The sequence below is a fragment of the Opisthocomus hoazin genome, chromosome 18 (assembly GCF_030867145.1).
Source record: "Opisthocomus hoazin isolate bOpiHoa1 chromosome 18, bOpiHoa1.hap1, whole genome shotgun sequence".
NCBI lineage: Eukaryota > Metazoa > Chordata > Aves > Opisthocomiformes > Opisthocomidae > Opisthocomus > Opisthocomus hoazin.
In genome coordinates this window covers 1,299,150-1,436,280 of record NC_134431.1, presented here as the reverse complement: position 1 = coordinate 1,436,280, position 137,131 = coordinate 1,299,150, and the positions used below count along the sequence as shown (strand labels likewise).

General features: G+C 59.9%; 2 protein-coding genes across 16 annotated transcripts; both read left to right on the top strand.

Annotated features, from left to right (window-relative positions):
• The first annotated feature begins 45,834 nt into the window (after positions 1 to 45,834).
• Positions 45,835 to 121,207, top strand: EPB41L1 (erythrocyte membrane protein band 4.1 like 1). Of its 15 annotated transcripts, none has more exons than XM_075438274.1 (26): positions 45,835 to 45,901; positions 55,635 to 55,684; positions 89,296 to 89,486; positions 90,742 to 90,906; positions 93,490 to 93,594; positions 93,673 to 93,715; positions 94,403 to 94,478; positions 94,605 to 94,823; positions 94,929 to 95,016; positions 95,344 to 95,496; positions 96,274 to 96,371; positions 96,520 to 96,695; positions 97,108 to 97,256; positions 97,838 to 97,873; positions 99,796 to 99,987; positions 101,561 to 101,659; positions 108,018 to 110,693; positions 111,256 to 111,363; positions 112,611 to 113,009; positions 114,367 to 114,477; positions 115,412 to 115,567; positions 115,760 to 115,822; positions 116,864 to 116,959; positions 117,850 to 117,930; positions 118,842 to 118,958; positions 120,172 to 121,207. In XM_075438274.1, exons 3-26 carry the CDS (start codon positions 89,310 to 89,312, stop codon positions 120,178 to 120,180), a joined length of 5,592 nt encoding a protein of 1,863 aa, XP_075294389.1. In that variant the 5' UTR covers positions 45,835 to 45,901; positions 55,635 to 55,684; positions 89,296 to 89,309; the 3' UTR covers positions 120,181 to 121,207. The 15 variants fall into 15 exon arrangements, with proteins under 15 accessions (XP_075294389.1, XP_075294392.1, XP_075294384.1 ...); XM_075438277.1 differs by having other exon boundaries at positions 89,291 to 89,486; positions 115,487 to 115,567; XM_075438269.1 differs by having other exon boundaries at positions 89,291 to 89,486.
• Positions 121,208 to 124,521: 3,314 nt separating this feature from the next.
• Positions 124,522 to 131,856, top strand: AAR2 (AAR2 splicing factor). The gene is made up of 3 exons (XM_009935110.2): positions 124,522 to 125,352; positions 127,342 to 127,571; positions 130,688 to 131,856. The coding sequence occupies exons 1-3, from the start codon at positions 124,596 to 124,598 to the stop codon at positions 130,853 to 130,855; spliced, it is 1,155 nt and encodes a 384-aa protein (XP_009933412.2). The 5' UTR covers positions 124,522 to 124,595; the 3' UTR covers positions 130,856 to 131,856.
• The last annotated feature ends 5,275 nt before the right edge of the window (positions 131,857 to 137,131 follow it).

Sequence of the window (137,131 nt, the reverse complement as noted above, 5' to 3'; positions counted from 1 at the left end):
CAGGCTGAACAAGCCCAGCTCCCTCAGCCTCTCCTCGTAGGGGAGATGTTCCAGTCCCCTCATCATCTTCGCAGCTCTCCATTGGACTCTCCAGTAAGTCCTTGCATTTCTTGAAGTGGGGAGCCCAGCACTGGACACAGGACTCCAGATGGGGCCTCACTAGGGCAGTGTAGAGGGGAAGGAGAACCTCCCTCGACCTGCTGGCCACACTCCTCCTAATGCACCCCAGGATCCCATTGGCCTTCTTGGCACCCAGGGCACACTGCTGGCTCATGGTCACCCTGTCGGCCACCAGGACACCCAGGTCCCTCTCTGCAGAGCTGCTGTCCAGCAACTCAGCCCCAGCCTGTACTGGTGCATGGGTTTGTTCCTCCCCAGGTGCAGGACCCTGCACTTGCCCTTGTTGAACCTCATCAGGTTCCTCTCTGCCCAACTCTCCAGCCTGTCCAGGTCACGCTGGAAGGCAGCACAGCCTGCTGGTGTATCCACCACTCCTCCCAGTTTGGTGTCATCAGCAGACTGGCTGAGGGAAAGCAAGGAGAGCGCTGACTCCACGCAGCAGGCTCGGGCAGCGACGCACCAGCCGGTCCCATCTCTGCTGAGTTTCCAGGAGGGGACGGATGCGAAGCGGTGGGAGATGTGTCTGGCTGGCTGCTCGGAGAAGCACCTCTCCGGAAGGCACAGCCTGGGTGTCTTGAAGTCCTTGCTTTTGCTTGAATGAACCTTTCGTAGAGCATTTACTGACCAAGGGAGGAACCCGGGACAGAGAGGCTGAACCCCTGGGCGAGTGGCGGGGCAGAGCTGCGATGAGCAGGCTCAGGTCGCTCCCGCGCACGCTGCTGGCGGCAGTTGGCACGATGCTGGTGTGGTGGGGACAGCCATGTCCCAGCTGTGCCACTCTGCTGCACCGCCTCTCCTCACCTGCCCCCAGTCTCCTGGCCATCGCTCACTTCACGTCTGCTGAGCAGAAACGTTCCCTGAGAGAGCTCGAGGGTTTTCCAGGCTTAAAGCTTCTGTGTCCCACCAGCACGTTAACCCGTGTTTCTGTTTGCTGCTGAGCAGCTCCCGGGGTTGGCTCCAGCCGCCCTGGGGCTGGACTCTGCTCCCTGCCACGGAAAATCACAAGTGTTTGCATGCAAGCTCAGAGCATGCTTGATCTATGCGAAGGAGATCAATATTCACCCCACTCTCCCTCTGCCGCCCTCACTTCTACCCCGCGCCATGGGCTTGGCCAACGGCGAGGGCCAGTTTTGGCTTTTCACAAGGCAGCTGGACCATGGGAGCTGCTTCGCCTGCCAACAGCGGTGGGACCCTCCTGCTCAGCCGGCCCCCCTGGGCGGCTGCTGGGGTCAGCTGAGCGCTGCCCTTGAAGGAGCGCTGCCAGGGCTGTCAGGCAGAACGAAAAATACGAGCCGTCATGCCTATATTGATTTGTTTACTGCACGCTGAATGCTAAGTCAGGCATTTCTGGGGCTGATTCTGTTGGAAGACGCGGGATAATTACACGTTGAAAACCCTTCCGGAGGAGTCTGGCGCGAGGCAGCTGTCACGGCAGGCAGGGCAGACAGCGCAGCGAGCCCGGCTTCCCCGGCTGCCGCCCGACCGGCGCGGACGGGCACCGGTACAGCGCGAGGACGAGGTGCCGGCAGTCGCTCTCGCGGCTGGGCTCGGGGGTCTCAGCCAACACAGGTTCCGCAGCCCTGGTGACAGCCCAGGCCAGGCAGGGATGCTCCCATGGCAAACCATGGCTTTTGGGGTGGGGGGGGGTTGTCAGATAATGGATCCAACTCTTAGTTGGGTGTTAGATTCAACGCTGCGAGCGGCAGGTGCTTTCAAATGAAGATTATTTGCATGTAATAACACAAAGATCCATCTGTAGACCAGCTCTCCTGGAGAACAGTGACGTCTTTTGCTGTGCGGGGAGCCGGGACAAAGCCCACTGCCTGTTTGCAGTCCCCTGGAAGCCACTAAACAGCACTTGAGCAGGGTGTCAGCGGGGCAGGGCTGCGCGCCAGGCGTTATCCCAGCTGCATTATTCAGCGAAAGGTGTCAGTCCAGCTTTTTGCACTAACTGAAAGCAAAATCACAGCCATTTGAAGCAGGCTTTTTGGAAACTAAAATTATCTTCACATCACATTTCTTCTCCAGTAATGGCAGCGCTACATTTTCTCAAATTCTGAGTCAGACGTCAGGAAGAAGAGTAAAAACATAATTGGCTCAAATATCACAAAATTTAGAAAAGGATCACAGTGTCAGGCTGGTTTTCTCCTTTCCGCTGTCTCTAAGCCTTGAAGATGCTCTGGTGCTATGGTTTTGTGTGTGGGTTTGCAAGGAGCTATAGAAATTTCCTGTTCCTTTATGTTTTAAAAGGCTGGCGCTTGCCTGCTTCGGCGCCTTCGGTCATCACCTGGCCAGCAGAACAAGGGCTGACACCGCCGCGCAGCCACGCCGGGGCGTGCGCGTGAACCCCCTCGTTCCCCATTTCTTAATGCATTTCCTCTAACGACCGGTCCGAGCCGTGAGCCCTGAGCGTTATACCCGAACGTAAAATCAAGGGGAACAAACCTGCCCGTTCCCCGGCGCTGGCGAGAGAGGCGCCCGCCATTTGTGCAGGGCAGGAGTTTCCCCTCCCGAGGTTTTTGCCCGTGCTGGGAAGCAGCCCGTCGTCCTCTCGCTCCTCGGGGTGCTGGAGCAGTGGGTGCCGTTGGTGCTGGCTGCGGTGGGGATGGGGATGTGGCAGAGGGGTGCTCCCTTCCCCAGTACTGCCTCCTGCTTTCTCCCTGTCCACAGCGAGGACCACTTCAACCAGGAGGTTCCTGGAATGTGTCGATGATGACTTCCTTCTCCAAGCAACAGAGGAGCCCACAAGCAGAGGTGCTATGCTGGGCCTTGTTCTTGCCAACAAGGAGGGGCTGGTGGGAAAGCTCAATGGCAGCCTTGGCTGCTGTGACCGTGAAATGGTGGAGTTCAAGATCCTCAGGGCAGCGAGGAGGACGCACAGCAAGCTCACTGCCCTGGACTTCAGGAGAACAGACTTTGGCCTCACCAGGGATCTGCTCGGTAGAGTCCCATGGGATAAATCCCTGAATGGAAGAAGGTCCCAAGAAAGCTGATTGATATTCAAGGGTCACCTCCTCCAAGCTCAGGAGCTGTGCATCCCAGCAGAGAGGAAGTCAGGCAGAAATGCCAGCAGGCCTACATGGATGAACAAGGAGCTCCTGGACAAACTCAAGCAGAAGAGGAAGGCCTACAGAGGGTGGAAGCAAGGACAGGTAGCCTGGGAGGCATACAGAGAAATTGTCTGAGCAGCCAGGGATCAGGTTAGGAAAGCTAAAGCCCTGACAGAATTAAATCTGGCCAGGGACATCAAGGGCAACAATAAAAACTTCTATAGGTACACCAGTGATAAAAGCAAGACTAGGAAAAATGTGGGTCATCTCTGGAAGGAAACAGGGGGCCTGGCTACCCGGGATATGGGGAAGGCTGAGGTACTCAATGACTTTTTTGCCTCAGTCTTCACCGGTGAGTGCTCCAGCCACACCACCCAAGTTGCAGAAGACAAAGGCAGGGGCTGGGAGAATGAAGAACCTCCCGCTGCAGGAGAAGACCAGGTTCGAGACCATCTAAGGAACCTGAAGGTGCACAAGTCCGTGGGACCTGATGAGATGCTTCCACAGGTCCTCAGGGAACTGGCTGATGAAGTTGCGAAGCCACCATCCGTCGTATCTGAGAGGTCGTGGCAGTCCGGTGAAGTTCCCACTGACTTGAAATGTGGAAACATAACGTCCGTTTTTGACAGGGGTGAAAAGAAAGACCCAGGGAACTACAGGCCGGTCAGCCTCTGTGTCTGGCAGGATCATGGAGCAGACCCTCCTGGAAACCCTGCTAAGGCACATGGAAGATAAGGAGGTGATTGGTGACAGCCAGCATGGCTTCACTAAGGGCAAATCGTGCCTGGCAGATTTGGTGGAGACCAGCAAAGTCCATCACACACCTAAAGGCAGAGCAGCCGGCAAGGTGCCATGCTGCCAGGGCCCTGCCTGCTGCCACACCTCGGCGCAGAGCCTGGAGCGCTGTCCCGTGCCTGCCTGCAGCTGGGTGGCCCTGGGATGCTGCGAGACAGAAGGAGTTGGCTTTGCACTCAGTCACAGGCTGGAGCTCACAAAAGCTCAGACCTGCTCCTTGGTGGCATCAAGACACGGCAGAAATTATAATGTCACTGTCTTTCTAGAGTTTGTCTGATGAACCTACCATCAACTTTGGAAGCTCGCACGGGGCAGTCTCTCGACCGTGTATGCTGTGACAGCAATGCAGGTATGGTGTTTATAAGACATGAGACCATTTGATCAGCTCCAGCAGTTGTGGATGAAACCAGATCTGGCTTGACTTGCAAACGATAAGTCATGTTGAGGTGTTTCTTGGGGTTGTTTTTTTTTTCTGTTAAAAATGAAAAGGAAGATAATGTGTTTGAAAATGTCAGGCTTTGTGTGGCGTGGGCGGGATGCCTGTAATTTCTCAGCCAGAGTAAAACTGTGTTATTGAGAAGCTCTCCAAAGGCAGACAGGCTGAAAACATGTTTTTTTTAAACAACACACAAGAGGTTTGCAATCTGTCATATGCGTCTAATTGGCTTTTATTATATGTGCATGCTGATGGCCTCCAAATATGTGCCTGATCATTCATCCCCTGCCGCTGTGCCTAGCGTGCCACCTCCCATGGCTGCGCTGCCCTGCTGCTGCTGCTGCTGCTGCTGCTGCTGATGATGATGATGATGATGATGATGCTGCCGCCGCTGCCACCACTGCTGCTGCCGCCACCGCTGCCGCTGCTGCTCCTGATGCTGCTGCCACTGTTGCTGCTGCTGCTGCTGCTGCCACCGCTGCTGCCGCTGCCACTGTTGCTGCTGCTGCTGCTGCCACCGCTGCCACCGCTGCTGCTGCTGCTGCCACTGCTGCCACTGTTGCTGCTGCTGCTGCTGCTGCTGATGATGATGATGATGCTGCCGCCGCTGCCACCGCTGCTGCTGCCGCCACCGCTGCCGCTGCTGCTCCTGATGCTGCTGCCACTGTTGCTGCTGCTGCTGCTGCTGCCACCGCTGCTGCCGCTGCCACTGTTGCTGCTGCTGCTGCTGCTGCTGCCACCGCTGCCACCGCTGCTGCTGCTGCTGCCACTGCTGCCACTGTTGCTGCTGCTGCTGCTGATGATGATGATGATGATGATGCCGCTGCCACCACTGCTGCCGCTGCTGCCGCTGCTGCTGCCACTGCTGCCACTGCTGCCACTGCTGCTGGCACTGCTGCCACTGCTGGCACTGCTGCCACTGCTGCCGCTGCTGCTGCTGCCACTGCTGCCGCTGCTGCTGTTGCCAGTGGCCCACGAGCTCTGCTGCCCCACTGCCCCAGCCACCAAGCAGCCTCCTCTCATCGCTCTCCCTTTGAAAGGGTGTCAATCGTATTGCCGTGAGACTGGAAGCCCCCTCCTGTGCTGAAAGGGTTGTTTCTGGCAGAACATTGACATTAGGAAAAAAATAAGGAATGGTCAGAGAAGCGGTGTGAAGTGGTCAGTGGCTGGGTGTTGGGTGCAGCACTGCGCCAAGGGAAGGGTCCTCGGCCAGGTGCCAGAGAGCACCTCTGAGCCAGCAGCACTCAGCGCCAGCCCCCCGGCAGCTGAGACCTCCTCTGCTCACCCACGTTTGCACGCCACAGCTGCGAACAGCAAGGTGCAGACCCCCTCCCACCCAGCCTCTCCCTCGGGGGCCAGGAGAGCCCCCCACGAGCCACCTGATGGTCCCAGATAACCCAGCTCACACAAAAGCTCACACCGCAGCTGGGTGAATATTTTTCTCCAGGACGTTTCACTGAAATCAGACTTTCTGTATGAATTGTCAATGCCAGCGGCTTCTGGTTTCTGAAAGAGTTCTTAAAGAATCCTTCCTTTAAAGCACCTTTTTATTCCAAGAGCGTATCTTATATTGTGAATTATATTATAATGTGACATTTTAAAGTATCAGGAGGACACGTACCAACTTTGTTGAAACGTAACACTTCCAAAATGATTTTTAGCCTGAAAATATGAATGTGGTGTTTTATTCTATTACCTGTCTGCCTCAGAAGGAGTTTCAAAATGTCAGAATTTCCTGAAAAATGGTGATCCTGCTTCCCTCTCTTCTCTGGCTTCAAGTGGGACATCTCCAAGCTTCTCCTGGTGTGGGCTTTGCCGGGGCTGAAAGCAGCTGCCGCGCTTCAGAGGCCACTGGCGGGATCCTGGTGGCCTGTCATCACGTTTATCCTTTGGGGATGCCGTAAGGTCACTGCCGAGGGTGACAACCCGCCTCCCTTGGGAATGTCAGCCGGGCTCTCTGCGGCTCGCAGTCCTCCCAGGCAGGCGCTCATCCAGCGTCCTCTCCGATGGCCGTCATCTCCCGAGGTGGCAGAGGTGGGGACAGGGTGATGAGGGCTGGAGGAGCACCCCGCGGCGTTGCCCGTTGGTCGCTGCTGCCTCCCTTGTGCTGAAGAAGAAACCAGGAGGTCTGACACTGGTTTTCCAGCCCTTGCTGTTCCTTACTGGTTTTCCTCAGCCCCTTTGACTCCGTGTTTGCGTCTCTCCTAAGTGGCGAGATTATCACATCAAAGGGAGCCCAAGCTCCCTCCGCACTCCTGGTGCTGCCTGGGGACTTTGCGTGATGGAGAGGTGAGTAACTCCTGCTGCCCCTCCCTCCCTAGACATGCCAATTAAATCTTTCATTAGCTGCTTTCCATCCTCCGGGACAAAGAGTGCGTCTCCTTCGACATGAGACGTATGAACTTGGACATGAAGAGCTGTGTTTCGGTATCACCATCCCTGCTCACCATGACGAGCGCCCAGAACAAAGAAGGAAAGGGAAGGGGATCTGCGCTGCTCCTTGGAGAGAGGTCACCGTCCACCTGCCAACCCAAAGAGGGATTTGAACCTCTGGGAGCATCTCACCTGTAGCACCAAGTCCTGCGTAAAGGTGCCTCTGACAAGCAGATGTCACAGGTTCACTTCGCCCACTGCTTTGTGCTGTCCCTTGGTGCCGCAGACATGATCCGGGTTCCTAAATCAGAGTCATTCACCCTGCTTGACAGGTGAAGTTCAGCTTTTCCTGCCTGGGCAGGGAGAGGAGGCCTCCATCCAACGAGCTGCTGCTGCTGGGGGGTTCAGTCCGCAAGGGTACATTCGGCCACAGATAACTACCCCGTCCCATCTAACCTCCTTCCAGCACGTGTGCAGAGCTGACACGCTGTCCTGTTTTCAGAGGAGCTGATGGAAAGTGAAGCAAGTGTGCACGGGCAGCTGCCCGGCCGTGCGAGCTGCCGCTGCCGCAGAGGTCGCAGAAACGCAGCAGCCTCCCCCAAATGCAAACTCGGCTGCAGATGCCTTCCCCGGTAGCTTCTCCCACTGATACTTGCTGTTAAAATTGCACGCTCCTGGTTTCTTTCCTGCCTGAACTTTCTCCTCAGCCCTCAGCATTTTGTGTGGCCTTTGACAGCCCGGTCCCTGCTGAGGATGGGCTCCGGGCGGAGAGGGGACCGCAGCCGCGCGTCCGTCTGTCCCATCCACGCGGCTCCGGGCCGGTGACCGGCGTCGGGGTGGGAGCAGCTCAGCTGCGTGGGACGTGCTGTTTGTGACCTGTAGGGCTCCCTGTGGTGTTCCTTGTTGGGACAGCACATGGACTCACGGAATGATTTGGCTTGGAAGGGACCTTTAAAGACCGTTTAGTCCAACCCCCATGCCACGAGCAGGGACATTTTTCAGGGTGCTCCAAGCCCCGTCCAACCCGGCCTTGAACCCTGCCAGGGAGGGGGCAGCCAAAACTGCTCTGGGCAGCCTGTGCCGGGGCCTCACCACCCTTGTCGTAAAACATTTCTTCCTTTACAAGGAAAGACATAAAATGAGAGGGAGCAGAAGCAGAAAAGGATGTACCCCCAGCTCCCTGGGGAAGCAGGGAGCAATGCTCCCATTCTCTAAGTGGGGAAACTGAGGCACGGAAAGTGAAGGAAAGCGATGTAAGGCTGATGCAGAGCTGGTTGGATGGCATCACACCCCCCTGCTCCCCGCCGCCGTGGCTGGGCAGCACTGTGCCCCTTGGCTTTGGGCAGGCAAGTCAGAAAAAACCCGTCATATAATGGCAGCGCTGCCTGCGGCTGCCCGTCCTGCCAGCCCATGTCTGTCTGTCTGTCCCTTGCCCCTCCCTAGCTCGCCTGGGGCAGGGCGGTGGGGTAGGGCTTCATCTCAGCGCTGTGGCTACATTTGAGAGGGGGGCTGTTGGGGGCTGCCAGGCTGAAATTAAATGATTGAAGAAGGAGAAAAATAAGAAAATAATGGAGCAGCAGAAGCCCAGCGCTGTCACCTAAAGGCACCTCTGGCCGTCTCCTGCAGCCAAGGCACTCCAAACCTTCACAGATCGGTCTCTGCAGAGAGGGCTTGCAGTCTTTATTCCTTCAAAATATTCCTTAACAAAGATTTTCTTGGCTTTTTGTTAAAGACTAAGAAAACGTCATCATGGTTTAGATTTCCCTGGTTTGGACTGGAAGTCAGAAGTGTTTCCTGTTCTGCAGGAGAAGTAAATCAAAGCCAGGCAACGCTCAGTGCCAGCCTTCCACGTGAGCTGCGGCCACGGGCAGAGCTGAAGCGCAGCAGATCCTGGGCTGGAGTGTGAAGAATGAATACTGCCAAAGAAAATAAAGAGGCAGAAGAGTCCCCACTTGGATCAAGCATACCCTTGCTAGTAGAGGTCTTCAGGCTGGGATGTTTAAGCTGGAGAGTGGGTCCCTGCATCCCCCTCCCCGCCGCCTGCCTTCGCACGGCTGAATCTGCCTCTTCGCTTCCCGACCTCAGCGCGCCGTCGACAGTGCTGCTCCCGCTCTTCAGAGCAGCGGTTGTAAGATGAAGAAACAGAACAGGAGCCTTTGTTCCCCCATTCTGAGAAATTTAATTTAAATGAAAGAGCCCCAGCAGTCCTCTGTGCGTGAAGATGTCACAGCCGCAGGCATCTGGCCTCCTGGTTCGGTGCTGTTGTGCTGAGACAGCCTCACCAGTCCGGCTTCCAAAGGAGCGGCAGCAGAGCTGGGCTGAGGCTGGGGAGCTGCCCGTGGCTCCTCTGTCGGCTCCTGTGTACCTGGGAGCAAGCACAGGTCTCACCGCTTTCCCCCGCGGCTGATCCCCCCCCATCAGCGTGAACCCCGCGGCCGCAGCCCTGCCCGGAGCTCGGCCGTGCTGCGGTGAGGGGCTGTGGTCCAACGGGACGATGGGGCTTCCTGCAGCCCCGCAATGCTTCTGGTTCCTGCTGCAGCTCCGCGTCCCAGTGGCTGGTGAGGAGCTCAGTGTTCACCCAAGAGCAAAATGTTTCCCCTCCCTGGTCATGGCAGGGGCGATCTAGAAAGGCTGATGTTCAGCCTGGAGAAGAGCAGGCTCCGGGGTGACCTTAGAGCAGCTGCCAGTACCTGAAGGGGCCTCCAGGAAGGATGGAGAGGGGCTTTTCACAAGGGGGTGCAGTGACAGGACAAGGGGGAATGGCTGCAAGCTAACAGAGGGCAGATTTAGATCAGATATTGGGAAGAAATTCTTCCCCATGAGGGTGGTGAGGCCCTGGCCCAGGTTGCCCAGAGAAGCTGTGGCTGCCCCCTCCCTGGCAGGGTTCAAGGCCAGGTTGGATGGAGCTCTGAGCAGCCTGGGCTGGTGGAAGATGTCCCTGCTCATGGCAGGGGGCTTGGAACCAGATGGTCTTTAAGGTCCCTTCCAACCCAAACCATTCTATGATTCTATGAGAGCCTGGAGAGCCACGGGCAGCGTCCCTGGGAAAAGAGCCCCCTTTATTATCTGAGAACAAAAGGTGCATGTTCTGAGAGCTCAAAGATCACGTTCCCAGTGCTCAGGGTTGCGTTCTGCTCCCTCTCCACATCTGCAGCCCCGCGAGAGCACGGCTGCGCTGAGCCGCCAGGTCCTGCCGTGCCCGTCTGCGGCGCGTCGCGAGCCAGGGATCACGCTGGGTCCTCCTCCGCACTTGGTGAGAGCCTGGCAGACTCTGAAGAGCTGCGTGAACATCAGCCACGCTCCCAGGTAAGGTGGGGACACAGTTATCGGGGCCAGCGGGGCTGTTGGGGGAAAGCCATTCTTTCTGCAAGAAAAGCTTCCGGAGCGGCTTCCTCTCTGACCCTCGTTTTTTCAGAGGGTGCCGCAGAGAGATGCCCATGTTCTCAGAATCGCCTTGGCTGGAGGTTAACTGGAGGCCAGGCTGAGCAAGGCTGCTGGAAGTGCCATGGCAGGTCGCGTATCTGGGTGGTGCTAACCCCTCCCGACCAAGAGAGAAGGAAAACAAAGCAAACCTCACATCTTAATGACCAGGATTTCCTTATCAGGTTTTCTTCTTTCCAGGGCTCCCACTGACTTTTTCCCCCTCACCTGTCAGGAAGGACAGCGGTGACGCAGTGCTGGAGTGGGCAGAGCAGCGCTTGCCTGCACTGCCTGCTTTGCTGCGGGGCGAGCGTGGCGAACGCTCAGAGTCCGGCATCGGCGTCCAGGGGAGCTGCGCTGGAAAGGAAGGAAAAAAAAAATCAGGTGGACAAAACCCGATGCGAGTTTCAAGGCATCTCCTGCCGCCTGTCTCACCTTGGGCATGTCACTTCACTCCTGCCTCAGTTTCCCCTCCGGGGTGAATTCACACCAGTGCTTCCCGCTGGCCGGTGGAGCTGGGGTTTGGGGGGGGTCTCCATCTGCTGCAGCCTGGGGTGGGCTGCGGAGCCATGCTGGGTGCTGAGGGGTGAGCACGGAGCAAACCCTGCCCCCCTGCACCCTCCCGGGCCGGGGGGAGGCCGGTGGATGCCCCTTGTTTTCCCCAAGGCGGTTTCTCCCCGCGCCGCGCCGGCGAGGCTGCGCAGTGCGAGCAGCTCGCTGCCTGCTAACGCATCTGCGGTGCAGGTGGCCCGCCAGGCGCCCGGGCCGGGGCACAGAACCCTACCGAGCAGCCTGGGGACGTCGAAGTGGAGCGTTGGGTGCTTTAACCCCGCTGCCTTTTGCAGAAGGCCCCTCTCGAAGGGGATGCCAGCTCCTCTGGGCTGGCGTCCGTCAGTCTCAGCCCGGCATGGGGGCGAAACCCGCTCCCCCCGGGAGGTGAGGGGGTCCCCGGGGAGGTGAGGGGGTGCTGGCAGGGCGGGAGGAAGCCACCTGCACTGCACAGCACTGCGCCCCGCTTCCCGGGCTCTCTGCCCCACGGGGACGAGACTGCTGCGGGTTTTGCTGCGAGGAAGGACACGAACGGAGGCCCCCAATGTCCAGGCACAAAGCTGGTTTCTGGCTCTGGAGAGCCCTGTAACATGATGGCGGCACTGGGCATCATTGGGTGCTCCAGAGGAAGCTGTAGGCACCTCAAATTAGCTAGTGGGGAACATCTGCATCCATCTCAGGTCTCCTCTTGAGCTGTGAGTGTCGCAGGGATCAGTTACTGGAGGACAAGCACAGACACAATGGTAAAAGACAACCTCATCTAGAGTACTGTGTCCAGTTCTGGGCTCCCCACTTCAAGAAAGATGAGGAGCTACTGGAGAGAGTCCAGCGGAGGGCTACGAGGATGATGAGGGGACTGGAACATCTCCCCTACGAGGAGAGGCTGAGGGAGCTGGGCTTGTTCAGCCTGGAGAAGAGAAGGCTGAGAGGGGACCTTAGAAATGCTTACAAATATCTGCAGGGTGGGTGTCAGGAGGACAGGGCCAAGCTCTTTTCAGTGGTGCCCAGTGACAGGACAAGGGGCAACGGGCACAAACTGAGGCACAGGAAGTTCCGTCTGAACATGAGGAAGAACTTCTTCCCTCTGAGGGTGATGGAGCCCTGGCCCAGGCTGCCCAGGGAGGCTGTGGAGTCTCCTTCTCTGGAGATATTCCAGCCCCGCCTGGACAAGGTCCTGTGCAGCCTGCTCTGGGTGACCCTGCTTGGGCAGGGGGTTGGGCTGGGTGACCCACAGAGGGCCCTTCCAACCCCTACTGTTCTGTGATTCTGTGATTCTGTAACCCTATTGCCAGGGAAGGCAGAGGGAGGAAGAATAAAACTCAGCTTTTAAGAGCAATTAATACCTTCAAACACTTCGATGAACACGACCTCATCAATCCAAGCCTCTCAACAAGCAGTTGTGTTCGCTGTGAGTTTGTGCACTGCCTTCAACGTTGCAAAATTTACCCCATTTCGCTGCAACGTGAGCACCCCAATCTTCCAGTCTCGCACAGTTTCTGGTTTAGGACAGAATTCAAGCAAAACAGGCGAAACGGCGTCAGCAGCGCCCGGCGCTGAGCACATCTGTCAAAACAGAGCGCGGGCGGGGTGCTGGCAGAGCCGAAAGGGCCCCTTTGCAGGACCTGGTCACTGCCCTCATGCAGGACCACCGCCCGCACCCTGCAGCATGGACAGCCCTGGGGGGCCATTTGCTGACCTGGTGTCTGGGGAAAGGTTTCCCTGTGTGTGGGTTATCGTTCTTAGCGCACCCTGAATTGTCCAGCCCTCATGGGGGGGTTCCCTTCCATGTGGAGAGAGGTACCTGTTTCCTCCCGAGCTCGAGAGCTAGGCTCTTGGTTGTTGGTTTTAACATCGGAGCTGTTTCTGTGCACAACACGTGCTCCTCTTCCACATCAGAACCTCCACTTGGACTGGCTGAGGTGATTCACAATCCTCCTGAGTGGAGTCAATTAGCAAGCAAACTGAGATCGGTTATTTAGGCTGATGGGATGCTGTTGAAGGGAGTTAGGCTTCCAGCTTGACCTGCTTGACTGCTTTGACCAGCTGTTCTCTCTCCTAGGCAGCTGCACATGGCTCTTGGAACCATTAAGGTTGGAAAAGACCTCTAAGGTCACCAAGTCCAACCGCCACCCCAAATGTGTGCCTGCTAAACCATGTCCCCAGGTGCCACATCCCCACGGTGTCTGAACCCCTCCAGGGATGGGGACTCCCCCACTGCCCTGGGCACCCTGGTCCAAGGCCTGACCACTCTTCCAGTAAAGACATTTTTCCCAGTACCAAATCTGAGGCTCCCCTGATGCAATATGAGGCCATTGCCTCTCGTCCTGTCGCTAGTGAATGTATCTTCTGGTTCCTTGCTCCCTAGAGTCACAGCTGCATACTGGTTTTATTCGTGTCTCCAAACCACCGTGCCCAGGGCAACAGGAGTGCGGGATCTCCCCAGTCCTAGGCTGGGAGAAGCTACAGTGTGGTGGCCCTTGTCTGCGCAGGAGGGACCTTGGCAGCATGCGGGGCTCTGCAGAGAAAGATTGTCCTAAACCACAGAATCATAGAATTTTTAGTCATCCCAGAGAGGCGGGAGGAGACGGGCCCCCCCTGCCCTCCTGCCCTGGTGGAGCTGGTGCGGCTGGCAGTCACTGGGCTGCTCCAGTTGCTGTGCCATCCTCTTTATTACCTGGCCAGCACCACGGTGAGAGAGGAGGAACCAAGCGTGAGGGAGCTGCTTCCATGACCCCCTGCGCGCCGCAGCCTCGCAGACAGGCTTCTTCGCGGGAGATGGAGGACAACTCGTGTTTGTACCAGCACCAACGCAGCTGCTCGCCGTGCCTCGGTTTCCCTGCGTGCGGAACAGATTGCTGCCCGGTTGTTGGTACACATTGCCCTTGTGCTCAGGGAGGATGGGTAAGCAGAGCTCATTTACACGCAATGATTAAAACTCCCGCATTAGCAGAAGTGAGATCAAAAGAGGCCAAAGTTCGCTGGTTTTCTCGCCAGTATTCCCATTAATGACTGCTATTAACCCCCTTTGCCCTCACTTAAGATGGATCTGGCTTTTTAGATGTTCTTTTATAGACCTTAATTATCTATACATTTCCTCTGCTCCCACCCTGGAGGGCTGGCACATCTGAGCAGGCTGCACTTGCTGTTGTTTTTCTTCAATTCACGCTGTCTTTGCTGTGTCAGCCCGAGCGCGGGTCGGCCGAGGGCCAGGGCTGCTCCCCGAGCCTCCCCCCGCTCCCCAGGGCTGCCCTCCGCTTCAGCCTGCCCATCCCTGCCGCTCAGCGTGCGGGGGGGCATCTGAGCCCCCTTTGCTCCTTGCTACCACTCGCTCCTGTTTCTCAGCTGAGCTGCCTTTCCGAGGACAACCCCCTCTCCCTCCCGCACGCCCAGCTGCGCTCCCGATTCCCTTCAACGCTTCCGCTGTTCCCACTGACCGCAGGCTGCTGATATGACATATCTGAGCTGGGCTCCCCGCACCGCCCTCGAACCATACCGGGGTGTCTCGGGGGTATTTTCAACCCAGGCGAATGAGCCCTGGAGCAGGCAGAGAAAAAGAAAACGCTTCCCGCGCTGCTCAGCTGACGGCAGCCCCAAACCTCGCCGCGAGCCTTCGGAAACGCGGCCGCGGGAGCAGTCAGAGCGGCGTGCGGCAGGAGGCCCCGAGTCGCCCGGCTGGAGAGACGCGAGCTGCTGCGTGAGGTCGCAGCGTGGCCGAGCTCTGGGCCGTGCTGGTCGCAGGAGCCGCGTGCGTGGCTCCAGGGGAGGCTGGAGCTGGGGCCCCGCACGCTGCAGCAGCGATTCGGCAGGGCTGCGGGAACGGAATCAGCAGCTGGAGACACCACCAGAGGAGCGTGGTCTTTGCCCATATTGCAGACGGTCTGACAGCCCTTTCTTTCCGGATCTGGTGATGTTAAACAAATTACTCAACACAGATCCACAGAATTGTTGAGGTTGGAAGGCAATGCTGGAGGGATTTCACTCAACACCCTGCTCAAAGCACGGTCGAGGGGAGCCGGTTGGTCAGGGCCGTGTCTGGTTGGGCTTTGGGTAGCTCCAATGATGGAGACTCCAAAACCTCTCCGGGCAACCGGCTCCTGTGTTCAACCACCCTCACGGTAAAACAGCTTTTTCTTATGTTGAAGTAGAATTTTCTGGATTTCAGTTTGTGTCTGTTGCGTTTTGTCCTGGCACTGGACACCACCGGGAAGAGCCTGGCTCTGTCCTCTTTGCACCCAACTTCAGTTATTTACACGCATTAATAAGACCCCTCACAAGCCTTCGCTCCTCCAGGCTGAACAGCCCCAGCTCTCTCAGTTTTTCCTTGTGGGAGAGAAGCTCCGGCCCCTTTATCACCTGTACCTGTGTACCTGCAGAAGCCTTTCTTGTTGCCCCTCTTGTCCCTTGCCCGACTCGGCTCTAGGCGGACCTTGGCTTTCCTGACACCATCCCAGGACACCCGGACAGCGTCTTTGCGTTCCCCCTGTGCTGTCCTCCCTGCATGCGGCTCCTCTTTATGCCTGGGTTTTGTCAGCAGTGCCTTGTTCCAATCCCCTGTTGCCTTTGCCTGATTCCCTGCTTGCCAGGGTGGACTGGGAGTGTTGATCCTTGAAAATGAACCACGTTTGCTGGACACCTTTTCTCTCCAGGAGTGCATACCGTGGAACTCTTCCAAGCAGGTCCCTCAAGAAGCCAAAGTCTGCTCTCCGGAGTCCAGTTTTGTGATCTTGCTTTTTGCTCTGCTCCCTTCTCTCAGGGCTCTGAACTTCACCATGCCATGCTCTCTGCAGCCAAGGCTGCCCTCACCCTTCACATCCTTGACCCGTTTTTCTGTGTTTGTAGGTGTCAGATCCATCAGAGTGTCTTCCCTCCTCGGCTCCTCGATTTCCTGCATTAGGAAGTTGCGGCCAGGGCACTCCAGAAACCTCCTAGATTGCTTGCGCCCTCCTGTGCAGTGCCTCCAGCAGATATCGCAGGGGTTAAAGTCTCCTGTGAGGACCGTGGCCTGCAAACACGAGGCTTCTTCCAGTTGTCTGATGAAGGCTTCATCTTCTGCTTCCTGCTCAGGTGGTCTGAAGCAGACACCCACAACTATGTCACCCACGTTGGTTTGCCTTCCAACCCAGATACTCTTGACTGGCTCATTACCCATCCCAGGGCAGAGCTCCACGCATTCATGCTGCTCCCTCCCACAAAAGGCAACTCCCTCCCCTTGGTTTCTTCTAGGTGAGAAGACACCACAGGAGTCCTCGCCATCCGTGGAATGATGCAGGGATATATGGAAAAAAAATCCACAAGTATCACTAAAAATGTGTCCAAGTGCCAAGGGAACAAGTGGACACGGCTGACCTTCAGCCTGGCACTTCCCAGCCCCACCACCGGCCCTCGCTACCTTCTGGACAGTCCCCATTCGGGCGTGCAATTGCATTTCACGTCGCGAAAGAATCCACTCCGACAGCTGACGTCTGGCTCTCAGTTTCTCCCGCATCTCCCTCTGTTTTCTCTCTCTCTCTGGACTCTCATTTGTGTCTTGTATTTAACTCTGCCCTTGTTTTCTGACAGTTTCGATAGCTGCTCAAATATGGCCCTGTTCCAAATGTCGTGTCTGCTGGTGCAATGCCGGCATTTTCCTGCCAGATTTTGCCTTCTCTGAGCAGGACTCAGCTTTACGCAGAGGGTGCTGCACTGCTCTGCTTCCAGCGTCGCAGCTGGGACGAGACCCCTGCCCACACCAGCCTTCTGCAGGGAGGTGATGCTCCTGGGGGAGCGGCCCTGGGCAGAGCACGGGCCATCAGCTCCCCCCGGGACGCAGCCTGTGAACACGCCGTGTTTGCACTGCTCAGACAAGATGTTTGCCACGGGTATTCCAAGGCAGAGTTGTGTCTCTTGTTTCATTCCACTGGTGGAGAGGCCAACGTGCAGAGCGGGGAAGCGATTTGGCTAAGCCATGCACCAGGTCAGTGGCTTCCAGCCCCAGGCAGACCCTGTTACAGCCTCATTTTTACAGTCAGGAGATGCTACAGCGTGAAGACTCTTGGCTGTAATGCAACGATCTTCACGCAGCCAGACTCTTCGGGGTGGCTGGGGATCTAAGAACAAATGTCACAAATGCGGTACGGGGACAGCTGCTCCCAACTGGAGTCCGTTCCGCTCTTCTCCACCCAGGCACAGCTGGTGCAGGGACCTGCACCTCCCGCTCTGCTCAGCCCTCCCAAGGGTTCTGCTTCCCATCAGCTTTCCGTGGCCAGATTGTGCGTTTTGCTGTTTTCCCCACGCCATCTGCGCTGCTCTCGCTACCCTCGCTCCGATGGTGGCACACGCCGTGGTGAGTGAGCGATGGCTGGGCAGGCTCCTGGCTGTTCAAAAAAGGAGGGCGGGCCAGCCAGGTACACGGGGACCCCCAGCTCCTTGGCACGCTTTTCCCCGCAGCGTGGGCAGCAGCGCAGTCCTACAGGTACGGTGGGTTTGCATACCTCGTGGCAGCAGTGGAAGGGGAGAAGAAATCATGAGGCATCTTGGCCTGCATGGTGGAACTTAGAAAGGTGCCCAGGCAGGTACCCCTGTCGCATCTGGGACACAGGAGCTGCCGAATCCTGCCTGCACGCTGTAGGAACACGGGCTCTGGGGAATGCACACGTATTGATTTGCCAAGGACTCTGCGGCTCCGTAGGCATTTATAAACTTCCCAGCCACAGCAAAGCAGGGAGCAGTGCCCACCCCTGTTGCTCCGGGTGGCTGTATGAGCTGGAGCTGCTCCCCTGGGCTTTGGGTGGGGTTGGAAGGCGGCAGCCAAGTTCCTAAAATTGCAGATGTGATGTCGTAGCTATTTAAAAGCTATGGACCAAGTCACACCTTTGAAATGCTCTGCAGAGCAGCAGGCGTACAAAAACACATGAGGCTTCCTGCTCAGGGTCCCTGTGCCAGACCCCAGCTGTGATGTCCCGGTTGGGATGTCATGACCGTGCGCTGCTCAGACTTGTAGCATCTGCTGGGTTACATCTGAGAAATAACAATTATTGGCTGCTGTTTCCTGCCGAGCCATTGCAAGCTCTCATTCTGCTGCTAGCATGAGGGGCAGATGGAGAGAGCAGGGTGGTCGGCGGGGCTGTGGCCCCTCTCCGTCCTCGCCATTAGCCAGGAGCACTGGACTCTCCAGGCCAGGAACAGTTCTTGCATTGAGCTGACAGCTTAGGGTGAGAAATTCAGCCCTGGAGATAGAACCAGAATCTCCTTCTGCCGTGGGCTGTGAAGGAGAAAACTTCAACCAGACTCCGGGCAGGGAGGGAGCGAGCCATGTCGAGGCCAGCCTGGGCTCCCAGGAGCTGCACATCGGGCTGTGCCTCACGACAAAGGCCACCAGCAGTCCAACTGAGGCCCTGTGGCCACCTTGTCCCTGTTAATGAGCATCCTCCAGGGACAAGGACATGTTCAATGTGATTCACCTCCCAGTGCTGTGCTGCTGCAGCACCCCAGGGACCACAGATCAGAGTCTTTCGGCGATGTGCCATCCACTCTGCAGACCGGGCAGCTGGCAAGCCCGGGCTCCCCGGGGCTGCCCGCCTCGCTGTGTGGTGGCTGGAGCACCCTCGCCTCTCTCCCTGCCCACCAGTGGGGACCAGCACACAGGAGATGGGTGCAGCTTAATGAGTGCTAATCAGGTGCTTTGCAGTGCCTGGGTGGCACCCGCTCTGTACATGAGGCTGGTGCCCACACTTGGCATCACCGAACCACTGCTAAAACTGGGGATGCTCACAGCCTGCAGCTTCCATCGCATGGCGAAGGGGCCAGGGGACACCGCCTGGGCCTTCAGATGGCCCCTCTTCAGTCCTCCTGTCCCCACCTGCCCTCAGCACTGACGAGTAATGGAGCGTCATGGTGGCAGAGCTCCGCGGTTTCTACACAAGCTGGGGTTTTCCTCAGCCCCACGGAGATGTCCCACTGCATTGGTTGCTGTCTTTCTCTTGTCTCAGCCTGGTGCTGAGGGTGGAGGGTCCATCCAAGGCACAGCAGAGTGAGGTCCAACCCAAAAGGAGAAAGAACCGTGTTTCCCATGAAATCTGATGGGCGATGCCAAGACGAGCTAGTTTTAGGTGTTCCTCATCTGTCACCATCCCAGTACTTTTCTTGTTCTTTCTTACTGGTCAAGGTATCTCAAACAAGTTCTTGAGCACGTCAGAGCAACCACACCTTGCAGAATCCACCTCGCTTCTCAGATCTGGTAGGTATGTAGCCCAGCTCTTGCTGGACCTCACCAAAAGCTCCTGCACGTTTCTACCCTTGCATACCCGTGGGACTCGGGAAAGCTTTAGTTTCCTAAAAGCAGGCTCCACTAGTGCAGGGGCAGGGACCAGGACAAGAAGGGAAGGCGGCAGTGAGAAGGAGGAGGTGGTTCCTCCTTCCACAGGAGGAGCCATGGAGGGAAGCTCCCTTGCCTGGTCTGGGAAGGGACCCAGGGGAGGGAACGGGACATGCAGAGTGAGAAGCAGAGGGCCCTCAGGACGCTGGTATTTCCGAGTACCTGCAGTTCCCAGTCACTGTGGTCCAGAAAGGGCGCGTGGCTGCAGGTCCTCAATCTCGCCGTACCTGCAGGTGTGGAGCTCGGCCCCCACAGCCACAATTCCCCGGATCTGGGGAGTTTGCTGGTTGCAGTGGCGGGAGCAGGGGCCGGTGGTGGCCGAGGGGACCTCGGTGGCTGTGTCTCTGTAGGGACACCAGGAGCTGGCACTTCCTGGGGGCATTGCAGCCAGGAGGAAGGATCCAGATGTCTAAGGAAATTGCCTTTGTTTGCTCTCAGAGTTTCAGAAAAGCATGCTTTCATTGAAGAAGGCGGCGGACGTTCACTTTTTTTGCTCTGCCCTCAGCTACCAGCTCAGGCCAAAACTGGTGACAGGAAATCCAGAAAACCAGGGAGGAAAGGGATGAGCAGGAGACTGAGGTGGGGACAAGAGAAGAGGCAATGAGGAGAGAGATTCTGGAGGATGGTAAAGCAGGAAAGCAGAAGAGGAACTGAGCATGGAGGCCTCCAGCCAAGCCTCCCAGTGCTCCTCTCAGCCTGTCTTTCATGTTCATAGTGTTTGGGTTTCTCTAAGCCTAGAAAATTTGCACATGAAGAATTTTTAATCTTCTCACCAAGACCAAACCAAGAGACACTACAGAAGAACAAATGCTTCAACATTAAACCCACAGAAATCACAAGCAAATGCTGCATTTGTTATTTCTATATCAACCCCAGGAGCTATGCTGGTGATTGGACGTAGCAGCGGGAGAGGAACCAGCAGAAATCAAGAAGAACCTGGTAAACCTGGGAGGAAGCCAGGAAGGAGGGCGCCGCGTGGGTACAAGACTCACGAGAAAAGCAGATTCCAGTTCCTACAAGCAGAATCCTACATCGCCAGAGACACATGGACTTGCCAGCACTCACATAACCTGAATTCTGACTTTGCATCCCATTTACAGATTTCGTGTCAATCTAGGAATAGCTTTCTGTTTTTTCTAGCCTTACAAGTTCTGTGTTGCTTTGCCATTTGTTGCATGCTGAGTGGAATCCCCAGTATTTACTGCTCTGCTCCACCACAGGCTCTGCATTTCCTCATAAACTGTGCTTAGATACGTGTAAAATCTGGTTTTGTACCATGGATTTATTTTGTCAAGTGGGGAAGCATTGCTATTTGAAAGACATCTGAGCAACTTTCATGCTGAAGGTTAGAAACCTGCCGGCGCTGGCTCCTGGGCTGGGCTTTGCAGGGGCTGTAAGGTGCCATTGGCTTGGCAGTCTCAGCCTGGTGGGACCGGTGCATGATAGAAAACCTGATCTCTCTCACAGGCACTGAGCCCTTGGCCGTGACCTTTTAGAAAGTTTGACCCAAGATGTCTCAACCTGAGCATCTGAACTTTGCAGCAGAAAATCTTCTGGCCGGATTCTGCCATCTTTACCCATTTTCCTAACACTTCTCAGCCCCGTGGCTGGCACAGCTCCTTGGCAAGGCTCTGCTGCGGCATATCTCCTGTTCCAGACCCTGCTGAGCCAGATGTGATGCGTGGCAGATCACAGAATCACAGAATGTTCAGGGTTGGAAGGGACCTCTGTGGGTCATCTAGTCCATCCCCCCTGCTGAAGCAGGGTCACCCAGAGCAGGCTGCACAGGACCTTGTCCAGGCGAGTCTTGGGTATCTCCAGAGAAGGAGACTCCACAACCTCCCTGGGTAGCCTGTGCCAGGGCTCCGTCACCCTCAGAGGGAAGAAGTTCTTCCTCGTGTTCAGATGGAGCTTCCTCTGCTTCCGTTTGTGCCTGTTGCCCCCTTGTCCTGTCGCTGGGCACCACTGAAAAGAGTCTGGCCCCAATCTCCTGACACCCACCCTGCAGATATTTATAAGGTCCTCTTTCAGCCTTCTCTTCTTCAGGCTAAACAAGCCCAGCTCTCTCAGCCTTTCCTCATAGGACACATGCTCCAGTCCCCTCATCATCTTTGTAACCCTCCGCTGGACTCTCTCCAGTAGCTCCTTATCTTTCTTGAACTATGATGTATCACCAGCCTGACCGAGCAGTCACGTCTAGCCATGGGAGTTCTCCGCGCTGGGAGGGGGCTGCAGGGTCACAGCCCCTGCATCCCGGGAGCTGGATGCGAACTGGGGAGCTGAAGGACGAGAGACGACAGCAAAGGGGTGAGCTGGGGAGGTCTGACGTGCCTCCTAACGTCTGGCACCCTGGCTGTACCTGCATGGCCACCTCCCTCCGGATGTCTGGGCTGCCCCGACGCCTGTCCCCGCTCCCTGTGCCCTGGGTGTCACAGCTGCCTGCAGTGGAGCTGGAGAGGAGCCTGCAGAAGGAATGACTCATCAGACACCCAGCCGCAGTGCCAATTGCTTCCTCTCCCGACTCACTCTGCCGGGAAGCAGGACGGAGCTGCGCAGCTCAGCCTCGAGTGTCCCCAAAACTCGAGAGCCAAGACCTGAGGATGTGCAGCCCAGGCTGGACCAGTGGCCGGATTTCTGGCATCGCTGGCCCGGCACAGCCTTCCGGAGGGCCTGATGGGGTCAGTGCCCTTCCCCGCTTCCCAGGGGAGATCTTCCTTCTCCCCCTGTCTCAGTGGCTCTGCAGCCGTCAGCCATCCACGGTACAAGGCAAAGCTTAGACCTCCAGAGAGCAGCGGGGGATGGGACCTGCATTTTGCAGCCTGCAGGAGCCCATCTGGCGAGTGATGCGGTGGCAATGAGATTGCCACTGCCCCAGATCGCCCCCCCATTCATTTACTGGGGAGCAAAAAATACGTCCCGCTCCATTTGGGCAGCATCCCCCGCTGTGCCTTGGTGCCAGAAGGTTTGGCCGTGGGAGATCAGTCCTGGGTGCTGCGTTGCTGGGCTGGTGCCACGAGCAGAGCAGCCTTTGCTCGCTTGCCTGACAAGCAGCGAGGCTGCCCTGGGGCCTCGCAGCCACCCTTTTCCCCAGTTGCTGGACCTCCATTGCGGCTCACCGGGGTGCCTCGATGGAGCAGGCCACCTCTGGGTACCCTGAGAGGCGGCTCAGCACCGCTGTGGAAGCTCCTCTGTGCTGGGTTGGTTCAGGCGCATGAAGCAGGACTTGAAGCCACCTCAAGCACGTGGACGTGGCAGTGCCAGGCTGTGCAAGCACTGCCGGGGAGCAGCAAGGAGAGAGAAGGATCGGGAGCTGAAGGAGCTGCAGTAACGTTATAGCTGTTCCTCTGGGTATGGAGGACAAAAGGACCTGTGGAAACGTCCGCTGTGCCCTTGTGCTGGGAGCACAGAGGTGGCGTGGCCCAGCAAGGGCAGTGGCTGCAGGGACGGGACGGGGCGTTGCAGGGTTGGGGCTGGCAGGCAGAGCGCAGCACTTCCAGGGATTTCTCCCAAGGATTACGCTCCTCTCCGCGCAGCCTGAAGCCATCTGCAATGAGGGGGTGGAGAGCCTCAAGCACAAGCAGGAAGCACTGTCAAAAAAAGCCTCTTCAGTGTTGTTACGCTGGTGCAATCATGTCAAAAAACCCAAAAACGCATCGCCACCTGCAAAAGAGCAGGCGCTAACTCCGACAGCCTTGAACTCCCACCCGCGCCGCCAGCGCTCCGGGAGATGGGCACGGAGCTTGTTCCTCGGGTGCCCGCACTCTGTGCCACCCGGTCGCAAGCCCTGGGGCCAGCTGCCCCCCCCCAGCCGGCAAAGCAGCTCAGGGTCTCCTCCGTTCGGCCACCCTGCAACACTGCCCAGCTGCTCAGGACCACCAGCAGCCCAGGGCCACCAACGCAGCCTGTGGTCCTGTCACCCCTTCGCCCCGGCACGAAGCCATTCCCAGCACTGCTGGGGACACAGCCAGGGAGAAGATGTGGTGGCTCCTCCATTGGCTGAGCCACCATGGGACCAGGCGCTGACTCAGGCTCAAGTGCTTTCCTGTGAGCCCCCCCTGTAGCTTCAAACCAGGTGGAGACAAGTGCTGGTGCCCAGGGGCAGGGTTTCTGGATGTGCCAACTGCATCTGCAGAACATCGCTGCTGGATGCTGCCTGCACTCTGCCTTCCCCACCTCCTTGTCCGCCCAAGCTGCTGATGGTGCCTCGGGGAAGCGAAGGGCCGCACTGAGCAGTCCCATCCCAGTGCCGAGGGGAGGTCTTGCCTGAGCCCTGGGTGGTCTGGAGGAAGGCAGACTTGCTCCCTGACGCTGCCTTTCTCCCTAGTCCTGCCCAGCGACCCAAGCAGGCTGCAGGCAGCGTGTTGGCTCCAGGATCAGATCCTGAAACTACAATCTGTGCTCCGTCCTTGTCCTGCTGGCAAAGCACTGCCCACTGGTCTGAGCCACTGCCCAGCCACCCACACCCTCAGCGTGCTGGGTCTCCCAACAACACCAGCAGCCTGGGGGCCCTGGGCCACCCGGGGAGTCCCACAGGGTACTGACCTTCCTCTCTGCCACTGAGATTTCAACCCACTTATAGAATCATAGAATCACAGAATGGTTTGTGTTGGAAGAGACCTTAAAGATCATCTGGTTCCAAACCCCCTGCCATGAGCAGGGACATCTCCCACCAGCCCAGGGTGCTCAGAGCTCCATCCAGCCTGGCCTTGAACCCTGCCAGGGAGGGGGCAGCCACAGCTCCTCTGGGCAACCTGGGCCAGGGCCTCACCACCCTCATGGGGAAGAATTTCTTCCTAATCTCTAATCTAAATCTGCCCTCTGTTAGTTTACAGCGTTCCCCCTTGTCCTGTCACTACACACCGTTGTGAAAAGCCCCTCTCCAGCTTTCTTGCAGGCCCCTTCAGGCACTGGGAGGCTGCTATAACTTGTACAACATCACTTCAAAACTGGCCGGACAGCAGAAGCAATATGTGCTCCATGCACAAATCCAGAGGGATAGCAGTCCCCGAGGGTGAGCAAAACCCTGACGACAGCTGGCATGGCCTGCAGGAGCAATTCCTGCCAAACTTCTTATCTCTCCAGAGAGGTCCCCGACCTTGGTGTTGCCTACCACGGGCTGGTGAGCTGCCTCCAGAGCCCGCGTTCTCATCTCTCCACCCTGCCCCAGCAGCCCTTGCCGCATTCCTGCTGGCCGCAGCTAAGCTCGCTGCCTGGCACCCCTGGCACGTACCCTCTGCACCGTCCAGTGGACCCAGGAGATGCAGTCCAGAAGGCCACTTCAGGTGTGAGCTGGGGATGCCTGGCTTCTGAACCCCAGCAGCAGTGAGGCAACACAGCACAAGAGAGAAGCAGAAGTGTCATATTGAACTGACCCATATTAAATGTTTTGGATCTGCTCACCAAACTACAACAGTTCTTTCCACCTTGGTAATACTTGTTGACCTCACATAAAAAAAAAAAAACAACCCCGCCTGCTCTCCTTTTCCAGAAGTGATACTTTTGTTTTGTTCCTTGCAGTGTTCCACTTCATGATAAAATCTGAGATTTCCGTTTTTGACATCTGGATGAACTGAGTATGGGAAGGTTTGTGCAGGAAGGATAACGTGGCTGCTGCTCAGCTCAAGCCTTTGGTGGCTTCTGGACCCCCCCCCCCAGCTGCCCTTGCTCCCCTGCTCCCCGCAATGTCGCAGAAGCAGTCCTCCAAAAGGTTTTGTGCGCTGGTGTCCGGCCATCCTCCGAGCTCGAGGCACGTCCCGGCGGGGGTAAATGCGTCAGCTTGTGCAAGTGGTGCCGAGAGGAGGGCTTGGTTCCCTTCACAGCATGGCTGGCCAGAGGTGGACCCTGCCTGATGGAGAATGAAAGAGCATCCAAGGACCCTGACGTACCCGTCCAGTGAGGAGAGAGTCCATCCCTTCCTGTCTGGAAGGACTAATGACAAAAACCAAGGGGAAGAAACAAGGCAGCTGGATAAAAGCGTCCGGGAAGAGTGGGAAGGGAGCCTGAGCAGGGCTGCCGGGGGGAGCGTGGTGCAGGCTCCTGCGAGCTGAGCAGGGCAGACACAAACGGCAGCAGCAGGGGGGGTAAAATGGAAGAGCTGGGAACATCTCTTCAGTGGGAGCTGAACGTCGCAGGGACTTGGTGGGACAACACAGGCCGGGTACGTCAGCATAGAAGGCAGAACCTGGGGAAAGGGAATAGTGCAGCACTGCTATACACCACGGATGTATGCATAAAGATGAACGTAGAGGAAAACACAAATTCGGAGAGACCACATCAAGCAGACTAAGGCAGAAGATGCCTTCCACCTAGATGTATAAGCCTAGGAAAAAAAAAAAAAATCTGTATGTCCAGGAAAGTCTAGATCTTCTAAAGGGGACAGATGAGCAAATATCAGATCACATGCCAGATGACTGAACTTTTCAACATCTTTTATGCTTTAAATATTTACAGAAGGGTTAACTGTGACCAGATGACTATTAGCAACGAGAGGACAGGAACAAGAACAGAATAATGAGGTTGAAGAATATAGCATGGCAATGTTCAAATTGTCAAGGCCTGATAAAGTTTGCCCTGGAGTACATAAGGAACCAGCCATAGTAATCTCTGACCCCACTAGCAATTATCTCAGAAAACATATGGGTGAGGTCCTTGTGGGCTGGAGCGGGACAGAACATAGAGCGGAGCATTAAAAAGGCAGAAAGGGAAATACCCTAGTCAGACTCATGCCTGAAAAGATACCGACTGAAATTATGACACAATCACATGCTAAGCATCTCAAGGACAGTCTGCCATAAGGAACAGACAACAGGGATTTGCCCGTAACACAACACGTTGAACCAATCTCGTTTCCATGGGTGGTGGGGAAGAAGCCCGGCTGATAGCAGGAAGCCATCGATATGGTCTGTCTTGACTGTCATGGGTTTTTGCCGCTCTCCCACGGGATATGCTCTGCAGGAAACATAGGTGGTGGAGTGCGATTGAAGCGTCGCCGAGGTTGGTACTCAACTGGTTAAAAACCACTGAGAACGGGGGCTGCGCAGATGCTGTCAGACTGGGAAGACTCGTTCAGTGAGGTCCTGCGAGGTCTGTCCTGGTCAATATTTCCATTAGCCACCAGGCTGATGAAACAATGATTATGCTTATCAAATGCTGAAATAATAGCAGATAGCAAGGTGCTGAAACTCTTTTGAAGGCCATGATCAGAATTTAAAATAAAATTCGATCACTTAGAAATTACTTGAAACTGATAAAATGCAGTGCAGTAACGACAAGCGCGAGGCAGGGAACCTGCAATGCCCAAACGCCGTGCAGGAGCTCTCTGGGGCTGGGGACTGTCGGTGGGTGGCTGCTGACCAGGCTCGGCCGTCGTCTGCTGCTGCAAGCAAGGCAAGCGCGCGCTGGGCACTGCCAGCAAGGTGGCCCTCGTCAGGCAGGGACAGCCACGACGGTGCTTGGTTACCCTGGGGGGAAGTTCAGCCGAGATCCGGGCTGGTCATCGTAAGGAGAAGGTAGCAAACGGGAGAAAGTCCAGAAGAGATGCTCACAGGATTGGTGAGAAGTTTCAAAAACATGAGTTGTGAGAAGAGGAAGAGCAAACCGAACCTGTCTAGGTCTGGCAGGGCGAAGCCTGAGCAGGCATATGAGATTAGCCACCTAAAATGCTAAAAAGCACTAGAAAGAGATTAGTGATGATTTGTTCTCAGGTCTGCCAACGATATTTTGTGCAGTAATTGGCTCAATTTGCATCTGGAGAGATTTAGGGTAGGAAAGAGGATTGCAAGGAGATTTTCCTTGGGCCACATCATGATGTACCAAAGGCTGGCTGGGATCCAGCTGTTCCGAAGCAGCGTGCAGAGGGGCAGCTCCGGGCAGTCCCACTTGCCTTGTGGGGCTGCAAAGCAGCCTGGAGGGACCCCGCTGTGCCAGGCACCCTGGGGAGACATCCCTGGTAAATCAAGGCCAGGAGAGGCCGGGCAGAGCCATCTCCGAGCACCCGGCGCTGGGGGCTGAGAGAGCAGGGGAGAGGGGAGGCAGCTGGGGCTCTTGCTCCCGCTCCTGAGAAGCTGCCTGCTTCCTTGCCGTGGGAGAAGGAGGCCTTTGCCCAGTGGCAGAGGGTGGAAACTGTTTTGATGAGCGGCACCGCTGAATAGGAAAAGCAGCTCCGTAACTGTATCTCCAGTTCTCCCCTGTTAGATCTGGCCCTCTGCCTCACCATCCTCTCCTCTCCCGTCTCTCCGTGCCTCTGTTTTGCATTTCCTCCGTCACCCTTCTTCTGCCGTGCCTCTCCTGCTCGCCATCTTCCCCATCCCTCCAGCTGCGCTCCTCCTCCTTTCTAGTCTCTCCCTCTTTATTCTCATTCCTCTTCACACCAGCTTTTTAATTCAGCAGCACGACATTTCCATTTGAATCGCTTTCCTGACTCCGTCCAGGGCAGGAGCCGAGCCAGGGTGCTGCATCCTGTCCTCGCCCCGCATTCACGGTGTCACGCGGACGGCGCTGGCTGTCACCAGCGAGCCCGTGCAGTACGCGTGGCAGGGAGCCCCGCAGCCTCCTCGCTGCCTGGCGAGCAGAGCTCAGCGGGGACTGCGCCGCGTGCCGGGCTCTGGTCGCTGTGCGGAGAGGGAGCGACGGCGAGTCTGGCCTGGAGACAGACCCAGTGCTCCCCGTTGGCATCCTCAGAGTAACAAAAGACCCCGTTTCAGGGGACCTTCTGGGTCTGCAGGCTGCTTTTCCGTCCCTGCCCATCCTTCGGTCCTTGTGGGCCAGCCCGGGAGCACCCCGCCGAATCGAAGCGGCGAAGGCAAGAGGTGAGTGCGGTGCGAAGGGTCATCTGATGGAGGGTGGATGTCTGAGGTCTGCTGGCTGCGGGGCAGCCATCAGGCAGTCTTTCTAGAGAGAAAGACAAGGGACAATGGGCACAAACTGAAGCACAGGAAGTTCCAGCTGAACCCGAGGAAGAACTTCTTCCCTCTGAGGGTGACAGAGCCCTGGCCCAGGCTGCCCAGGGAGGTTGTGGAATCTCCTTCTCTGGAGATATTCCAGCCCCGCCTGGACGTGGTCCTGTGCAGCCTGCTCTGGGTGACCCTGCTTGGGCAGGGGGTTGGACTGGGTGACCCCTAGAGGTCCCTTCCAACCCCTGCTATTCTGTGATGCAGTTTTAGAGGCACTAGGTTTGCTGGGAGCGAAGGTCTGCTCTCGCCGGGACGGTGCAAGCTCGGGTGGTCGCTGTGTGGCTGGGTGGAGGAGCTGGGCTCAGCCCAGCCGCTCCGCAGCTCGCAGTGCTCAGCGCTCCCGGCTCTGCACAGACCCTCGGATCAGCCACTGGGGTCTGCGAAAGCCCGTTCCTTCCCAAGGACTATGTCCACATGTTCCTGCGCAGCTGGCTGCTGAGGGCAGTGTATTGGGGCAAACCGGCTCTTTTCTGCATTTTCTTAAGGCCCTGTGAGCACGATGCTGGGATCTGAATTTCCCTTGTTTTTCACAGCAGTTGCCTTGTCCAGGCTGAAGCGGGTGGTGTGGTCCCAGAGGTGCACGTCACCGAGTGCCGTGCTCCCAGAGCCACCCTTTGCCCTTCAGTCGCCCGGCGCAGCGGCTGTTCCACTGCCAGGGGCAGCAGTTCGCCGTGAGGGCTTCGGCGGAGCCATCCCTGCTGAGCCACCCGCCCTGACCGTCCCCACGCACACACAGGGTGTGACAGCCCACCAGACCGCACCGTGAAGGGGCTGTTGAACCTGGGATCCACCGTGGCAGCTCTCTGGTCTCCCCTGGCCCCCTGCAGCTGCTGGCTGAGGTTGCCCAGCTCCTTTGCCTGGGTGGTGGGGAGCCAGGCGATCCCATCCCATGGGCTACCTCCCCATGGGTATCACAGAATCACAGAATGTTCAGGGTTGGAAGGGACCTCTGGGGGTCACCCAGCCCAACCCCCTGCCCAAGCAGGGTCACCCAGAGCAGGCTGCACAGGACCTTGTCCAGGTGGGTCTTGAATATTCCCAGAGAAGGAGACTCCACAGCCTCCCTGGGCAGCCTGGGCCAGGGCTCCGTCACCCTCAGAGGGAAGAAGTTCTTCCTCATGTTCAGACGGAACTTCCTCTGCTTCAGTTTGTGCCCGTTGCCCCTTGTCCTGTCGCTGGGCACCACTGGAAAGAGTCTGGCCCCATCCTCCTGACACCCACCCTGAAGATCACAGAATCACAGAATAGTAGGGGTTGCAAGGGACCTCTGTGGGTCATCTAGTCCAACCCTCCTGCTGAAGCAGGGTCACCCAGAGCAGGCTGCACAGGACCTTGTCCAGGCAGGGCTGGAATATCTCCAGAGAAGGAGACTCCACAGCCTCCCTGGGCAGCCTGTTCCAGTGCTCCGTCACCCTCAGAGGGAAGAAGTTCTTCCTCATGTTCAGCTGGAGCTTCCTCTGCTTCGGTTTGTGCCCATTGCCCCTTGTCCTGTCACTGGGCGCCACTGAAAAGAGCTTGGCCCCATCCTCCTGACACCCACCCTGCAGATATTTATAAGCATTTATTAGGTCCCCTCGCAGCCTTCTCTTCTTCAGGCTGAACAAGCCCAGCTCCCTCAGCCTCTCCTCGTAGGAGAGATGTTCCAGTCCCCTCACCATCCTCGTAGCCCTCCGCTGGACTCTCTCCAGTAGCTCCTCATCTTTCTTGAACTGGGGAGCCCAGAACTGGACACAGGACTCCAGATGAGGCCTCACTAGGGCAGAGCAGAGGGGAAGGAGAACCTCCCTCGACCTGCTGGCCACACTCCTCTTGATGCACCCCAGGATCCCATTGGCCTTCTTGGCAGCCAGGGCACACTGCTGGCTCCTGGTCAGCCTGTCGTCCACCAGGACTCCCAGGTCCCTCTCCAGAGCAGAGAGTAATCCAGAGAGGATTAGTGGCCAAAGCCTCGACACCAGACCACCAACGCTGGCTGTGCCCATGGGCAGGAGGGCAGCACAGGGACCGGACCAGAGCCCAGCCCCAGCTCTTCTCTCCTTCCTGTGGTGCAAGGGAGGCCGGCTGCTCCTCACTCCCTTCACGTAGCCTCGGTCCAACAGCCCCGAGCCAGGACAGCCGGATCTCCCGTGGATGTCCCATGGGCAGGATGGTGCGGGGAGCTCTACGCCCTCCCGGAGTCCTCTGAGCCGTGGGGTCCTGGCCACGTGGGGCTGGTACAGCGCTGCGCCATCGCCTCCCCGCTGTTGTACCCATCCTGGGCATCCCTCAGCCTGGTCTGGAGGTGGCTCCTCGGCAGCACCAGCCCTGGAAAGGCACCGGCTCACCCTCTCGCTGCGTCTTGCAGGATGTGATCAAAGCCCTGGGGTCTGCTGAGCTCTCCTCCTCTGCAGCCCTGGCCAGTGGTAGCTCTCCCCATGGGGCCAGTTCCCACAAGCTGCATAAGAAGGGGGTCGCCAGGTCCTCAGGGAGCCTCCAGCGAGGACACAGGACTTTTGGCCTCCACCCCACAATTAGCATGGGATAAGAGGAGCATCCTCCCGGGGGGTGCCACCCCGCTGAGACGTGGGAACACAAGCCCGCAGCTCAGCTGATGAGAGGAGTCGTGGCTGGGGAAACAAACCCTGTTATGTCCCAGATTCCAGCCTCCCTGGACTCCGAGCAACCTCCACTGCAGCTTCTGGCACGAGCTGCCCCCGACCCCATGGCCAAGGGCACAGCGAGCGGCGAGCAGCCTCCCCGCTGTGCCCGTGGGGCTGCCGGGGCTCAGCCCCCCGCACGCTGTGAGAGCACTTCAGACGCCTCCACAGCCAATTTCCTCGGCCCAGGCGCATTGGCAGCAGCACACAGTGAGATCCCAGCATTATTATTTCTCATCACATACTGGGTCACAGATAATATTTGGAAAATAAAGATCTGTGCACAGCCAGCCCCTGCCAGGGGTGTCCAGCACCCGGCCGGAGCCTCTCCCAGCAGTGCAGGATCAGGTTTGATGGCGGGGTCCTCTTCTCAGGGTATTTATTGGCGTTGCTCAGACCTCCAGCCAGCTGGTCCCCCTCCAAACTCACTGCTGGCAGGAGCAAAGGGTCCGTGTGGCCACAGTGCAGGGTGTGCTGGGCAGGGCAAGGAGGTGCAGGAGGAACCTCTCCTGCTCCCTGGTCCTGCCCCAAATGCCCTGGGCGAGGGCTGGGGACCCCAGTGCTGGTGGCAGCCACAGAGTCCCTGGGCTCAGGGACACGCTCCGGTTCGCCAGTTCAAGGGATGGGCATGGGTATTCTTGTCTGGATCAGGCCCTCGCTGATTGCTGTTCTGAGAAGCCGGAGCCTGGTCAGCTGGTCTGGGGGGACCTACTCTGCCCCTTGCACATCTCCAGCGTTTGAGGGGTGTGAGCCATGTCAGGTGAGACAGTGGGTCCCCACCTCCTCCCTTGGGACGCACCCTGCAAGTAACTCAGCCTCTCAGGGTCCCAGCTTGGGGGCTTGTCACCCTCAACACATGTGCTGTCCTTTCCCTGTCCTGGAGGGGACCCGTGCGGGTTGCCGGCTTCCTCTCTTCGGGGCTGGGTAGAGGAAGATGATGGTTAATGGCCTGCATGAGTGGGCAGCGCTGGCAGGCTTTGTGCGGAAGGTGCTCACGTGGACAACAAGCCCAGATCGCTGGAGCCACCAAAGACTCAAATTTCTGAAAGTCCTGACACGCTAAAATTGAGACTGTCACATGTGAGAGCTGGAGCAGACAAAAGCACCAACACAGACAAGCCAGTGATCTCCTCTTTGCATAAACCAGTCGGACTGCCTTGTGGGAGCGCTGGGGAACTCATCCTGCCCCCTCGGCTTTGGTGCTTTGCGTGTAAGACACACTGCCAGCCCTTGCCTTTTCATCCACCAGTGCCAGCCCTGCCGTGCACCAGGGCCGGGTGTCCGGCAGCTCTGCGGGCGGCCGCACCAGCCCGGCAGGGGCTGGCATCGCTCTCCAGCTCCAAGGGCCCTGCAGGCACCCGATTTATTTGGCAGAGGAGAAGGGTTAACGGCTGGCGCTACGGAAAGCGGTCGGTGAGCTGCGCTGAGTCAAGGACTGCGCTTTGCAGTGCTGCAAAGGCTGGAGCAGGCTGGAAAAGCCTCTCCTCGTCGCAGCAAAATGTAAGAATATGCCCTGCAAAGGCTCTGCAGGTCTGCCCATGCCGCTGGAACACAAGCTCCCTGGCAGCAACCCCAGCATCCCCACCGTGGAGCCATACGTGCTCTGCCTTGCGTCCCGCCGAGCCTTCAGGCCACGCGTGCTGGCTGAGAAACGCGGGCTGCCAATATCTGCAAGCGGCGGTCACGCTGCCGTACGTGTTTGGTGATGCCTCAGCAGGTCGCGCTGCGCGTAGCTGCGCTTCAGAAGGATCCGAGGACCAGCCGTAGGCTGGGATGCTGATGCCCACCTAGACCTGACACCCTGGAAATGACATTTTCTGGCAAAAGCCCCTTGCAGGCGTCCTCAGAAATACAGCTCGGAATGTCAGACCTTGAGCACAGCTCGCGCTGGAGCGCAGCCAGGTCCTGCCTCCTGGCTCCCGCCAGGACAAAAGCCAGATGCCTCAGAGGGGCCGGAGGGCTGTCGTCAGCGGCGCTGAGTCTGGTTGGAGGCTGGTAACTACTGGTGTCCCTCAGGGGTCAGTACTGGGCCCAGCCTTGTTTAACTTCTTCATCAACAACCTGGATGAAGAGTTAGAATGTACCCTCAGCAAGTTTGCTGATGACACCAAACTGGGAGGAGTGGTGGGCACACCAGCAGGCTGTGCTGCCATTCAGCGTGACCTGGACAGGCTGGAAAGTTGGGCAGAGAGGAACCTGATGAGGTTCAACAAGGGCAAATGCAGGGTCCTGCAGCTGGGGAGGAACAACCCCATGCACCAGTACAGGCTTGGGGTGGACCTGCTGGAGAGCAGCTCTGTGGAGAGGGACCTGGGTGTCCTGGTGGCCGACAGGTTAACCATGAGCCAGCAGCGTGCCCTGGGTGCCAAGAAGGCCAATGGGATCCTGGGGTGCATCAAGATGAGTGTGGGCAGCAGGTCAAGGGAGGTTCTCCTTCCCCTCTGCTCTGCCCTGGTGAGGCCCCATCTGGAGTACTCTGTCCTGTTCTGGGCTCCCCAGTTCAAGAAAGATGAGGAGCTACTGGAGACAGTCCAGCGGAGGGCTACAAGGATGGTGAGGGGACTGGAACATCTCCCCTACAAGGAGAGGCTGAGGGAGCTGGGCTTGTTCAGCCTGGAGAAGAGAAGGCTGAGAGGGGACCTAATATATACTTACAAATATCTTCAGGGTGGGTGTCAGGAGGAGGGGGCCAGACTCTTTCCAGTGGTGCCCAGCAACAGGACAAGGGGCAACGGGCACAAACTGAAGCAGAGGAAGCTCCAGCTGAACCCGAGGAAGAACTTCTTCCCTCTGAGGGTGACAGAGCCTTGGCCCAGGCTGCCCAGGGAGGTTGTGGAGTCTCCTTCTCTGGAGATATTCAAGACCCGCCTGGACAAGGTCCTGTGCAGCCTGCTGTAGGTGACCCTGCTTCGGCAGGAGGGTTGGACTAGATGACCCACAGAGGTCCCTTCCAACCCCTACCATTCTGTGATTCTGTGAAGATGCCTGCCGTCAGGCAGATGCGGGACAGCCTGCTCCGTGGGAGAACAGGGCTCGGTTTCTAACAGCTAGGCGCTGAGTTTTCCTCCAAAGGGAGAATTTCCTTCCAAAAGCCACGTTAGCGCTAGTTCTCATGATCCATGTAAACCTCTCCCCTCTCCCGGCTGCAGAAGGTGGATGTTCTCTGACTGCCTGAGCTCTTCGCAGCTGTAACTGCTGGGGTAAATGCGAGCTGATCATTTCTTCTAAGCAAAGATTCCAGGCCCCCAAATTAGCATTGTGGTCTGTTACCAAGTGCTGATAACAACGTTTCCCAGGTCAGCTTTTTTCCGTGAGAGAACTCCGAGCAGCAAATGAGCAGCTCCCTGCTGTCGCATTCGCAGCCCGGGCACTGCAGCCCGGGCACAGCGCAAAGGAACTGAAATTAGCTGGAAAACGACTCTCCGCCGGCCCTGCTAAATTGCCATGAAAATTTAACAACCCAAGCGCGAAGCCTCTTTGCCTGTTTGCTTTTTCCGTCGCGGCAGAGGGAATGGAAATCGAGCGATATTTCAACACGGCGGCCAAAAGCGCGGGGACGCGGCGCTGCGCCGTGCTGCTCCCACCGAAGGGCAGCCCCCGCGGCTCCGCGCCCACGGGACGGGGGTCACCACGTGTCCACGGCTTGCGAATGGCCACCAGCGAAAAGCAAACGAGACTGCGAAATATTCTACCTCTTCGTGCTGTTGCCAGCAGAATGTGACCCTTCTTCAGACACAGGAACTTCTGGGTGACAGCTCTGCTTGCAGGGACGGCAAGCGGGAGCCTGCGCGCCCGTTTCTCTGCCGTGGTGAGGGAGCTGATGGCCACAGCTGCCAGGGAGCTCCCAGCACTTGATGCCTTGGCACGCTGAGGGTGTCCTGTCCGTTGACTGGTAAAGGGCTTGAGGCTCCCCTGAGTACTCCAGAGTGCCGACCCCATTCCCACCCACTCTGTCCTGGAGAAGGAGACAGGAGGAAATTTTGATTTACGGCCCAACAGAGACCGTAGCCTTTTTCCCGATGGCAAAGTGCCATGTCACTGCAGGACCCTCACATTCTCAGCTGCATCTGTAGCCCCCGTCAGACTGAGCTTCTACATCCTCTGAGTGAAGACGAATTCCCCGGGCCCTCTCCCGTGCCGTGCCGCTGGCAGCGGTGTCCGGCTGCCCAAGCCCCGCTGCCACTGCGCCCACACAGAGGCATCTGCAAAGGGACACCGGTTCCACGGGCACGGAGAGAAGCTCAGCAGATACCAACCGGCTCTTGGTTTTCCTTTAACCAAGAGGTTAAAGAAAATGTTGAAGGGCTCCGTGTTTGCCAGGAGGAAAACTCCTGAAAGTTAACCGTTAACCAGCACCTGATAGAGCAGGAAAGAAACGCCCTGTGAGGCTGGAAGTTATTTGCCCGTGTGTCCACCTGGTGCTGGGGAGATCATAAATCTCGCTTTGCCTGGACAGACTGCAAGATTACAAGGGGCAGAGGTAGAGCCCTGCAAGGTGGAGCGCCCAAATGAGCCTCAAGAGAAGAGAGGTGGGGAAGGTGTGCCCTGCAGCCCTCCACCTCAACCCTACCTTCTAGACGGAGTGATCTCAAGGGACATGCACCTGGGGACAGAACAGTGTCCTGGGGACTTTCACAATGGGGCATCTCGTACCTCGTACCAGAGGGACCTGGGCGTCCTGGTGGACAACAGGTTGACCATGAGCCAGCAGTGTGCCCTGGCTGCCAAGAAGGCCAATGGGATCCTGGGGTGCATTCAGAGGAGTGTGGCCAGCAGGTCGAGGGAGGTTCTCCTCCCCCTCTGCTCTGCCCTAGTGAGGCCCCATCTGCAGTCCTGTGTCCAGTTCTGGACTCCCCAGTTCAAGAAAGATGAGGAGCTACTGGAGACAGTCCAGAGCAGGGCTACGAGGATGAGGAGGGGACTGGAGCATCTCTCCTATGAGGAGAGGCTGAGGGAGCTGGGCTTGTTCAGCCTGGAGAAGAGAAGGCTGAGAGGGGACCTTAGAAAAGCCTACAAATATCTGCAGGGTGGGTGTCAGGAGGACGGGGCCAGACTCTTTCCAGTGGTGCCCAGCGACAGGACAAGGGGCAACGGGCACAAACTGAAGCCTGGGAAGTTCCAGCTGAACCCGAGGAAGAACTTCTTCCCTCTGAGGGTGACGGAGCCCTGGCCCAGGCTGCCCAGAGGGACTGTGGAGTCTCCTTCTCTGGAGAGATTCCAGCCCCGCCTGGCCGCGGTGCTGTGCAGCCTGCTCTGGGTGACCCTGCTTGGGCAGGGGGTTGGACTGGGTGACCCACAGAGGTCCCTTCCAGCCCTGACCATTCTGTGATTCTATGAAAGACATGGCTGTAATCTCAGAATATTGGCTCAGGCTTTTCTTATTAACCTGTCCCAGGCTGCTGGATGCTTCTGGCCAGCACGTCCAGTGGTGAGGGGCTGCCCTCTCCACACTTTCCCAGGCATTTGGAGTGGGGGAGTGGGGTCAACTGCCCAGCACCAGGTAGGTGTGAGGTCAGCGGAGTGACCCTGGGGCACATTTCACTGGAGCCCCCCATCAGGGCGTTCAACCCTTTGGGAGCAAGCCCCGTGCAGGACAGGACAAGTATGAGACAGAGCCCTGTGGAGAGGGCAGCAGGGAGGCAGGCACTGCCCTGTTTTGGGAGGCTGGAGGGGGCCACGGTTTCTGACCCTACGCCAACGCCCAAAACAGCAGCGCTGGCCCAGCTTCTGCCCTGGGTCCCCGTGGAGATTTGCCAGCTGGTGGGGGGCCCTGACGCCTGGGCAGGACACGTGCCACGCTGCCATGGGCCAGGGCTGTCGGGCTGCCCGTGGGCACCGGTGGCAGCCGAGACGGGCAGGAGAGTGGCACAGGGAGTGCTGCCGCGGGTGGGTGGGCCAGGTTTGGATCCAGCTGCTTGCGGGCTCCCTGGCATCCCTGACTCTCTCCTGCTGGTTAGGTGTCAGGGAGAGGGTCTTCTGTCCCGGGAGCTGCAGAGCTCCAGTTTCCATCTGAGATGGACCAGAGGCTGATATTCCCCGAGCGCTGGGACAAAGCAGCAGCAACTCAGCATCCTGGAGACTGTTTGGGGTCTGGTGGGGAGTGAGTGAGGTGCCCGCCAAGGAGACAGCCTGCCCTGCCTGCCTGCCCTGCCTGCCACCAGCCTCCTGCCCTGATAAGCCCTGGATCACATGCACAGGACTGGGCAAAGCCCATCGCTATCCAAACTCCTGCCTGCAGAGCAAACTAAGCCCTTTTCGTGCCTTCGACAGATCCCCTGCCAGAACAGCAAACGGCACAGGCTGGGAGCCAACCGGTGAAGGAGGCTCCAGCTGCCGCAGCCGTCTCTCCGCCACAAGCAGATGGGAGAGCAGGCTCTGGTGCTGACCAGGACCACCTCTCCTGCCTGATGGAAGCTGCCCCAAGCACCCGTTTTGCAATTGATGGAGCCTAGGGCTAGGCAAACGAGACCATCCTAGTCGCTCCCTGCCTGCCAGAGAGGCTGTGGACCAGTGGCCCTGCTCTCCTGGAGGTGGTCCCCAGGGGTGGTCACGCAGGGTCTCTCCTCACCGAGGCTCAGAGATGCTGGTTCTCCCCTGTTCCCCAAGCACCTCTGCTCCTGCCCAGCTTCCCACTGGCCATGGCCAGGACCTGGCAGCATCCACCCTGCCCACTCTGCGCTCCATGGTCAGGAATTCTGTAAGATGCTGCTGGAGCAGTCAGGACAGGGGTAGATCGAGTTGAAATAAATCTGCTCCTTCTACTCAGAAGAGACTTGGGCTCCAGCTGACCTAATCCCACCCATGTGATCTCGCCACGCTACGCCAGCCTCCGCAGCACGGGGGCTGGAAGCAGTTTAGTGCCTCTCCTGCAAAAGAAGATGAGGGCTTCTCTGTAGGGGTCAAGTAAGCAGAAAGACCAAGAGTCCCAGTAAAGCACTTGCTGGTGAGGGGTCTCCTGTGCCAACAGGCTTCTGGCTGCAAATGCCAACCACATCACTGCCCTGCTCAGAGAACTCCTGCCAGGTGCCCCACATGGGCTTCTCCAGTGCCTGCTGCCCCGCTGATGACCAGCAGCATGATTGTGGCTGTTGGGAAAATGTGGGAGACCGGTCTCTTTTTATTCAGGGAAGGTTGGAGCACCCTTCAGCTACACTCGGGCACGGGGATCTGCTTCCGATCAGTGCGATGTCTCCAGGTGAATTTCTGGTGCGTACTCTGGGATCTTTGACGGGAGATGGGAACCGTGTGAATCCTGCATCCAAACCCATGAGTACCTTGCCAACATCCAGACCTCAGCCCAGAGTGTTTAGAACCAAATGTGGCTTTAGCAGAGGCTTTACAAGCTGTTCAGCCCTCCCCCCCACACGCTGACCCCAGGATCAGAGTCCTTTTTCGTTGTCCCTGGCAAATCCTTGCAGCCAGCCCTCACAACAGTGTCGCTCAGCCTGGGTGGTTTCATGTCGTTGTATCCAGGGCAAAAGTTTTCACGGATTCCTTCCTTCAGAAGACATCCCAGGAAGACCCTGTCAGTAACTGTGGGGTGTACTAATTGCTTTGAGGCTACAGGAGGGTAACCTCTGCTCCTGGTGACCCACACCACCACGACAACTTCCCCTCTCTCTGTGTCAGCCGGGAAGGGGCTGTGCCCACCTCTTCGCTAACCTCAGCCCAGGTATGGAGCACAGACTCCTGGGGACCCTTGGTAAAGAAGGTGTCGTTCTTCCTACACCCATCCCAAACCCTTCTGGTGTGAAACTGAGTCTCAAACATGTCTTAAACCCACAAATATTCACTGGCATCATGTCTGAAGCTGCAAGAGGTCCGAAGAGGGTGCAAGCCCAGCCAGGGTCAGGGCAACCTGCCTGGCAGCAGCAGACCGAAGAACTTCAGCTCGCTGGGTGTCTCCAGGAGGGTGCCCGGAGTTGCACGTGGGAGCCATAGGCACCAGCGCGGGGAGAAGCTTGCGCGGGACAGAGCGGTCTCTAACCAGGCGTGTGCAGCAAGACCTAGCAGCTGGTAATTGGAGATACTTTGATCACAGCTGCGACGCTGCTCAGAGAGCGGCCGTGGTCCGTTCACCATCACCCCCCAGCTGGTTGTCCCTGCCACGGCCACGCGCCTGCGCGGACACCGGTCCCTGGGGCCGGTTCTCCAGGCTCTGCCGGGCAAGGCACCAGGCCGGATGATTATGGCAGTCCCGCGTGGCTCGGTGCCTTTTCCACCCAAACAGATCCTGAGATCGTTCTTGACCCTCCTTGATTTGTTTCTGCCATTCCAGCCTTTTGGCTTCACATTTTCCTGCCTTTGCTGTACCCAGAAGTGTCAGCAGCTGAGGTTTTCGGAGTCAGCTGGCTCCACGAGCTGGGACACTGTGGGTTGTGACTGGAAATCTCAAATCCAGAAGATGGCTTTTTTTTTTTCTTTTTTAGGGGTTCCCTTTGTGCATGTGGTTCTTAATAGAAAAATCCGTACGGTCTCAAAATGTTTGCGCTGAGAAGTAATAGCTTGGGCAGCAGGAGAGATGACACAGTACAAGGTCAGGTTCTCGGGCAGAAATCACCATTTTCTGCGGGTGCAGTCCCCTGGGTCGGCGCTCCTGCTGCAGCACCGTAATTAATTAATGCTGCACCCTCCTCCAAGGCTCCCCAGAGCAGAGCGGTGTAGGACGGCCAGCGCTCGTGCTACCAAGCATCCTTCCAAGCAGGGCAGCTGAGGGGTGCAGGAGCCGTGTGAGAGGACGAGACGCTTCGTCGAGGCGGGCTGCGGCATCAGCCTCCTCTTCCCTGCCTCAGAGCGGTGACGTTGGCTGATCCGGTTAAAGGACAAAAACATGACCGCATCCCCTCCTTGCTTTACACCTTGGTCTTCGTCTTCCGCTGCTTCCTCTCTGCTCGATGTCTGCTGGGGGCTTTGGCTGTTCTCCATGCGGTGGATGGTGTCAAACTCATCGTCGTTCAGCCCCCGCCATCTTCAAGCTGGTCGTTAATTAAGCTATCAGAGCCTTCCCTTTAATCAGAGCATGTCAGAGCCGCGCCAGGGGCTCCCCTCAGGAGAACTGCACTGTCCCGGCAGCGTCAGGATGGGGGGACGCAGGACACCCACTGCTCCGCTGTCACGCAGCCTGCGGCAGAGCCTTGGCCTCGTGACGTTCCCAACCGGGAGGGGACCGACGCTCCCTGAGGACGCACAGCCCCGGATCGTGTCCGGCTGGTCGGTGCGGAAAGCCCGGCTGAGGAAGGAGCAGCTCCTGGGCAGGACGGGCACCGAGGGCTGGGGTTGCTGGGGTTGCTTCGCACCTCGTTGCAGATCTGTTGGGTGGCATCAAGCCACCCACCTCCCCGCCTCGGGTCTCAGGGTCCCTGCCCGTAACGCGGGCGAATACTCCTTCCTCCCCGTCTCCCGGGGTGCTGCAAGTCTTCCGCTGAAATCCTCCTACCCCTGCAAGGTGTCAGGGTGGGATGTGTCGGAACTCCTACGTGGGTCGTTGATCTTTTGGAGTTAAATGAAAAAAAAAAAAGCATTTCCTGCCCCTTTTATTCCTAGTTCTCCACCATGTGCAGGTGATGGCCAACTGTCTGCAGGTCCGCAGGCGCTGGCAGCCCTTGGGTACTACGTGCTGCTCCTTGGGAAGCAGAAGATGAAGGCAGTGGGAGGCCTGCTCATCCCCCAAGACTTCACGGCTCCAGACACACAAGGGTAATATGGGCTTGATCTGACGTCTCTGATGACATCTCAGTCTCAGGGACTTCTTTGAGCTGCAGATGCCGCACAAACACCCTGGAGGAAGATGGCACCAAGAGCTGGAAATGTTTTCTTTGGATGGAAATGTTTGCCTGGAGCTGCTGGAGGTGAAGCAGCCCCAGCTCACCACTGCGTTCCCACCATCCAAAACGTGTGAAGAGCAGAAAGCGCCCGGGAGCTCAACGCGGGGAGCTGTGCTGCCTCTCTGGTGGGGCGGCCATTTCTGGGAGCCCTCCTCAGCCCGCGGGCACCCCGCACCTCGCTGCCGAGGGCGATGGAGCCAAGGAGCGCCCAGGGAGCGTCTCACTGATCCCAGCTGGCAGCCGTCCCCCCGAGCTGCACAAAGGGCCTTTTCATGCCCTGCACAAACAAGTGAGAGGCACGAGAGGTTGTTATCGCAGAGCATCAGCACGAGCAGCAGCTCAGGAGGGGATTCCCAAAATAACTTCCCCCCGAAAGCAGACTGACACGAGCACCCCTTCTTCCGCGCTGCTGGGCTGGATGGAATAAAGGTTTCTGGGTGCACCCAGCTCCGTGGCCGAGCTCTGGAGCCCGAGAGCCCTGGGGCTGTGGGAAAGGCAGAGCTGGTGGAGCACCGCGATGGCACGCATGGCGTGCGTGTGTGAGCGTGCGCGTGTGCACGTTCACGTCGCGTTGGGAGAGAGGAGGAACATCGCCACACTCCAGCTCCTGCTGCATCTGTGTGGTTTGTAAGTCTGGTGAAGGATGCTTTGCAATGATCACCAACAACCTGACACTGGTATTGCAAGGGCTGAGTAACAGCGTGCTCTGGGATGGAAGGTGGAGGTCCAAGAGCTCCAAGGTGCTCTTGCTTGGAGGAGGTTTCCTCTTCATAGCTGTACCTATGCAGCTGGAGCCCTAGCTGCACCCCATCTCACCCGTCTCCTCCAAAGGAGAGCAGGTCTCTGTGTAGAAATAAACTCCAGGGTCACTGCTGGAGGCTGCGCTGATCCTCTTTGCTTTCTGGCCCATAAAGCCAGAGCTGCTGCAGAGTTCAACTGCAAGGGGAGAACTTACCGGAATAAAAGAGCTTGGAGGCTCTCAAGGAGATCTGGCGAGAGCCTGGTGACCAAACCTGTCCTAGCATCGAACCGTGAAACATCTGCAAGCCCTTGCAATTTATGCCTCGTTCATTTGTATGGGCCTTTGTGCTTTGTGATGGTGTTGGTTCTGCCGGACAACGGGAATCTGGCCAGGAGACCCTCACTTGTGCTGCAAAAATGACCGGAACTCCTCGGAGAGGGCTTCCCACGGAGCTGCTGGCCAGCAGCGAGCAGGGCTTGCAGGCTTCTCCATTCCTTGTCGCTGCAGAAGGCTCGGAGGTGTCCCGCGGGCACGCTGGGCACCGAAGGTCTCCAGCACCCGATGGGCAGAGGGGCAGTTCCGCCCGGCTGCGTAACAGCTGGTTTTGGTGTTTAGAACAATGGACTTTTCTGGGAATCTTTTTGATTTATCTGAAAAAAATAACCAAATACCAGCTCCTTTAAATTTCTTTAAATTCTTTAAATTTTCAGTTAAGCTCCCAAAAAACCTTGTAAAGTTTACACTTCCTCAATGCTTTCAGGGAGGAAAAAACCTCTTACTGTCCCCTGCCCACCACCCCATCAGCAAGGTGTGGCCAGAGCAGGTACCTCCATTGCTCCCGGCGCTGCGACAGGAATCTGACAGGGATGCGGGAGAGCTCATTTGTCTGTTATTGAATAACCAGAAGAAGGTCCAGCACGTGGCGGGGTGATCGATAGCTCACAGACTGTGGATGAAGCTCCTCTCCTCGTTGCAGCAGGCAGAGGGCTGGCTGGCCAGGGGTGCACACAGAGCGCGTTTTCTGTGTCTCCAGGACCGTTCAGGAGTTTCAGGTTTTAGCTTGGTGGGAACTGGAAGATGGTTTTCCTGGGGTGCATCAAGAGGAGCGTGGGCAGCAGGTCGAGGGAGGATCTCCTCCCCCTCTACACTGCCCTAGTGAGGCCCCATCTGCAGTGCTGTGTCCAGTGCTGGGCTCCCCACTTCAAGAAAGATGAGGAGCTACTGGAGAGAGGCCAGCGGAGGGCTACGAGGATGAGGAGGGGACTGGAGCATCTCTCCTGCGAGGAGAGGCTGAGGGAGCTGGGCTTGTTCAGCCTGGAGAAGAGAAGGCTGCGAGGGGACCTTAGAAATGCCTCTAAATATCTGCAGGGTGGGGGTCAGGAGGACGGGGCCAGACTCTTTCCAGTGGTGCCCAGCGACAGGACAAGGGGCAACGGGCACAAACTGAAGCAGAGGAAGTTCCAGCTGAACCCGAGGAAGAACTTCTTCCCTCTGAGGGTGACGGAGCCCTGGCCCAGGCTGCCCAGAGGGGCTGTGGAGTCTCCTTCTCTGGAGATATTCCAGCCCTGCCTGGATGCGGTGCTGTGCAGCCTGCTCTGGGTGACCCTGCTTGGGCAGGGGGTTGGACCGGGTGGTCCCCAGAGGGCCCTGCCAACCCCTGCCATGCTGTGGTTCTGTGATTCTCTCTGGGCTGGGATGTTTGCACTGGTGTGAGAAAGAGAGTGAAGGATTCACTGGGGGACTCTGTTCCTACGTGCTCTTCTTCTGGCTCCTGGCTTTGCAAGGGGAATGCTCCCTGCGGTGGGTGCTGGGGAACCGTACCCACGACATCTGCGCTCAGAACTCTGCCAGTGCTGTCACCCACTGACTTATTTGACCCAAATTCCCTTAAAAGTGAATTTAACATTTGAATTTCCTAGATTTTCTTTCAGAGTGTGACAGATCCCACCCCACTGAGCAGAAATTCATGTTTTTGAATGGCCTGAAAGATGACAACAGACGGCGACAGTCCTCAGGACACTGCGCAGAGCTATAATTGCATGATTTTTTGCAAGAATACCGAGCAACTTTTCTCTTGTACAACTTCCCTACAGACACGGCGCAGCGCGACACGCAGATGATGTCACCTGCAGCGCAGCCCCCCGAGCAAGGCACAGCACCTCCTCAGCATCGCCCCTCCGCAGGGGCCGTGCCTGCCAGGCTGGAACGTCTTTTGTTCGGCAATGGATGCCCTCCCTCCATCTTGGCTCCAATGACGTGGTGGGTTTTTCTCCTTTTCCGAGAGGTTCCTGCTATTTACCCAACTTCCCAGCTGGGCTTCGCGGGGGCGCAAAGAGGCAGGACCTGCCGGAGTTTGTACAGCGAGTCAACAGCTCGGCAGGGGATTAGAGCCCGCAGTCCTGCTGGCATCGCTGCCTTGGCGCGAACCGCTGGACCGTGCAGCCCCGTTCTGTTCCTGGTTTGTCAGGAAAAAAGCCTCAGCGTGGCTAATAGAGGAGGCACTTTATAAAGCGGTAAAAAACCCCCCCGCTTCGCTCCAGCGCTGCGTCCCGGGTGTGAGGTCCGGCTCCCTGCGTGAGCGGGAACGGCGGGTTTCCCGCAGGCTGGTGGGGAGGCAGCCGAGGAGGAGCAGCACCCGGAGGCAGCCGGCACCGAGCCCTGGCACCCGCCGCTGCCAGGCGGGCGACCGCGTGCTGGCGCAGGGTGACGAGCCGCCCCAGGCCAGCCTCGGCTTGCAGGGGACAAGCGAGGGAGCCGGGTCAGACCTCTGCTGGGAAGAGTCCCCAAGCCCCCCTCACCGTGGGAGCCCTGCCTTCCCGGGGTCCCGCGCCGACCTGCACCTTTCTGACTCCAGAGGACCGATAAAGACAGGAACGGATGGCAGATGCGCTGCGGGGTGGCCGAGCGCAGGCCCCGCGGCGAAGACCAGGGGCACAACACGCTGCTCGGAGCCCTGCGTGCTGCGGCAAGTGCCAGCGGGCGCTGGGGAGCGAGTCGGGACCAGCCGCAGGCTCTGCCAGCGAGGAAGCCAGACCCAGCACCGGCCTGCGCGTGACCCGTCCCCTCCGTCCCTTGCTCCTCTGCATCTGCGAGGCAGAGTGGGCAGCGCCTCGGGTCTGGTTCCCCCCGTTTGCCAGCACCAGTCTGACCCCCCCGAAGCTTTCACCTACGGCCACAGTGGCCATCGCAGCCATGCTGTGCATCCAGCGCACCCGTGCAGCCGGTGCAGCCATGCACCCGCTGCATCCACGCTGTGCATCCAGCGCACCCATGCAGCCAGTGCAGCCATCTGTGCAGCCATGCACCCGCTGCAGCCATGCTGTGCATCCAGTGCATGCATGGACCTGGTGCAGCCATGCTGTGCATCCTCTGCATGTGTGGGCTTGGTGCATCCAGTGCATTCGTGCACCCGGTGCTGTGCACCCAGCGCATGCGTGCACCTGGTGCAGCCATGCCATGCAGCCACACACCCAGTGCATCCATGCTGTGCATCCATGTCGTGCAACCACACAACCGGTGCATCCATGCTGTGCATGCTCTGCATGCGTGCACATGCTGCAGCCATGTGGTGCATCCATGCTGTACATCCACGCACCCAGTGCAGCCATGCCCTGCATCCAGTGCACGCGTGCACCCCGTGCAGCCAGGCTGTGCATCCTCTGCATGTGTGGACCTGGTGCATCCAGTGCATGTGTGCACCCGGTGCATCTGTCCTGTGCATGCTCTGCATGCGTGCACATGCTGCAGCCATGCGGTGCATCCTCTGCATGCGTGGACCTGGTGCATCCATGCTGTACATCCACGCACCCAGTGCAGCCATGGCCTGCATCCACTGCACGCGTGCACCCCGTGCAGCCAGGCTGTGCACCCAGCTCACGCGTGCACCCGGTGCGTCCATGCCATGCAGCCGCACACCCGGTGCATCCATCCTGTGCACCCAGTGCATGCACGGACCCAGTGTGTCCAGTGCATGCGTGCACCCAGTGCGTCCGTGCTGTGCATCCAGTGCACACATGGACCTAGTGCGTCCAGTGCCTGCAATGCACCCAGCGCATCCATGCTGTGCGTCCAGTGCCTGCGTGCACCCAGCGCATCCGTGCCATGCAGCCATGCACCCAGTGCATCCATCCTGTGCACCCAGCGCATGCACGGACCCAGTGCGTCCAGTGCCTGCGTGCACCCAGCGCATCCGTGCCATGCAGCCACGCACCCAGTGCATCCACCCTGTGCACCCAGCGCACGCCTGCACCCGGTGCTGCATCCACGCCGCGGGTGCACACGCGTGTGACGGAGCGGCTGCCCCCCCCCCATTCCATCTCCTGGGGGGGGGGGGGGTCGCTGCGTGCCCTCACCCCCCGGCTCGGCCCCCTCGGCCCTGCGGAGACCCCCCCGTGCCTGCGCTGCCGCCTGACCCACGCGCCCACCACGCAGCCCCCCCCCCCCCCCCCCCCCCCGGGGACGCTCGTCACGCAGCGCGCGGGGCGGGGCGGGGCGGGCCGCGGCGCTGCGGAGGGGGAGCGGCCGCGGCCCGCCCCGCCCCGCCCCGCGCTCCCGCCGCACGGCGGGCAGGCAGCAGGCAGCGCAGGCAGCGCGGGCGGCGGCGCGGGGCCGCGCCCGGCAGGCGGCGGCGGCGCGGGCTGAGGCGAGGCGAGGTGAGGTGAGGCGAGGCGGGCGGCCCCAGGTGCGCTGCCTGGGGCGGGGGGGGGGGGGAAGGCGGGCAGGGCTGCTTCTCCGAGCCGGGCCTCGGGTGCGGGGACGGGGGGGGACGACCCTGAGCCGCCGAGGTCGGGGCGCGGCTCCACGGGGGGGGCGAAGCAGCCAGCGGGGCGGGGGGGGGGGGGGAAGGAGCAGCGGCAGCGGCAGCAGCGGCAGCAGCAGCGCGGGTCGGATCCCCTCAGCGGGCGTGAGGCGGCCCCCGGGGGAGCCGTCCCGGCGTTTGAAGGGCCGGGCTGCGGTTCCGATGGGGAGACGATTCACGGGAGAGGGAGAACGTGGAGAGAGCCAGGAACAACTTGGAACGGGTCCTGGCATATTTCTGCGGTTATTTTTGGAGCGTCGTCATATGGCAGGAGGTGGGCTCGGGAGGTATCCTTGAGCTCAGCGTTTTCTCCGCGGGCTGGTTACCCGGGAGATCCGTACGAGGGGACCCGCGGGGCCCTGTTCTCCGTCGGTGGTTTTGGTGTAAGGCACCGTTTCTCTCGCCGTTCCCGCAGCGGTGTTGTGTCCCTGCGGCGGGGGACGAACCCCGGTCTGGGCCGCGCGCGGTCGAGCCTTGGCGATGGTGCGTTGCGGGAGTGGGTGACGGAGACGCTGCGTGTGCTCCGGCTGCAGCTGCTGTGAGGTGACTGCTGATCGGCCCTCTCTCCGCTGCGGGGACGAGGTGTGGCTCACCAGCATCCCTGGGGAGATCACCCCATGCTTTCCCCCCGGGCTTGCTCCCGCCAGACGTCTCCAGAGCGATTTTTGCTTGCAGACGACTGGAGGTGGTTGGTACCGAGGTCCGCTCCAGTCTCCTTCCTGCGCGGAGCTGCCGCTTTCCCCCGGGCTTGCTCCCGCCAGACGTCTCCAGAGCGATTTTTGCTTGCAGACGACTGGAGGTGGTTGGTACCGAGGTCCGCTCCTTGGAGCTGCCGTGCCGTTCCTTCGGGGCCCGCGGGAAGACGCGGCGCGTGCTGGAGCCCCGCGACCGTGGCCGCGCAGGCTGGAGGGCCGTGCTGGTGGCCCTCGGTGGCGTGGCCTTGTTGCTGTCAGACGAGTTTGGAGCTGAGGGAAGGCTGGGTTTGGGCGATGATTCTTGCAAGGAGGGAATTACTCTTTAATTATAATTTTGTGGAGTCTGGTTTGGTAGGCACGGAGCCTGTCTGCAAAGGTCTCCCCAGGGTGCTTGGAACCGTGCTCTCCACAAGGACCCTGCTCTCTGCTGTGTGCAGAGATGCAGGGCGTGTTCTGGAAGCTGTGGCAGACCCCGGCTGTCACAGCGTATGGCAGGTCCACAGCCACCCTCTCTCTCAGAGTATTCCCTCCTCAGCAGGGATAACCTCCGTGTTTGGGGTCAAAGGACCACGATGTCCCCATCCCTTGTAGGGGGCAAGCCACCTCTCCTCTCCATGCCGTCCTCGTGCTGTGTTGGTGGCTTTAGCTGCAACTTCAGCTGGGGCTGCGGTCACCAAAGCAGTGGAGCCCTGGCCTGGGCTGTGGGGCACAGGGTGTCTGGAGGGTGGGACACGGCGCCGGGTTAGCCGCAGAGCCCCCGCGTCTGTGCTGTCGCTGCGGGCGAGGTGTGCTTCCCCTGCTGTCGCCGTTGCTTGTTGTAGCTAGAACTGTCCGGAATTTTTATTGTTACCAATTCTTGTGAAATCGACATTTTCCAGCGCTCTCGGTGTTTTGTTTTGGAGCGGGCTTCTGAAAAAAGGTTTTTGAAGTCCAGTGTTGTATTTCTGGTCAAAAAGCATGAGCATAGAAGAGAGCATTCCGGAGGGTGAAGGTCTGGGTACCTTTCCTACGCGGTGCAGGCACAGAGCTTGCTGAGCACTCTGTCCTGGGCTGCTGCCGTGGTCCTCACCACCAGCTCCAGGGTAAGTGTCTTCTGGCGCCTGGTTCATGGGCAGCCAGGAGGGGTGGCTGGGTCAGCTGAGGAGGTCGCTGCTGGGTAGAACGGGGAAAACCTTAAAAATAAATTTTCTTCCCCCAGGCAGCTGAGCTCCCTGTTGAGCTCTGGGTGATGACCTGGTGAGGAGCTGGGTCTCTCAGTGATTTACAGAAGAACCTGTCGCGCTTTCTGCCGGCAGCACCGAGCCCTCGTCCCGCGTGTAGCTCCGGCGTCACTGTGCCGCCGGCGCTGCTCCTGGCTCTAGCACCGCTGATGGCTTCTGCAGTGCTGGAGGAGGTTTGCAGAGACAGGCAGACAGACCAGTCAGGTGCCCGATGCATTTTGTCCCTAAAAAAAGAAATCTTTCTATAGCTAATTAGGATTTCTAAATTAGGAAGTCTCAGAGAATGACCGGTTGGTTAAAGGGCAGGGGGTGGGCTTGGCGGTTCCCGGGCTTGCTCCAAGTTTCCTGCCCAGTCTCGCAGACATCACTGGAGTGTCCTTTGCCTTCATTCTATTCAGCTGCGAGATGGGGACATTTCCCTGCCGCCTTGGGCGCAGTTCTCCGGCGCCGGAGTGACAGCTGGGATAGCGGTGGGGAAGCAAGTGTGCATGAGGAGATGGGCTGGGCACGGGCTGAAGCTTTGTGGCAGATCAGCGTGGGCGTCTGGGAGGCCTGTGTTTAGCTATGTAGTAGACTTTCATGCGGTGCCTGTCACTTGGAGGGCTGAGCCGAGTCTGAAGCTCTGTTTTAAGCATAGATGCAAAGGAAGAAACGCGGATCGGTGGAGGTTCCCGAGTCCCCAGTTGCTGGAAGCTCCTGTGCGCGAAGACTCGTGCAGCTGCAAATGCGTGACTCTCACACGGCATCTAAAAATGTGCTTGTGCTGAGGCTGTGACAGTGATGGCTGCGTGGCTTATTGTTCTCATCAGAGCGGTCGGGTGGCTCTGAGTCAGCAGGTTTGGATTTGTCACAGCCGGGGCCGTTGCGCCGGGGAGATCTGTGAGGTTCTGTGATGCCGGGCGGAGAGGCTGGCCCTGGCTGGCTGCTCCTGCGCGGCGGCGCTGGGGTTGGAGCCTGGACTCCTGCTTGCTGTTGGCTCATGCCGGCACTTGAGCCTGGAAGGAGCTGTATGTATCTCTGGGAGCTGGAGGACAGTCTCCCATGGGAGCTCCTTTCCAGCACCCACCCCGTGCCGTTTGGGTCTAGAAAGCTGACCATCGCTACTGCCAGCAGGGCAGCTTGCAGAGCGGACCAGTTTTTCTCATGCACATCACATCGTCTGGATTACAGGAGATGGAGAGCATGGCGAGAGGAGACCATCTCTGATGGGGGCACGTTGCGGTATTTCCTTGTGGCTGCAGATCCACCTTTCCTCCCAGCCCTTGGGGGGAAGCCTGTGGGTTGTCCAGGACTGAAGTGTCCTTAAAGCGAAGAGGAGGAGGTCTGAGCAACCACATCTTCCACCATGGAAGCTGTGGCTGCTTTCTGCAGCAGCTCTCCCATCCACACAGCATGCCCCTGGTGCAGAGCAGGGTGTTGGGCCCAGGCCCCGTGGATGTCCCGTGGGTGGTCCTTGCTCCAAGGAGTTGGACTGGTCGGGGGTGCATGGTGAGATCTGCACCGAGAGCTGTTGGGCTGAGCTTTTGTACGACTGGGACAGGAGCCAAGGTTTGCTCTCCTTGTGCTGGACGGGGAGCTGTGGGACTGTGTGGAAAGGGGCAGTCATCCCAGAGCCCTCGGCGGGCAGTTTGGTACAAATGCTTCGTGTCGGCTTGTCCCAGCGCATGGCTGAAGGCTGCTCTGAACCGGAGCTGAGAATTAGTCAGTGCCCTGTCTGTAGTGCGTGCGTGAGCAGGTTTGTTGTCTGGGAGGGTGGGAGTAGCAGACAGAACCTTAAAATCTGGATGATAATGCTCTGGAAGAAAAATTGCCTTCCATCTTCTGCTGGTGGTCTTGCCTTTTGCCCTCCGGAGGGCAATACCAGCTCCCCTGAGGGCTTGGCAGTGCCCCGGGCTGGGTCTGCCCAGTGCAGGACCTGCTGGCAGCATCCCGGCCCTGCTGTGATCCCAGTGCAGCGAGGGGACGGGGCTGACCCCATTGTGCTCGCTACACGAGGCAAATGAGGCTGAAGCTGCACGTCCGCAGGTCAGCAGTTTCACTCGGGCACTCGGCCCGTTTGTGGCGATGAAACGTGGTAGCGCTTCAGCATCTGCTCCATCCCCCTTTCAGAATCCAGCCCTCTGCCCACCAGCTGCCACTGGAGCCTGCGGCCGTCACACTGGGCTGTGCTGTCCCTCACCCCTGCTCGGTCCCGAAGCCTGATGCTCCTTTGCAAGGTACGGGCGGCGTGGCGGAACCCAGGACCGGGTGCTGGCCTGGCGTAAAGCGCATCCCGTGTTTGAGGCGATGCTGAATGGGGATTCGCAGCAGCGCAGCCCTGCTGCCAGGTTCCACCCACCGGCTCCTTCCTCCCTCTGCTCCTACTAACCCACTGCCGGGGCCCCGCTCGCTGCCTGGCAGCAGAGCGGAGATGTGTGCTGGGATCCTTCACCGAGCATCAGATGGAGAGGAAAACATAGGGTGGAGTCATCTCTCACACAAAGGAAATGTTGAGGTATCGTTTCTGCCTTCGGTGGATTTTTTTAGGTGGCTGGGGAGAGATTAAACAGGATCTTAACACATTCACAGCCCCCTTCCCACCTCATTTTCCTGTGAATCTGTTGCTGTCGTGGTATCTTTCAGAAGATATTTTTAGCTTTGCCTTTTCCTACCCCCCCCATCATGCTTTTGAAGAGAAACACGTTTCTATGGGAGAACAGAATGAGCCATTTCACGAGCCGTTCTGTTATGGGCAGAAGGGCCGGGAAATCTGATTCTGCATTTTAAACGACACGTTCCCCTTTGTAATGGGCTAATCGTACTGCTGGGGCCAGCGCCGGCGGAAAGCCCTCCTGGGCCAGCCAAAAAAGCCCTCCTGACCGGGCCGGCGGCCGGCGGCTGTGAGCCCTGGAGGCTGCGGGGCGAGCGGGGCTGGAGCAGCGCTCTGCGTCCTCCCCCTGCCCGTCCCCACGTCGCCCGGCTGGCCACGCGCGAAGGGCTGCAGGGCTGGGAGGGGTCCTGCAGGTTTTTCTCCTCAATGCTGCTGCTGTACAGTACACCTGCCTACGAGACAAGCAATTAAATGTTCTAATTAGGTGCAGTATTGATCTGGCAGTGTATTTGCTGGCAGGAGCTTCTGCCGAGCGTGGGATGGCGTGACGTCTGACGGAGCTTTGGGTGTCCGTTTGCTGGTGGTGAGAGGGACATGGCGAAGGTCTCAGGGCAGGAGAGCGGTGCTGTATGAAAGCCTGTGGGGTGGTCACAGAATCACAGAATAGTAGGGGTTGGCAGGGCCCTCTGTGGGTCCCCCAGCCCAACCCCCTGCCCAAGCAGGGTCACCCAGAGCAGGCTGCACAGCACCGCGGCCAGGCAGGGCTGGAATATCTCCAGAGAAGGAGACTCCACAGCCTCCCTGGGCAGCCTGGGCCAGGGCTCCGGCACCCTCAGAGGGAAGAAGTTCTTCCTCGGGTTCAGCTGGAGCTTCCTCTGCTTCAGTTTGTGCCCGCTGCCCCTTGTCCTGTCGCTGGGCACCACTGGAAAGAGTCTGGCCCCGTCCTCCTGACCCCCACCCTGCAGATATTTAGAGGCATTTCTAAGGTCCCCTCTCAGCCTTCTCCAGGCTGAACAAACCCAGCTCCCTCAGCCTTTCCTCATAGGAGAGATGCTCCAGTCCCCTCCTCATCCTCGTAGCCCTCCGCTGGCCTCTCTCCAGTAGCTCCTCATCTTTCTTGAAGTGGGGAGCCCAGAACTGGACACAGCACTGCAGATGAGGCCTCACCAGGGCAGTGTAGAAGGGAAGGAGAACCTCCCTCGTTCTGCTGCCCACACTCCTCTTGATGCACCCCAGGATCCCGTTAGCTTTCTCGGCACCCAGGGCACACTGCTGGCTCCTGGTCAACCTGTCGTCCCCCAGCACACCCAGGTCCCTCTCCACAGAGCTGCTCTGGTCGTACCGCTGGGTCTGCTGCTCGCTGGGGGAAGGGCCGGTTTTTGACAAGGGTATGGACCCAACGCTGACGGTGAGCTTTGGGAGGGGAAACTGCCAGCCTGATCTCGCAGCAGTGTTGCCTTTTAGGAGATTTGCTGCGAGCTCTGATGGGTGAAGGTCCTGCAGAGTGAACTTGTCAGAACAAGAGAAACCCCCCTGAGCTCTGGTCTGGCGCTGGGTATACGCGTGCCGACGTGAGGCAGGGGCCGTTGCCTCGGCAAACTCACTGGGGCTCTTCTTCAGGGAGCCAAAAAATGCTTTCTGGTAGGATGGCATGGATAAACCCTTGTAGGTCACCCTGGTCTCGTGTGTGAGACTTCTGCAAGAAACGCAGCTGACTTTAGGGTGACTGCTGGAAGTACTACGGGACGTAGAGAAGACGCAGCTGTCCGTGCTGTGACCTGGTGGTCCCCGTAAGCCCGCCTGGCCACCTCTGTGCTTTGGAGCTCAGTCCCACCCCGGCACGGTGCAGCGGGCTGCGGCAGCCCGGCGTGTGGAGACGCTGAGGTCTGTGGTCACCTCCTGCGGAGCGCTGGCTGGGCTCTGCCATCTTGGCTTGCTGGAGCTGGTGTGGTCCCAGCGCAGCATGGAGCCGCGCACGGCTGGACCTCTCGCCGGCCGTGCTTCATGCTCGGCTGCCCTGAGGCTGCTGTGCTGCCCTGCCCTGTCTATGTTCCTGCTCCAGTGGACACGTGAAGGGGACAGTATGAATCCTTGTCCCCTTCCTTGCCCTTCGTTGGACTCATCAGTGCTTTTGCAACACGCCGGCCTAGGTTTGAGCAAGCTGGGCTCAGCGTGCGGCTCCCCCCTGACCCCCGGCAGCGGTGCCGGCCGGGGTCTGCCCCGTGCACGGGCCATGGCCGTCGTCTGGCCGCCGTCGCTGCCCCAGCGCCTGCGTCCACAGCCAGCCCTGGCGCTCGCCCGGCACGGTCGGGGCGGGCGGCCGCGGTGACGAGGTGGTGGCAATGTGGGTCAGTGCGGGATGTCTCCAAGCCCGGGGCACTGTCTGTGGCTGAGGTGGTGCAGGCACCGGCCCGGCGCTGGGGAGAGCTGCGCGGCAGGAGGTCGCGGTGCGATCTAGCAGGGAGTTTTGCCGTCAGGAGTGTTATCGAGAGCTGCTTGTTTGCAGGCAGGAGTGAGCAGGGTTGGGGGAGGGTCTGGCTTCCGCTGCCTGTATTCTCAGAACACTTCATTGATATGATATTAATTGATGCAGTAGCTCAGACCCCAAAGAATCTCAGAGCGGTGCGGCCAGTCCCGGCAAATACTGCTCCGCGCAGCAGAAGATGGGAAGGACGAACGGTGCCTGATGGAGAGCGCAGGGGCTTTGTCTGGCAGCGTTAACGCAGGCAGGTTGGGGAGCATTGGATACCACTGCCCTGCCCTTGGTGCCTGCATCCTCCATCCTCCCTCGCCAGAGGGTCGCGGTGCAGCCCCGGGTGCAGGGGCTGCTGGGGCCATAGCCCTTGTGCTGGGTCTGCTGAAAGCTGCCTGCCCTCGTGCCTGGCTGGGCACCCGCCTGCCCGTCTCTTGACTCGCCCTTGAGCTGGGATGGGAGAAAGCCAAGCGTACGAACCTGGGAGCAGCTTGGGGCCCCCCACAAAAATCACTGGGCTCGGCAGAATAGGAGCAGGGCCACGGAGGCTGCACTGATGAGGGGAGAGAGCCCCACAGATCCCTGCGGCTTTGTGTGACTGCCTGCGGGTGGGAGCAGGAGCTGCTGGTGCTGGAGTCCGCTCCTCGTGCCAGCCTGGCCTGGTGGCTGTCGCTGTGGGGTCCCCCGTGTGTCCTGTGCTGGGAGAGGGCAGAGCTCTGCTGCTGACGGGGCTCTGTGTTTTGGCTCATTGCCTCTGGGCAGTGGTGTCTGCGCAAGAAGAGGGGGCAGGTGAGGGGGAGCCAGGTCTGCTGTGGCTCTGGGATCGTGGGGGCATGGAGGTGATGGCAGGGACAGTAGCCTCCGCACGCCAGTGGCATCCATGGGCAGCCCAGGCTCTGCGCGTAACTGTGAGCGGGTCGGAAAATGCCTTTTCCAGGTCTGGGACGGCAGCGAGCCGTGCGCCAGGCATGCGTTCGGCTCCTGTGCTGGGCACCGGCGTGGAGGTGCTCAGGCCCAGAGCCAGCGGCCCCGCGCCGCGGGTGGGTGGGGGTCCCGGCGCTGCGGGTGCAGCCGGCGCCGGTGGGCTGGGTGCGGGGATGCCCAGCGCTGCATTCCAACCGCGCTCCCCACGAGCGAGGCAGGCCAGCCTGCGCGGTGTCAGCGAAGGGGTCTGTCACCCCTGGGCAGGGGTGGGCGAGAGCGTGCCTGGCGTGGTGACGTCCTGCTGGTGTGGCAGCGAGCCGGGACAGCGGCGGTGGCTATGGCTCCCTCCTCTCTCCGTCTCTCATGCAAATCATTTCAGGGCGCAGTTTCTCCCCGCTCAGAGGTGATTTTATTTCCTTGGAGATGCCAAAGCCCCTGGCCTTGTTGCGTCAGGTTTTGTGCCTGGGGGACAGCTGCGTGCCCGTCCCTGTCTGGGACGGAAGCGGTAGCTGCCCGGCCACGGATCGATGGCTACATCGCTGTGCTGCCCGGGGGCTCTGGCCGTACGGACAGCGGAGCAGCTTTTATGCCCTGAGCGAGTTCTTGGGAAAGCTGCTGTGGATCGGTGTCGCTCAGGGCGAGCTGTGCTGGGCTGCACGCAGCTGCTGGTCGCTTGCGGAGAGTGAAAGGTTTTTGGTGAATCCGTTGGAGAGGTGGGGGCTTCGCATCCTGCCTGCTTCGCTTCCGTGCTGGTGGGGGGGGTGGTCCTCACCCGTTGAAGGTGTGTTTGAAAATTAACCCCTGGAAAAATGACAAAAATGACAAAATGGCACTTCAGGACACGGTTTAGCAGACATGGTGGCGTTGGGGCGACAGTTGGACTGGATGATCTCAGAGGTCTTTTCCAACCTGAGTGATTCTGTGATTCTAAAAGCAGAAGGTATCTGTGCTGTGAGGCCGTGCTTCCTCCTTCTCGTAACTGCAGTGCCTGCTGGGCAGCGTTTCTTCCCCTGTTAGATGCAGCAGTCATCTAAAAAGTGGCCCTGAAAATGCCGTTGCAGGATTTGGGCTGTTCCTGTTAAAGCTGCTGATCTTACTCCTGGTGTGCCAGCGCTGCCGGTGGCTCTGTGGCTGAGTGAGCGGGGCTGGCTCCCGCGGGTCCTGCATTGCTGACCTGCGTCATTACCCGGGCTGAAAGTCCTGCCGACCAGATGTTGCCTCGGCGTTACCGGGGGGGACGGGTGACGGTGGGGTGGCACAGATGGCCCTGGCAGGAGAACCTGGGCAGCGCCCGGCGCCGCGAGCCGGGAGGGTATCTGTTTCGCTTCTCGGAGGTGTGTTGGTTCTGCGGCACTGCCTGTAGTAAATATTTGCTTTTATCACTCAAATGAGCGGAGCTGGCTCGCAACGCGCGCAGCAGGCAGATTGACTGCTGAGAAGGTGCTCTTTTCACATCAGTCTTTTTGTGAGTAAAGCGGCATCTAACGTAATCTGGAGCTTGCGTTCTCCAGCGAGCAGATCTGTACGGAGTCGCAACGCAGCGCTCGAGCCGTGCGGGCACCATCTTGTGACGAAGCGCCTGGCTACCGTCCTTCTGTGCACTTGCCATCGTCTCTGGAAAGGGGTTTTTTTTTTCTTTTATATTTTTTTTTTTCTTTTAACCAAATCTGATTTCTTCTTTGCAGGTTCTGAATTGTGCCTGAGCAGAGCGCTGAGAGCAGCCCCTGGAAGCAGCGTGAGTTTATCCTGAAAGCTTTTCTTCTCCTTTCCAGACCCCACATAAGGCTGAGTGGGTTTTATAGCATAGAAGGTGTTGCTCAGCACGGAGCCGGTGCTGCAGGGAGGCTTCTCTGCCAGAAACCCTCGGCAGGACCGGAAATCTGGCCGGCTACCACCAAAACACAAAACTACTGGGCTTGTTCTGGCTTTCTTGATGTCTTGGGTTTTTTTCCTGGTTTAGTTTGGAGTTGGGCAGCGGCCCCTTTGCCAACAGAAAGGCTCCTGCCGGCTGCCCAAGCCTTCGCCTGCTGACGGAGCGGCTTTGGGACATCGCGCTTAACGCTGAGCCCCGACGCTCCTCTGGTGCGGAGGGTTTGAGGGAGGCGGCGTGTTTGCGAACCGGCCGAGGTGTTTTGTGGGGGGTGGATCTGGGCACGGGGCGTAGGTCCGCGGGCTTGCAGGGGCTGGGCACAGGCAGCCCGAGGCATGTCCCGAGGAGCTGGCACCACCCGGAAGCCGGGAGCAAAGGACGGCGGTAGGTCTGAGCTGCGGAATTAAATTACTGGGATGCCTGAAAGGGGCGAGCGCTTGTGGTCCAGGCCTTCTCGGAGACCCCCGGGGTCCCTCCGGCTGGGTGCTCCCCCCCAGAGCCCTGGTGCGCAGCGGGTTGGCACGGTGCCGTCCCCGTGCAACCAGTCGTGAGCTCCTTGCGCACGTCCTGCAGATGGTGTGCGGCCAGGGGTGGCTGGCAGGACACGGTCTGGCTCCTGCTGCCGCTCGCTGACCCGCGAGGTGAGCCTGGGCAGAGAGCAGCGCGGCTGCGCAGCCCGCGCTCCGGGTTCGAGATGGGGGGAAGGGGTCCTTGTCTGAACGTCGGGGACACGGGGTCCCGTGGCTGCACCCCGCTGTCCCGGCTCGTTCCCGGGTGGCAGGAACGTGAGGCTCGCTGCGCCCGCCGGCCCCGCTGCCCACCACGCCTGGCTCCTGCCTGCACAGGGCGCAGAGGCAGGCGGTGCTCTGGATCCCGGATCCAGGGGATCCGTGTCCTTGCTGAGGGCTGTGACGGGCCGCTGAGATGTGCTCCTCGGGGCGAGAGGCATCTCTGGCTCCGAATGGGGCAGCTCGTTACTTTTTATGAGCGGTTTCTCACCAGCGGTGCTACGAGACCGTCGCTCCTGGAGGGCTCTTTGCAAGATGCCAGCTTGCAAGATGCCCCATGCCCCGGGACGTGTGTCCAAAGGGAAAGCAGGGAGCACGGCGGGGTTTCTTGTCCTGTCTCTATACGCTGAGGAGTGTGGGTGCTGCCGGACTGCTTTTGGAATCGGTGGGGGCAGAGGTGCAGACCCAACCCCGGCGGTGGATTGCGTGTGATCCTGCGTCGCCGCACGCCTTGGTTTCCCTCCGGCACGGCGCGGGGTGCCCGCGTGCTGCCGCTCTGGGGCTCTGCGCGAGGAAGGCTGCTCGGCTCCGGGGCGATGCCTGGCGGGAAGCTCGGCGCCTGCGTGGGGGTGAGTCCCTGTCGTGGGTCCCCGCACCAGGGTGGCACGGGGAGCGGGAGGACACCCCGCAGCTCTGCGGTGACCCCAGCTACCCAGCCAACCGCTCGCTTTCGCTGGTGGCCTCGGTGTCCCGGGTGCAGCCGGGGGTTGGTGGCCTGCATCTGGGTGTCTTTGGTTCCATGTTTCCCTCTTTGGGTTGCGTCGCGTGAGCCAGCACGGGGGACATGGGGAAGCACTCACAGAGCAGAGCAGCTTCATGGCCGTGCGCTGGTCGCCTGTGGGTCCCAGCTCCCTGGCGAGTCCGGGCAAGCAAAGCCTTGCCGGCACAGCCCAGGCCAGCTGCCGCTTTGTGCCGAGGGAGGTGTCCCCCCGCGTCTGGAAGGGTTGTCGACGCTCCCGTCACGGCACAGCGATCGTGTTGGTCACGAGCTTCTCGTTTCTCTGTATTTCTACAGCTCCCTCACAGCTGGTGTAGTATCCTCCCTCCTGGATGCCGTGAAGGGCTTGCTGCTGGGGTTTGGTAGGCAGGGGTGAAGGGGAAGGACCGTCTCCTTAGGAGCTTGGTCACAGGAGATGGTCATCCATCAGCTGGAGTAGATGGTCATTGTAGGTCTCTGCCAACTGAACTATTCCATCCTCCTCAGAAGTGGAGCACAAGAGGTGACCATTACCTTGGGGAAAATGGCACTTTGTAGCCGCTGCTTTAGACGCCGAACAGGGCTCCTCTGGGGCTGCAGATCAGAGGACGATGGCCGTTGGCAGAGAGCTTGGGCCTTGCTTTGGAAGGAAAGAGAAGATGGGAGACGGCAGGGCTGAGCCCATGCCTGAGCTGGGCTCCCTTCGGTGGCTGCCCTTGCTCTAGGTGCTCTTTACCTTCTCAAGCTCCTCTCCTCTCCCCAGCTGCTTACCGGCTGGCCTGGTGGTTTCCAGGGCATCTGGTCCTGTGTTCTTCTTGCCCATCAGGCAGCTGATCTCTATATGTGAGGGAGCAAGGAGAATGCATTGAGCTTGGCCTGGGGGCAAATGAGGAACAAGTTGAAAGCTTGTGGGTTAGAATTAAGGGACAGGCTCATAAGGGTGACATTACATTGGGTGTGTACTACAGGCCACCTGACCAGGAGGAGGAGGTTGATGAGGCCTTCTACAGGCAGCTGCAAGCAGCCTCACAGTCACAGGCCCTGGTTCTCATGGGGGACTTCAACCACCCTGACATCAGCTGGGAAGACCATACAGCCAGGCAGGCGCAATCCAGGAGGTTCCTACAGAGCATCGATGATAACTTTCTGATGCAAGTGGTGGAGGAACCAACAAGGAAAGGCACGCTGCTGGACCTTGTATTAACAAACAAGGAGGGACTGGTGGAGGATGTGAAGGTTGGAGGTAGACTCGGCTGCAGTGACCATGAAATGGTCGAGTTCAGGATCCTGCGTGAAGGAAGCAGGGCGATAAGCAGGATCAAAACCCTGGACCTCAGGAGGGCTGACTTTGCCCTCTTCAAGGAGCTACTGGGAGGAATCCTGTGGGCCAGGGCTCTCGAAGGCAGGGGGGTCCAAGAGTGCTGGTCGCTCTTTAAACGACACTTCTTCCATGCTCAGGAGCAATGCATCCCCCTGAGAAAGAAATCGAGCAAAGGAGGCAGGAGACCTGCATGGTTAAACAAGGAGCTTCTAGCGGAGATCAGGTGGAAGAGAAAGGTCCATGGAATGTGGAAAGAGGGGCAGGCCACTTGGGAAGAGTACAGGAATGTGGTCAGAGCGTGCAGGGATGCGACGAGGAAGGCCAAGGCCCACCTGGAATTGAAGCTGGCAAGGGATGTCAAAAACAACAAGAAGGGCTTCTTCAACTACATCAGCAGCAAAAGGAAGGCTAGGGACAACGTGGGGCCGCTGCTGAATGAGGCGGGTGTCCTGGTGACGGGGGATGCAGAGAAGGCAGAGCTACTGAATGCCTTCTTTGCTTCAGTCTTCAGTGCTAAGACTGGCCCTCAGGAATCCCAGGGCCCGGAGGTAAGAGAAGAAGCCTACAAAGAGGACGACTTTCCCTTGGTCGAGGAGGACTGTGTGAGGGATCGCTTAAGCGATCTGGACATCCACAAATCCATGGGCCCCGATGGAATGCACCCACGAGTGCTGAGGGAGCTGGCGGATGTCATTGCTGAGCCACTCTCCATCATCTTTGAGAGGTCCTGGAGGACAGGAGAGGTGCCTGAGGACTGGAGAAAGGCCAATGTCACTCCAATCTTCAAAAAGGGCAAGAAGGAGGACCCAGGGAACTACAGGCCGGTCAGCCTCACCTCCATCCCGGGAAAGGTGATGGAGCAGCTTATCCTGGAGGCCGTCATCAAGCAAGTGGAGGAAAAGAAGGTTATCAGGAGTAGTCAGCATGGATTCACCAAGGGGAAATCATGCCTGACCAACCTAATAGCTTTCTACGATGGCTGGGTAGACGAAGGGAGAGCCATGGATGTTGTCTACCTCGACTTCAGCAAGGCTTTCAACACAGTCTCCCATGATATCCTCCTAGGGAAGCTCAGGAAGTGTGGGCTGGATGAGTGGTCGGTGAGGTGGATTGAGAACTGGCTGAATGGCAGAACTCAGAGGGTTGTCATCAGCGGCGCAGAGTCTAGTTGGAGGCTGGTGACAAGTGGTGTCCCTCAGGGGTCAGTACTGGGCCCAGTCTTGTTTAACTTCTTCATCAACGACCTGGATGAAGAGTTAGAATGTACCCTCAGTAAGTTTGCTGATGACACCAAACTGGGAGGTGTGGTAGACACACCAGCAGGCTGTGCTGCCATCCAGCGTGACCTGGACAAGGCTGGAAAGCTGGGCAGAGAGGAACCTGATGAGGTTCAACAAGGGCAAGTGCAGGGTCCTGCACCTGGGGAGGAACAACCTCATGCACCAGTACAGGCTGGGGTGGACCTGCTGGAGAGCAGCTCTGTGGAGAGGGACCTGAGTGTCCTAGTGGCCGACAGGTTAACCATGAACCAGCAGTGTGCCCTGGCTGCCAAGAAGGCCAATGGGATCCTGGGGTGCATCAAGAAGAGTGTGGGCAGCAGAACGAGGGAGGTTCTCCTTCCCCTCTACACTGCCCTGGTGAGGCCTCATCTGGAGTACTGTGTCCCGTTCTGGGCTCCCCAGTTCAAGAAAGATGAGGAGCTACTGGAGAGAGTCCAGCAGAGGGCTACGAGGATGAGGAGGGGACTGGAACATCTCTCCTACGAGGAGAGGCTGAGGGAGCTGGGCTTGTTCAGCCTGGAGAAGAGAAGGCTGCGAGGGGACCTTAGAAATGCTTATAAATATCTGCAGGGTGGGTGTCAGGAGGATGGGGCCAAGCTCTTTCCAGTGGTGCCCAGCGACAGGACAAGGGGCAGCGGGCACAAACTGAAGCAGAGGAAGCTCCAGCTGAACCCGAGGAAGAACTTCTTCCCTCTGAGGGTGACGGAGCCCTGGCCCAGGCTGCCCAGGGAGGCTATGGAGTCTCCTTCTCTGGAGATACTCCAGCCCCGCCTGGCCGCGGTGCTGTGCCCCCTGCTCTGGGTGACCCTGCTTGGGCAGGGGGTTGGGCTGGGTGACCCACAGAGGGCCCTTCCAACCCCTACTATTCTGTGATTCTGTGGGTGCTACATCCCAGCGCAAGGCGGTTGAGCCCGTGGTCTCTGCCTTCCTCTGCTTGCTCTTGCCCACGAGCAGTGGTTGCTGCAGAGGCAGGGGCTGCTGCTGCGCTTTCCTCTCGGTTAGGGGCCCGTCCTCGGTGCCTCGGTCAGTGAAGCTCGCTCTGTGCCATCCCAGCTGCTTTGGCCCGGGCTGAGCAAACAGGTTTGTGGTATGTGGCAATGCGTGCCCTGAAGGCTGGTGAGAGCTGCCAGCTCCCTCACGCGCAGCTTGGGCAAGGCTGGCTTCTGGCCAAACACCCTGCTTGCTTTGGCTGATACTTTTAACCTCTTCTGCATCAGATCAGTGAGGAGCTGGGCTTCCCCCGTGCCGTGTTGCAGCTGCGATGCCCACCCGTCTCTGACCACCCTTGGCTGTTGAAGACTTCTCTGCCTGAGAGCCGTGCTGGGGCTGTGGTCCTGTCCCACCCTGCGGCACTGTCTGCTGGGGCAGCAGGAGATGGGGCTTTCCTTGGAAGATGCGGCTTTGCTGCTCCGATGGCCGTGCGCTCGCCCACGTCCTTGGCAGGTCTCTGTTCCCACGCCATGTACCACCCTCACCGCTGGTTTTGGGCTGAAGGCTGGGATGGGCTCCTGCCTGGCTAAACTGGTGATCCCACTGGGGCTGGGTACAAAGGAAGAGCTGTCCGTTCTCAGATCCCTGTGGAGGAGGACTTGCCACCCGGGACTGGTGTTTCAGCAGCTTTTTTTGGCACAGCAGGACCCAAGGGGTGCTCTAGGCAGCGTCTGAGCAGGCACAGTGTGAGGTGGGGATCCGCAGGACTTGCTCTCCAGGGTGGATGTGGAGGCTGCACCATGTGCAGGAAAGCACCCACCCTGGTGTGGGTATGCTCTGGGGCATCATCTTCCAACAGATGGGTGCTGGTGGTGGCACTGCTCTGGGGTTTTCCAGTCCGGCTGCCCCACAGCCCTTGCTGCTCTCTCCTTCATTCTGGGACAGAGGCTTTTGATTTTCCTTTCTTGGCTTTCCTCCCTGTTGCCGAAGGGGTTAAGTGGTGTTTGGGCCACTTCCCATGCTCAGCAGCTACAAGAGCAAGTGCTGAGAGCTGCTCAGTGGGAGGCCAGCAGGTTCTGTGGGGTGTGATCTGCTCCCCTTGTTGCAGCTTGCCAGGCTCGGTCCCGTCCAGGGTGCAGGTCCGAGGTGCCGGGGCTGGGCTCCATCCCAGGGGATGGGGTGCTTGTTGTGCCTCTGCGTGCAGCATCTTGGCCTGCTGAGAGAGTCCTCAGCACGGCTGGCATGTGCTCTGCTGTGGCATCGCTCGGGGACCTCTGGAAAGTGCCAGTTATTCATGGAGCCTTGTGCTGCTCTGGGACTCGGGCGTTGGCTTGTGTCCTTCCCCACCTGCAGAGAAGGCAGGAGGCTTGGCAGGGCGATGGGGAAGCTGGGGTGGCACTGGAGGGAGCTGTGCTCTGTGGTGAGGAGCTTTCAGAGCTTCTGAGCCCACCAAGTGTGCTGGATGGAGGGTGAGGTTGGGTCTCATCCCACTGGTGTGGCCTGGGGGCCGCCCGTCCCGCTCCCATCTGCGCGTAATGGCCCGGGCCATTCGAGGCGGCCGGCGCCGAGGTGGCATCCACTGCTCCGTCTGCAGCCGCTGCGCAGGTCCCGCTTCCCTCCAGCCAAGAGCCCAGCGGTGCCCGTGTACCCCACGGCCGTGGCGGTTGGCGGGGTGAGCGGGAGTGCTGCCGCTGCCCGTGACCCTGCTGTGACGCTTCTTGTTCCTCACCGAAGGCTGCATTTTCATGGGGAGCTTTGGATGGAGAGGGCAGGAGGGCGAGGGGAGGAGCGGGCTGCTGTCACGCTGCTGTCACGCTGCTGTCAGCGTGGCGTTGGCTGCACAAGACCGCTCGGCTGCAAGTAAGAAGGCGCCGGTCCCCAGGTTGCCGGGGAGACGTTCGGGCGTGAGGGATGCTGCGGCCGTGCTGCGCGGGTTGCCGGCCCCGGTAGCTGTCCCTGATGCTGTTGCGGGGGGCGCGGTGCCGAGCGGTGTGTGTGTTGCCTCGTGCCGAGAGGCACTGGTGGTGGAGCCCCCCACGCCAGCAGCTCCAGGTGCTTGGGTGGGTGCCCCGAAGCTGGCTGGGGAGAGCTGGACGAGCGTGGGTGCTTCTGGCATGGAGCAGGGTGCCGTGCTCCAGAGCCGTCTCAAGTGGGGCCCTTGTGCCAGCCCCGGTGGGGTGATGTTGGTGGGGGCGAGGGGCTGTCTGGGGAGCGGGTGGCCTTGCCACCGCTCGGCTCGTCCACCTGGTGACCGAGACAGGAGCAGTCTAGACTTCTCTTCTAGGAGGCACTCATCATGGGCCACCTCCAGGTCCCTGAGGAGTCACCGGGGACTGGCGAGCAGAGGCGTGCGGTGCGGTGTCAGCCGGGCTGGGTGCAGTGTGCTGGTGCTCTGCCAGGGCTCCGGCCCTGCCTGCATCCCCCCATGGCCGTCACCCACCCAAGGCCTGTCCCAGGCAGAACCACCGTGCCTTCTTCCCGCACGCCCGGCCCGGGGCATCCGCCAGCAGCTGCCTGTGCTGTTCCCCCAAAGCACGTTCCTCTCGGCTGCGCGACGGGGGTCCTGCCTGCCGTGCGGAGGCCGCGGTGGGGAGCGGCGAGCCCATCGGGGACGGCTGCCAGCTGGAAGAGGCGTCTGTCTCGTTCCCCTCACGCTGCGATGCGAGTGCTGGAGCCTCACGCTCGCAGCAGCTGCGGTGTCGCTGCTCCGTGCCCGGCAGCCTGCTGCCAGGCTGGGCTGTGTGGGATGGAGGGGTCGGGCTGGGATGGACCTGGCTGAGCCTGCGTCCACCTGGGAGCCGCCACTGGTGTTGCATCCCCAGTGTGGGCTGAGGCTGCCCAGTTTGACTGGGAGGACGGGAGCCGTGCCAGGCGGTGCCCAGGTCAACTTGGCACAAGTTATGGATCGGGGAGTGCTGCCACCTCCGCCAGCCACTTGTGTCCAGGACCTCCTGGACGTGAAGTTCCGTCTGAATATGAGGAAGAACTTCTTCCCTCTGAGGGTGATGGAGCCCTGGCCCAGGCTGCCCAGGGAGGCTGTGGAGTCTCCTTCTCTGGAGATATTCCAGACCCGCCTGGACAAGGTCCTGTGCAGCCTGCTGTAGGTGACCCTGCTTCAGCAGGGGGTTGGACTGGGTGACCCACAGAGGTCCCTTCCAACCCCTGCCATTCTGTGATTCTGTGATTCTGCCTTGGGTTGTGCCGTGGTGGTGCCAGCTGGGCTGCGGCAGTGGGATCCCTGCTCCTGCAGCACCCTCCTACGCCGGGAGCAGGGCTCTGTGCCCAGACTGGGACCTGTGTCTCCAAGCACGAGAGCGGGACGCACTGGTGGTTACCACGGGCTCTGCCCACCCTGGGGCTCTGCCCTTGGGTGTGGAGGGCAGGAGAGGTTTTGTTCATGTTTGCTTCCCCCCCCCCCCTTTTTTTTTAAACTTCTCCTCCAACCTCCTGTTGTCATTTAATTGTCCAAGTGCCCTGAATACCCATCACCTGCCTGGGGGTGGAATTTGAGACACATCAAAGCTCGGTGAGCTTCAGCAGGCGCTAAGCGTACATCCTCTGGGAGCTGGAGGGAGATTAAACAGCTGAGAAAAACAACTGCACAGAGGTCCCTTCCAACCCCTACCATTCTGTGATTCTGTAAAATGGAAGGGCTGGGGGAGAGCGAAGGAATACCAGCAGTATTTGCTTACCAGATGTCTGCCTCATGCCTGAGAGGCCGGCGCTGGCATGGTGGGTCCCCTCTGGGGTGAGGCCTGCAGGGTGCTGGATGGGGGAACGCAGTTCTGCCGTGGGAGCCGGGCGTCTCCGTGCGTCTCTCCCCATTTTGACCCTGGCTTGGGTTCATGCAGCCGTTCATCAGGATCATATCTACACGTCACCTAAAGGACGCTGATTCCTGCCACCCCTCTGGCAGGGCTGGCATCTGGTCGTGTGGAAGTGGAGCGGTGCCGGGGGTGAAAAGGGTTAAAATTAAATGGCAAACTTGGTGTCATACCTGGGCTGGATTCCTGGGTGGGGTCTGCGGGCGCAGCATGGGCAGATGTGAGTCCGGGAGCGGAGCTGCACCCACCCCACTGCCCGCGGCTGCCAGGGACCTGCCTGCACCCGAGCAGCAAACCAGACTTCAACCTGCAGCTGAGGAGGGGGGAAAAAAGGAGTTTCAAGCTTCGTATTTGGGGTTAATACAGAGCAAATGGAATAAATCCCAAGCATTGGCATTGTTTGTAGTCCCGGGAGCAGATCAAGGCAGCGCCGGGAGAGGTGTCAGCGGCTCGGTCTCGGGCAGAAGCTGGCTGCCTGCGTGCACGAGGGAGCGTGGCATGGCCTGAGCAGAGCAGCCTGCTTGCTGCCCTGGCCCTGCTCGTGCCTTTGACCACTCCTCTGTGCCGTCTTCAACCTGTGCATTTGAAGAAGAATGGGTTTTGGGGGTTTTGTTTGTTTGTTTTAAAAAAACTACAGTAGTAGTCATTTTGTTGCATAAAGTATCTCTTTCCCGTATCTTAAAAAGAAGAAAAACAACCCACCTAAGCTATTCTACTCTACTGAAAAACCTTAGTTCTTGATGGTGCCGGTGAGCGAGCTGGGTGGGGGATGCTGGGCCACGCCAGCCGGTGGCATCTCTCCTGCCATCCGGCGTGGCCCTGGCTGGGGGTGCGAGGGGACGTTGGGGACCTTTGGGAGAGCAGCCTCTGCAGACCCAGCTGCAGGGCTCTTGGGCTGCGTTAATGCAGAGAGCCTTCGCCTCCTGCGGTGCTGGCACCCGGTGCCAAGCTGCAAGGAGGTGGTTACTGAAGGGTTGAAAGCTCGTGGAAGCCCTCTCTTTTTTAACAAGACTTTGGGGCAATGTGCTTGCAGTCATCTTGCTTTCTTACAGCGCTGATGATTAATCAGATTTTCAGGCGCCGAGTTGAAGGAAAAGCTTGGTTTGCTCTCTAGCTCTGACCCATGAGAGGTCGAACCACTGCTAGAGACACCAGTGCTGGGGATAGTTTAACAAAGCCCCAAAAGGTCTATTTTCCAGTCTTGATTTCCCATGGTTAATATAGCAATTTCCTGCTCCTCTTTCCAGCCATCTAATCTGTCTTCACTCAGAGCGGGATGAGCAGCAGCATGAATTGCAGGCAGTGTCCAAAACCATGTTTGCAAGACTAACTCTCTTTCTTGAGCCCCTCTTCCTGCCTGCTTCATTTACTGGTCTGCTGCTTTTCTTTCTGTGTTCTTGTTGCATTTTCTTCCCTGCAAAGGAATTTCGAGATGTTTGGAGGGCTTTTCCCAAGTAGGTCAGCCTCTGTCAGGTGGGAAGCAACAGTGATGCTGGGACTTGTGGCTTGCCCTTTGCATCTTGGGGACTTGCTAGGAGGGAGCCAAGCTGTGAAGGATGATGCTGACCAGAGCGCAGGTCGTGTGGTGCTGTGGGAGATGCTCGCTCCCAGTCAGCTGGGCTGGCTGCCCGAGATCAAAGAATCCCAGAATGGTGGGGTTGGCAGGGCCCTCTGTGGGTCCCCCAGCCCAACCCCCTGCCCAAGCAGGGTCACCCAGAGCAGGCTGCACAGCACCGCGGCCAGGCGGGGCTGGAATATCTCCAGAGAAGGAGACTCCACAGCCTCCCTGGGCAGCCTGGGCCAGGGCTCCGTCACCCTCAGAGGGAAGAAGTTCTTCCTCGTGTTCAGCTGGAGCTTCCTCTGCTTCAGTTTGTGCCCATTGCCCCTTGTCCTGTCGCTGGGCACCACTGGAAAGAGTCTGGCCCCATCCTCCTGACCCCCACCCTGCAGATATTTATAAGCATTTATAAGGTCCCCTCTCAGCTTTCTCTTCTCCAGGCTGAACAAGCCCAGCTCCCTCAGCCTTTCCTTGTAGGAGAGATGCTCCAGTCCCCTCATCATCCTCGTAGCCCTGCTCTGGACTCTCTCCAGTAGCTCCTCATCTTTCTTGAAGTGGGGAGTCCAGAACTGGACACAGGACTCTACATGAGGCCTCACCAGGGCAGAGTAGAGGGGATGGAGAACCTCCCTCATTCTGCTGGCCACACTCAATGCACCCCAGGATCCCATTGGCCTTCTTGGCACCCAGGGCACGCTGCTGGCTCATGGTCACCCTGTCGTCCCCCAGCACTCCCAGTCCCTCTCCACAGAGCTGCTCTCCAGCAGGTCCACTCCAGCCTGTCCTGGTGCCTGGGGTTGTTCCTCCCCAGGTGCAGGACCCTGCCCTTGCCCTTGTTGAACCTCATCAGGTTCCTCTCTGCCCAACTCTCCAGCCTGTCCAGGTCACGCTGGATGACAGCACAGCCTGCCGGTGTATCCGCCACTCCTCCCAGTTTGGTGTCATCAGCTGACTGGCTGAGGGTACACTCTGTCCCTTCATCCAGGTCATTGATGAGTAATTTGAACAAGACTGGGCTGAGCACTGACCCCGGGAGGACACCACTAGTTGCAGGCCTGACTGTGCTCAGATGATGTTGAGTGGTTTCCATGTGTCCTTTTCCTTTGCCTGTCCAGCATTTATCAACTTCTGGAGGCAGCAACTGGACTCGGGGTGGGACGTCTGTCTCATCTAAAGGCCTTGTTCCCTTCCCTGTAGGCGGGGGGCTGAGACGCGGGGGCTGAGGGGGTGCAGGGGCAGACGGCAGTGGGAAGGAGGAAGGTGGCAGATGCCAGGGGGAGGGTTCTGGTCTCGCCACCACTGCAGCAGAGCTGGCGCTGCTGGCAGGGACGTGCAGGCGAGGTGGCTCCTGCGGGATGCTGGTCGCTAAGCAACCGGCAGAGGTGGAGCTTGCTGGGTACCATCCCCAGCACCGCTGCCTGTCTGCTCCAGCGCTGCCCGCATCCCCCCCAGGCAGCACGGCCGGAGAGCCTGCCCCCGCGCCGGCCGCGCCGCGCCGTCCCAGGGCAGACGGGCACCCCAGGGTGTCTCTGGGCATCGCTGATTTGGGGTTCCTCTGCCCGAGATCACGGACACCGTCACCGTGGAGAAGGAAGTTGTCTTGAAGCTCTGTTGACCCTTTTGTTTGGGGCTTCCACCCCCAGTGCTTCTTCCCTGCCTCGTTCCACCATTTTGAACTGAAGCAGGGCAGAAAGTGGGGAGCCCCAAGGCTCCCTTGGCTCATATGCAACCCCTTGGCTGGGGTGGGGGCTGTGGGTGCAGGGTGAGCTGGCTGCGAAACGCTGGGTGAGCATGTTTCCCCTCTGGGACAGTTGTGCCGATGGACCTTGGACACCTTCGGTCCTCCTTGGGTGGTGGCTGTGATGAGACAGGGCCGCGCAGGGCAGTACGGGACGGCTGGGTGGTGCAGATGGGTTTGAGGAGCTGTTGGTCACTGCACTGCCCGGGTGTCCCTGCTCAGGGCTGTTCCTCAGGGCCGCTGCAGCCCTGCCTGCGTGAGTTATAGACCCACAGATTGGTTTGGTTTGGGAGGGACCTTAAAGATCATCTCGTTCCAACCCCCCTGCCATGGGCAGAGACCCCTTCCACCAGCCCAGGTTGCTCAGAGCTCCGTCCAACCTGGCCTTGAACCCTGCCAGGGAGGGGGCAGCCACAGCTTCTCTGGGCAGCCTGGGCCAGGGTCTCACCACCCTCAGAGTGATGAGTTTCTTCCTATAGCTAATCTAAATCTGTCCTCTTTTAGTTTAAAGCCATTCCCCCTTGTCCTGTCACTCCATGCCCTTGTAAAAAGTCCCTCTCCAGCTTGGGTACCTTTTCTTTACGACCTTCCCAAGGCTGGGTGTTTTTGTAAGGCCCTTGGAAAGCCTTTGGATCAAATCCTGTCCTGCAGCGTGGCAAGGAGCTGTGTCGACGACTGCTCAGGGGCTGGAGGATGGGGAGGTTGCTCTGGGTGGTGGCTTAAACCCTTCAGTGCATCCACTGGGCTGGTTCACCACGTGCCGTCGCGCTGGAGGATGTTGTGCGCTGAATGTTAAGCAACCTGCTTTCTTCCCTGCCCTCTCCTGTGATTTTCCTGCCCACAACCGGTGCTTCTTGCCAGACCTTTGCTGGAAGAGCTGAATGCCCCGGGTGCACTGTCGTATCATAGATCTCCGGTCTCCCCGCTCCTAGCGTGCTCCGAGCTCTGCTGACAGCGCAGGTGTGCCTGGGGGAGGTAGGTGTTTGCCTGGAAGAGGCACATTCCTGGCTTTGCAGGGCGGCCTGACGTGACAGAGGGGCAAGCCGGGCAGCTTTCGGCGTTTGCAAGAAGCCTTCATGAACTTCCCCACCGCCCGGGCTCTTCCCTGGAGCAGTGGAGCCGGCGGAGGGTGATGGAGGGTGGTGCGAGGGGGTGGCTGTGCAGTTCCTGGCACAGGGGCTGCCCAGTTTGCCGCTGGACCCTGGTGTGGGGATCTGTCGTGTCTGCGCCCGTTGCTCCCGGGTGGCTGCGCTGCCACGCTGCACCGGGCACGCGCTGAGCTCCGCGGTCCCTGTGAGCCTGCGCGCTGCCGGCACCCAGGTGCCGCGCGGCAGCGTGGCCGTCCCCGCTGCGGGAGGGAACCGGCGAGCTGTTCCCGGCCCACACGTGCCCCTGTCCCCGAGAGCCAGCGATGCTGCTGGTGTGGCACAGCCTTGCTGCCGGGCTCTCCTCCCAGCTGCCGTCGCTGCCTGCCTGCATCTGCCTGCAGCGTTGGAGCTGCTTTGGGTGGGCGGGCAGCGGGCGGCAGGGATGGATGGCTCTCGGGGCGCCGTGGCGGTGGCTTTCAGCTGGCTGGTGACAGGTAGGCGTTTCTGCTTGTGCTGCCGAGCGGCTGTCATCAGGGGGAGGGAGCCGAAGTGTGAGGGAGTCGGGCTGAAGCTGCAGAGCTCTGGAATAGCGTTGGCCTTTTGGTACCTCCGAAGGCTGCGGGATTGCGGAGCTGCTGCCCTGGCCAGGCTGGACCCCGGCGTGGCCAAGGACATCGATTGGACTTGGCTTTTGGAGGGGAAATCGGGTGAGGTTGGAGGGACCTGTGGGCGCTGAGGGAGGCAAAGGAATCCCCAGCGTGCTGAGCGGGCGGGTGGTGGTCTGCCAAGAAGACAATGCTGCGGCGACTGGGCTCCGTGGTGGCACGTGGCATGCCGTGGCTGCCGGTCCCATCCCGCACGCTGATGTGGGTCTCTGGGAGCAGGGAGAGCAGACGAGGGGATGAGGGGTGGCTGGGGGTCGCAGTCTGCCCCGGCTCTTGCGTCTCGCTGACGCGTGGTCTGGGCGGCACTTCCATCTGGAGAAGCGGGGGGTGGTTTTGCAAGGGCTGAGTCAGCGCTCTCCTGACCCACTGGTTGAGGGGTCTTCGTCTGCATGTTGGTGACGTTGTGTGGAAGGTGTTTCTTGGCTTCCCGAGCTGTCTGCTGCGAGGGGTCACAGCAATTTATTCCTGACCTTGTTTATACAGCTGGGAGATGTCACTGGAAAGGGTAGGAGTGAAACCTTGTTTAAAATGGCCTGAAATTGCCCAGGTCTTGCAAAACAGCAGGCTTGGAGGAGGAGGTGCCTCAGCCCTGGCCCCCCCGGGACGCGGCAGAAGTCAGGCTCCTCTTCCCTGGTTTCTCCTGGTGCCAAAAGGGCTGGGGCCAAAGTGCGGAGGCAGCTGGAAGGAGGGTTCGGTCCCTCGGGACGGACTCTGCCCCGGTGCTCTCGACGGTGGCAGCTGAGCTGAGGAGGCGGTGGGTTGCCATCGCTGCCTAACTCAGGGCTGACGTGGGGGACAGCCCTGCCTTCTCCTTGTGAACTCAGTGCCTTCTTAACTTTACTTCCCCCCCCCTCGACTTTCTCATGATCCATGTTTGACCCGTGGCACAGTGCCTTTGGAGCTGCAGGGGAGCCGAGCCCGCTTCCAGAGCGTGGTTCGGTGCAGCGAGCTCAGGCTGCTTTGTTGAGCCTGGAGCAGGGGCGATGCCGCCGTGGGCAGCAGGACTCAGCCCCGCTCCCGAAGGCCACGCCAGCGGAGGACAGTGCGGTTCATGGCGGGGGACGCGCGTTTCTAACCTGCCAGCTGTGTTTGCAAGAGCCCGGCATCCCGCGCCGGGGTCAGATGTCTCCGCCCGGCTCCCGCCCGACGAGCGAGCAGATGTCTGGGCTCTTGGCAACTGCTGACATAACATAAATACAGAGTTGCCCAAACACAGGTTCAGCACGTGTCAGTTAAGTCTGCGCTTGCTGCAGGAGAGCAGCTTTGCCAGCCCCATTCAGAGAGGTGGGAGAGCCCCGTGCCGTGGCATCCTTCCACGTGGTGGATCCCAAAGCTTGTGGAGGTGTTACACAGGATCACTGCCCTCGCGTGAGTGTGTTGCCGCAGGATCATCTCATCCTTGCTACCTTTACTCTCATTTTTTTCCCCACTTGACCCAGTTCAACCCTGGAGGGGTTCAAAAAACATGTAGGTATTGCACTTGAGGACATGGTTTAGCAGGCATGGTGGTGTTGGGGTGACGGTTGGACTTGATGATCTTAGAAGTCTTTTCCAACCTTAATGATTCCATGATTCTATGAGTTCATCGCTTGGCAGCTCCAGCCTGGCCGTCGTGCACCCTGTTGATGAAGAGCCACCATCTGCTTCTCATTGTGGTGATTGGCAGCTGCTTCAGCCCCGGGTTTGACTCCTTTTCCCCAGCTCAGCGTCCCTCAGGAACTCCAGGTCAGGTCACTGGTTGCAGAGCACGCCAACCCAACAGCCCAAGCTTGCCAGACTTGCCTGGGGCCAGACAGCAACCACCTCGCCTGACCAAGGTGTCTGTGGTGGCCATCAAAGCCCTACGCTGATTGAAGGCCTGCTGATAGGGCATGCTTGGGCCTGTCTTCAGCAAGGGACTGGTCTAGACAGCCTGGATGAGACCTTCCTGCCCTCCATCGCCAGGCGAGCTCTGAGCTAGAGCTGTCATCTCGGCTGGAGGGACAGGAGCTGACGTGTCCCTGTGGTTTCACTGGGAGCAGCCTCTCGTGGTTAGCTGGTGGTGATCTCCTCCACCAGCAGGTTCAGACCTCATTGCTCTTCCCTACCTGAAGGCAGGAGCTGCGGCACAGCTGGGTCCTCCCAGTGCTGTGCTGCTGTGTGGTGGGCCAGCCTTGGCCTGGTTAGCAGGACAAGGCAGCAGAGCTCAGTTGGGCTCACAGTCTGGTGAAAAAGGTGTCTGAGGTGAAGAGGGAATGCTCACGCTCTCCTTCATGTTCCTAGTGTGACCTGCTTGAGCTCACACCATCCTCCTGGGCAGGAGAACACGCTATGTTGGTCTGACATCTCCTGTCCAAATGCTCCTGGCAAGTGGGTAGGAGGGAGCAGGCTTGGAGGTGATGGGAAAAAGGTGAGTTATGGGCTGTGTGGCTGTGAGACTTCGCATGTCTGCAGCAACGTGGGTGGACGTGTGGCACAAGGCTCGTGGGTGGACGGAGGGACGATGCCTGCGAGCACCTCGTGGTTGGAGGGAGGGCTGGAGGAGGTGGGTGGCAGCAGCAGGGGATGGGTGAGCGATGAACTTCTCCCAGCACCCCAGTGCCGGGCTGCTTCTGCAGTACTTGGAGTCCTGCGGCGCAGGGTGCCCGTGCGCTCGTGCTTTGGCCCTGCCTGTTGGGTGCACGTGTGGGTGCTTGCTGGGCAGAGGACCCAGGTCACTGGGAACCGGAGCGTGGCTTTGGTGTGCGGCAAAGGGGAACTGCTTTACTGGAAACGGAGAACTTCAGAAGAGATTGTGATTTTCTGGAAAAAGGCTTGGAAGCCAAAACGTTTGTCTGGCTGAGTGATCTGAGGAACAGAGAGAAAATAGCAGGACGGGAGGAGCGAACGTAGAGAGGGTCTTGAGACAACTGTGCAGACATGAGGGGTCTTAGAAAGCTGTGGTTACCCACCAGACAGCAAATCTCCGTGCTGCGATCGCAAAGCCTTGCTGTCCGGGCCAACACGGAGCTGCAGCAGCCAGGCAGAGATGAGAGGTCAACCCCAAGGTCCGTGCAGCTACAGGCAGCGAGGGCAAGTGGGCTAGAGCCTCACGGCACAGCCAAGACCCTGATGGCAGGAGGAGGAACTGAATGCTTTCAGTCTGGACCCAGCAGCGCCCGGTGCCCAGCTGCCCGTGCCTCTGCCAGGTGTTTTCTGCTCCCTCAGGGTTGAGCAGAGAGGAGCTGCTGGGGCTGGTCGTGCAGGGACCTCCCTGGGCAGCTGTCTTTGCCTTGGTTCAGCGGCTCTGCAGACCTGCTGCTCTCTGAAGGCCTCCATATCACCTCTGGGAAGGGCTGAGGCTGGAACCTGATGGACCCGAGAAGGCACTTTGCTGTCGGGGTGGCTGCAGGTCCTGATGGTGGAATGGTGGCCACGGGGGGCTGCTGTCCCTGGGCTGAGCGAGCTGCTACGGGTGGTGCCTTCTCCGTGCAGGCCCGAGCTGCTGCCGACACCGGCTCTCTGCGGGGCTGCTCCCATGGAGGGGTCACGGCGGCCTGGGGACCGTGGGGAGCTGCAGACCTTGAAACAGCGGAAAGGCAGAAGGACCTCTGCCCTGGTTCCTCGGGACAGAGACAACCAGAGCCCAAAACTACGGGGAAGGAAGTTTGGCGAGATGCCGGGGAATGCTTCTCGAATGTGATGGGGATAAAGCCCTGGCGCAGGCGATGGTGCAGGGAGAGGAGTTTCCACCGTGGGAGACTATGACAGGCTTGTCGGGCCGGTGTGGATGGAGCTGCTCCCTGTGTTGAGCCGAGTGGGGTTGAGTGACCTCGTGGAGCATCATCTCCGTGCTGCAGTGGAGGGCTGCCACGGCCTCCCTGGGGCTCGCAGAGCCGCTGTGGGGACCCAGAGGAGCTCGCTCGCTCGCGGTGGGCTTCGGGGAGCATCCGGAGCCTCACCTCTGTGAGTCAGCGTTTGGCTGCTGATGATTCACAGCGGCGCTGCAGGACAGCCACGGGCTGGAATTCATTGTCTGGAAGGAGGGCAGCGCCGGAGGAGGGAGGGAAGATGTTTCCCCTCGCCTTATCAGCGCTTCCCAAGCCAGCACCGAGCAGGAGAGATGTGCTCTGCCTGCAAAGGGCCCTCCAGCTTTCGGTCCCTGCCCAGGCAGCGGCCGGGGCACAGGGTTCGGTGCCCCCGCACCTCGGTGAGCTGGTGGCTGCGTCCAGCCATCGTTGTCCTCGCCCGAGAGCACTGTCTGCTCCTGGCTGGACCTCCAGGCGTGCTGCTTCGGTTGCAGGCAGCCCCTGGCCTCCCGCGCCCCGACGTGCAGGAGGAGGCATCTGCGGTCCCTGCAAAGCGCGCTGTGGGGCTCCCTGCTGAGCAGAATCACAGAACCACAGCATGGCAGGGGTTGGCAGGGCCCTCTGTGGGTCACCCAGTCCAACCCCCTGCCCAAGCAGGGTCACCCAGAGCAGGCTGCACAGCACCGCGGCCAGGCGGGGCTGGAATATCTCCAGAGAAGGAGACTCCACAGCCTCCCTGGGCAGCCTGTTCCAGGGCTCCGTCACCCTCAGAGGGAAGAAGTTCTTCCTCGGGTTCAGCTGGAGCTTCCTCTGCTTCAGTTTGTGCCCATTGCCCCTTGTCCTGTCGCTGAGCACCACTGGAAAGAGTCTGGCCCCGTCCTCCTGACCCCCACCCTGCAGATATTTGTAGGCATTTCTAAGGTCCCCTCTCAGCCTTCTCTTCTCCAGGCTGAACAAGCCCAGCTCCCTCAGCCTCTCCTCGTAGGGGAGATGCTCCAGTCCCCTCCTCATCCTCGTAGCCCTCCGCTGGACTCTCTCCAGTAGAAGGTGCTGCTGTAATTCCGATTAAAAGCGGGGCTCACCTGCCACCCTTTGCCTGGTGGGGTGCGGGTGACCCCCAGCACATCTGGCACAACTGTAGCTCCCTTGAGGTGTTCTGAACCAGCTCAAGGATGACAGACAGATGCTGTTGTTATGCTTCAAAAATATTATTCAGGCATCTTTCCGTGTCCTTTCTGGGCTCCGATACCCTCAGCCTGAGCTGTAAATTGTCGGAGCTGGTGTGATCCTCTGGGGAGGCTCGGCCCCGTCCTTGATGCTGCAGCGTGTCCGCGTCGGTGCTTTCCAGCCCCCAGCTTCCTGCTGAAGGATTTTTGCAGACCAGCTGCCCTGCAGCAAGCCGCAGCCTGGGGACGGTGGGTTTTTTCAGTCGCATTTTGCAAGTCATTGAGGAGTTTTCCGTTTGTCCCCGGGCTGGGTGTCTGTGGTGTCCAGGCGGTCGGATGCCGAAGGACGGATTCTCCCCAGCTCTGCAGGGAGGCAAATCTTGCAGATACGTGCTGAAGTGAGACTAGTGAAGTATTTTCTTAGCAAAGTAGATTCGGAGCCAGGTAAGAAAGGTTGCTCAGGGCCGTGAACCTCTTGCTATGCAACTCCGCCGAGGTAACCACGTGAAGGTTGTTTTCTGCCGTGGGGTGTCCAGCCGCCCACGCCGTGCTCCTTCCCGGCGCGTGCGACCCAGCTCCCGGTTGCTATTTCTGGCTCCTGCTCAGCCCTGCGACTTGCTCACGCTCCGTTGACGCCTTGTCGGTCCTTTCGCCTACCTGCGAAGCGCTTCAGAGCATGGAAATTTCCCAGTTGCGGTTTTCCCCGCAGCAGCTGGAAGCCGGCTGTGCTGCACGTGTATTTCGGGCCTGGGGTGGAGGAGCAGGCACTGCGGTGCCTGGGGACCGGCGTCCCGCTGGCTCTGGGACTCGGAGCTGCTGAAGTGCCGGCGCGCGGCGTGTTGGACTGCGCGACGCTGCCGCGGCGTCAGTGTGTGCAGTACACACGGTGCCTGTACGTCCTGAATAGCAAACAGGCAGGGGAGGCAGCCCGGGCAGAGCTAATTGCTGCTGAAAGGCAACCAGGGGACACAGAATCACAGAATCACAGAATAGTAGGGGTTGGAAGGGCCTCTGTGGGTCACCCAGCCCAACCGCCTGCCCAAGCAGGGTCACCCAGAGCAGGGGGCACAGCACCGTGGCCAGGCGGGGCTGGAATATCTCCAGAGAAGGAGACTCCACAGCCTCCCTGGGCAGCCTGGGCCAGGGCTCCGTCACCCTCAGAGGGAAGAAGTTCTTCCTCGGGTTCAGTTTGTGCCCGTTGCCCCTTGTCCTGTCGCTGGGCACCACTGGAAAGAGTCTGGCCCCATCCTCCTGACCCCCACCCTGCAGATATTTGTAGGCATTTCTAAGGTCCCCTCGCAGCCTTCTCTTCTCCAGGCTGAACAAGCCCAGCTCCCTCAACCTCTCCTCGTAGCAGAGATGCTCCAGTCCCCTCATCATCCTCGTAGCCCTCCGCTGGACTCTCTCCAGTAGCTCTTCATCTTTCTTGAAAAGAAAGGACAGATAAAGGGTGTTAAGCAGGAGGGAACTGGAGTAAATCCCTTCCCGAGAGCTGGCTGTCTGGTGTGTGCCGCAGCGGAGTGACACGAGAGGGGGGAGACGGCGTCCCAGTCCCTGGGGGATGCGACCTGGTGGGGAGCTGGTGGGGGAGGAGAAGGGGGCCAGGAGCTCATGGGACTGGTTAAGGCGGGTGAGCAGCAGCGTGGGGACTGGGGCAGCTCAGCTCCTACTCCTCCAGGCTCGGTGGCACGGCTTGTCCCCTCCTGGTCTCCTCTGTGGCGGGTGGGGAGGGCTGGGTGCCCCTTTCCTCTTTGCCCTCGAGTTCTGGTGAAATGGGTGCTCCCCCACCATGGGTGCTGCCAGAGGCCCAGATCCTGGCAAGCTTTGCATCGGGTCCGGGGGTGCACAGGGGGGCTTTGGGGAACCTGGGCACTGGGGCACAGTCCCAGACAAGCTGGGAAACGTGAGGATAGGCGGGTGCCAGAGGCCACTGGAGGCTTCCTGGGCGCGAGCAGCACTGGCGGGGGGGTCTGCGTTGGGTTGGGGTGCACCCCACAGTGCAGTCCTGGAGCAGGACCCAGGTACCTTCTCCTCAGCACCGTTTTTCTTCCTCTGCAGTAGCCCAAGATCTGCCCGCATGGCCCCTGCCGCATCCCACAGTGTCCCGTGGTGTCCCCTGCGTGGGAGCTCAGAGCGACGAAGGAAGCCCATGTGCTGCTCCCCGCCCCGCTGCGGCTCCAGGCCGACTTGCTTTTCTTCTCCCCATCCTCTGCTGTCCCTCTTCTGTCCCTTCTGGCCTTTAGAGCATGTGTCTCTGATAACTGCCTGTGAGGCTTGAACATCTCTGAAGCCTCGGAGCTCTCCTTGCCTTGGAAAAAAAGCTTAAAAAGCTCTTTTCTCCTGTGCCTGGGCACGCGCAGAGGGTGCGTGTCCTTCTCTGCAGCAGCCTGGGATGCCGCTGCGTCGTGGGGACCGGGGGGGACATTTCCACACGTGGGAGAGGGTTCGTCTCCTCGTTGGAGCTGCGGGTCTTGGCCAGCGCGCGGGCTGCTCCCCGCTTTGCTCCCGCCCCAGCCGCTCACCCTGCCCCAGCACAGCTGGCCTCGGCCGGAGGGTGGGTGCCTCCAGCCCAGCTCGCTGGCGCGTGCGGAACACCGAGATGGGCAGGGGGGTTGTGCTGCGTGTGCGCTTGTTATTTGGTCTTGCTTGGTGATGCTCTGGGCTTGCTTAGTCCTCATCCTGCTTCTGTCTGTTGTCACCGGTGGGGATCCGGTTCCCGGCTGCGTGGCCACAGGGATGCCGTTGCTCCGCTCTCCCAGAGAGACGTTCCTCATGGCTGGGAGAGGGTTGGATGGGGAGAAACCGGAGCGAAGCCTGAGCCGGTGTCTTTAGGCATTGAGAAAGCATGAGCCAGGCATCACGAAAGCAGGGGAATCGGAGTAAAACCCAGAAATATTCTAATAACAGCCCCTCCAGCACTTGTTTCAGCCTGCATGAGCCTCTGAGGTAGGTAGCAAACTCTTCTTCCCTACCGCGAGGACAGAGCTGATCAGCTGGTGACAGGGACGAGTGGTTCAGCTGGGGTGTTCTGGCCAAAGACTGTTTCGGGCGTTGACCGGGTGTGCCGTGCCGCAGCCGCTGGCCCCCCGCGTCCTCCCTCCCGCTCGGGCTGTGGGGGGCAGAGGGACAGGCAAGGGCACGGCGTCCCCGCGGAGGGTGGCCAGCCGCCAGGTGCCCCCAGTGGCATCAGCCCTGGCTTGGATGTGAAGCACTCGGAGGATTAATGCCGTGCTTCCTCCCGTGCCTCCCACTCCCTGCCCGTCTCGGGGGGTGGCTGGCCGGGGTCCACAGCTGGGCACGGGCTCTGGGCAGGGCAGTGGGCCCGTCCCAAATGCCTACGTCCCCTCCCAGGGCGGGAGGGCAGGGAGAGAGCGTTGCCGTGGCTGCTGTGTGACCGAGCTCGGCGTGCCTCAGTTTCCCCCGCCGCGAGCTGGGCGAGCTCCCGGCCTGTGTCGGGTGCTGGCGGTGCCTGCACGAAGCCCAGCGAGCACCCCGGCTGCATCCCTGCGGGCAGGCACGCGTGTGCTGGGACACGGGGAGGGCTGTCCTCGGCGAGCCTGCCTTACGTGAGGGGTGTGCCTGGTGCTAGCGGTCATCGAAAGGTATTTTTCTTAAAAAATGCAAGTTTGGGTGAAGTTTTTCAATGGATTTTCTTGCATTTCCAGGGCAGGCGTTGGCTTTGCCAGGCCCCCCTCCCAAGTTTAGTTTCTACCAAATTAATGAGAAATATTTTGATGCTCGAAATCAAAGTCTATAACCTTGAATCAGGCTGTAGGTAGCACTGCTCCGTGCAGCAGCCACCTGCCCATCTTCCTCCGGGCTTCCAGGTGCCTCCAGAATGATGGTTGGCACCCAGCTTTGCTCGGCTGGGGCGAGGGGGGTAGAGGTGCCCCTCTGCCCCCACAGCGTTCTCCACTGGGATCTAGGGGCTTACTGTGATGCTGAACTAAAACTGAAGCCTGGCTTAGCCCTGACCCCTCCTAAGAGTTGAGCCGTGTCCCATCGTGGTCGGAGGGAGCTGGCTCCGATTCGGTGCCGGAGCTGCCTAATGGCGCTTCGGGCGGCAGCGGGGGGTGCAAACGGTCGGCTCCTGTGCCCGGGGGATCGCGAGGGCGTGAGGAAACCGAGCCGGGGGGTCAGCAGGGGCGGTGGGAGCGAGGAGGGACTCACCAGCACCCACCGCCTTTGCAGGAGCTTGGCTCAGTGGCATGGATCAGTGCTTGCTGGGGGGGGACCTCTGGGGCGAGTGGGTCCCCAGGCTGCACCCTTGCCTGGGAGGCATCGTGGTGTGGATTTTTGGTGGGTGAGGGGGTGCAGGATCAGGCCCAGCCCATGGGTCAGGCGTCAGCTGGGTCCTCACCGAGCCCGGTGGCACCGTGGCGGTGAGGGCTGCTCTGCGGTGGGGTGGTGCCATCGTTCTGCTGGCCCCAGCCCTGCGCTGAGACGCACGTGGGGGTGTCTGGGGCTCTGCCGTCCCCTTCCTTTTACAGAGAAAAGTGTGCTACGTGATTTCGCCTGTGCCACCCCCTGGGGTTCGTTTGCCTCCCTTTAGCTTTCCCCTGCTCCCAGCAGCATGTCCCATCCTCGGCTGCTGCCAGGGCCTCCTTCCAAGACGATGGAGCCAGGCTCTTCGGTGGCGCCCAGGGGTGGGACCAGAGACCATGGGCACAAACCGGGGCACGGGAGGGTCCCTCTGAACATCAGGAAGCACTTCTGCACTGTCAGGGTGACCGAGCACTGGCACGGGTTGCCCAGGGAGGTGGTGGAGTCTCCATCCGTGGAGATACTCAAAAGCCGCCTGGGCACGGACCTGGGCAACTGGCTTTAGGTGGCCCTGATGGAGCAAGGGCTTGGGCAGGGTGACCTCTGGAGGTGCCTCCAACCTCAGCCAGCCTGTGATGCTGTGATTCAGTCCTCAAGCACAGCGTGGTGGCCTCTAGCACGGGCAGCGTGCAGGGGGTTCAGCAGAGAGCAACGGGGTCCTCGATGCAGCACAGTGCAGGCACTGGTGCCACAGCGACCAAGGTGCCAGCAGGACCCCGTTTGAAACCCGATGCTGTTTGGGTCTTCCCAACACCTTGTGCACCCCGTGGGTCTCACCAGTGGCAGATTTTGCAGCCAGGGAAAAGAGCGTTTCCACAGGCACCTCCATCCCTGTTAGTGGGTAGCGGGCGCAGCGGGTCCCTTCCAGCCCATCCCCCTGGGGTCTGAGTGCCTCCGGCCGGGTGCATCGTTGCTTCTGGCCAGGGATGAAGGGAAGGTCCTTCCTCCTCTTGTTTTCCCTAGGCTGCCTTATGGAGCCAGCACGGGGATGTTTTGTGGGGTTCAGTGCTGATCAGAGAGGGGGGACGTCCCGTGGTCATTGCCTGTCCCCCCGGGCCGAGCTCCTGCTGCGTCCCTCCAGCTTTGGGCAGCACTCCCCAGGGCCGGGGCATTTGGCTGAGCCGGGGACGCTGCGCACGACATGATAAATCAGGTCCTTCCCATCCACGTGTCAGGTCCAATCTGCGGTGAGGCTCTGGTCTGGGGGGTCTTTGTCTGCTGCCAGCTCTCCCTTTCCCCCCCTTCTCCTGTCTGCGTTTCGTCTCCTCGCTCGGCTCTGGGCTGACTCTTCTCTCTCTTCCTAAGGAAGCTGAGGAAGTGTGGGCTGGGTGAGTGGTCAGTGAGGTGGATTGAGAACTGGCTGAATGGCAGAACTCAGAGGGTTGTCATCAGCGGCGCTGAGTCTAGTTGGAGGCTGGTAACTAGTGGTGTCCCTCAGGGGTCAGTACTGGGCCCAGTCTTGTTTAACTTCTTCATCAACGACCTGGATGAAGAGTTAGAATGTACCCTCAGCAAGTTTGCTGATGACACCAAACTGGGAGGAGTGGTGGATACACCAGCAGGCTGTGCTGCCATCCAGCGTGACCTGGATAGGCTGGAAAGCTGGGCAGAGAGGAACCTGATGAGGTTCAACAAGGGCAAGTGCAGGGTCCTGCACCTGGGGAGGAACAACCCCATGCACCAGTACAGGCTTGGGGTGGACCTGCTGGAGAGCAGCTCTGTGGAGAGGGACCTGGGCGTCCTGGTGGACGACAGGTTAACCATGAGCCAGCAGCGTGCCCTGGCTGCCAAGAAAGCCAATGGGATCCTGGGGTGCATCAAGAAGAGTGTGGCCAGCAGGGCGAGGGAGGTTCTCCTCCCCCTCTGCTCTGCCCTAGTGAGGCCTCATGTAGAGTCCTGTGTCCAGTTCTGGGCTCCCCAGTTCAAGAAAGATGAGGAGCTACTGGAGAGAGTCCAGAGCAGGGCTACGAAGATGAGGAGCGGACTGGAGCATCTCTCCTACGAGGAGAGGCTGAGGGAGCTGGGCTTGTTCAGCCTGAAGAAGAGAAGGCTGAGAGGGGACCTTATAAATGCCTACAAATATCTTCAGGGTGGGTGTCAGGAGGATGGGGCCAGACTCTTTCCAGTGGTGCCCAGCGACAGGACAAGGGGCAATGGGCACAAACTGAAGCAGAGGAAGCTCCAGCTGAACCTGAGGAAGAACTTCTTCCCTCTGAGGGTGACGGAGCCCTGGCCCAGGCTGCCCAGGGAGGCTGTGGAGTCTCCTTCTCTGGAGATATTCCAGCCCCACCTGGCCGCGGTGCTGTGCAGCCGGCTCTGGGTGACCCTGCTTGGGCAGGGGGTTGGGCTGGGGGACCCACAGAGGTCCCTGCCAACCCCTGCCAGTCTGTGATTCTGTGATTCTCTCCACTTTCTGCGTCTCCTCCTCCGTGTTCACGCGACGGCTCCAGACAAGGAGGTTTTACAGTTGTGGGTGACACCGGCCCTGACGGCAGCGGGAGGGGTGCAGAGCCCCTGGCCCCACAGCCCTGCAGCCCCCCCGGGGGGGCGGTGAGGGGGGTTCAAGGCTGGAAATGCCGTTGAGGGTGCTGAGGCTGCCCAGGCTGAGACCCCCTTGTGCGTGGGGCTGCGTGAGTGCTGCTCCCGTGGCACCCAGGGAAGCTCTGAGCCCCATGGTCCCCGGCCGGGCTAAACTCGTGTGGACCGTGCTGCCGAGGTCGGGGTGTCAGGCTGGGGTGCAAACAGACCGGGCACGGAGTTCAGGAGAGCGGGGCTCGCTGGGAGGTGGGAGAGGACAGGTCCTCCCTTGCTGCAGGCTTCTGCCTTTCGCTGGAGCGAGACCCCCCGGGCTGTCCCACTCCATGGCCCCGGAGTCCCCGTGCGAGGCCGAGCTCGCTGCGTCCCAGCCCGGCTGAGCGGTGCCCGGCTCCGCAGGGGCTCGTGGGGAGGGGGTGTCAGGGCTGCAACCCGCTCCCTGCCCGGCCGGTACCCCAGGGCTGGTGTTGAGGGGTGGGGATGGTCCGTGGGCATCCCGACCCGTGGGTGCCGCTTGGAGACCTCTTACTGGTGAGCAACCGGGCGGTTGGGGCCGAGCGGCGATTTTGTCCCTCTGCATCCAGCGCCGTCAGGCTCTGTGTGGCCGGGCCACGCGGGTGGGTGCCTGCACCCCGGCAGCAGGAGCCTGCCCGGACTCTGCCAGCAGGGCACCAGGCTTTACCTGGCTTGTGCCGCTTCCCCTGGCGCTCCTGGTGGCTTGGCGGGCTCCGGAGTTTCCATCGGCGTGTGTCCAACCTACGCTGGGGAGATGTTACCCAGCCCCTGCCCCGGGGTGCTGGGCAGCACCCGCTGCCACCCTGCAGCCCCTCTGCCAGTGCCCCCGCTCCGGGGGCTCCCACCGCTCTCTGAGGGCAGGGTCCTTCGTGCTGTCGCGTTCCGGGGGTACGGGGCACCTCTGCGGTGCGGTACCTCGCCCCGATGTCTGCTGCGTGGTGCCGTCCCTGCCAGGGGACGAGGGGGGACATGGAGCCGCGTGCCCTGTGGGCAGGGATGTGCCGGGTGCCACGCTCTGCGCTGCGCTGGGGACAGGGGTGATGAAAGAGCTTCTGTTCCGCTGTCGCTGCTGGCACAGCTCCGAGCTGGCCAGCGCGAGCGGGGTGCTTGGGGCCGCGTTTGGGGCGCAGGGTTTGCTGCCCTAGGACCCACGGAAGAGATTGGGGCCGGGGGGGCTGAAATCTGGGAAGTGGCACAGGAAAGTGCTGGATTAATTTGGGATGAAGATGGATGGTGGGTCCGGCTCCTCGCTGCGCAGCCGGCGCAGGAGCTGAGCTCTCCTTCCCCGTCAGCGCGGGTGCGGGGAGGGATCCTGGCAGGATCGCAGCCTGCGCCGGCTCGCTGGTGCCTGGCCCGGGATGAGTCAGGAGTTTGCAGGCAAGGGGGGCGGATGGGGCTGGCACCGGCGCCCACGGGGACCCTGCCGCCAGGCCGAGGGGCTGCGGCGCGGGCACGGAGCTCCCGGCGCGGGGGTGGGAAGGCAGCCCAGCTCCCGGCTTGGCTGCGGCTGCGGTGCGCATCAATCACTGCGCGGGGGTGCTGGGGCTGGGGAAGCGGCGGCTCTGCGGAGAGCGGAGAGCCCGGCAGCCACGAGCCGCGCCGGAGGCATGGGGGGCTGGCACCAAGGTGGGGCCGGCCCCCACGGAGAAGGCAGCTGCGCGGGGTGCTGTGCGGGGCTGCCGGGGTGCTGTGCGGGGCTGCCGGGGTGCCGTGTGGGGCTGCCGGGGTGCTGTGCGGGGCTGCCGGGGTGCTGTGCGGGGCTGCTGGGGTGCTCTGTGGGGCTGCCGGGGTGCTGTGCGGGGCTGCTGGGGTGCTGTGCAGGGCTGTCGGGGTGCTCTGCTGTGCTGCCGGGGTGCTCTGCGGGGCTGCCGGGGTGCCGTGTGGGGCTGCCGGGGTGCTGTGCGGGGCTGTCGGGGTGCTGTGTGGGGCTTCCAGGGTGCCCTGCAGGGCTGCCGGGGTGCCCTGCGGTGCTGTCAGGGTGCCCTGCGGTGCTGTCAGGGTGCTGTGCGGGGCTGTCAGGGTGCCCTGCGGGGCTGCTGGGGTGCCCTGGGGTGCTGCCGGGGTGCTGTGCGGCGCTGTCGGGGTGCTGTGCGGTGGTGCCGGGGTGCCCTGCGGGGCTGTGCCCTGGGGTGCTGCCGGGGTGCTCTGCGATGCTGCTGGGGTGCTCTGTGGGGCTGCCGGGGTGCCCTGGGGTGCTGTCGGGGTGCTGTGCGGTGCTGTCAGGGTGCCCTGCAATGCTGCCGGGGTGCTGTGCGGTGCTGCCGGGGTGCTGTGCGGTGCTGCCGGCTGCCCGCGGGATGCTGTGGGCTTTAGCTGGCAGCGGGGAGCGCAGCCTGGGTGGGATGCAGGTCCTGGAGCCCGAGTGAGGGTCCAGGGCACTTTTCCAGCTGGGGATGGGTTCGGGGCAGGGCCGGTCTCGGCCGCTGCCAGTCCCGCGTGGGGAGGAGCGGCGTGCAGTGTCCCAGAGCCGGGGACACCCCGTGTTTCTGATTCCCCCCCCCAAACAGGGCAGCTCAGATGATTTCCTGGCCTTGCTGCAGAGCTCAGCCAGCTGCCCGCTGCACTGCGGAGCGCTCTGGGGATCTGCACGTCCCCGGTGCCAGGGGGGAGGCTGGGTGACGGCCGGGCTCGGGGGTGCGCGCGTTGCCGGGGGTTTGGGGAACGCTTCCCTTGTTCTTTGTGTGCGTCCCTGGAGGACACCCAGGACTCCCCGCCGCGGCTCCTCTCACGCTTCCAGGGTGGCTGCAAGGCGCTGCCTGTGCTCTCCTGCCTGTCCCCTGCCAGCTCAGCCGCTGCCCCATGGCAGGGGTGCCGCAGCCCTCCTGACCTCCTCCGTTGTTCTTGGGTGCTGGTGGGTACCTGGCCCCCCTGCCCGGTGTCACAGGGTGCTCAGCTTGCTCCCCATCTCCGGCCGTCTCCGCGGCAGCCGCCCGTCCCGCAGCGTGGTGGTGGGCTTTGCTGCCAGGATCGGCCCCGCGGGGCTCTGGGCAGCCGCCGAACGCCGGGCAGAGGGAGGAGGGCTTGGTTGTTGCCCAGCTCTGTGCACCCCAGTCGCGCTGGAGACCTGTCTGGGGGCTCAGCACCGGGCTTTGCACCGAGACCCGTGCCTGCCCGTGTCCGTGATGCTTCAGCAGCGAAGCACCAGCCTCAGTGGGGAGCGATGGGGGGAAAGCAGAGCCCAGGGGCAAAGGGGGATGCTCAGCCTTGAAACCCAGCCCAGCAGCAGGGAGTGAAGGGGCAGGGGGACGGGGAAAGCAGGCTCGGATGAACCCCCTTCGGAGGGGGCAGGGAAGGAGAGGCGCTGGGAGGGGAGCGCTGCGGAGGCCGGAGCTAGGATCTGCTGGGGAAGTGCGGGGGCAGAGCGTCTGGGAAAGCCGTGAATCCACACTCCAGCTTGAAGGGGGGGGGGGGGGAAGAGGAAACCACCAAGGGAAGGAGGAGCAGGCAGAGAGATGATGGGAGGAGATTACAGGCATGACAAGCAGGACGAACGCTGGTCCTGCTGAGGCTTTCTTTGCAGTCACTGTTCCCACGTGCCTGTTTCGGTGGCTCGGAGCTCCAAACGGCTCCAGCCATTTCATCTGATGTTTCCCTGAGGAGAACATCCCCCAGGCCATTTTGGGTCCAGCTGCAGCAGAAGCAAGCCTTGCTGAAAACCAGGGTTGCGCTTGGCATGCGGCACGGGGGACCGTGGGCGCAGAGAAGTCCTTCACCCTGCAGGACTGGGTCCTCTCCTGCTGCGGGTGATGCTTAGAAACAAAATGATTTGGGCCAGCATTTCCATCGGGCTCGGTCGTGTTCGCTGCAGTTGTGGTGTAAACCTCTACTAGAGGTTTGTGATGGCAAAGATCTCAGTTAAACTGGCCTCTGGCTGCGTGCTGGGACCCGTGTCCTTTCTCGAGCCATGGTCCCCCCACGCTGGGGTCTCCTGGGGGTTCTTCTGCAAGGTGAGGCACCACAAGCGGAGTTTTGCATCTGGAAAGTGCGGTGTGCTGGCAGGCACTCCGTACGACCGGCTCTGACTGTCTGAAAGAGTCCTTTCTGCCTTCAGCTCAGGGTAGTTCCTGCTTCAGGTGCAGAGGTGCTTCTGCCTTTGAAGCTCCTGAGTGCTGTTGGAAAGTCCACGGGGAGCAAACCTCGCTCGGCGGCGGGGAGAAGGGGCTGGGACGGGCCGCACCGGCTGCCTTGCCGTGAGGGCTGCTCAGGTCCCCACGGGGTGGTGCAGGTGCCCCCAGGGTGCTGAGCACCCCCAGCCTGGCCGAAGGGACGGTCGGGGTGCTGGCCGTCGTGCCGTCCCTGGTGGCCTTCTCCCACGGCCGGGCCTGCAGCAGCCCCGGGTGCGGGTGACCGGGCTGCGGTGGAGAGTGGCAGCGTCCCACGGCTGGGTGACCCTGTCCCAGGGGCTTGGTGACCCTGTCCCAGGGGCTTGGTGGTGCCAAGAGAGAGCAGGGACCTGGATGCCAAAGCAGGGTGGTGGGAGAAGCCAGACCACGGTGGGAGCAGGGAGATGGTCCCTGGGGCTTGCCAGAGCCCTTTGCCGGGGCTCCGCCGCCCCGGCACTCCTGTGTCGTGCTCTCGCCTGCTTCAGCTGGAAGTTAGGGTCCCTGGACCAGGCTCCTTGCCCATCGTCAGAAGGTTCGAAATGGAGCTTGGCATGCAAAAGTAGGGCTGGCTGGGAGAGGTGGGATGAATTCCCAGCCTGCCACACTTAAACAACCCCCATCGTTTCCTCGGTGCTTCCCGATGCAGGGGAAAAGTAGTTTGGAAGGAAGCTTAGAAACCTGAAGGGAAAAACTCAGCGTGTTTTTGGCCAAAAAGTGATGGTTGTCATTTTAGAGATTTCACATCGATTTAACATTTCACACGCTGAGCTCCAAGCGGGAGCAGCTGGGACTGATCCCGGCAGGGACTGGAGCTGGGAGCGTGCAGCTGCTTGAATCTGCAGTGGAGAAGCAGCAGCCCTGTTTCCTCTGCGGGAAAACTAAACCACTGGTGGCCTTTGCCATCTCCTCGTGCCCTCGGCCGAGCACTGCGGTCGGTAGGAGAAGCTGAGCTGGTGTTTCTCAGGGACCGCTGGCAGGTCGTGCTGCCTGTTCTGTCCAGGAGAGCATGGCCCTGGGGCAGGGGAGTGAAATCCTGGCTCTTCTGGTGTGAACCAGGTCCCTCTGCCGTGACCGCCCAGCCAGCAGCAGCCTCGCCGGGCCACGGGAGACGGCTGCTCCCGGGCAGGCGGCCCGGCCCGGCCCTTCCTGCCCGTCTGTCCCATCCCACCCCCCGGTGCTGGTTCTAGCAGTTTTCTGGGTAAGGTTTCCCATCTCCCCACTGTGCCGAGGACGTGAGGTGGGACGTGAGCTGTGGTGCGAGATGCTTTCTTTGTAAAAGGAAGCCAGCGGGTTTGTGGAGGACACCAAGCTGAGTGGAGCAGCTGCCTCATCCGAGGGACGGGATGCCACCCAGAGGGACAGGATGCCACCCAGAGGGACGGGATGCCAGCCAGAAGGACCAGGGCAGGCTGGAGGAGCGAGCCCACGTGAACCTCATGAAGTTCAACAAGGGCCAGTACCAGGTCCTGCACCTGGGTCTGGGCAATCCCCAGTACCAGCACAAACTGGGGGAGGGATGGGTTGGGAGCAGCCCTGCCAAGAAGGACCTGGGGGTGCTGGGGGATGAAAAGCTGGACACGACCCAGCAGTGTGCGCTGGCAGCCCAGCAGGCCAGCCGTGCCCTGGGCTGCATCCCCAGCAGCGTGGGCACAGGGCGAGGGAGGGGGTTCTGCCCCTCTGCCCCGCTCTGCTGAGACCCCCCGGGAGCCCTGCGTCCAGCTCTGGGGCCCTCAGCACAGGGCAGAGCTGGAGCTGGGGGAGCGGGGCCAGAGGAGGCCCCAGCAATGACCCGAGGGCTGGAACCCCTCTGCTGGGAGGAGAGGCTGGGAGAGCTGGGGCTGGGCAGCCTGGGGAGGAGAAGGCTGTGGGGAGACCTCAGAGCAGCCTTCCGGTACTTAAAGGGGGATTACAAGAAAGATGGGGACAGGCTTTTTAGCAGGGCCTGTTGTGGCAGGACTATGGGTGATGGTTTTAAACTAGAAGAGGGGGGATTCAGACTGGACATGAGGAAGAAGTGTTTTCCTCTGAGGGCGGTGAGACCGTGGACCTGGTTAGCCAGAGAAGCTGCGGATGTCCCATCACTGGAAACATTCCACGTCAGGCTGGACGGGGCTTTCGGCAAACTGATCTGGTGAAAGATGTCCCTGCCCGTGGCAGGGGGGCAGGACTAGATCTTCTTTGAAGGTCCCTTCCAACCCAAACCATGCTGAGATTCTAAAAGTGGTCTTTCCCTGCCTGCCCTAGGTCGTGGTCGTGGCTGGGCTCTTGCTCTCCCGTACCTGCTAGGACAGTGTCTAGGTGGTTGGGACTTACAGGCGGGGACGGTGGTGGGATGTCAAGTCACCAAGCAACTCCTCCAGCCCCAGGGTGGCCAGGTCCGCGGCCTGGAGCTGCACCAGGACCTCATCCCCGCATTACAGCTGCCGGGGCTGGGGCAAAGCCTGGGGTCCGGCAGCTCAGGGAGAAGCCGGCTCCCTGCCTGTGCCACGCGGGCTGCAGTTCCAGAAACGAGGATCAGAAATATCCCCTACGGGCTTCCACGCAGAGCGGCGATCCCAGCTGGCCTGGCGTGGCGGGACACAGCATGGGGAGCCCAGCGACGGGGAGCTGCCGGGGCCCGAGCAGCCCGAGGGGCGGGTGGGTGACGGTCGCCAAGGGTGCTGGAAGAGCTGTGCGTGCCCAGCGACAGGACAAGGGGCAACGGGCACAAACTGAGGCAGAGGAAGTTCTGTCTGAAGATGAGGAAGAACTTCTTCCCTCTGAGGGTGACGGAGCCCTGGAACAGGCTGCCCAGGGAGGCTGTGGAGTCTCCTTCTCTGGAGATATTCCAGCCCCGCCTGGCCGCGGTGCTGTGCCCCCTGCTCTGGGTGACCCTGCTTGGGCTGGGGGTTGGGCTGGGTGACCCACAGAGGGCCCTGCCAACCCCTGCCATGCTGGGACTCTGTGACTGTCCCAGGAGCCCCCGCCAGCCCCACGCTGCGTTTGCGTGAGATGCGAAGGTTGAGGAAACGCGTTACCGAGCACCGCAGCGTGGAAAGCGCCTTCCCCTCCCCTGCTCCTGACCCTGGGTTTGTTTTCGCATCTGGCACGGGACAGGCAGCTGGAGCTGGAGGCAGGTTTTGTCCCGCCGCCGCGCAGGGACCGGCTGCGCCGGCCGTGGGAACCCAGCGCTCTGCTGCTGCTGGGAAGTCCGGAGGGGAAAATCCCCGCCATGCCGGATGCGGCCCGTGGAGTCGGCCGTGTCTGCGATTTCCTGTCCGCGCAGCCTTTAGCCTGTCACACAGCCTGGCTTTTCCTCCTGGAGTAATCCCTTCCGCTCACGAAAAACAGGCCCCGAAGGGGCTGGGGGGAGCAGGGGGTATGGCCAGCCCCGCTCTCTGATGTGGGTGTGGAGATGGGCTGTGAGCCCTGTGCCCCAGCCGTGGTGGGTCCCAGCCACCAGTGTCCCTCCCTGCACCACTGGCTCTTCTCCTCCGGCTCAGCCGTGACCTCCTGACATCCCGTGCTGCTGTCACCGGCCCTTTGCGAAGCCACCTCCCGTCACGGACAGGGAGCCGGGTGTCGGGCAGAGACGGGCAGGTCCCACGGCCGTCCCGGGCTGCTGGCTGCCCTCCGCCGTCCCCGTGCGCCCGGGTGACACCTCCTTGTCTCTCCTTGTGGGTGGTGGTGGCAGAGCAGAGTGACCAGCAGCCATGACGACGGAGACGGGCCCCGGCGCGGAGGTGAAGAACGCGCAGGAGGAGGCTCCGCAGCAGCAGCTGGACGCGGCCGCGCACGGCCCCACCGCCGCAGCCGCCAGCCCCGCCGGCCGGGACGCCGACCCCAATGAGAAGCCCGGGGCACCGTCCGACACCCGAAATACAGAGCCGGTGAGTGGGTGGTGGCTGGGTGCCGTGGGATGTGGCAGAGAGGAAGGCGCAGCAGAGGAAGGGGACGTGCCACCGCTCTCCTCTGCTCGTCACCGTGTCCTCGCTGCGGCGTCGGGGCTGCAAGGAGCCCGGTGAGGTGGGCACTTTCCCTGTGCTGTCGGACACGGGGGAGCATCCCGGAGGAGAACCCCTGGAACCCGGGCAGTGGATGGGCCCTGCCGGCTGCCTCCCAGCTGCCTGCACGGGTCCTTGCCGGCAGGACAGGCAGGAGCAGCGGTACGGCAGCCCGAAGCGCTGACTGTGCTGGGAACGGCACTGCCACGGCTGCCGGCTGGGGCGGGGGGGACGCGGGTGGCCCTGTGTCCCAGGAGTGAGCTGCCCCTGGCAGGGCTGGCAGCAGGGCTGGGAGCAGGGCTGCACCCCTACGGCAGCCTCGGAGCCAGCGGGGAGCTGTGCTGCTGCCAGCATGGGAGTTTTGGGTGCTGAGCTGACCCCAGGCTCACGGGCGCCCGTTTTCCAGGGTCCAAGGCCCGGTTGGATGGGGCTCTGAGCACCCTGATCCAGTTGAGGCTGTCCCTGCTCACTGCAGGGGGGTTGGGCTAGATGACCTCTAAAGGTCCCGTCCAAGCCAAAGCATTAGGGCTACAAGGTTGATGAGGGGACTGGAGCATCTCTCCTACGAGGAGAGGCTGAGGGAGCTGGGCTTGTTTAGCCTGGAGAAGAGAAGGCTGAGAGGGGACCTTAGAAATGCTTATAAATATCTGCAGGGTGGGGGTCAGGAGGACGAGGCCAGACTCTGTTCAGTGGTGCCCAGTGACAGGACAAGGGGCAACGGGCACAAACTGGAGCAGAGGAAGTTCCAGCTGACCATGAGGAAGAACTTCTTCCCTCTGAGGGTGACGGAGCCCTGGCCCAGGCTGCCCAGGGAGGCTGTGGAGTCTCCTTCTCTGGAGATATTCCAGCCCCGCCTGGCCGCGGTGCTGTGCAGCCTGCTGTAGGCAGGGGGTTGGACTGGGTGATCCCCAGAGGTCCTTTCCAAACCCAACCATTCTGTAATTCTGTGATTCTGTGACTCGGGTGTTGTGCTGGTGGCATGGGGGTGGGAGAACTGGGCTTGGCTACAGAGTCCCAAGAGGTCACAACCTCCTCCCTGTCAGCCACCCTCTTCTGCCCGCTGTTGGAGGGCTCGCCCCATCTGTCTGTGTGTCCGTCCTGGCCGTGGTGCCGGGTAACCCTGTGCATCTCCCCACTCCAGGGCACAGACATGGAGGACAAGGACTACAGCGAGACGGACGGACTCTCAGACAAAACAACCCCCAGCAAGACCCAGAAGTCACCCCAGAAAACCACCAAGAAAGTGAAGAGTACCCTCTGCAGGGTGACCCTGCTCGACGCCTCCGAGTACGAATGTGAGGTGGAGGTGAGTCCCAGCTGGAGGGGGCTGCGCAGGTGCCAAGGAGAGGACATGTCTCAGCCCAGGGACCCTGCCCAGCCCAGCGAGTCCCCAGTGTCAGGGCCCTTCCAAGGATGGCTTCGTAGTACCTCTCTCCTAGGGATAAGGATCCACAGAAATAGCCGCTTAAGTTGAAATTTCAAAATAAGGAAAAAACCTGGAAAGACAGACCCTAGCAGGGTATTTCAGCTCAGTGGATCTAAGTTTGGCAGCTACTCACAGCAGAAAACAGTGTCTAAAAAGCAGAAGCTTGGTAGATGGGGGACAGAGCTCTGCCTGACAACGCGTGCGCGACGTGGCCGAGCGCCAGCCTGTCTGCCCACAGCTCAGAGCGCAGCGTGTTGGCTGTCCCACGTGCCCAGGCGAAGGACGTGTGTGCACGTGGTGGTGCGACGAGGCTCGCGGCTGCCCCGGGCGGGTTTTCATCTTTATCGATGATCTGGATGACAGGATTGAGTGCTCCCTCGGTAAGTCTGCAGATGACACCAAGCTGGGTGGGAGTGTCAATCTGCTGGAGGGTAGGAAGGCTCTGCAGAGGGATCTGGGCAGGCTGCATCAGTGGGCCAAGACCAGCTGTATGAGGTTCAACAAGGCCAAATGCCAGGTCCTGCACTTGGGTCACAACAACCCCCGTAACGCTCCAGGCTTGGGGAGGAGTGGCTGGAGAGCTGCCCGGCGGAAAAGGACCTGGGGGTGCTGGTCGACGGCCGGCTGACCAGGAGCCAGCAGTGTGCCCAGGTGGCCAAGCAGGCCAGCGGCATCCTGGCTTGGATCAGGAATGGTGTGGCCAGCAGGAGCAGGGCAGGGATCGGGCCCCTGTGCTGGCACTGGTGAGGCCGCACCTCGAGTGCTGTGCTCAGTTCTGGGCCCCTCACTGCCAGAAGGACATTGAGGGGCTGGAGCGTGTCCAGAGAAGGGCAGTGAGGCTGGGGAGGGGCTGGAGAACAAGTCCCATGAGGAGTGGCTGAGGGAGCTGGGGCTGCTCAGGCTGGAGAAGAGGAGGCTGAGGGGGGACCTTCTCGCTCTCTGCAGCTCCTGACAGGAGGGTGCAGGGAGGGGGGGTTGGTCTCTGCTCCCCAGTAACCAGCGACAGGACGAGAGGCGATGGCCTCAGGTTGTGTCAGGGGAGGTTCAGTTTGGATATCAGGAAAAATGTCTTTACTGGAAGAGTGGTCAGGCATTGGCCCAGGCTGCCCAGGGCAGTGGGGGAGTCCCCATCCCTGGGGGGGTTCAGACACCGTGGGGATGTGGCACTTGGGGACGTGGTTTAGCAGGCATGGGGGTGTTGGGGTGACGGTTGGACTTGATGATCTTAGAGGTCTTTTCCAACCTATGATTCTGTGATTCTCATCCCTTGGTGTCCCTCCCCATAAAGGCGGCAGGCCAGGGACGCCATGGGGAGGCCTGTCAGAGCCTGACAGCATCGTGCGTGTGCGTGCATATGTACGGGTGACACACGTGTGCATCCGTGCGGCTGCATCCTCGTGTGCGCAGGCAGGGCGGCCTGCCCGGGCGGGTGGTCCGGCGCCCTGCTCCGGCTGCGTGGGCCACCCACGATTCGTGCACCGTCACAAGCGTTTGACGTGGGCGGGCGTGGGTGCATGGGGGAACACGCTGCCCCGGCAGCGGCTGCCACCGCAGGGAGGGACGGAGGGGACTGGTGCCTGCCCGGGGCTGCCCTGGCACTGGGACGCTGCCGGCACGGGGACCTCTCCCTTCTAGGACAGCCTGGGGGCCACCCAGGATTAAATCAGAGCGGAGGCTGGCGTTTGTGGAAGGGTCCTGTGGCCCTGCCGTGGGGGCAAAGCCAGCCAGGAGCACCTGCTTCTGTCCCCAGCGCTCGCTGCGGTGCTGTGCAGCTGCTCTGGGTGACCCTGCTTGGGCAGGGGGTTGGGCTGGGTGACCCACAGAGGGCCCTGCCGACCCCGACCACGCTGTGAGTCTGTGATTCTGTGAACAGGGGGGAAGCAGGCATGGGAGGGGTTCTTCTTCCATCTCCATGAGGGAGCCTGGGCCTGGCTGCTAATGAAGGGAAACTCAGAGGACCAGATAACGAGGGTGCCCTCCATCCCTGCACGTGACTCGGGCTCTTCGCAGCTCTCGTTTGTCACGCTGGGCTTTGGGACCTGGCTGCCACGGCCACCAGCAGGGAGGGTGCTGGGAAGGAGCTGCCACCAGCTCTGCGGCACATTCCTCCCGGCTTGCTGCTCTGAAGCGGAGGTTCCTGGGCTGGCTGGACCCCTCTCCGGGTCGGCATCACTGTCTCCTGGTGTGATGGGGGATGAGCCGGGTGGGCACCAGGTCCCCCTGGCCTGTGGGGCCGGCTGCCCCCGCACCACACTGGCTGGGCTCGACTGTGCCCTGTCCCCACAGCCCCGGGACCACCTGGGTGTCCCCAGAGCAGTCCTGCTGGGTCAAGGGGCTGCTCTCAAAGGCAGCCCAGCACCTTGTGGTGGTTGCGTGGTGGGCTGGGGCTGCCCTGACCCTCCTCAGGGTCTCCAGGAGCGCAAGGGAGCCAGCTCACCATCAGCCTCTCCTTGTCTCTGACAGAAGCACGCCCGAGGCCAGGTCCTCTTTGACATGGTGTGCGAGCACCTCAACCTCCTGGAGAAGGACTACTTTGGCCTCACCTTCTGCGACTCGGACAGCCAGAAGGTGAGCACGGGGGGGGTCCCTCTGCAGCCACCCCCTCCGTGGTGGGGCCCCCCCTGACCTGCTCTCTCCTCGTTGCAGAACTGGCTGGACCCCTCCAAGGAGGTCAAGAAGCAGATCCGCAGTAAGTGCCCGGGGAGAGTCCATCTTCCCCAGCGCTGGGGCGTCCCGCGGGGCTCCCGGCTGGCTCGGCTGTGGCTGTCCTCTGGTGGGACCCCTCCCCACCTGCCCCGGAGGGGCCCTTTGGCAGCTGGTGTGGGCACAGGGATGCTGTTGTGCATTCGGCTGCCTGTTACCCACCTCTGCTCTTACTCGTGACAGGCACAGGAGGCGAAAGATGCTGTCTGTGCCACCAGAGAGCTGGCCAAGACCTGGTCACTCTCTGGACACCGCGCCCACCTGCCCTGAGCAGGGAGGACGGGGACGGGGGGAAGAGTGGGGGGCTTGCTGAGACAGGTCCTGGGGTGCCTTTGCCCATGGCGATGGTTTGCTGGGCTGGCAGAAGGGCTGTTGCCCGAGGTGTCACCTTCGGGGACATGTGAGGCTTTTGCTGTGACATTGGTAGTCACACTGAGCTGTTGCTCCTCGGGCTGTGATGCTTTTCTCACCCCAGCTGTTGCGGGAGGATTAACCAAGTTGTGCTGGTGTCCTGATGGCTGCTCAGCCCCTGGCAGCGCCTGGAGCCTCCTTGTCCCTGTCCTGTGCCAGGCTCGGGGGCAGTCGTGGGACCATTAGAGGGTGCCCGGATGCTCCTGCACAGCTGCGTGCAGCCGGTGTGGGTGCTGCCCTTACTGCTCTCTCCCCTCCCTAGGCGGGCCCTGGAACTTCGCCTTCACCGTGAAGTTCTACCCTCCGGACCCTGCCCAGCTCACGGAGGACATCACAAGGTGAGGACCACCCCTCCGTGGGTCCAGCTGCCGGGGCAGCTCCCAGGGGACTGGCTGGGAGCATGCAGAGGGGCTCTGCAGGGCACGCGTCTCTGCCCCGCTCTCACCCTGTGCCCCCTCCCGCAGATACTACCTGTGCCTGCAGCTCCGTGCGGACATCATCACGGGGCGCCTGCCCTGCTCCTTCGTCACGCACGCCCTGCTGGGCTCCTACGCCGTGCAGGCCGAGCTGGGCGACTATGATGCCGAGGAACACGTGGGCAACTACGTCAGCGAGCTCCGCTTCGCGCCCAACCAGACGCGAGAGCTGGAGGAGCGCATCATGGAGTTGCACAAGACCTACCGGTGAGCCCCAGGAGAGGACGGGCTGGTGGCGAGGAAGGCACCAGACAGCTGGCCCACGTCCGGTGGGGCACCCGGCCACATGTCCCCCTCTCTGTCTCCCTGCAGGGGAATGACCCCCGGGGAAGCGGAGATCCACTTCCTGGAGAACGCCAAGAAGCTCTCCATGTACGGGGTGGACCTGCACCATGCCAAGGTATGGGGCCAAAGGGCTGCCAGAGCGGTGGCTGGTGCCACCCCATCCTGCCCCGCTGCCCACACAGCCCTCCCTGCCCAGCCCGTTCCTCCCACAGTGAAGGTTCAACATGGACACATGGTCCTGGGCAGCCGGCTCTGGGTTGCCCTGCGCTGGACCAGAGGACCTCCAGAGATCTGACCTCAACCGGTCTGTGGTTTAGTGACCTCTCTGTCAGCTGGTCCCCTGTGGCAGAGCACCGAGCAGGAGGGAGCGTGGCACTGCTGGTTGGACTGGTTCTTACTGGGCAGCTGAGCAGTCCCCTCCTGTCCCTCTTGCCTCCTCCAGGACTCGGAGGGCATCGACATCATGCTGGGCGTCTGCGCCAACGGCCTCCTCATCTACAGGGACCGGCTGAGGATCAACCGCTTCGCCTGGCCCAAGATCCTCAAAATCTCCTACAAGAGGAGCAACTTCTACATCAAGATCCGGCCGGGTGAGGTGGGTGCCACGAACCCGTGCGGCCCCGGGGCACGGCGGTGCCTGCTCTGCTGGGCTGGGGCTGCCTGGCAGGGGGTCCTCGCCCGGCTCCAGCCTCTGCCCCGAGGGTCCCGTGTTAATGACCACGCTGGCCAAGAGAGCACGTCTCCTGTGGCCCGTGCAGGCTTTCAGCAAGTGCTTTCTGGTCTGTGCTCTCATTTTCTCACTGGCAAAGTGACTTGAGCAGGCTGAGGGCACCCCAGGCTCCTGTCCCCACCAGCCAGACCCTGCTGGTGTATGGAGGTCGCCCAGGAAGGGGGATCGAGGGCCATTTTTCGTGTGTCTTCCGTGCTTCACAAAAAAACCTCAGGAGGCTTTTTCATTTGTTTTCTGACTTTATTTTCGCTCTTTTCACTTCCGTGTGCACTGATGGGAGAACACATTTCCACCCACGTATTCCAGCAGGCAGGAAGGCAAGGACAGTGCATCTAAAATGGAGAGTGATGCCCTCTCCCCAGAGCGAGCTGGAAAAGGTTTTAGTTTCTTGAGGGAATTTATCTTGCACGGAAAAGCCATTTACAGTGGAGGAAAGTTCTCAGGCCAGAAGTGTGGGGGCGTGATCCCACCACCCAGTGGGGCTGGGCACAGACCTTTCCAGCTCTGCTTTGAAGAAGGCTTTTTTCTGCATGGTTGTGGCTCCTGCCAGGGGAACCCGAGGGCCTTGGCAAGGCGGGTCCCATCCCTCGTGTCCTCTAGGGCAGGATCTGCCTGTAACAGCACGTCTCTCTCTCCCCCAAGTACGAACAGTTTGAGAGCACCATTGGCTTCAAGCTGCCCAACCACCGCTCTGCCAAGCGTCTCTGGAAGGTCTGCATCGAGCATCACACCTTCTTCAGGTGAGGACACCTTCTCCAGACCTTCTCCAGGCCACCCTTGTGGGAGGCAGACATGCTCCTGGCTCTGCCGCGGAGGGTAGCAGTGGGAAGCAGCGCCGGGGGGCATGGCTGGGGCTCGCTGACGACACTCCACCTCTCTCACCCCCAGGCTGGTGTCCCCAGAGCCACCCCCCAAGGGCTTCCTGGTGATGGGCTCCAAGTTTCGCTACAGCGGGCGGACGCAGGCACAGACCCGGCAGGCCAGCGCCCTCATCGACCGCCCGGCTCCCTTCTTCGAGCGCTCCTCCAGCAAACGGTACACCATGTCTCGCAGCCTTGATGGAGGTATGCCCCAAATTGGGGAGGGGGAGGGAGATTGGTCCGCTGGCGGGGGCGGGGGGGATGCTGTTCGGCTCGTCCCTGGGAGCTGTTGGGCTCCTTTGGCAGGGTTACAGCAGCCATCAGGCTTCCTTCTGGAGGCTGTCCCCAACCGTATCCCTCCCCACCCCAAGTGATAGCTCAGGACTGCTCAGGAGCGGGGGGGACGTGGCAGGGCTGGGGTGGGCAGCTTGGGGACGGGGCTCCCCCCGGCTCCCTGTGCCCTGGGACCCCTGGGACCAGCCATCCCTGCTGCAGGGTGCTCGGGACTGCTCAGCCCCCAGGTCTGAACTGGCAGGGTGGGGGGCGGGGGCTGGGGGGCTGGGCTGGGGGCTGGGGATGGCAGGGCTGGGGTGACCGGGCTCTCCCCCACGGGCAGAGTTCTCGCGCCCAGCCTCTGTCAGCGAGAACCACACCGCCGGGGCAGAGGGCGAGAAGGAGGGTGAGGACGGTGAGTTCGGCAGCAGGAGACGGTCCGAGACAGAGGATGAGGAGGTGACCACCCCGACAAAAATCAAGGAGCTGAAGGTACAGACGGGGCAGGCAGAGGAGGGGGGAGGTGGAGGGGTAGGCTGGCTCACGCCTGGAAAGGGCAGGCAGGGGACCGGGCCCAGGCAGCAGGGCTGGGCTGCAGGCAGGAGGGGTCTCCTCGGGACACGGACCCCCGCAGCCCTTTCTCCTTCAGCTGCGCCCCGGGCTGGTGGGGCCCTTGGGACGTGGCTCTTGGCCTCACCGATGGAAACGGGGCTGTCGCAGGGACTCGGCTCAACTCTGATTCCCCGGTGCCCTCCACGTGGTCTCAAGGCTCGTCCCCAGGCAGGGCTGGACCTGGGAGCAGCCCCGCTCCGGGGCAGGGATGGAGACGGGGACAGGCCAGGCACACCGGTGCCCGCTCGTGCCCGCTGCTGCATGGACACAGCCCACCCACTCCCTGCCCCGTCCCCCGGGCTGGCCCAGGGACACCTCAGCCCATTTCAGCCCCACGTTGCGAGGGGAGGGGGGATCTGGTCCTTCTTCGCCCTACCAGCCCATCCACCTAACTGTGATGTTTGTGACAAGTTCCCTCAACTGACCCTGCTGGTTACTTTTAACCCTCTCTTTGCTGCCAGCCGGAGCACGAAACAACCCCCAGGCACAAGCAGGAGGTATTCTCTCTCTGGAGTATCTTAGTCCTCATTGGTGCATCATATTGTCCATCCTTGCCAAAGCAACACTGTGTGTCACCCTATTTACTGGAATACAAGATGCACCGGGGCGGGGGGATTGGATGCTAGAGAAGCCCGATGAGCAGCCGGCTGGGGATCTGCCCCAGCGCGCACACGGCATCTTCTATCCCACTAAGTAAGGTGGTCGTAGTCGTACGTGTGAGCGAGAGCCCTCCCAAGGCCCAGCGGCCAGGCCCCCACGCCGAGGCCTTGGCCCGTTGGGAAGACCTGGCTTCTGCTCGTGTTACTGACTCTGCCATGTCCTCGCCTCGTGTCGCCCGCCCGCCCAGCCCCACGGCCCCAGCTCTCCCGTGGCGCCTGGTCCCGTCACTCCCGCCAGCGCCCCGACCCGCGCTCTGCTTTTGCCTGCCCCAGGCTGCCTCTGTCACCTGCCGTGCCCGGCAGCTCCGCTCTCCCACAGCCCCCCGCTCCCGCGGCGTGGCTGCCCTCGGCGGGGAGCCGGGCTGGAGCACCCATCCCACCCCACAAAGGGGTCCCTGAGCTGCCTACCTGCAGGGCTGGCACAAGCAGCCACCCCTGTGCCCCCGGCCACTGCCTGCGTCCGCCCGGCCCGAGAGCGGGCTGTGGCAGAGGAGAGGGAGCCTGTCTGCTCCCACCCGTGTCCGCGGTGGCCTCCCGTCAGGAACGATTCATCCCAGCCTAAAATCCACGGCTGCTCCCCGGGGGTTTCCCCCCCACTCGCAGTGGGGCACAGATCCTCGCTGGAGCTGTCGATGGGGGCGGACGCAGCCAGGCGATGGGGTTCGGCGTGCTGGCACCGCGCAGCCCTCGCCGTCCCGCTCGGCAGCGCAGGGCAGACCCCGCCGGGGCGGTGGGCACCGGCCCCGGTCCCTCCCGTGCCCGCCTCATTGCTTACCCTGCTGCATGTGCATGCGCTGCTGCCCGGCCCCCCGCGCACCCCGAGCCCAGAGGTGGGCAAACCACGGAGCGCTTCGCCGCAGCTCAGACGCGCGGGGCCGCGGGGGGAGGTTTTTTCAGGAGTTAACGCTGAGCCTTCAGGCACTGGAAAATTCGGTAGGGTTCTCCATGGGACTCTGTTGGGTCTCTGGGCTGTTGCTGAGGAGAAGCACCAGGGAGGTGTTTTAGGTGGCTCCTTTCGAACCTCAGAAGAGGTTTGAGTTTGAGCCAGGGTTCTTGCTCTTGCTGGTTCGTGCTCTGAGCCGGTTTGCCCACCTCTGCGGCAGGACGAGGGGAGCCACCCTGGTGCCTGTACCGTCACGAAACAGTGCCTTGACGCCTGAACCCCGCCTCGCACCGGAGCGCTCCGAGCTGTCCTCTCTCCGCAGCAGACCCCAGCCCACCCCAGGCGGCCGCTGGGCCCGGGCTGGTCCGTGCTGAGCCGGGCTTGGCTCCACGCTGGACATCTCTGGCCAGCCCTTGACCTCCCGCCCCTGGGCAGAAGCCCGCTTCAGAGGAGCTCCGTTGGGAATGCCGGTTTCCTGCCCTGCTGGGGAGAGGCTCGGGCTCCCTTTGTGCCTGGCAGGGGAGGCTGCTGGCATTTCCAGCCAGGCCCGATCCCTTGCTGATCCCAAGGGAGAGCCCACTCTCTGCTCGCTCGGCTCGTCCTCAGCGGGCCGTGCTGGAGGTGCCAAAGCAGCGTGCTGTGCCCTTCAGGGAGGGAAGCCGGCCACGCGTGTTCGGCCGCGTGCTGCCTTTTTGCTGCTCCCTGCAATGGTCTTGGTGAGAACTGCAGACCAGGGTGCTCTGCCACGCTGCTCATTTGGCTCTGGAGACCCTAAATTCAAGCCCAGTGTGAAGCAAACCCTCCCAGTGCCCCTGCTCATCTCTTTTGCCTTGGCTGGTGCTTCAATCATAGTTGTCTTCCTCTTTCCTTCCCCAAGTTTTTAGACAAGCCAGAAGATGTTTTGCTGAAGCATCAGGCCAGCATCAATGAGCTGAAACGGACCCTAAAGGAGCCCAACAGCAAACTGGTTCACAGGGACCGCGACAGGAGGCTGCCTTCCTCACCAGCCTCTTCCTCACCCAAGCACGAGGATGAAACACCAAAGGGAACCCCAGAAAAGGCCAGCGAGGTTTGTTCCACTGCTTCGTTTATGGAGGGGATCAGGTTGTTGGCGGGGAGGTGTTCCTCAGCTGCTGGGCTCTGGCTCCCCGTGTCCTGTGCTACCCAGGGGAGCACGGTGGCAGTTACGTGGTGGGGACACGGGGTGGAGGGAGGGGGCCTTCGGCCAGGCCGTCGTCTCTAAGCTTTGCCACGAGCTAACCGTTTTCACACTGTTGGTGGTGATCTCCCCTTGTGCCCAGGCGCCGCGTGGGGTTGGAGTCCTCATCCTTCTCTGGAGGGCTGTGGTTTGGGGTGCCTGAGCGTTGGGCTGTGGCTTTGTTGGCCCGTGAGATGAGGCTGTCCTCATCCCTCCTTCCAGCAGGGCTGCGGCGTGGCAGTGCCTGGAGCAGCTCCTGCCCGACCGGTGTCCTCAGCAGGACAGGACCGGGTGCCTGCGCAGAGGTGCCCCATGGTGCTCTCACCAGCCGGAACCTGGGTGGTGGGAGCAGGTGGAAGGGTGAATCACACAATCATTAAGGTTGGAAAAGGCCTCTGAGGTCACCAAGTCCAACCGTCACCCCAACACCCCCACGCCTGCTAAACCCTGTCCCCAAGTGCCACATCCCCACGGTGTCTGAACCCCTCCAGGGATGGGGACTCCCCCACTGGCCTGGGCAGCCTGGGCCAAGGCCTGACCACTCTTCCAGTAAAGACATTTTTCCTGATATCCAACCTGAACCTCCCCTGACGTGACTTGAGGCCAGGGAGTGGTGCCGCACTGGCATCCCGCACGCACGCCCTCCCCTCCCGGCGTTCTGCCTGCTGGCTTTGCGGCGGGACAGCGAGCGTGAAAGGAAGGCGCCGGGGAGCGCAGCTGGGGCGCAGCTGGGCGCTCTGTGGCACTGGGATCCTGGTCGGCTTGGTGCAGGCAGCGGGTGGCGAGGGCATCCCCGCTGCCAGCCAGGATGCCCTCTCCGTGCCAGGGCCCCTTCCTACTCGCTCTCCGTTCTGCAGTGTTCTCTCCCCGGCGGGGACGCTGGAGCCAGTCTTGTGCCCGCAGCAGCGGGCATGGCTCCCGGTGGGGTGAACGCCCCGCGCGGGGACCGCGTTGCCCTGGCTCCCTCCCGAGACGGTCTCGCAGAGCAAGCGGGGACGTGGGGCTGGGCTGCGAGGGGGTGCGGGGCGGCTGGGCCAGGGGGGCTGCCCGCGGGGGGGGCGTGATGTGTGCCTGCTGGCCCCCAGCACTGAGCGGAGACCGGGGGCTGCAGGGTGACCCGGACAGAGGGGACCTCACAGCCCCTCACCAGAGCGCTGAGCTGGGGAGAGGAGGGGGGACTGCACTCCACAGCTCTTTTAAAAGCAAATATATAAAGCGCTGAGATGTAAATGGAGCATCTAGAGCTGGCATAGCTGTGACCTCTGTTCATCCATCCATCCGTCCGTCCGTCCACCCATCCATCTGCCCACCCACCCACCCACCTACCCACCATTTGTTCCTTCGTTCCTTCTCATGCGCTCTCTCTCTCTGTCTCTCTCTCTCTGTCTCTCTCTCTCTCTCTCTCTCTTTCCCCGTGGGTGCTGGGGTTTCCGTGCTGGCACAGACGATGGAAGAGGACACCCTAGACGATTTTGCATCTGAGCATGGAGCTTCCCTAAGCATGGAGTCTTTCACGCAGAAAAGCCTTGTCTCCTCTCCTGAGGTTGTCACCATCCTCCTCCTCTCCCCACCCCTCACTCTCACCCCTCCGGCCTGCCGAGCTGGCTCCTGCCCCCTGAGCAGAGCCCGAGCCGCTTGCTGGCCCCCCGGGTGGGTCCGCTCTCAGCGACGGGCAGGATCCCTCGCCAGGACAGGGCTCTTGGTGAAGTCTCCTCCCCCGACCGTTTCTTCTGGGCTGTGAGAGCTGTGCACCCCCGGGGCTGGCTGCGTGAGTGAGGGGGCCGTGCCGGGGGCCAGCGCGGGGGTCCCGAGGCAGTGCTGACCCTGCGACACGGCGCTGCGCGGGCGGCCGCTCCGGGTGCAAGCAGGCAGGCAGACACAAGCTGTCCTTAGCAGTCCCTCGTGCTTCCCTTTCACTTCGGCTCCAGTTAGAGTCTCCCGGGCTCAGGCACCCTGAAACAGGGCATCTCTGGAGGCATCGGAGATGTTGGCCTCGTGCCTGCGCGCAGCAGGGTTGCGTTGCCTTCCGTGTCCTTGCGCGGTGCCCGCGGGTGAGGAGTGAACCTGATGAGGTTCAACAAGGGCAAGTGCAGGGTCCTGCACCTGGGGAGGAACAACCTCATGCACCAGTACAGGCTTGGGGTGGACCTGCTGGAGAGCAGCTCTGCGGAGAGGGACCTGGGTGTCCTGGTGGACGACAGGTTAACCATGAGCCAGCAGTGTGCCCTGGCTGCCAAGAAGGCCAATGGGATCCTGGGGTGCATCAAGAGGAGTGTGGCCAGCAGGGCGAGGGAGGTTCTCCTCCCCCTCTACACTGCCCTGGTGAGGCCTCATCTGGAGTACTGTGTCCAGTTCTGGGCTCCCCACTTCAAGAAAGATGAGGAGCTACTGGAGAGAGTCCAGTGGAGGGCTACGAGGATGAGGAGGGGACTGGAGCATCTCTCCTACGAGGAGAGGTTGAGGGAACTGGGCTTGTTCAGCCTGGAGAAGAGAAGGCTGCGAGGGGACCTTATAAATGCCTACAAATATCTGCAGGGTGGGGGTCAGGAGGACAGGGCCAGACTCTTTCCAGTGGTGCCCAGTGACAGGACAAGGGGCAATGGGCACAAACTGAAGCAGAGGAAGCTCCAGCTGAACATGAGGAAGAACTTCTTCCCTCTGAGGGTGACGGAGCCCTGGCCCAGGCTGCCCAGGGAGGTTGTGAGTCTCCTTCTCTGGAGATATTCAAGACCTGCCTGGACAAGGTCCTGTGCAGCCTGCTCTGGGTGACCCTGCTTAGGCAGGGGGGTTGGACCAGATGACCCACAGAGGGCCCTGCCAACCCCTACTATTCTGTGATATTCTGTGATTCTGAGTGCAGGCTCTCGGCACCGCTTGCATGCAGGGTTGATCTGTCTCGTGTGGTGGTGGTTGTTTCCCAGGACAGCCAAGAGCAGATAGCGCTGAGCAGAAGGAAACTGTTGTTGGAGACGTGGTTCTGGCGCGGCGGGGCCTGGCCAGGCTGCAGTGTGGTGCCCGGCGGTGCTGGGTGCACGTCTTGCTGTGTGCCCCCAGGGAAGGCAGGGCCAAGGGCAAGGCTGATCCCGCTCCCTGTCATCTCCTTTCGCCAGCACGGGCAGGCTGTGCCCTACCAGCACTGCTGGAGCCTGAACCTGGGCTGGCTGGAGAACATGTCCCCAAGAGGAATTACGGGAGTGAGTGAGGGCTTAGGCACAGCTGAGGGCTTCAGCAAGGGTACAGGCACCTTTGGTGAGGCTTGGGCTCTGCAGCAGCGTCTCCTGGTCCATGCTGGGACCTTCTATGTGCCAGTATTTGGGAGCTGGTGGACAGAATCAGGAGAAGTGAGGTGCGCACACATCTCTTGGTTCAGAGAGTCTTCCCTTCCACCCTCCAGAGACCCTCGGGGTGCCAGGGCTGCGCTGGGGGCAGGTGCCAAGGTGGTCTCACTGGTGATTTCTACCCGGGCGTTAGCGGCTGAGACTCAGCAGGTGATATGTAGGAACTTGTCCTCTCCTAGCCTGTGGTCACCATGAGGAATTTGTGGCCCCAAGAGGGTGATGACATGAGGACAGCACATCTGCAGAGCTTGGAGCTCTCGTCACGCTAAGCCAGAAAGTCCCTCGGTGCCCATCGGCTTCAGACCTGTGGAGGCTGGGTTGTGCGTAACCCCCAGCTACACGCGTCTCCACCATCCCCTCCATCCCTCAGTCCTGCTGGAGGACCAGAATGCTGGGCTGGGAGGTGCTGGGAGTCTCTTCAGCTTTGGGTGACAAAGCAACCCAGCGTGTTGTCTCAACATCTCAGATTCACTCACTCTCCCCTCCTTGTCGTGAGGCTCGTGCTTTCCCCTCAGGTGAGCTGGGTCTCCCTGAGGAGCAAAGAAAGATGACAGGGACACTGAAGGATGCCAAAGGGAGAAGCCTCCGGCCTGCCCCGGGCTCTGCCGAGGTTATGGGCCTTGTTGGCAGGGGCAGAAGGCTGTCTCTGCTCCATGCCAGTGTTTCCTTCCTTTCTACCAGCTTGCTCTCTCCTGTGACGTGTAGGCCACAGTGAGAACGGCCTTCCCAAATGCTCCTCTTCCTAGAGCAGATGCGTTGGGGGGGAGGAAGTGTGGAAGAAAATTACTGCTTGGGAAGTCAAGGTTGCTCTATGGACAGACCCTTCCCGGCATCATCACTTCTTAGACTCAGCTCCTGTCTTGGCACACACTCTGTCCTGCCAGCCTACCGACCTCCAAAGCTCCAGAACTTTTCTTCTTTCCTGGAGGACATATCCAAGTATCCAGATATTTGCTCTGAACATCCCCAAGAGTCCTCAGGCTCTGGAGACACAAGGGCTGCCATGAGCTGTGGAACCAGAGCTGTGGCTGGAGCTGGCGTTGAGCCCTCCGGAGCAGAGTTCAGGTCACACCACAGAGTAGCTGGCTGTTCCCGTGGAGTGGGCTGTGCTCATCCCAGCAAAGTTCAAGGAGAAGGAAGCTGGTCTGGAAAGAAATCTGGAGCTTTTGGATTTTTCTTACTGGTTAAGAGTTGCTGCCATGGATGAACACGTTGTTCCAGGCTTCAGAAGACTCATCTTAAGGCTTTTTGATCTACAGCATATATCTCAAGCCTTAACTCAGAGAAGGAGCCTGAAGAAACTCATCGTCTTTGTCCAGGGAAGGTCTTCTCCAAAGGACTCTGGTTTGCAGCCAGAGAAGGGCTTCACTGAAGAGGTTTGTACGTGTGCTCCCAACTTGCTCATCCTTGCCTTGGCTGCAGAGAGGGTTCAGCAATGTGACCACAGTGCAGGAGCGGAGGAGAAGCTGCTGTGCCCTCAGGAAAGTAGGCTGAGGGAATGCCAGAGACCAGCCTGGGCTTCCCAGCAGGCCCAACGCAGCCACCAAGTCAGTGATAATGTTGGTTTCGTGGGTCAAACCCAACTGTGAAAGTCCTAGATGCAGCCTGGTGCTCCTGGCAGTCACTGACTGCCTCTGTTGCCATTTCCATGAGCTCGGAAGAATTAAAACATGCACTGGAGGCAGATGTGGAGGAAGGGTCCTGGAGAGCACAGGGTAAAGGGGTATCGGAGGGGCTTGTGCGAATGATGCAGTGGGGAGCCCGCGTGGGACGGGTCTCCTGAAGACCTGGCTCCTCCAGCACGCGTGTGCAGGGCTGCCTGGCTGCGGCAGGGTGCAGGGGCCGTGGCAGGGTCCCTGGCGAGGATCCATCTCCCGTCTGCGGCGGTGGGGACCCTTACTGCCATGCGCGTGGCGTGGCTGGAAGTGCACGCGTGCCATCCTCATGCGCCTGGCGTGGCTCGCAGTGCACGCGTGCCGTCCCCATGCACGTGGCGTGGCTCGCAGTGCACGTGTGCCGTCCCCATGCGCGTGGCGTGGCTCGCAGTGCACGTGTGCCATCCCCATGCGCGCGGCGTGGCTCGCAGGGCACGCGTGCCGTCCCCATGCACGTGGCGTGGCTCGCAGTGCACGCGTGCCGTCCCCATGCGTGTGGCGTGGCTCACAGGGCACGCGTGCCATCCCCATGCGCGCGGCGTGGCTCACAGGGCACGCGTGCCATCCCCATGCGCGCGGCGTGGCTCGCAGTGCACGCGTGCCGTCCCCATGCGCGCGGCGCGGCTCGCAGGGCACGCGTGCCGTCCCCATGCACGTGGCGTGGCTCGCAGTGCACGCGTGCCGTCCCCATGCGTGTGGCATGGCTCACAGGGCACGTGTGCCGTCCCCATGCGCGCGGCGTGGCTCACAGGGCACGTGTGCCGTCCCCATGCGCGTGGCGCGGCTCGCAGGGCACGTGTGCCATCCCCATGCGCGCGGCGCGGCTCGCAGTGCACGCGTGCCATCCCCATGCGCGCGGCGCGGCTCGCAGTGCACGCGTGCCATCCCCATGCGTGCGGCGTGGCTCGCAGTGCACGCGTGCCGTCCCCATGCGCGCGGCGTGGCTCGCAGTGCACGCGTGCTGTCCCCATGCGCGCGGCGTGGCTCGCAGTGCACGCGTGCCATCCCCATGCGCGTGGCGTGGCTCGCAGTGCACGCGTGCCATCCCCATGCGCGTGGCGTGGCTCGCAGTGCACGCGTGCCATCCCCGCAGCTGTCCCGGCAGTGCCCTTGGGCAGTGCGGTGTCCTCGCCGGGGGCCAGCGGTGGGCTGTGCCCACCCGCCCGCAGCCTGCCCAGGGCCTCCCCCCCGGCACAGCCCGGCTGGCACTCGGGGGATCTTCAGAGGTGGCCACGCTCGTGCTGGAGCCCGGGGCGGGGGGCCAGGTGTGGGGTCTGCTGCGTGCCTGGGTGCTGCCCAGCGAGCTTTGCTTTCTTCGGCACCTGGTAGAGAAGGCAGGAGCTGGGAGGTGGCATTTTTCTGCCAGGGGCTTTCACCAATTTCCGATCCCCCTCCTTGTGGAAGCCCCTCCACTAGTAACTGGTTTTCCTCCTTTCTCTCTCTCCTCTGCTCATCTTCTTCTCCCTTCCCTCTCGCTCTGCTTCCCTCTGCCCCCCTGTTTCCCCTTACCCAATATCAGTTGTTAGGTTTCCATTTTGGGTGCAACTGTTCCGGGCATTCCCGCTGACGCGTGGGACATGGCTCACGCTTCCACGGATTATTTTTCCCAGTTTGAACGGGGAGCGGGCAGCCAGCCCCCTGACTTGCTGGGGCTGGAGTGCATCCTGGTGCCATGGAGGGTCCGTCCGTCCGTCTGTCCCAGCCTGCAGACGTGACGCTGGCTCTGCCCGCAGCCGGGCGCCCAGGCAGCCTGTGGCACGGGCAGAGCCAGCCCCAGGGTGGGCTCTGTGGGACCGTGCCCGCAATGTCGCCCTTCCCGCGTGTGCTGCCTGCAGTCGGGTGCCTGGGGGGGCTCCTGGGCTTCCCCATTGGCGCAGATGTTTTCCCACTGCTGTCTTCTTGTTGGGTTATTTTCTACCTTCTGTTCCAGAAGTGGTTGAATTTTAGCAGTGCTTTGTCCTTGGCCCTTGTGAAGTCTCGACCTGTCTGGCAGGACGGGCGCGTGAACGTACAAAGCGTGCGTAGCAGCAGTGCAGATGCGCTGTCTGGTGGGTCACGTACCCACTGTGTCCTTGCTGCAGGACGCTCCACGAACTCTGCTTGGTCCCTGCTGCGGTACCCGTAGCTCTCTCGGCTGCCCAGCCTGTTTCAGACAACCTTTTACAGGGTGTGTTTTCGGAACTGCTTGGTTTCAGCATTGTTAGAAAGCTCTGCTAGATAATTGCTCCTGGTGAGATTTCCCTGGGGAGCTGGAAAGGAAGGATGGACTTTGGAGTGAATCTGAGCTGCAACATCTGGAAGGAAGGGGAATGGGCCTTTCTGATGCCTAAACGTGGTTTCTTCTCTTGCTCGTGCTCCTGGCAGTCTGACACAGTCTTAGGGCGCATGGACGAAGCTGAGAGTGAAGCTACTCAAAGCACAGACTGTTACCTACAGTGAAATCTCGCCCTTTGCTCATGGAGATTGCTAGAGCCAGCTGGAAACAGGAGTCAGATGGGGAGTCCCAGTTGGGTTTAACCAGCTGCGTTCCCCTGCCGCATGAGAGATGCCCCAATGGCTGTTAATGTGTCTGCTGGGAGCGATGCTCCCGCTTCTGTACTTCCCACAAAGCTGCACATGTTGCAGGTATGTCAGTGAGCCACTGCCCAGAGCAAAACAGGCCCTGGAGAGGATAGAGGGGCTCAGTCCCCGTCAGGGCATCAGCCCCCTTGTTTTCAGTCCCTTCTCTCCATCAGCGAGTTGCCAGGCTCTTTGTATAAACCCTGTCTCAACTCTTGCATGAATAATAATAATAATTTAGTCAGCCCTGTCCGAGGCAGACCAGCTTTCTGTTACTCATGACAACAGTCGTCAGCAGTTAGGTAAAGTATGTTTGATGCTAACTCTTCTTGCTCCAATTGCAATGCAGGGCTCGGAGCATTGGGTATTTATAGAGAGAGAAACTCCTAGGCTGGAAGCAGTAGCTCTAAAGAAATCTCTGGGAGTCAAGAAAGAAGAAGCACGTGCAGGGACCTCAGAGGTGAAAACGAGCGCGAGCATATCGGAAGTGGAGATGGCAGTAGGGAAAGCCAAGGAAGCGGCAGGCCAGGAAGAGCCAGCAGATGCAGCCCTGGATACCCAGACGAGAGCAAAAATGATCGCTAGCCCAGAGGATTTTGAGTCTGTCTGGGAGGATGAGATCTGTGAGAAGGAAACCAGGGGGCAGCCCCGTCAGGAGGCAGAGGACCTGCCAGCTGAGAGCGCAGAGGATGAGCCCCAGGAGCAGGGCGAGGAGGCAACAACCAGTGAGCCAGGTCTGCCCAGGCCATGTCAGCAGCCTGAAGAGAGGCAAAGGGCCAAGATTTTGGGGCCAGAGCCTCCCCAGGGAGAAAGCGAGGTGGTCTCCAAGGAGCAGGCTTCTGCAGCCTCCAGGAAGCAGGAGGCCAGAGTGCCGGCCGCAGCCACAGAGCTCGTTAAAATTAAAGTGAAGGCTAGTGATGACAGCTCGGAGACTTCTGCGACCCAGAGGATCATCTACTTGGGAGATCCAGAGGGAGAGGAGAAGGACAGTAAAACACACCTGCTCTCGGAGACTGGTGGACAGCTTGGCTTAGAGGAGAGACCAGAGGCCACTGTGAACACGACCAGGGAGGAATCCGGGCACACGGTACCTGCAGCAGAAGGTTTCCAAACCTCTTCCCCAGCAAGTCAGCAGCACAGGGCAGTGTTTGGAAAACCTGTTGAAGCACCAGAGCAGCCAGGGGCAGGCTGTGATGGGACCAGCCTGGTGGGACGTCCCACCTCGGAACGGGAGGAAGGGCTGAACCTACAGCAAGAGAAAGCATCTGTTGGGCTGACAGGCTGCGAAGCACCCGAGGGAGGTGAAGCCCTACCGTGTTCCCAAGAGGTGGGACCAGAGGGGACGGATCTGCAAAGCCCAGGAGATGGCCGTGGAGCTGAAGAGCACAGAGGGAGCCCAGTACAGAGCCCGGACATCTGCACGGCAGTGGAGGGGCTCTCGGGAAGGTTTGGAGCAGACGGTGACAAGGAGGAAAGCGCTCGAGTTGTTCTTCAGATGGAAGAGATAGAAACCAAGTCGCCTCCATCAGCTGTGCTTTGGCAGGGCCACCCTCACACCGCCGTGGGGTTGGAGGGGGATAAACCTGGCACTCCGACCCCTACGCCACTTCCCCAGAAATCCAGCTCCGTCCCTGCAGAGCCAGCCCCAGGCACTGAGCCTGAGGACAGCGACCTGTCCCAGGGCACCAGCCCTGCACGAGGGGTGGGCATACCCATGGCCGTGAACCCCTCAGCGGAGGTGGCACGCGAGGAGGCAAACCCTGCGGTAGGCAGAGGAGCACCCGAGGATGTGAGCCCTGTAGCAGAGGTGGCAACACCCAGCGGCACCGATCCCGAATCTGAAGAACAACCCCAAGACATGGGCTTTGCTACATGGAAACCCCACCAAGGTGCAAGTCCTGTTGCAGGAGGACCACCCCAAAACACAGACACTGCAGCAGAGCCGATCCAGGTCAGAGACCCGGCCACAGGGGAGGTGGCTCAGGACATGGACCCTGTCACAGCGGGGGCAACGCAGAGCAAAGTCCCTGCCGCAGAAGAGCCAATCCAGCAGGAAAAGTCCATGATAAAAGAGCTCTCCAAGGACACAGGGCTCACATCAGGGAAGCTGACCAGAGGAGAAGGCTGTGGGATAGAAGAATTGTCCCAAGACAAAAGCCCTTGCATGGAAGAACTGCCTCCCAAGGCTGAAGGACCAGAACAACAGACAGAGGTCCTAGTAAGAGACCTGACCCAAGAGTATCCCGTGGCTGGAGGACTGCTCCACACTGCAGATCCCAAAGCGCAAGAGCCACCTTGGGACTTGGAGTTTAATGTGGGACAAGACCTGCAGGGCAGGAGCCCTACAGTAGGAGAAATCACCAGGGACAGAGACCTTGCTCCGGGGCAGCCATCGCAGGAGAAGTCTCCTCTCGAAGAAGCTGATGATGTCCCGCACTCCCACTCCCCTGTAGCAGGATTGTGTCAAGGAAGCAAGACGTACCGGCTCTCTACCTTGGTCGATGAAGGTGGGGGAGAGGTGGAAGCGAGCGGTGGGACACATCAGATAGAGTCTGGGTCACCGATGTGCGTGGCTGGGAGGACAGGAGCCTTGTCCCAGGAGCACGGAGATGTCACTGTGGCCCCGGGTAGCTGGCAGGACAGCGAGAGCTACAGGAAAACCTCAGTGGCCTCGAAGATTAAGATGTTTGAGCAAAGCGAAGCTGAGCGAAGGGCAGCCCAGGAGGGACAAGAGCGTGTGGCTGAAGCTGAGCCATCAGCAAAGGCGAAGGGGAAGATGGGTCTGGCCCAGGACGTGCTGTTGAACACAGGCCTCGTCTCACCGCCGGCAGTGCCGGTCCCTCCGGTGGGACCTGTGTCCAGCGTAGGCTCCTTGGCCTTCGGGCAAGGGGCTGGTTCAGGAGCCACCTCCCAGCCTCTTTCTCTGAAGGAAGATGTTTCTGTTGACCTGGAGCACCAAGGAGAAGACAGTGCTGACCTGGCCTCCCCCGACTCTGGCTGCGAACTCACACTGGCAGAAGCTGTGGTAACTCTCCCAGTGAACTGTCCGGACGGAAAGTTCATGCGCATGTTGTGTGGCTCTTTATGATCATGTTGAGTGGCTCCTCACACATCCATTGACTGACAGCAGTCGCTTTGCATCCCCTGTCCTTCCATGTATGTGCGTGTGGTCAGGCTTATTCGCTGAATGCAGACCCGCTGGCCCGTTGGTTCATCAGCTTTTGTTTTGTGACCCCCCCCCCCGACATTTTGGCTCCCTGGAGAATGCCGCTCGCTAAACCCGAGAGCGGGCACCCGAGCTTCGTGTCCCGGGAGCAAGGAAGGGAGACGGGGGGGTGGCTGAAGGAGCTGCGACTCTGTCACGGACACGCACCCACCCCTAGCAGCAGCGTGCCCACGCTTCCAGCTTCACCCTTGCATTTCTTACGTTGGTGTCCCTTCTCGCTTAGCTCGCCGGCCTCACTCACCCGCCCCGTCCTCGGCAAGCTGGTGGCTGGGTGATGAAGCAGCTTTCTTCGCTCCCGTAAGCGCTAGATCAGCTCCTGTAGCGGTCATTTCCTTACAACTAACCGTTTTCTCTAATCCAGAGCAAATCTCAGGAACCAACTGGGGAAGAAAAGGATTTATCTCACCCGTCAGTAAAACCCAGCCTGAAAGAAGAGAATTTAAAGACTGCTGTTCCAGTGGTCTTCCAGGTCTCAGTGCTGTTTTACTAACCGCTTCTTACCGTAGTGTGAAAGCTCACCTTAACCAGCTGAGGGCTGCGTGCTTCCAGCTCCTCTCCCCGTTGCAGAGCTGTTCTGTGTGTATCTATACATACACCCACACACAAAAACGTGTATGCAGGTGTGTTCCTCTCGAGTTTGTTGGCACCCTGTTCCTCATACCTCTCAACCCCCCGGCAGTGCCAAGGGACGGTTGTGCCAGCACAACCCTGTGGCGGGGATGGCTCTGGCTGCAGACGCTTGGACCAGGGTGCAGGAGGTGGGTTTCCCCTGGCATCAGGGGGCTTAGAGCTGTTCCTGAGGGAGAACTGCCTAGAGCGAGATGCAAAGTCCAGCAATGGGTCTAGATTTCCCAAAGCCCAGCGTGGGTTTGGATTTCCCGTGGCTTCCTGGCAAAGCGTGGCGAGGGGAAATGCACCCTCGGATGGCGGAGTTGAGAGGTATGTCCGTGGCTGGAGAAGAGCTCACGGAGGGAGGTCCCCGCTTGGCTCTGATCGGGCTGCCAATTGCACTGACCAAACACTCAGCCAGGTCGTCCCGACGGCTCGCCCCGGCTGCGGAGCCGCTGGACGGGAGCCTGGCCTTGGTGGGACACACTCGGCAGCCGCCCGGCGTGCGGGGCTGGTGGCCACCCCACCAGGCTGGTCCTCCTCCCGCCGGGGCGATGCTCCGCAGGGCCCACGCGGATGCTCAGTGGAATTGGCACACTCCTTCCCTTCTCCTTCACCCTGCGTGGCTGATGGGGCCTCTTTCTTTCAAACTCTTCTCTCTTTCTTTTCCTTTGGTTTTTTTTTGAGTGCCCACCCTTACTGACATACGATAGCGCTGGCGTCTGAGCTGTTTCTGAATGTCTCTTAACAGACTTCTTGTTTTGCTTACATCCGCTTCCCCCGGGCGCACTGACACGCCTCCGAGCTGGCCAAGCTTTCCTGTGTGACTGACCCTTTTCTGAGATGATTCATGACCAACAGACTTTTGGCAGAATCAGACCGAATAGCCCCTCTCCCCCCACCCCACCCCTGCAAAGTTTCTGCTGTCAGAAAGGTTTCAGTCTCCGTGCTTGAGTTGTGTTTGACTCGACTCTGTGATGTTTGCTGCAGCCTTCTTTCTCCTCCTCCTCCTCCTCCTCCTCCCTCTGGCCGGTCGGCACTGCCAGCGCGGCCGCACCGTGCGGTGCTCACTGTCTCCGTCTCTCTCCGCCATTGTGTCTCATTCAGAGAGCGGGCTTGAGGGAGGGCGCCGAGGAGAGAGCTAAGCCCCCTCGGCACAGGGCTCCCGAGAGTGACACTGGCGATGAGGAGCAGGACCAGGAGAAGGACTCGGTCTTCCTGAAGGACAACCACCTGGCCATTGAGCGCAAGTGCTCCAGCATCACGGTCAGTTCAACCTCCAGCCTGGAAGCAGAGGTGGACTTCACAGTGATCGGTGACTTCCATGGCACAGCCTTTGAGGACATCTCCCGGAGCCTGCCCGAGCTGGACAAGGACAAGAGTGAAACGGAAGACGAAACCCTGGTTTCCTTCCAGCACGCTGACAAAACAGTTCCTGGACTGGAAGAGGATGGCAAAGGCGGGGAGAAGGTCTCCCAGCCCAGCCCAGATGTCTCCCAGCTAGAGGTACACAGGGACGCCATTCCACCGAGACTCTCTCGGTGCCGTCACGCCTCCATGTTCCTTGTCCTGGTGCCCGATATTGTGTTGGCGTGCACTGCCACGTTGGTTTGGAAGAGCATGCTAGCTTCCAGACACCCCCGGGTGTCCGCCTGGGGTAGCTGTTTTCCCCCGATGCCCGCTGTCGTCTGTGTTGCATGGCTCTGTCCTGTGTTTTGTGCGTCTGCTAACCGGGAGCGGTCACCGTCGTCTCTTAATCCGCCGCGTTTGGCTGCCTGTCCCTCGCACCACTGCCGCATGTCAGCGGGCGGGACGGGCACGCGCCGCTCGCCGGCGGCGCTGTCCTGGTGCTTTGCATGACGCCAGTGACCGGTTTGTGCAGGGAGGAGAGACGCGCTGCCAATTAACCCCTCTGGTCGTGCCGGGGCTGGGGGGGATGCACAGGGCAGCTCGTGGGAGCCGCTCCGAAGCGCGTGGAGAGCGGCTCCGATGCTGGGGGTGATTACAGCGGGGCTGAGGAAACTGCATGCGGCATGCGTGTGGAAGGTGAGTGTACACCACAGGGAGAGGACGGTAGAGCCAGCCCAAGGTTGGACGAAACGTAGCCTTGCCTCTGCGCTGGGCCAGGGCCATCTCCTGCCCGGTCAGCGCCGGGGCAGCCCTCCAGCCCGGGCAGGTAAGTCCCCAACGCTGCCTGGAGCTGCTAGGGTGGGTCCAGACCTGGAGCTAGGAGAAAGCTGCAGGATTAGAGGGAACTTGCTCTGAGCCAGCCTGGAAACCCTTGAGCGGAGCATCCAACGCCATGGGCACTCCGTGGTGCTGGCATGGGGCAGGGGAGGCCGTTGGCGCAGGGACGCCGAGCACTGGCTAAGCATCCCCTTGGCAGCTCCCGTTCCCTGCAGCGGGGGAGTGCTGGATACCTGTCTCCATTCCCCCGAGGTGCTGACACCCCGGGTGTAACCACAGCTCTCGGGAGCTGGTGCAGATCATAAACCTGCTGCGGGGCGCGAGTGAAATGGATTTGGTGGGTCTCACCCACCGTTTGAAGACCAGTCTGACCTAACCCACGGTGTCTATAAATCTACCCCAAAAAATCCCTGAAAACCCCAGGGACAGAGCATCAGGTCTGATTCGGGGTACGTCAGTCCCACAGGGCGATTCGCGTGGTGGCCGTCTGCTCAGGGCAGCAGCCTGCCTCTGCTCTTTGCCCAGGTGGGGCTTGGCGTGACGCACGCAGGACGTCATACGTGGGTGGCACTGGCAGAGGCGTGGGGCAGGGACGGTCTGCTCGTGGGGGCTGGTGCAGAAGGAGCACCTGGGGCCCTTGGCATCGTGCCCCACACTTGCTGTTTTTCTTCTGCAGTCATCAGCCCCCAAAACGGACGCTGCGACTGTCAGCCTGGGGCCGGGCGTGAAGAAGCCTGAAGCAGACGGCTCTGCTCCCCACCGGCTCGGCACCGCAGACGCAGCCCAGGTGACGCGGTGGCTCCGTCCTCCTGTGGCCCTGCTCCCCAACGGCTCTGCCCAGCCTTAGTCCAGCAAAACCCGTCCCTGGGCAGCAGCACTGGGAGGGCGGGTGGCTGAGCGGGGTGGTCGGGGACCTCTGCTCACCGTTGTCTTCCTGAGGTAATGGGATCCTGGGGTGCATTAGGAGGAGTGTGGCCAGCAGGTCGAGGGAGGTTCTTGTCCTCCTCTACTCTGCCCTGGTGAGGCCCCATCTGGAGCACTGCGTCCAGTTCTGGGCTCCCCAGTTCAGGAAAGATGAGGAGCTACTGGAGAGAGTCCAGTGGAGGGCTGCGAGGATGAGGAGGGAACTGGAGCATCTCTCCTATGAGGAGAGGCTGAGGGAGCTGGGCTTGTTCAGCCTGGAGAAGAGAAGGCTGAGAGGGGACCTTAGAAATGCCTCTAAATATCTGCAGGGTGGGGGGTCAGGAGAACGGGGCCAGACTCTTTCCAGTGGTGCCCAGCAACAGGACAAGGGGCAACGGGCACAAACTGAAGCAGACGAAGCTCCAGCTGAACCCGAGGAAGAACTTCTTCCCTCTGAGGGTGACGGAGCCCTGGCCCAGGCTGCCCAGGGAGGCTGTGGAGTCTCCTTCTCTGGAGATATTCCAGACCCGCCTGGACACGGTGCTGTGCAGCCTGCTCTGGGTGACCCTGCTTGGGCAGGGGGTTGGGCTGGGTGACCCACAGAGGGCCCTTCCAACCCTGACCATACTGTGATTCTGTGGTTCTGTGAAGCATCAACCCAAAGCCCACCCAGAGATACTCTGTGTGCCCCCCGGCCCCATCTGCCATGCTGCTGGGCAGCACTGGCACATGAGAACATCTCTGGGGGGTGATGGCCACCATACACGCTGCACCATGGCGTCCGTGGCCTCACGGCCCTCCCTGGCTTCCTCTGGCAGCGAGGACAGCCGCACCGTCCCTGCGAGTGTCACCGCCTCCCTGGCACCTCCAGGCTCACCGGGTTTCCCTCGCAGGTGGAAGGAGGGAGCCCAGGCAGCAGGGATGCCACAGCCGCTGCTCACGCCGGCACCACGGAGACGGCACCAGCGACCTCGGTAAGCGGGGCTGGCCCCTGGAGAGCAGCGGCAGCCACTGTCCCCTGCGGTCCCTCTGCTCTGGCGAGGGCGACTGGGGCCAGCTGTGCTGGGCGGGGACCCTGCCCCACGGGGGATGTCTGCGGAGGGCGGCCCGCCGCGTTTGCCCCCACGCTGCGCCCGAGCCAACGCACCCATCCGCTCTTCTTTCAGGATCACAGCACCAAGGCTGGGAAAGCGGCCGTTCCTGCGACAGACCTTCGCTCCCTGTCTCCGGTGAGGGGGGGACGTGGTGCCACCAGCCAGGCCGGGGAGTGGGGAGGGAGGGAGGGAGGGCAGCAGCCCTGCAGGCTGGGGCAGGCTGGGGCTGGTCCCACAGGACCCCGTCCCGTGTCCCCAGCACCCTCGGCTGATGTGGTGGTACTGAGAAGAGCAGAAGGATGTTTAGGAGGTTGGGGAGCGAGATGGTGGGGGACCACCTGGCCTTTCTCCTGTGCCAGATACGCACCTTGAGCACTTGCTGGAGGAGAATAATTCCTGAAAAGTAGCCCAGTCCCTGGTGAAGTCTCATAGAGGGCTGAGATATCCTTAGCCCTGGGTGTCCTGCCTGGCCACCCAAGGCCACGCACGAAGCCCGCTGGCTGCCAGGGGAGGTGATGGCCGCCCACAGCCCTGCCCAGCAGCAGACCTTCCTCTGTCAAGTGTTTTGCTACTCGGCTGCCTCATTTCACTGGAGTCCAGCCTGGCCGAACGCCGCGTGCTGCCCCAGGCTGGTCACCTTGTGCAGCGGGGAGAACGTACCCGGCACGGCGCGGCTGGGGCACCGGCGCAGCCGTGCCAGCCCTCGCCACGCAAAGCGGCGTGGGCAAAGCTAGAGGCAGCCCGAGAGCTCTGCGCTTACGGTGACCCTGACGATGGATGGGGAAGAGTGAAACGCAGCCACGAAATCATCTCCCGGCTGCCGAGGCCCTTTCCCGCAGCTCCGGGCTTGGGGTAGCTGTCGAAAGTTCTCCCTGCCCCCCGAAAGAAACCTAGGTCCAGTTGGAAGCACAGTGCAGGGTCTTTTTCCCTTGTCACCCTCTCGGCTGCCCAGGGAGGCTGTGGAGTCTCCTTCTCTGGAGAGATTCCAGCCCCGCCTGGCCGCGGTGCTGTGCAGCCTGCTCTGGGTGACCCTGCTTGGGCAGGGGGTTGGGCTGGGTGACCCACAGAGGGCCCTGCCAACCCCTGCCATTCTGGGATTCTGGGATTCCCCTCCCGCGCTTGGCTGAGTGGGTGCATCTTGGCAGCCCTGCTGACGCCCCGCTCTCTGTCCTGCAGATCACCAGCGGCTCCGCCGGGAAGGACGTGCTCACCAGCATATTCAGTGCCACCGCGGAAACCCTCTCCACTTCCACCACCACCCACGTTACCAAGGTAAGAGCAGCTCCAAAGCGGGCAGCCGGGGGTTTCCTGATGCGAGCCGCTGGAATTTGAGGATGATGAGCCCGTGCCCGCTCAGCCCGGCTGCGCTGCCTGCCCCATCCAGCCAGCTGTGACCGCGGGGGGCTGCAGGCAGGGACAGCCGGGCGGCGGGTGTTTGTCACCTGCGTGCCACCCACGGGGACCGGGAGCGCGTGCTGTGCCCACCTCTGCTCGTCGGTAGACGGGGAGGGCAGGGAGCTGTCGGGGCGAGACGGAGGAGCAGCGCGCGGTGTCGCTGACCTGAAGCCAGCTGCAGGGGTGGAAGGGGCTCCAAATTAGGCTGCTGGCAGTGTGAGTGCCCGTCCCTGCCCGTGCGGCTGGGGTGAGTGTTCCCAGATGTACCTGGAGCCAGAGCCCAAGTCCTCCTGGCCCAAGAAGCCCCCAGCATCAGTGCTGGAGCATCTCGCCTTGTGTCAGCTACGGGAGCCATGATAGCGGGGGGTGTATTGGGATTATTGGAGCTGGAGTGGCAAAGGCAAGGGGGGTTGATGGTAGGAAACAGAGGAGACGAGGCTGCGTCAGAGGACCTCGCCCACAGCCATTTCATTCCCAAATTAAGTGCATGTAAATGAAAGCAGAAGCTCAGTGAGGGAGCTGAGCGGGAGGGAAGGGTGCTTGGTACCTACCACCCAGCCCTTTTCCTTTCCTCCCTGCCTGCGGCCAGCTGTGTCTTGCCGGTCCCAACCATGCACCCAGTCACGGGTAGTGGGAGATGCACTAAATTAGGGGGCAGTTCCCAAGGTGATGCTGGCGTTGTCCCTCCTCCCGCGGGCAGAGCTCCATCCGCCGGGAGCTGGCTGGTCGGACAGCTGTGGGTGAGTGCTTTCCTTCTCGTTGTGCAGACTGTGAAAGGAGGGTTTTCCGAGACCCGAATAGAGAAGCGCATCATTATCACGGGAGATGAAGACGTGGACCAGGACCAGGTAGGAGCAGGAGGCGCTGGCTTTGCCCGGCTCTGGCTGCAGCACCGTGTGCTTCTGGTTCTGGCTCGTACCTGTTTACTCCTTCTCTCCAAAAACTGACCCCAGGGCCCCAAACTGGCCAGCTCTGTCCTGTCCCCACCCAGGCCAGCTCCCATCAGAACCCACTGGAGCAGTGAAGCAGTGGTGAATGGTACATCCCAGCACTGAGCCCAGTGATGGGATCAGCTTTTTATTTTCTTAAAACACGTTTCCAGTTGCCCTTTCTCTGTTGAAATACTCCAAAGTGAGCCAGATTCTTCCTCTCTTCCCAGCACAGTCTCACTACAGGTTGACTCCTTCCAAGTGGTGGTGTTTTGCATCAGCCTCCGTGATAGAGGAACAAAAAGTGACAAACTTTTATGATGAAATAACAGAGATCGACACAAATCTCAAGGGCCACAGGGTCATTTTCCTGTGGCCTAGCCTTTTGGGATTTGTTGGTCAAGAAGAAAAAGTAAAGAACTAAAGTATTTAGAAGGTTATAAAATAATTTTTAAATTTATTACTGTAATTCTAAAAAAATCTAAGTAGATTATTGTCGTAGATTTTTCTAGGGTTTTGCTGCAGAGAGAATTGCTGCTGTTCCTTGGGTTTCAGTAGAGAGCCTGGGACACAGCGCGTTTCTACAGAAAAAAGCAGCAGGAGAAGGGCAGCGTGAGGCATCCCAGTGGTGTATGAATCCCCGACCAGTGGTGGGCTCCAGCCTCTTCTGCCAGGCTCCTGCGGGTTCAGCTTTGAACCTCGGCATCCGTGTCCTCCCGGGATCCCACTCTGCTCCAGCTGCTTTCTGTCCACTGGTTCTGCCTGGCTGAGAGCAACGTACCAGATTTCAGGGAAGGGACAATAAATGCTTTTGTCCTTTTGGTTTCTAGGCACTGGCTTTAGCAATCAAAGAGGCAAAACTACAGCATCCCGACATGCTGGTAACCAAAGCTGTGGTGTACAGAGAAACAGAGCCTTCTCCAGAGGAAAGGGACAAGAAACCTCAGGTAGGTGGAGACGTTCCCAGGTATGGTTTGTCCCTGCTGCGTAAGGGGTGGATGGAGCTGGGCGAGCATCTCTGGTCCCCAGCAGCTGCGGGCGCTGGCCGGCGTCGCTGCTTCTCGGCACTGGGAGCCACAGCTCTCGGTGAGCAGTTCCAGTCGGGTGGTGGCTCCAGGCATGGCCACCTGGTTGTGCTTAGAAAGCCGGTGCCACGCCACCAGAAGCAGTTCTGCAGATGTCACCTCGCTGTCCTGCTCAGCAGAGGGGTCAGAGTCATTGCAAGTAAAGAAGAAAGGACCCGCTTGTCCCTCCGGGGCAGGGAGGCAAAGAGGCGATACCGGGTTTGTGGATGGGCTGAGAAACTTGGCTACAGGTTCTGCGATGCCAGTCCGAAGCATCAGACCAGTGTCTGCAAAAATAGAGATTTCTTTAGTCCCATTCAGATCCCCCGGTTGTCTTCTCGTACCCGTGCAGGGGGAGGCAGCAGCACGCAAGGTCTGCACCTCCCGGCCGATGCCCCAAAGCAGCCCCAGCCCCAGCCATTTTTCTTCACGGCCAGGCTGGCTTGAGGAGCCCTGCTCCGCTCTGCCCCGCTGCTCTGCCGCGCCGCTCGCCACCGGCCGGCTTGCCGCAGCTCCTCGGCGGTGCCGCAGCCCGGCAGAGCCGCTGCAGGGCAGAGGAGCGTGGTGGAAAGGAGCGGGGCAGCTTCTGAAGGCAGCTTCGCCGCTGAAAAATGCGTGAGGAGCTCTGTCCCCAGCCAGGCTGCAGGTGCCTTCCGAGAGGCCTCTTTGGAAACGTCATTTCGTGTTTCTTTACCATATGAAGATTTTGACTGGCAGCTTTTAAGCTTGGAAAAGCGACCAGCTCCGTTGCAGCTTGGAAGGTCAGAAGAGGCTCTGGCATCTGCCTAATTTTGCCTCCTATCCCACAGTGCAGACAAGGGAGCCCAGACACTGCTGCGTCGCTTAGGGAGCCACCCAGTTTTACCTGGATGGCTCAAAGTACGGGAGCAGGGACTCACCATTAGCTCCCCCGTGCACCAACACCAGCCCAGTGAGTTAGGAGTTCCTTGCTAATTACCAGAGGTCCTGGTAATTAAGTGCAAACTGTGGCCCGAAGTGTTTGCAAATTTGCTGCCCAGTGCGGGACAGGAGGAGCCCGTTTGTAGCCGAAGAAATCCGCCCCCCGTGACTGCTCGTTTCCGTCTGCCTTGTACAGGAATCTTGACCGACGTGTTCGTGGAAGCCAGCATCCGTAGTCGAACCTGGAGAACAGCGGAGAGGGAGCCTTCATGCTGGATTTGTCAGCGAGACATAGACATCCTGGCTGCAATGTTCATGGCGAGAGACAAAAAATTTTTAAAAAAAGGAATAGCAAATATATTATATATATATATACATACATACATATATATATATATATAAAAACAGGAAACAAAATGCATCCTTGCACTGCTGCTAAATGCTGGAAATGAATAGCAAACACCACCAACAACAAACAAAGCCAACCCTCTGCAGATAAATTGAAGAATTTGCTGGATTGGTGATAAAATAAGATTTTAAAAAATCATAATAATAACAATAATATTGTTAACAATACAATAAGCCACCATCTTGCATGTTACATTAAAGGATACACAATCATGAGTTCGTTTGTTGCACACTGAATGGAAAGGAAAACTGCTTTGCAACAAAGCAAGAAATAAGCAAACTGAAATAAAAAAAAAAACCACAAGCAGAAGCAAAACCACTCCCCACCTCTGGAAAGAAGAGAGAAAAACATCGAGTTTATTATCTTAGCGTTCTTTTCCGATTCCTAAGTGTCATTTTGGCCTTCTCCTCATTCCGTGCTGGTTCTTTCGTATCTTTTGGGGTTCTGTTCACTCTGCCCCTTCCGTTCCTGATCTTCTTCTCTGTGCACTTGTCCAACCTCTTGTTCTCTGAAGGTATTTAAGAAAGGATTTCATTTCAAACAAAACAAATGATATGTATATGGTTTCTCATTTATAAAACAAGCAGCCTGTAGGGGTTTCATATGGATGTGCATTTAAGTTATGTATATTATTATAAATAACGAGGGGGGAGGGAGGGAACAATACTGAAATAATTCAACAGTGCTGGTAAATACGGTGATGACATTTTTAAATTATTAACTCTTTGATTGACTGTGGTTGGTGCATTTTGAGACTCTTAGGTCACACGTGGGACTCTCAGTCCTGCAAGAAGAGAACGGGGAAGGTTTCAGCCGCTGCTGTTTTGGGGGGGGGGGGGGGGAGGGGAGAGGGGGAGAGACAGGAGATGTCCTGCTGGCTGATCTGCAGCGTGTGGCGGTTGGGTTTGGAGGCTCAGTGGTGGCTTTGGAGGGGCAGGGAAGGAGGCTGAGGCCGCGGCTCCGGCAGCTGTAGGCAGGATCGTCTCCCCGGCCCCCACCCAGAGCCACGGGAGCCAGCTGGGAGCAAGGCGGCAGCCGCAGAACCGCGCTCATCGCCCTTCCCCGCTGAGCCGTGCCGGTGGTTGGGGTGGCTTTGCTTTGCTTCTGGGTCCCAGTAATGAAGTTACTTGAGCTTTGTAGTGGGGTCGAAGGCAGAAGGGTTGCTTCTGCCCTGCCTCCCCCGCTGCCCGGGGTGCGATGGCGAGAGCTGCCCGAGGCACTGCAGCACGGCAGGGCGATGGCCGCCCTTCCCCGACCTGCCTAGGGCTGGGCAGTGGAGAGACCACGCGGTCTCCATCACGGCCGAGCGTCCCGGCTGGACGCGAGAGCCCGGTCCGCTGCGTGAGAAGGCGCGTGTCGAGGAGATGTCGGCGGAGCTGCCTTCCCCGGCTCGTCCCAGCTCAGCCTTCAGCCACAGGCTTCCTCTACGGCTGCCCGTGGAAGGGGATCACGGGCCAAGCCCGGGGCCTCGTACACTGTGAACCAGGCAGTTAGGGCAGACTTGGAACCAAAACCAGAAAGGAAAGGAAATAAATGGGTTTCCTTCCTGGAATCCTCTCTAGCTCCTGCGGAAACAGAAGGGCCCACGATTCTGCACCGTTTTGCCTTTAGTCTCCCACCCCTCACACAGACTGTGCCCAGAAATAGGCGCATTTTGGCAGGTCCTGCAGTGGCTCGGAGGCAGGAGAGCCTGCGCCGCGAGGGTGCCGCGGGCAGATCCCGCTCACCGCCTTCGCTGGCCCAGGAGAGAGCCTGGTCCGTGGCAGCCGCGGTTCACCCGTTCCTTGCTAGTATGTCCCCGTGAGGTCCGATCTCCCTCTGGCAGAGAGGTTTCTCCTGCAGGTGTGAAAGGCGTGAGCACAGGCTGCTTGGGGAGCGGACAGAGCTGCTGGCTGGCACCCGCGCTGCCAGCTCGTGAGGGTCTCCCCAGCTCCCACCCAGGCGCCTTCGGATACCTTTAGAGACCAGACCCCCAACCAAAAAAGAGTTAAGGGAGTTGCAAAGAGGCTGCTTTTCTCTCTTTCCTTTTTTCAACGCACCCAAAGCAGCTGTAACCAGCAGCGGCGCTTTCACTGAGCGGGGCGGGGCGGCGGCGGGCTTGTGGGCTGCGCGTGGTGCGGGTGTTGGTCAGCACGCTGCCCGGTTCCTGCTCGGAGGAGCCCGCGTGGCTTCCACACCTTCACAGCCCACCAGGGGCTACTGTGAAACGGCTTCCTTGCTTCTGGCATTGTGTACGGTTCTCAAGTCGAAGGTTAGCGTTCAGATTAGCGGCCTTGCAGAGTGAGACGTGATGTGCGCGTGGACTGGAATGAGTTACGTTTGGAGTGAGCAGATCCAGTCCCTGGCTTCCACAGCGTGTTTAATGGCTGGCAGTGCTTAGAAACTTTGGGAAAAAGAAAAAAAAAAAAAAAAAGAAAAAAAAGAGAAGACGAAAGCTCACTGCTTGTTCGCCTGGCGAGGTGTGGGTTTCAGCTCCCCCAGCCTGCCCGTCACCTTGCTCCCTTCCCGACGCCTGATCGCGGCTTGTTTTCCTCCAGGGGCCTTTCTGTTGAAAGGGGTGGGAGACACGAGTGCCTGTTTTTACCTGATCCCACAAATTCATTCCAGACCCGGCCTGCGATTGCATGAGTAATAATAACAGTAACAATAATAATAATAATAGTATTTATTTTTATTTGAGAAGCACCTTACCAACCAACTGCAACGCTCTGTTGTTCCTTCACTAACTCTTGTTTTCTCTTCCCTTGTTCTCCCTCTCCCCCCTTCGGTCATACTCCTCTTCAGTGCTCGGTGGTGTATGCGTGTGTGCTCACTGTTCTTGTATTCAATAAAAGTGAAATAAATGTGTTTGATGCTAAATCAGCCTGGGGCCCCGAGTGGACTCTTTCCTGCCAAGAGGATGGAGAAGCGGAAGGGGGACCGTGCAGCCAGGGTCTCTGCCCATGGAAATGCCGGACTCTGCTCCGTCCAAGGCAAAGAAGTGGCTGGAGAGCTGCCTGGGGGAAAAGGACCTGGGGGTGCTGGTCGACGGCCAGCTGACCAGGAGCCAGCAGTGTGCCCAGGTGGCCAAGCAGGCCAGCGGCATCCTGGCTTGGATCAGGAATGGTGTGGCCAGCAGGAGCAGGGCAGGGATCGGGCCCCTGTGCTGGCACTGGTGCGGCCGCACCTCGAGTGCTGTGCTCAGTTCTGGGCCCCTCACTGCCAGAAGGACATTGAGGGGCTGGAGCGTGGCCGGAGAAGGGCAGCGAGGCTGGGGAGCGGCTGGAGAACAAGTCCCATGAGGAGCGGCTGAGGGAGCTGGGGCTGCTCAGGCTGGAGAAGAGGAGGCTGAGGGGGGACCTTCTCGCTCTCTGCAGCTCCTGACAGGAGGGTGCAGTGAGGGGGGGTTGGTCTCTGCTCCCCAGTAACCAGCGACAGGACGAGAGGCGATGGCCTCAGGTTGTGTCAGGGGAGGTTCAGGTTGGATATTGGGGAAAATGTCTTTACTGGAAGAGTGGTCAGGCCTTGGCCCAGGCTGCCCAGGGCAGTGGGGGAGTCCCCATCCCTGGAGGGGTTCAGACACCGTGGGGATGTGGCAGCTGGGGACGTGGTTTAGCAGGTGTGGGGGTGTTGGGGTGACGGTTGGACTTGGTGACCTCAGAGGTCTTTTCCAGCCTTAGTGATTCCATGATTGACTCTGTGAGACGCCGCCATGTTGCGGCCGAGCCGGTGGAGCTGGGAGCAGCTTCGCGCGGCAGCTGCAGCCGTCAAACCCAGGCGTGGGGCAGCGCTGGCGGCTGCGACGACGCTCAAAGCGCGGAGCTGTAGCTGGCCCCGGGGCCCCGGCCCTGGGGATCCGGGCCCGGGAGGGGGGAAGCGGCCCGGGGCCCCGGGGAATGGCGGCCGCTGGGGGATCCGAGGCAGGGACACCGCCCTCAGGGACGCTGGCCGGGCCGGAGCAGCCGCCAGCCACGGAGGGCCCCGGGAGGGCGAAGGGGATCGGCCGCCGGGGCTGGGGAGCCCTGCCCAAGGGGGGCCCGGACCGGACACCCGCCCCGGGGCTCGGCGGCGCCTCCCCGCACCCGGAACGGCCGCGCCCGGAACGTCTGTGCGCGGACCGGCCGTGCCGCCCGGGCGCTTCTCGGGGCGGACCGCGCGGGCTCGGTAGTGCCCGGGCCCTTCTCGGGGCGGACCGGGCTGCTCGGTAGCGGCGCGGCCTGCTCGGCCCGGCCATGGCGGCCCCGCGGCTGGAGCCCGAGCTGGCCCGGCAGCTCTTCTTCGAGGGGGCCGCGGTGGTGGTGCTGGGCGTCCCCGAGGGCACCGAGTTCGGCATCGACTACAGCAGCTGGGCCGTGGGCCCCAGGTTCCGCGGCGTCAAGATGGTGCCGCCAGGGCTCCACTTCGTGCACTGCAGCGCGAGGCGGGCGGGCGGCGGGCGGGAGACGGGCCCGCGCACCGGCTGCTTCCTCAGCCTGCGGCGGCGGGAGGTGCGGGTGCTGCGCTGGGACGCGGCCGGCGAGGCGCTGGGCCCGGCCGCCGCGGGCGAGGCGCAGGCCGAGGCCTTCGGGGAGAGGCTGCGGGAGCTGGAGCCGTTCCTCGGGCCCTACCCCTACGAGACCCTGAAGAAGTGGGTGTCCCTCACCAGCTTCCTCAGCGAGGCGGCGATGGAGCAGCTGCAGCCGGAGAGCGGGCGGATCTGCGCCTTCGCGGAGGTGCTGCCGGTGGCGGCCGGGCGCCACACGAGCGACCGGGCCGAGCAGCGCCTGCCGCGCTTCGACGCCGGGTGCCGGAGCTACGCCGAAGGCCTGGCGCGCCTGCCCCGCATGGAGCCCAGAGCCGGCACCGCGATCAGGTTCTCGGAGCTGCCGAAGCAGATGTACCCCGAGGGGGCTACGCCGGAGGAGATCACCCGGCACAGCATGGACCTCAGCTACGCTCTGGAGAAGGTGATCAACCAGCGGTACGCCAGCCAGCCCCTGGACCTGCTCGGTGAGTACCCCGCGGCACCGGGCAGAGTCCTCGGGTGCTTTGGGAGGGGAAGGTCGTTTCTCTGTAAAACACTGTTCTCAGGAGTGGCGTGGCCAGCAGGAGCAGGGCAGGGATCGGGCCCCTGTGCTGGCACTGGTGAGGCCGCACCTCGAGTGCTGTGCTCAGTTCTGGGCCCCTCACTCCAAGAAGGACATTGAGGGGCTGGAGCGTGTCCAGAGAAGGGCAGCGAGGCTGGGGAGGGGCTGGAGAACAAGTCCCATGAGGAGCGGGTGAGGGAGCTGGGGCTGCTCAGGCTGGAGAAGAGGAGGCTGAGGGGGGACCTTCTCGCTCTCTGCAGCTCCTGACAGGAGGGTGCAGGGAGGGGGGGTTGGTCTCTGCTCCCCAGTAACCAGCGACAGGACGAGAGGCGATGGCCTCAGGTTGTGTCAGGGGAGGTTCAGGTTGGATATTGGGAAAAATGTCTTTACTGGAAGAGTGGTCAGGCCTTGGCCCAGGCTGCCCAGGGCAGTGGGGGAGTCCCCATCCCTGGAGGGGTTCAGACACCGTGGGGATGTGGCACTTGGGGACGTGGTTTATCAGGCATGGGGGTGTTGGGGTGACGGTTGAACTTGATGATCTTAGAGGTCTTTTCCAGCCTTAATGATTCCATGATTTTATTCTATGATTCTATGAAAACGAGAGCCCCGGGATGAGCCCTGCGCCCATTCTGCAGGCCCTGTTCCCTGGCGCTTGGAGGCACCGCTGTTAATGGCAGGACAGGAGTTTGTGGAGTTCTGAGCAGCTGTAGGGCCTGTTCCAGCAGCGCTGGTGTGGGGACGAGACGCTCGGCCCTGGCGCTGCCAGCCTGCTGCGTTTGCTTGTCTCGCTCCTGGGTGCTGTGCTTGGAGCCCAAATTGCCTCGAATGAAGTCAAAAGCAGCAGCCTCAGGCGCCTCGTGCGAAGGGGGCCTGTCCCTTGGCACCAACCTGGCCGTTTGCCGGCCAAGGGAACCTCCGAGGCCGGAGTTTACAGAGTCCTGGGAGCGCTGGGTGGAGCCGGGCCCCGCAGCAGGCCGTTTGGTTCCCGAGGCCGCTGGCGCGGCGGCAGCTCTGCTCCCACTCCCTGGCAGCCTCTGCGGCACGCCAGCCCCGCTGCCGCAGACGCCCACGGCGAGGGCCGTGGCTCCTGCTCGCAGGGTCTGAATTACTTGCCAGCCTTTTTTGACAGTTTGTGATCTGAATAAATATCAAATCTGTGGCGGTCCTGCGGTGTGGTTTTGTTTCGTGACGGGGCGGAGGGAGGGCTTGGGAACCCAGCTGAGCTGGAGCCTCAAGCCTTTGCTTCTCCCTTCTTCCATTTTTTCTGTATTAACGTTACACAATTTATTCTTTATCGAAATTATCAAAGGCAGCTCAAGGGTATGCAAAGAATGAATTACCTTAGGAAATGGTGACGCCATCATTCTGGTAAATAGCTGATGCTAAGCGTCCAGTGAAGTGAATCCTGGCTCTTAATGAGGAAAAAATCATCTGTTGACGTACTGTGCACCTCTCCCAGTGCTCCCACAGCCGTTGCGTTCAAGGGTGGTCGCATTTGCACGCCTGTGTGGCTCTGGAAAGCTGGGCGCAGGCGGGGTGGGTGCTTGCGGAGTAACAGCAATGTCTGGCTTCGTGTTTGAGCGTCCTGCTGAGAACACGGATGCCACTGGAAGTCCTGAGGTGGCCGTGTCCTCTGACTGTGACGCTCCAGAGATGACAGTTACATTTACGGGTGGACTTGCCCACTTCTGCTCTGCTTTTTCTCCAGCTGAAGAGCAGCGCGTTAGGAAATGGTCAGTGTTTGGAGTACTGATCGCTGTGAGCAGAATCTCTGGAAGGGCAGAATGCAGGTGCAGAAGGCGAGCGCAGAGGTTTATGCCAGCATTGACAGTCTGTGAGCGGGCGCGTACCTTGGGTGTGCTTTCAGTCTGATGTGTGTTTTGTTTTGCTTTCTTTTGCTGAATATGCGCAGCTGAGTTGCAGTTTGCTTTCATCTGCTTCCTGATCGGGAACGTATACGATGCGTTTGAGCACTGGAAAAGACTCTTAAACATCCTGTGCCGGTCTGAGGATGCCATAGGGAGGTATCAAGACCTGTACATCAATCTCATTTCTGTGCTGTATCACCAGCTTAGTGAAATCCCAGCTGATTTTTTTGTGGACATTATCTCCCAGGACAACTTTTTAACCAGCACCTTACAGGTAAGTTTGTGGCTCTCTCTTGAGAAAGGGGAGCGGGAGGAGAAGGCGTGCAGGACATGGGAGCTGATTCGGGGAGGAGCTGCCAAAGGAGCTGAGCTGCTGTTGAGCTGCGCGGGAGGCAGTGAGCCTGCCTGAGCACTTCTTTTCTTTTACTTTTTTTCCCCTGTGTTATTTACAAAGAAATGCCATTTCCTTGTCATCTCCCTGTTTGATCTGCTCAGGCTAGGCCAAGAAGGGTCTAATGCAGGATAAAATGGAGTTAGTCCGCCTGCAGAGAGGCCAGCGCAGCGAGGCGACGAGAGGACAGGCTGAGGAGGATGGCTGCAGCAGGGGATGGGCGCTCTGTCTGTTTTGTTACGTTTGCCTTGCCAATAGTGCTGAAAGTAGCCTGCTACGTTGGCATGGGCTTAGAGTATCTGGTGTGGCAACCCGACTGTACCAGCATACTTTTTCTAAAAATTTTTAAGGCCTTCAACTACGTGAAGCTGAACAGCTAGGAGAGAGGCTGAGCAAGTGCAAGATGATGTCTGTTTGTTGATTTTTTTTTTTCCCAAATGCTATTCATTCTTTTTGTAAAAAACAAACAAAAAAACCACAAAACTTTGGCTTAAAAGACTGATGATGCTGATTTTTGGTCAGCTTGAATGGTATGCTTAGCATGCAGAAAAGCTGTGGTGGAACCTTGTTGAGCTTAGGGCATTGATAGCATTTAAGAAGCTTTTCCATTCCTGTTAGCCTCAAGCAAAGCTGAAGATTTCCCATAATCAAGTTCTTATCCAGAGGGAATTTATGGTTAGTCCAAAATGCAGAAAACGCAGCTTTTGCTGAGACAGGCACGGGTAAAGCTGTAAGTCAGCACTGGTAAAACCAGTTACTCCCACTGACTGTAACTATGCTAACAGCTCAGCAAACTGGCGAAGCAAAACTTGGTTTAGAAGAAAATTAAAAAAATAAAAGCAAAACCCAGGTACACTGGTGAAGCTCAGCAGTGGGAACTGAATCCCAGCAGAAACAGCAGTTATGGAGCAGGTGCTTGATGCAAATTGGTGATGCCTTCTCCTTTCTCCGACAGCGGTCGCATTTCTCTGCTTTTAACTCCAAGTTCTTGTGGTAGGTTTGGGGAGGGTGTTTGTTTTTAATTTGCTGGCTTAAATGTTGTGGGGAGCATTGCTTTAATGCAGTGACTTTCTTCACTTTTTTGGAATTTGGATTTATAAAAGTCTCGATTTTTTAAATTTTTTTTTTTTTTTTAGTGGCTCTTTTCCATCCCGTTACAGGGCTGGAAAGCGCAGCTCTGTTTGCAGCAGCCTCACAGAGCGACACTTTGCACTGCCAGTTTACAGCAGTACAAAGAAGGTTTCAGCCAGCCGTTCTTTCCATCTGACGGGAAGTTTGGAAGCACCCCGTCTTGCTGGGTATCTTTGCTTTGCGGATCCCCGAGTCTTGCAGGCCCTTGGGTTTCATCAGTCTGTGCTTTTTACTGACGCGGTGGAAGGTGGTGCCCTTGGGTGGCTGTGCTGGCTTCAGCGATCACTGTTGAGCCCTGGCAAGAGTCGCCGCGTCGCTAGTAAGGAAGAGATTGGCCTTATGCTCGAACTGAGCCTCTCCTTGCTAAAATTTCTCTGCTTCTCTGCTCCTGTGGGATTTCCCCGACGCGCTGCGGCAGTGCCAGGGGACCCCTGGGACTTGCCTTACCCAGTCACGCTGTGTCCGCAGCCCTCGGAGGTCACAGGCTTACCTGGGTGTGGGCAGGTGGATCGAAGGAGTGCAGGACAGTGTGGGGGGGTTTAGAAGAAAATTAAAAAAATAAAAGCGGGGGGTTTAGAAGAAAATTAAAAAAATAAAGCTTTCCCTCAGCCTTGAATATAGCGACTTTATTTTTGGAGTTTGATCTAAGGCAAGAAGAGCGTGGCGTAACCTCCACTGAATAGGCAGCCCTAACAGTGTTTAAAGAAAAAAAAAAAAAGTTGATGAAATAACTAATTTAGTGTGCAGTTCATCGGGGAGAAGTGGGAAGTATAATCTTTTAATCTTTTTTTTTTTTCTTTTTGTAATAGCAGCCTTGCTGTGTGAGGGGGTTCTGTTACCACAAGGCAGCTTCACGGTGGAATGAACAAGGCAAATGATCGTAGACAAAGCAGCGAGCTTTGCTGCTCGTTGTCAGAGTTTCATCCAGGTGTCAGGAGGTCTCTTCCAAAGAAGAGCCTGCTTTATTCCCCAGAGGGCTTTCCCTTCACTTCCACCATGCAATGATTTTTTTAATTTGGCTTTGAGATGTAAATTTCTTCCCGTGGAAGTTCAGAAGAGGAGCAGAAGCAGGCTGAGGAGAGGTGGGCTCTGAGGCTCAGTGCCCTCTTTAATCGTGCACAGGTGCTCCAACTCTCAAAGTGCGAACAGAAGCTATGAATTTGTGAGAAGTTAATGGATTTGTGTGTGTTTTTGTGTGCGTTTGGGTGATGGAGGGGAGCCACCCTTGGAGTTTAGTCCAGAGTTCAGCGCCCCGTGCTCAGGGGAATGGCTGTGCTGGGCATAACTGGATTTTTTTTCCAGAAAGCTCCTGTTCTGCACTTACCTTCAAGGCAATTCGAGTAGGTTTCCTGTGTACCCTGAGGAGCTGGGGATATCATATTACAGAAATACTTGGGGATCTCCTGGTCCATCCAGCCGTGAATGAGATGGGTGTGATGACCTGTTGGCCTTTTTGACACACACTGTGGAACTGGCTATGTGGCAAATGAGAACTGATAGCCCTCTCCCCGCCCCCCCTTCCGCTCAGACATTTTTCTTTGCTCACTCACACTGAAGAGTATTTCAGAGTTCCATCCTACGTATTTAATTACATATATACTCCTGCCTGAAACAAAATTATTACCCTAGTGCAGACATTTCTGATGCTGACTCAGCAGGGTGAAGGCAGGATGTCTGCCCTGGCTGTGGGATGAGAGGAGAAGCTGCTAGCCCCAAAGCTGGAGCGGTTTCCAGCGTGGCAGATCCCTCACCAGTGGCCTAACCGGAAACTTTTCCTGGTGCACCCCGTTGACGCTGTCTTTGGAGGAAAGGGGTGCACAGCTTGTGCCGTGGCTGAGTCCTTACTGACCTCTGCTCTGTTCTTTTAGGTGTTTTTTTCCTGCACATGCAGCGCTGCTGTTGGTGGGACCCTAAGGAAGAAGGCTGAAAAATTCAAGGCTCACCTCACGAAGAGATTTAAATGGGACTTTGAGGCAGAGCCTGATGACTGCGCTCCTGTAGTGGTGGAGCTTCCTGAGGGCGTGCAGGCGGACTGAGCAAAAGGGTCGCTTCGAAACAAACGGCTTTTTGAAGTAGCTCTCTCTCCGTGTCTGCTCCAACCTTGCCAGCTTCCCAAAGTCTGTTTCTGAAGCTGACTCCTCTTTCTACTGTAGAAGCAGATGTGGAAAGCCCGGGAGGATTCTGAACTCTGTGAGGAGACCAGAATGACTGGAGTTTGGGTTTTGTGATGTGGCTACTTTGGACACCTTGGTGTTTTTTCCCTAGCTCTGATGCAGCATCTCCTCGTTCTGTGCTCTGCTGACCTGGCGATCCCTGGTCCCTCCGTCCTGCTGGGCTGGAGGTGCCACCCTGTTGGAGAGCCCCTGCGGGTCACCCTTGAAGCCTTCGCTGCTCCGATCCGGTGCCTCCTGCGTGAGGAGTGTAAACCCAGGCTGCGAGCTCAGAAGTTCTGCTCTTCCTATGCTTGCATTACAGGGACGTAACCACAGCTGTTTCAAAACTGCATTGGGTGCCCTGTGCTGCTTACTGTCATTTATTGCCATGCTCTGCTGTGGAGGAGGACTCAAAGCCAGAGCAAAGTTCCTCCAGTTTCATACCCCTAATGCTGAGGTATCTTACCCCTCCCATCCCCTTAAAGCCTTTTGTATTTACTGCTGACACTGTTTAGCCCGGTGTAAAAGAAACCTAACAGTTTGGGAACAAAAAATCAAGTTACTGGGCAGTGGTCACCCAGATCTTGGCGAAGATAGCCAGCACAAGATAAAAGGTCAGACTTCTGCATGAACTGGATCCTCTGTTTTGTTGTAATTGGGAATCTTACGTATTTTCAGTGGTGACAGTCTCTCTTTTCTCCCCATTTCCCACAGGCAGGCTGTAAGAAACCCTATGGTGCTCGTTCAGAGCTGCACGGGGACTTAGTCCTACCACTCGCTTGTTACTCTCCTGGCTGTTAGACTCCTTCAGGAATTTGTATGCATGTCTAACAACATTGTTTGTTAGTCTTTTATAGTTCAAAATAAATCTCAAGAGAGCCTTGCCCACAAAAAACCTCTGTATGAGTAGTTTTTTAGTTATTTAGCCAAAGCTTATGGTTGCGGTAACACCGCCCGCTTTCTCATTGGGGTGTCCAGTGTCCCCAGAGACAACGTCACAACGGTATCTGCGACAGCCGAGGATGACGTGGTAAAATGGCCCATGGCACGGCACAAAGCGCAGCGGTTCTGCGAAGAAGGTATGTGGTGAGGTGTTTCCAGGTAATCAGGAAGATACCAGAGGAAATGGGCTGTCGGAAGCCGTTGTGTGCCGCTCGGTGCGGTGTCCTCCCCTTCCCCAAGGGCTCCGTTACTCTGGTGCCTTGGTTTGTCCGTTTTAAACGTGCTCCAGATTGACCACAGGCCCTCAGGGGAGGTTCCTCCAGTTTGGCAAGTGTTTTGTTCTGAAATCTTGCTTTCCATGCTTCCTTGTCCTTAGCACCCTTGAGATGGTTTGTACAGTACTTTGTGATCTCCTCCTGTCTGCTTGCTCTTTGTATCCGCAGGCAGAGCTGGCTTTGCAGCTGCCAGCTGGGCAAATCATGAGTGAGGAATGGTCCCAGCTTTGATGAAAGAAGCCTTTTCGGTTTGTTGGCTCTTTGCACCAAACTGATGGCTGGTTCTGTTGCTTTGGAGCAGAAAACCAGTCGGTGATGTAAGTAGCAAGTAGCGAAGGTGGGATGGAGCCTGGGGACCTGCCCGTCTGGGAGGGAGAGAGGAACGGTGCTCTGTGGGTGCAGCCCTGGCTGGCCCGGCAGCGTCGGTGCTTTGCGGGCTGTCCTGGCAGTGCTCCTGCTCGGCAGACGGAGAGCTTAATTCAACTGTCAAATCTCGAGAACAACGGAAAATTAACTTCCAAAGTGTGTAACAGCCAGGTTCCCACAGTGAACTACACTTCCAGCAACTGAGGAAAGAGAACGTAATTGTACTTTCGTTGTGCTTTTGTTCTTTTTGCAAGGTTGTGATAGGGAGAGGTCGTATCTCTTCTTAGACCCACAAAACAGGTGGGGCAGAAACAGGCCTTTGGGAGCACAGTCCCTTTGCTGGGTGTGAAACGTGCGGCGAACGTTCAGCTAAATACAGGTTGAGGTGTTCGGAATTCAGCTCCGTTGTGTGAATCAGTTCCGTGCTTTGAGGGAAAAGGGAAGCTGGCACAGACAAAGCAACACGTGTTGGATGTGTGCAAGGGCCATTATATATTTAGGGAGGGAAAAGAGTGCTGCTATTCCCATTGAAGTCAGCAGGAGGGAAGGTATGAAAGTGGTAACATGCAATAGAAGGAATATTTTCTTGCCCTTATAGAGCCTTAGGGCAGCTATGGCTGTGATAGCACTGCCCCTTCTTCCAGCTTAGGTGAATATAGTGCTCTGGAAGCAAAGAGAGGTGGTGTGGGTGTGTAAATATGCATTGCTGCAAGCTAATGAAGCGTAATATGTGATGTGTTTGCAACACTGATTCAGCCATGAAGTAGCACAGGACAAGCAGCTCCGAGTGCCTTGTGAAGCAGCACTGAAGCGTGAGGTGCATCGGCCTCCTGCTTATGCAGAGAGTTGTCCAGCTGCCAGAGCTGTGCAAGCGAGGCAGACTGGCACCATTCCTGGCCTGGGACATGCTTCCACTGCAAACTGGGCTGGAGCATGGGCCCTGCCTAGCCCCGGGTGAGCCTGAGCACTGGTGGATCCGCAGTGGCGTGAGCTGACCACTGGGTACCCCTGAAGACGGACGGCGTGCTGCATGTACAACGCGCCGCCCCGTGTGAGCGCATTCAACCCTGCGAGCTGCCAGTCCATTTTTTTAGTTCACTTTCCCCACAGGCTCAGCACCGTTAGCCAAACCAGAGTTTCGAGACTCGGTGATATTTGTCCCACGTGGGGCCTCCGTGTTGTCCTGCACCACACCGAAGAGAGTCGCTTCTTGGTTCATCGACCCTGCAGATTCAAGGGTGCGGAATGTGCCGCTGGAGGCGTAGAAAGCTGCCTTCCCGTCCCAGGGCAGTAGGATGTCCTGTTTTTATTGGGAAGAGAAATGGCACATCATGCTCTGCCAGTTCATGTGGCTTCCTTGGCAGTTTCCACCACCTCCTCCCCTGCTGCCAGAAAGGCAGACAAACCACTGCTGGGTTTTTTTCAGGTGGGTTGCCATCGGTGACTCCATCGTGTCACAGATCAGCATCCACGATGTGGTTTGGCAGTTCAGATTGGTTTTTTGTGTGACAGGTGCTGTAACCCCTGTCATAGCAATGCTCGCAGACCCTGAGCAGCACCGGGTCCGTGCAGCGTTGGATGCTACCCAGGCACGTAGAGGTGGTGTTCTTGTCCCACAGCTCTTGTGCTCTAAATGCAAACCAAAGGTGAAAGGGAGCACATAAGGAAGCTGTAGAAAGTGATCAGTGACTCTGTGCGGGTTCTTAGTGCTGTGGTTTTGAATCTGGAGTGAGCTCAGGTTCATTATCATTTGAACTAGCAGAATCACAGAATGTTCAGGGTTGGAAGGGCCCTCTGTGGGTCACCCAGCCCAGCCCCCTGCCCAAGCAGGGTCACCCAGAGCAGGGGGCACAGCACCGCGGCCAGGCGGGGCTGGAATATCTCCAGAGAAGGAGACTCCACAGCCTCCCTGGGCAGCCTGGGCCAGGGCTCCGGCACCCTCAGAGGGAAGAAGTTCTTCCTCGGGTTCAGCTGGAGCTTCCTCTGCTTCAGTTTGTGCCCGTTGCCCCTTGTCCTGTCACTGGGCACCACTGGAAAGAGTCTGGCCCTGTCCTCCTGACCCCCACCCTGCAGATATTTGTAAGCATAAATTAGGTCCCCTCTCAGCCTTCTCTTCTCCAGGCTGAACAAGCCCAGCTCCCTCAGCCTCTCCTCATAGGAGAGATGCTCCAGTCCCTCCTCATCCTCGTAGCCACAAGAGCCCTCGCAGCTCTTTCTTGGTGCTTTCGCTTTTACTGCTTAATGGTAAGTCGAATTTTTTGGTTATTTGCTCAGTGTTTTCGTGGGGTAACCCTGCCCTTTCTGTGTGCATCTCATTTCAGTTCAAGTCTTTTTCTATTTCTGTTAGGCTTTTCTGGTGTTTTGTTGGTGTCGTCCCCTTATTTTTCTAATCCAGAAATAACAAATGATAGATATCCATTTGCCATTTGTGCATTGAACAGCTAACAGGAGTGAGAGATTTTTCAGGGCCCCTTACACACACACCACCTCCGTTTGGAGCAACGTTTACTTCTGCCGTGGCTTTGACAGCTGGGCATGGACACTGCCAGCTGCTGCAGACGGAGCGTCTGGCACTGAGCTCCTGGAGTATGGAAAATGATGAAATGGAACATCTTGATCCCTTGCTCTGAAGAAGGAAATAATCTTCCCCTGGTATTGCTGTGCATTGTCCAACGAAGCTACGACAGTGGCTTATTCTGCAGCCTTGTTGCTATAAAAGGGGTGTGCTGTGCGTGGCCGTTCCTTCCCAATGCGGTCAGCGATTTCGTGGCCGTCTCTGCTCCCCCTCCGACAACGTGCAGCTCCTGTCCCGCCGCGGTCTGCTGGGAGCCCAGGGCTGGGATCTGGCAGCGCCGGCGCCTGTCCCGCGGAGGCAAGCGTTACACAGACCAGAGAGTGGAACTGGAGCGTGGCGGGGAGGATGCTCCCTGCAGCATGGGCAGTGCTGGAGCCTGGGATGAATTCTGGGGTGCATCAAGAGGAGTGTGGGCAGCAGGTCGAGGGAGGTTCTCCTCCCCCTCTACTCTGCCCTGGGGAGGCCCCATCTGCAGTGCTGTGTCCAGTTCTGGGCTTCCCAGTTCAAGAAAGATGAGGAGCTACTGGAGAGAGGCCAGCGGAGGGCTACGAGGATGAGGAGGGGACTGGAGCATCTGTCCTATGAGGAGAGGCTGAGGGAGCTGGGCTTGTTCAGCCTGGAGAAGAGAAGGCTGCGAGGGGACCTTATCAATGCCTACAAATATCTGCAGGGTGGGTGTCAGGAGGATGGGGCCAGACTCTTTCCAGTGGTGCCCAGCGACAGGACAAGGGGCAACGGGCACAAACTGAAGCAGAGGAAGTTCCATCTGAACATGAGGAAGAACTTCTTCCCTCTGAGGGTGCCGGAGCCCTGGCCCAGGCTGCCCAGGGAGGCTGTGGAGTCTCCTTCTCTGGAGATATTCCAGACCCGCCTGGACGCGGTGCTGTGCCCCCTGCTCTGGGTGACCCTGCTTGGGCAGGGGGTTGGGCTGGGTGACCCACAGAGGGCCCTGCCAACCCCCACCATTCTGTGATTCTGTGATTCACAGGAGGCATCAGCTCTGCGGGCGCCTCGTTAAGAGAGGGCAAGCGAGCTGCGAGGCAGCCTTACTACAAATAAGCTCCAAATGGGTTCATCGACAGGAGGAAAAATCCGTGTACGCAGGCTGTCAGAGGCGCTGCCTGTGTCGGCCCCGCTCGCTGCCCGGCCCGCCGCCATGGGCCGGTGTCAGCTCGCTCGGAGGGCTGGGTGCTCTCGGGAGGAAGGCGCAGCTGCCGGGGTGCAGCAGAAATGGGGCGCGCAGCTGCAGCCTGCCCGGCGAGGAGCCCGCGCTGCCCCTGGCCCGCTGCCCATGGAGCCGAGCTCGTGCTCCAGCGGCGCTGGTCCGCTCGGCGCGAGGGGCTCCGCGGCTTTGAAACAAGGATGCTCTGCTCGTGCTCGTCGTGGTGCGGTTGCAAGCCAAGGGGCAGGCAAGAAGCAGGGAGAAGGCAGCGACGAGAGGGTTGAGTTCCCATCCCGCGCAGCCGCCGCGAGGGCCGTGTCGGTGCCCGTCAGACGCAGCTCTGGCGTCGATCGAACGGGGCGCGAAGCTGGGGCGCCGAGAAGTTCCCCAGAGCTCGGATCCTTGCAGCCGTGACGCCGGAATGTTCTCCCCGCTGCGGGGGAGCCTGCGGCTCGGTCACTGCCTGACAGACGCCGCGCTGGGCTGACCTGGTGAGAGAAGGGTGCCAGCAGCCGGGAGTGCTCCTGCGGAGTCCCTTTGACATTTACTTACTTTTCCTGTAAAAATCCTGTCTCTTCCCACCGGAGTCATTCTGGAAAGGAATTTCCTTCAGGAAAGGAGCTGGTGTTTGTGCAGAGCGGTGCAAAGCGCAGGCGCTGAGCAGCGAGCGGGGAGATGGCGGGCAGGGAGCGGAGGGGAGAGCGGCTCGGAGCCCAGCGCTGCGCTGGAGGTGGGGGCCAGGGCTCGCCGGGGCTCGTGCAGCAGTCAGTTTATGGTGCAGGTTTCAGCACTTCCCCCCCCCCAAGGGAGGTTTAGCCACACTTGATTTATTTTGTAAG

Bases quoted from the DNA above. Each gene is read 5' to 3' on its own strand.
- AAR2 (XM_009935110.2), top strand. From the start codon at position 124,596: ATGGCGGCCCCGCGGCTGGAGCCCGAGCTGGCCCGGCAGCTCTTCTTC. The intron at 125,353-127,341 runs GTGAGTACCCCG...GAATATGCGCAG, and splicing joins CCAGCCCCTGGACCTGCTCG to CTGAGTTGCAGTTTGCTTTC. The intron at 127,572-130,687 runs GTAAGTTTGTGG...CTGTTCTTTTAG, and splicing joins TTTTAACCAGCACCTTACAG to GTGTTTTTTTCCTGCACATG.
- EPB41L1 (XM_075438274.1), top strand. From the start codon at position 89,310: ATGACGACGGAGACGGGCCCCGGCGCGGAGGTGAAGAACGCGCAGGAG. The intron at 94,479-94,604 runs GTGAGGACCACC...CCCCTCCCGCAG, and splicing joins CTCACGGAGGACATCACAAG to ATACTACCTGTGCCTGCAGC. The intron at 115,568-115,759 runs GTAAGCGGGGCT...CTCTTCTTTCAG, and splicing joins AGACGGCACCAGCGACCTCG to GATCACAGCACCAAGGCTGG.